Below are 116,118 nucleotides of genomic sequence, written 5' to 3' on the forward strand. Positions count from 1 at the left end.
ATTTTGCTGGACAAGTAGAGAGAGGGTTGTGAAGGGATTCAGGGAAGTGACTGGGGGAGAAAGGAGTATGAAGTTTAGATAGGAAAGAATAAAGGACTGAAGAGGGAGAAATAAACAGGTAAATTACAGAAAGAGCCAGGTTGCTGCTGGTGCTGCATTTAACACCCGGTATAAAGAAAACTTCCATGAGACCAGGCACACTCTCCCCTGAACCCCTGTCCAGCAAAGAACCCAGTTCCTGGCTGTCATCACTGATGTCACCAAGTATGTTGACCTTTACCACTTTCAAATTAGGCACCCACTGGAACTGTAACCCACCACTTCAGCTCCTGGTAGTCACTGTTTCTGTTGCAGAAAGGAGAGAAACAGAGGGAGAGACTGAATGAGGAGCTGGGACATCAGGAATTTTTATATAATAAGCTCCAGTCATTTATTATTATGCCATCAGATATTTATTAAGCATCTGCTTTATTTCAGGCATGTGTTCTAGTTATGATGATGACAAAATAGACATTATCCTTGTGCTTATGGAGCTTTCCTTCGAATGTGGGAGTCAAGCCTTACATATTCATGCACAGTTGTGACACGTGCTGTGAGGGGAGGGAGTTCGTACAGTGGGGCTATATTACCAGGGGGATTCTGCATAGATGAAGAAGGTAAGGAAGGCCTTCTCAAGGTAGAGAGATTGGAGCTGAAATGAGGTAGTGGGTACTGTGGAAGCTGAGAAGCATGCGGAATGTTCTAGACACAGGACACAGCATTTATGAAAGAGAAACGTGAAATGTTTGTGGAACTGAATGAAAGCCTCCAAGAACAATGTGTTCAGCAAGTAGAAGCAAGACCTGAGATGGGAGGTGGAAGAAGGTGAGCCATGCAGACATCATAGGCACCCAAGGTCTAGGGTGTTATTCTAAGAATGCTGGTTAGCTGTTACAGAGTCATAAGTAGATTGACATAGAGTACACGTTCTGGTCCACGTCTTTAAGAAATAACACTGTGTGCCCTGTAGGACTTATATTAAAGAGAGACACGGATGGCTATGAGGAGACTAAGCCCAGTATCAAAGAGGCAAATTGAGAGAGGACATAGTTTGGACAAGGGTTACGGCCGTGGAAATGGAGGGAAGTAAGTGAACTGGAGATTAGTGATGCATCAGATGCGGAGGCAAAGTAGAGAGAGATGTTCAGATGACTCTCAGCTTTGTGGCTGGGTGACTAGTTTCCAGTTTCCAGTAATCAGGATCACTGAATATTTGGGGGAAGAAAACATGAGTTTATTTTTAGACTTTTATTTGATCCAAGATGCTTCTTGGAAATGTTGAAAAAGTAGTTGCCTGTGTGGATATGATGGGAAAACAAAGGCTTACAATGGAAACAAGGGCTTCAGCCTGGGCAGTGAAGACTGAGGAGGTCTGCAGAGGGGTGGGAGGAATTCCAGGACAGAGAGTATAGTACTGTCATCAAAGGGAAAACTATTGGGAGGCAAGCCTAAGAGTGAGAGGCGTGGCGGTGTCTGAGGAGAGAGGCAAAGATTTAAAGATGAGATTTAGAATAGAAATAGTACGAACATTATAGAAACTGAATGAAGAAACTGGTAAAAGTCTGCCCTGGCACAGTGTTTTCATCAGTATCCCTTAGAGCACTGGGTCCTTGGGAGTGTTACTGTCATGTTCTGTCTCTGTCTCTGTCTCTCTGTCTTTCCCTTTTTCTCTCTCTCACGCACAATCATGTTTCATGATGGAGTAAGTATGGGGATCACTCTTAAGATGAAACAGTTTGTCAACAACATAACTTCTAAGAGTATTTGTCTAGGATTGTGAGTCTCAAGGTGGATGGCCCATGCAGCAGTACTTACCGACACTCAAGGATCCATGTCCACGTTCTCTGGAACAGCACTGGAGAGGCACTTGCTGGGTGTCATTAACAGACTCGGCCACAGAACTGTGCACCAGTCCCTCTCAACATCCTCCTTACCCTCTTGACCCCTGCTCCCCAACCTTCTTTCTTGCAAAGTTACAGTTTTTCTCAGGTGTTGAAATAGCAGGGTTCATTGTCATGGTGTTGTGGGTTTAGGGCAGTGGAGGTCAAAATATTTGGTGAAACCAGAGATGACAGCCTGGAATCTGGATCCATTCCAGCCAGTGGTTGGGTGAATAGTGTGTCTGGGTGTTGGGTGGGATGAATCTTTGGTAACCAGTGAAAGCCTCCGACTTAGCAGCAGGGGACTAGTTCATTTACAGGCAAACAGGAAACCCTCAGAAAAGGATATTCTGGAAGAAATGTTCTGCAGATAATCAGGGTGGGGGTGGGAAGGGGTGAACAGTAAAAGAAAGGAAGTAACTGAAAGATAACCCCTGTCCTGGAGACTGAAATTATTTAATCTTAGAAGGTATGCGAGTGAGATTTGGAGAGGGAAAGTTTATTTAAATGTTTAGAACTTGGAAATTCCTTTATGTTGGTAATAGATGTGTTAGTGTGTAGCTACTTTGCACATAGCTTTGGCCATAAGGGAAAATGAACCTATTTCAATAAGTAACTCTCATCACCACTGATATGGCAGTGAGATCACTAACATTCTCTTCGTAGAGGGTTATATACAGTTTCAAAAAGCCGAGGAAGAAGATCACTATATAAGGTTGGAGCATATAAGAGTGATATTATGAGTAACTGGGTATTTTGTGAGGTGGGATTTTGCTGCAGTCAGAAGCCCAGCATTTATCTTGTTATCTCCAGTGCCTAGTGTAATGCCTGGTAAACAGTCAGCTTTTGATTGAATGGGTGGATAAATAAATAATCCCTCAAATTCATTTTTTAAAAAGAAGAAACAGAGGAGAACACGAAACTGTATTAACTTTGGAGGTCAAACAAAGCCAAAATTATCCAGATGACCTCTAAATTCTGGTATGAATTTGTAGCACTAGTTTGACATAGTTGATGGTTGCTGATAAGATTGAGAAATTGGGGGTTTTAACAGGTAGAAAATAACTGACTTTTGCTTGATCCCACATGACTTGCAAGGAGAAAGCTAAGATGTCAGGCAAGAAGAAACAGCTGGTCTTGCTGTAGCAATGAATAGCAGAATATTGCATATTTGATTAACATTAAGTTGTAGTTCTATTTTGTAACTTCCTACACATATGTATTCCTGCATAAGAGATGAATGATATGCACACGAGAGCGTTGTGTTGAATGAACGTATAGATGAGTGAATTCACATGTACCTTTGCTGGACGCAGCCTTCTTATTTCTTAATCTATTCATATCCTAGTGTTTGACATGACCAGTTCTGTCTCAAGCATGCATAGGTATCTATTTAAGATTCAAATTACCTTCATAAGGACCCTCATTTTACTCTAGGATGATGGTAAACCATTGGCATTATCTGTATATCATTATGTACTCTATATTTCTTATTCTGATTGTCTTGTCATTAACTTCCTCGTTTTACCTCTTTCTTCTCCCAGGACATGGAGGCCTTCTTTCTCTCTATTCAAATACTGATTTAATTTTTCCATGTTTAAAGAAAAATTGCTGAATTCTAACTACATACAGTCATCCCTCAGTATCTGCAGGGGATTGCTACCTAAATCCCCAGATGCTCAATCCCTTAAATAAAATTGTTCATAGTTTGCATATAACCCACATAAACCCTGCTGTATACTTGAAATCACCTCTTGATTTCTTATAATTTCTAATACAACATAAATGCTATGTAAGTTGTTACTGGAGCACAGCAAATTCAAGTTTGCTTTTTGGAACTTTGTGGAACTTTACATTCAGTATTTTGGATCTGTGTTTGGTTGAATCCACAAATGCAGACCCCGTGGATTCATAGCGCTGACTGTACCATGAACCATACTGGTCACTAGGACCACAGAAATATACAGGACATAGCCCTTCTCTCCAATAAGCTCCAGTCAGTAGAAGAAGCAGACATATATGTGTAGCACCAGTAAGACATTGTAGTAAGCACAGAACAAAAAATATAAGGTTCTGTGTTATTGTGGACAGAGACTTGTTATAATGAGGATCAAGGTGGGCAAGGCAGGCTTTTTAGTGGAGGTTATGCTGCAGCCAAACCATCTCCTTTACCTCTCTGTCTCTTTTGTTGCATTCCATTCCAAAAGCCAAATGGATGAAACCCTCAGAAGATAATGTTGATCTGTCATCAAATTTTCTTTCCCTGCTGAGAGAAGCTTCCTTTGAGGAGCTAGTCTTTGCTAGGTAATCCCATTAACAGAAAAGCCTGCATTTCAAATCAATCAGCGAATACAAAACACAAAATAGCTTTGTTAGAAATCTCTCAGGTTCTATCATTTACAGCAGTTTATGGCTGAACTGCCTTTATCTTTAAGCAACAAAAAATGTTGAAGGTATTTTAATTTCTGAGGACTAGACTCAAACCCAAGATATGGTGATCGACTCAGACTTCTTTATGAACTTAGAAAATGTAGGATTTTGACTGTTTTGAAACATCCTTGTGAATTACAGAGATAAGATTGAAAATAAAAATCATGTAAATTCTCTGTTAAGAATAAATTCTGTGTTTTTTGAAACCTATAAAATATTCTGGCTTATGTTAAAATGCAGAGGATCCTCTCCTATAAAGAACCAAACTTAGAGCAACTGATTTTTAGCTTAGGTTTTAAAGGGTGAAAGAGGAAAGTTAGAAAGACAAGAAGCCTAGAGCCAGTTTTGTGTCGAAAAAATATTTGAAAGAATCAAAATCTTTTATTTTTGCTCCATGACTTAATAATTAAATCGTACTTTTCTTTTTCCAAAACAAAGTGAGAAACGATGATTGCAATAGTTAAATAAGTAATTTTTTCTTTAAAAATGTTATAACACCTTTAGGATCAAATTACTTTCAAAATTAACTTGATTTCTTTCTGAATGAGAAATACCACTTGAAAATGAAAATCTTGCATTCTAGAGAGCATTATAAACAAGGGAGCAAAACTGTAGTGTTTTAAAGCATTCTGGAATAAATAACAATTTTTTTTATTTGGGCACATCACTAATAGCCAATAACATTTGAAAGATTTTGAGGTGATCTGGTTTGCATTAAACATATTTAAACACTTTTAAGTGCATCATGAATTAAGTCAAGCTTTACCTCAAACAGATGCTAAAAATATCAAAATTTATAGAGTTTTCCTGTATTTAAGATCATGATTATCTAACAACCACTTAGCTTTTGTTTTTCCACAGAGCACAATGAGATGAACTGGAAAAAATGGAGGAGAATGGTCGGTCTGCGAAAGACATGTAAAATGCCAAGTCTCTGGACAAACCTGAGTGGTGAGCACATCATAGGAGTCTGTAGATTGCATCCAGGCTATGCGTGGGTGCTTTCCATTCGGAAAATGCAGTATCTTCTGTGCACACATGTCACAAATGTGAGGATAAATGTGTTTTGTACATTGTGTTTTACCTCTTAACTTGGTTTCATCGGGCTTCTATGAAATGCCACACACTGTGCTTTCCCAAAATTGGAGAAGACAGCATCCTTGCTTAGAACACCAACAGCATGTAATTTTTTGTGATTTTTTATGGTTATATTTCTTCAAATGCTGTTTATTTGCATGATACAGATTTTCATAGGAACTTCCACTTTGTCAACCTGATAAATCACATTTCTTCAAAAAAAAAAAACTTTCTTCTAAACATATGCTAGCTTTTGAATAGTTTTTAACAACTGATTTTGGGATTGAAACAAGTAGTTTTTGTAAATGTTACTCATAAAAATGGATCTGAAATAGAGTGTGAGAATCATAACTGTATATGAATAAGGGATTTTTTTGTATTGGTAAATATATCTTATTCAATCCTCTGATAAGCTAAATTTCATTATTTTAAATAATTAAGAAGTAATCTGATTAAAAAGTACTGAAGCAAGAAACAAGATTTTTTATAATTTCATAAGAGCTATGCAAAATCTTCCTGATTTCATTCGTTCTCTGTAAAACACATGTAACTATAGTTATATAGTTATATATGTATATAGTTAGTACTATTTGTATACCCACGTGGATGGAGCTGTTACTCCAATCACTCAGAATTAATTTTTGCTCAGGATGCCTATCAGCAGGCATTTACTACATGTTTTGTTAATTGATTCAGGTATTGCTAATCAGTTCACTGATTTACAAGTTAGGAAAGACAAAGTCAAGTTGCTTAAATCATTTAACAAACAATCTTGTTTCTTAAAAATGTATCACTTTTATTATCATAGCTGTACATATACTGTATACAGATATGTTAGTAGTATAGAATCTATTACTATATGAGTAATCTAATAGATATATTATCATGTCATGTCAAAGATGATTATAAAGCGATGTTGCTCTTTTTATCAATGGGGGGAAAAAGTCCTGGCTGAATATTGTAGAAAACAAAGCTTGTATTACAGAGTGCATTTTAAAAATATGTATTAGGTTTCACATCCAGATTTTGAGCAATGAAAAAGAATAAAAATTAATGTCTCTAAATGTGCCAGAAAGAAGATGAACATCTTCTTTGATATGAAACAATTTTACATTTTTCTTTAGAACTACACACATTTTGCATTATTTATAGCTGCCTGTATGTTAATTTCTACATCTCAATTGCTAATGTGATTTATAATATGTATTTGCTTTTTTCTAACATTTTTATTGATTTATAATCAATTTACATTGCATCAAATTCCAGTGTAGAATCCAGTTTTTGAATTATACATGAACATATATATATTCATTGTCACTTTTTTTCTCTGTGAGCTACCATAAGATCTTGCATATATTCCCCTGTGATATACAGTATAATCATGTTTGTCTAGTCTACAATTTTGAAATCCCGTCTATCCTTTCCCACCCTCTGCCCCCTTGGCAACCACAAGTTTGTATTCTATGTCTATGTGTCTATTTCTGTTTTGTATTTATGCTTTGTTTGTTTGATTCTTTGCTTGTTTGTTTGTTTTAGATTCCACATATAAGCAATCTCGTATGGTATTTTTCTTTCTCTTTCTGGCTTCTTCACTTAGAATGACATTCTCCAGGAGTATCCACATTGCTGCAAATGGTGTTATGTTGTTTGTTTTTATGGCTGAGTAGTATTCCATTATATAAATATACCACATCTTCTTTATCCAGTCATCCGCTGATGGACATTTAGGCTGTCTCCATGTCTTGGCTATTGTAAATAGTGCTGCTATGAACATTGGGGTGCAGGTGTCATCTTGAAGTAGGGTTCCTTCAGGATACATGCCCAGGAGTGGGATTCCTGGGTCATATGGTAAGTCTATTCTGAGTCTTTTGAGGAATTTCCATACTGTTTTTCACAGTGGCTGTACCAAACTGCATTCCCACCATCAGTGTAGGAGGGTTGCCCTTTCTCCACAGCCTCTCCAGCATTTGTCATTTGTTGATTTTTGAATGATGGCCATTCTGACTGGTGTGAGGTGTTACCTCATTGTAGTTTTGATTTGCATTTCTCTGATAATTAGTGATATTGAGCATTTTTCCATGTGCCTATTGATCATTTGTATTTATTCCTTGGAGAATTGCTTGTTTAGGTCTTTTGCCCATTTTTGTATATGCATTTTTAAAAAGCTCCAGCTTACTTGAAATAATACTTAACTTTTAAATTTTCTTCATGTACATACTAACAAGTCTCAGTCAGACTCACTGTTGGAGTGGTACCTGTTGGTCCAGCTGTGCAGAAATGCTGGAGAGAGTTTGCCTTTTCAGTTTAGATGGTAGTTATACTTTTAATAATAAAACATAAAAAATAATGAGCTAATTTCTGATTGAGGAGGGTGAAAACAGGAAAGTGTACACAGTTGAGACTCCACCCTGAAACAGCTGTGCTTCCACTTGGAGATTAGGTTGGAACAGAGGGGAACACAAGGTCTTCTGTGCTATTAAGCTAAAGTAATGCGAAACACAGAATTTCACCTTTCATTCTAAATATTCTCATCTAAATTTGTGGATTTACTGGAATTAATTTTATTTGACACTGTATATGTAATAATTTGCAAAATCTATTTCTACTTACTTTGGCCTTTCTGCCTAGGAAAATAGCAGAAGCCTTTTGTCGTATATTGTTTCCTATTATCTGCACAATTTTGATGAGGTCAGACGGTTTTACATAGAGTCGTGTTGTTCTTCACTGGTGAGCGATTTGACAGTGTGTGTCATTGTTTTGTCACTGCTGCCATTGTATTCTTCTCAATTATTTGAACATCCTGTTCTTCTCGCTGATTAGGACGCTGGAAAGGAACAGTGTGTGTTTCCACTGCCTGAACACCAGGACCACCTTCAGACCTCACAAATGAAGTTTGAAGATTTTCCAAAAGACCTCAGAAAACTAAAGAAAGACCTGAGAGGTAATGTACAGTCTTAAAGAAACTCATGATTGTTATTTATGCTTTTTCAGTGAGAGGACAGACTTCTGTCACATCATTGTTAAAAGATAAATAATCCCCCCACCCCGCCCTTGGTGCCCCTGCCCAGGATCTTGTGGCTTGTGAACTTGCCTGGGAAGAAAATATTTTCTTTCACATATTTGATCAAAAAACACATGCATGTGTAATGCTTTATTGTTAGTTGAGAAGCGTTATATCAAACCATTTTGAAGGGAGTTTGAAATTCTTTGAATTTGTAAATTCAAAGTAATATATAAAAGCAAATTATTTATGATTTTTTTGTGTGTGAAAAAAATCTGTTTCATCCCCTCCCGCCTTTTGATGAAGTACAGTTGACTTACACTATTTTATTAGTTTCAGGTGCACAACTTAGTGATTCAGTTTTTTCACATCTGACAGACCGTACAAAGTTATTACAGTGTTACTGACTATATTCTCTATGCTGTGCCTTACATCCCTGTGACTTACTTATTTTATAACTGGCAGTTTGTACCTCCTAATTTCCTTCATTTTTTTTACTCATCCCTTTAATGTTCTTAACATGAGACTTCTTGTTATGGAGTTGAGACACCTCACCTACCTATTTAATCCTCTTTCTAACTATTTAAGTACAGAAAGGAAGTGAGTAAGTTTATGTGAGATTTTCATTTCATGTCTCACTTGATAAGAAGAGGCTTGGTTACTGCTGCCCAGAAACAAAAAAAAATGATAAAAAATTTTAAGAGAGTCAGTATCAGTGCTGAAGTGTTTATTCAAAGATATTGATCTATACTCAAATTTACAGAGTTGTTATATTCCAGTTAGAGATGTTTTTATATGGATTTAAATCAAAATAGTAACATTATATAGTCTGCTTGTAGTTTGTAAACACTCAGCATTTATTATAGGCCTGATGCAGTATAGGTATTTGCTAGGTGCTGTGGGTACCCAAGGATGCAGCCATAGCTGTCCAGGGAGGGTGTAGACTTCTCATCAAGATGCTCCACCTTAGAGCCTCTAATATGAGTGCTCATTGAGCCCTAGAATGACTGCCTTGTTTTTTAAAGAATAACAATTAAAACTAAATTATGTTTATGTAATGCTATGTTACTATGCATTTAAGTATGATTTCTTACAGCAATACAAAACCTTAACCATTCATGTATAATATTTATCATATCTCAAAATTTTGCCAGTTATCTTGAGTTGCTTATGAAATTCCTCTCTCTCTCCCTCTCTCTCTGTTCCCCAACCCCTGCTTCAGACGTAGTGCTGGACATTTCTGGGGTATCTGGAAAATATTTAACACTTAATCAATTCAGCCTTGCAAAGCAGGATTTCATTGACAAATGATTTTCTAAACAAGTGTCATGGTGAGCTCATTAACAGGGGATTTATGTTTACTTTGGTTGGTGCTGCACTTTGGAACGTTACCTCATTTACTTTCCATATCTACATGCTTTCTTGCTATAGTTACATAAGGTCATGAAAATGCTCACATTTCTAACTCTCAAGACTCAGAGCTAAAAATGGAGAACTAACAGCCACTGGGGAAAGGATGTGGAAAGGACGAGTAGGCAGCACCGATGAGAGCTATTTCCTCCTGCACGTCTGTCTTCTCGAGCAATGATCGCTTATTGAAGGAGCATCTTAGCAATTTCTGAGCACCTCAGAGGGTTAAGAAGGTGATGATCTTAGCCCCAAGGGTTTATACTTTATATTGGGATAAGAAGAACTTTTCTGAATGGTCCGTTCCCTCAACTAGCACCTGTTACATGTACCCAGCACCACATTTCTCAAGTTTGTCCATAGGCTGTTACAATTTGGTGCCCTAGAAATGGGGGATTTCATGGCAAAATGAGTATGAGAACTGCTGGGCTAAGATAAGCTTGAAAGCATTTCCAGGGCCCTCTGGACAAAGGGCGGCAGCAGTTCCCAGCCCACTTGACCATAGGGCACTTTTCCCAGTGTCTGGTAGGTGCTGTAGTCGGAGGAACTCACTTCAAGAAATGCAGGCCTGCTGCCCTGTGAGTAACAGAAGCATGGTGTGTGCCTCAGAGGGGCTTACAGTAATGGTGGGGAAATGAAACTAGGTCATGAAATAGTCTCATTACATGTTACTGTTCTTGTAAAATGAGATCAGCTTGAATGGCTGTTGACAAGGCTGTCAAACTCTGAGTGATCTTTTAAAAACTGACAAAATTCAGAACAAATTAGGCCTTTTATTTTTTGCTTTTCCAAATTTTTTTTCATAAAAATAAGATGTTTTGTGACACAAGTAAGGAAATCTTGTGATCTGGAATTTAAATTCTATTTCTAGGAAGGATCTAGCATGAAGGCAGCATTCCATATCAACAAGGTGTAGAATAATACTGCCTCATGTCCCTTTATGGAATGAGATGGGTATAAATATACATTGATTTGACTAAATAGGAGTCAAATAGGAGGTTATTTTGGATACAATTACTTTAAATTAATATCTACCTTGATAAATGTACCCTAATAATGATCCCTTTTGAGTGACCAATTTAGGTAATTCATTTCAGAAGATTCAAATAGCCTGTACACTTTTTTTTTCAGAAGCAACATTTTTAAAGAAGACAGAAAATTAGATGATATATGTAGAGAACTTATCCCAATAGTTTCCATATAATAACTATCTCAAAGACATTGGCTATTTATAATAAGGAAAATAGAATAAAGAGTGTAATTAGTTTGATAAAGACAGATAAGCTGTCAGCCCCAAGTCACCCATCTTTTGGCTCTGTCACTATTTTTGCTTCCAGTCTTAATTTCTATTTCTAACAAAAGATCGAGAAATAATGTGTCATGGCTCAGACATTTTAATAAGACAACTGAATCTCATTTTAGAATTTTTTAAGTGCTTCCACTGTGTTTGTTATGTATATTGTTGCCACGCTATCTCCAGCTCCCCTGGGAGCTCCCTGGCTTTCCGAGCTCAGTGACATGTAGTTGGTTTACCAGCCTAGTCATCTTGTGCCTCTTCTGACTGTGAGTAGCTCTTCTTGATGCCGTCATGCCCCATGATGCCTTCTGTTCCCGTTCCTTTCTTGGGTAGAAATCATTCCACTTGCCACATGACTTAACATGAACAAAGCATTGAGTAATTAAGTTACTAGAACTGGACATAAATGTTCTCATGCACATCCTTTCCTGTATCCTCTGCCCTCCCGCACCTTCAGTATCTGACTTGAAAATATTTAAAATTCATTACCTATATCTTCAAGTTGAATAATGTCTTTGTACAGACATACACAGGAAAAATCAGCCCATAGACTTATTTGTATTGATTTGTACTTGTTTGGAACACTTACATTTATAATTGTAGATTTCTGATTTTATTTATTTTTGTTTGAGAAAAGAAAAAATGTTATAAACTTAATTCCAATACAACCAGTAGCTTTTTTTGAAATAACTTTATTATGAGTAGCTTGAATTGAGTCCCCCAAGCGGAGGAGGGGGGCTTGGAGGGAGCCCTCCCAGAGTCCAAGGTCCCAAATGCCTGCTCAGGGCCAGCCTGACAATTCATATATATTGGATATTTTATCTCTAGTTTCCTACATACCAAGGTAATAAAAACAACTTACTGGCCTTATTTTTAAGTGGTGAAAATTCAACAGTATATTTTTATATAAATTCAATATATTTAAATTAGTATTTAATATATTTAAATTATTGTTTAAATAGATTAAATTTATATGAATATATAACTACATTTATATTGATATGTTTAAATTAGCATATATTAGTATACACTATATACGTATTAGTTTTATATATTATACCATAGCTTTATATATGTGTGTGTGTATATATATATATATATATATATATATATATATATATATATATGTATATATATATATATATACAGAGTAAATTACCTGAGGGCGAGAAGGCCTTCTATACCCAGGGCTTTACATCTTGGGACATTTGCCAAAGCCTTAGACAGAAGCAGAATGGGGACAGCACACCAATGTCTACTTGTCATCCTCTGAATAAACTTTAACAGGAAACTACCTAAAGGAAAAAGTTTTAAGGAATCACTGTTGCCAAGAAGCACATGAAAGGATGCTCAACACCATCAGACATCATGCAGGGAAATGGAAATCAAACCCGTAACGATGTAACTGCACAGCCACTAGGACAGCTCTAATCCAAAGAACAGACAGTAACCACTGTTCACAAGGACGTGGAGAAACTAAACTCATCTACTGCCGGTGGGAATGCGAAACGGGGCAGCTACTGTGGAAAACAGGCAGCTTCTCTAAAAACTAAACACAGAGTTATGATACGATCCAGCAATTCCACTCCTAGGTATATAACTAAGAGAAGTGAATTATTATGTTCATATAAAAACTTGTTCAGTGAACATTCAAAGTAGTTATTCATAATAGTTAAAAGCAGAAACAATTCAAACATCTACCAACCGATGAGTGGATAAATAGAATGTGAAGTATCTCTGCAGTGGAATATTATTCAGCTACAAAAAGGAATGAAATATGGACATGTTACAGCACAGATGAATCTTAAACACATTATACTACGTGAAAGAAGATGGACATAAAATAAAGGGCCACATATTATGATTCCTTTTATATGAAATGTTTGGACTATGCAAATACACAAATCTTTTTATATGAAAAATTTAGAATACAGACAGAAAATAAATTAGTTGACAGCAGCTGGGGACATGGAGAATGAGTTGTGACTGTTTATGGGCACAGAGTTTCCTTCTCTAGATGATGAAAATACTCTGGAATTACTGGTAATGGGTGTACAACTTTGGAATTATACTAAAAACCATTGAATTGAACAATTTAAAAGAATAAATTTTGTTGTTTGTGAATTGTATCTTAAAAAGGCTGTTAGAAAAAGAATCAACATTATTTCAATTTCATTCCTTTTAGTAAGATAAGTATTCTTCTATATTGTAGAGATTCTGATAACCATGCAGCTATATATATATATATATTTTTAAGTTAAGGTAAAAGATACTTTTTTTTTTAACTGTTGGAAGCCATTCTTCTGTTGTAGATGTTAAAAAGAAAAAAGCAGAAGAAAAAAACAGAAACAAAAACCAAAAACAGGATAAATACCAAGGGTAACTGGCCTCTGGTATCTGCAAACAATAATATTAGATCATTCTAATAGGCTATTTCTTCCCTACCATGGATCTAATCGCTATAATTATACTATTTTGAGACAACAAAGGGGTGGTACTTTATCATGCATTCTCTGCTAATGTGTGGTATCTTAAGGACCTTGAAGCCATGTAGTTAATGAAAATCTGACTGCTTCCTCAGATCATCACTATAGAATGATTTTTAGGAAATCCTTAGGAGCGCCTAGAAGGGTATTACCTGTATTTTATATTTCCCAAAGTGCCTAGCACAACACTGGATATGCTTACGATATTCACTGGAAATTGCTGACTGAAAAAACTACAAAGTAAAAAGTGTAAGTAGACGTCTCACTTGCCCTCCCTTCTGGTGGCCTAACACCTCACTCATGACACGAGGAATGTGGTAACAGCCAAGCTTCCATTTCACTGTTCACGTGGACCAGGGTCTACCAGGTGCCCAGCACCACCACAGACACCAGGCCCCCAACTTCTAAGGGGCGCTGACCACTATCCTCTCACTCACTGTGCTACGGGCAACGGGATCAGCAAAGTCATCCCCAGACTGTAAACTTCCAAGCTCTAGCAAGCTACAGAACAGCTCTTCTCATTATCAACCTTGACAAAGGGTAAAGGTGGGAAATAAATGCTGTGTTCTGTAGAATGGCCGCCCCATCAGATATGGAAATGTGCAAGTTAGCATGGGCCATTGGTGCTGCTCTGGAAGTGGGTGCATTAATGGATGGTTTTTAACATGGATGGATGAACAATGGAGAGACACTGAGATACAGATGAGTACATCTGCTCGGGGACAGAACTAAGAAACAGATGTACACACATACCACATACACACACAGAGGGAGAGAGGTGATGATTAAACAAATGTGATAAAACATTATCAGGTAGGGAAGTGGGTAAAAGGTAAATGAGCATCTTTATATTATTCTCACAACTTTTCTATGAGTTGAAATCAAAAGAAGGAGGAGAAAATAAAGTGTCAAGCATTGGTCAGCCAAAACCACTATGATTTTCAGGAGGGCGGAAACCAGGCAGGAGTGAGGGAAAGGAAGCTCTGTGAGATGCCCTTTCCAGAAGCCCAGAACAGAAGGGCTCCAAGTAGGAGAGAAAAGAAAAAGAGGAACACCTGGTATAACTAAAAGAAAGGCAGAAGGAGTAACAAACGCAAAAGGGACGACATGGCAGGAAAGAGCTGGACGTCTGTGAAGCAACGTGTACTTATGCACCAAGTGCATTAAACAGCCTGGTCCCTGTCATACTCATGTTGACTTTGTCTATGGAGCACGTATCACACTGCACAGCTGCTTGGTAACAATGAGTGTTTACCTACAATACGGAGAGCTCTCTGAAAGTGCGTCCATCAATGTTCTGATGATAAACTAAAAAAAAAAAAAGGGAAAACAGTATTTGGTGTTGAGTTGTAACTGTAATTTTGAAAAGTCAGCCTGCCCCACCTGCACATCCTACACAGGCTACAGAAGAGCCGTTATAAGCAAAGCTCAACTGTTCTGCTGGAGGTTAGCTTATGACAGCCTTGGAGGACACCTAAATTCCACCAGAATGACAAGACACCGAACTTCCCCACCTGATAAAAACCTACAGAACAATGAGAAGACAATACACATTAAGAAGGAAGGAAGGAATCCAAAGGAGAGACACATGGTGGAAAATGTGGAAGTCTATCCTCAAAACTATCACTAGACAAAAGCAAGCTCACAGGAGAGCAAGAGGTGGGGAACGGAGGGAACGACACCTAGTCCAGCACTGTCCACACAGTGGGACGATAAGGGAAGTTTACTCAGGCTCCCTCCAAAGGAGAGCTCAATTACTATCCCCAACTCAGTGACCGAATGACTCACAGGTACCATAATATAAAACGTGAAAGCACAGCTGTGATTGTCACAATCTCTTTGCTTTGGGTGCTTTCTGACAAATGGAATTATAGACGCTAATAACACAGCTCAAAAGGCCACGTATGCTCAATACAGTGGATAACTGGAGGAGCAGCATCACTGGACAAGCAGCAAGACTTCAGAGACTCAGGACTGTGGAACAGGACCGCTGACAAGCTTCTGGCCCAGTTTTCATGCTGTTGACATGCTCAGAACACTGATACTGAAGAGCTGCTTTTTCTCACTGGTCATGAGGCCGGCAGACTGTCGACAAACTATATTACAGGAAGTCTTTTCCAAGTACAATAGCTGAGTTTAGAGAAATAGGATTTGATGTACGCAAATCTGTAAAATGTTACTTGTAACGTTAGAGCCCTAGTATTTATTTGTGAAGATCTCATATGCCACAACGTATGGCTTCGCCTTTCATCCTTTGACAGAGGCAACACAGGAAAGGGAAGGCTGTCATTACCTCAGAAAATTCTGGTGAAAATGGGAGAACCTTTGTTTCACACAGCTCCAAAAAATGGGTAACGCCTTCTTTGGTCAGGACTTTGTTTCCACTTTCAAACATTCTTTTATAAATACACAGATGCCAGGATGGGTGGAAGAGCCAGCAACTCGTGGAAATAAACACGCAGCACTGACATTTGCTTCTCACACTGTGTCCCTCCACAGGGACGATATATTCATAAACAATCACACGCACAAACGTTAATTTCCCCACACCGCTACAAACTTGAGTTTCTTTTTAATCACATCCAAGAGTGTCTAATTACTGAGGAACCAAAATAACTTCAGTATTCCATTTTCAGATAGTTTTATTTAGAAAGACTGCAAGCAGATGCTACGGCAGCTACAGGGTACAAGAATTAAATGTTACCTCACACATGGGGGCTGGAACCTTAGATCTGGGGTGGTTTCAGTCCACTTTTCTCTCACCTTACTTCCATTTGTTTCTCATACACAAACCTGACACTCTCCTTTGCTGAACACCCTTGAGTGGCTTCTCAAAACCCATAACAGAATCAGAACAAGGCAGGAACTGACCTTGACAATTGTCCCAGCCTTACACACCCAACCCCACACCACTATCCTGTGCCTCCCTGGTCTGCTCCTGTGGTCCCATCTCAGGGCTCCTGCACCCATAAACCCCTCCTCAACTTCCACATCATTCCTCAGGCAGGCCCTTCCTGCCTGCCCTCTCCAGGGCATGGCCTTGCTCCCTGGACAGTCCATTTCAGCCTCTTGTATGGGACTTATGATCAAAACTATTGGTTCATGGAAAACAAATCAAGTGCAGAACAGCACATCTGTCTCACCACTTTAGCCCAGTGCTTAGGATGCTCTGGACACTAAAGTCAGTACCTATTAAATAAATACACAAATGAGTGAGGAACAAAAAATGAAATCAATATGCACTTTAGAGATACTTTAATTCTTTTGAAATATTCTTTAATTCTATTTTTGAAAATATAGCAGTTTTTTTCCAGCTCTCCCATTCTATAAATAAATCGATCCATTTGTGTGTGCGTAATTTATAGCAAGATGCCTGTTCAGTTCTTTGGCAATGGTTAATTTTTCAAAATCTGTCACTGCTATTTGATTTGGTTTGCCAAGAGTTGAGGGCAAAACATGGTAATAAGAGAATCATTTTAATAGTAAATGCATAAGTGAAGTCACAACAGGATTGAATTAAATTCTAGCCCCAGGTGGGACTGTAGATTCTTACAGTCTAAGAAAAACCCCAGTATATCAGAAAACAAGTACAGCAATCAGCTAGTAAAGCTCAGTCCCTAAGGGCTCAAACTGTTAAAGCTGTAATTACCTAAAGCAGGCCCTACAACTCACTTACCTAGGTTAATCTCATGTGTAAACACGATCATGAAGCACTTTATCATTCATGTGAATACAAGACACCGTCAGCCTGCATTTAGCTGTTCCACTGACCTAAACTTAATTTCATAAAATAATTTTATGAAGCTCTCTGGGCTTCATTTAATTTCTCCTAAAATACTCACATAATACTGTACTGATTAAGGACCCAAAACCAAATTTAAAACAATACCTTGGAATTTTTTCTTCCAAAGAAGTCCAACCTACAGAGCAATAACTGAAACCCCAAGAAAGTAACTTGAACAATGAAACACAGATATGGAGAATAAGAATGGAAAGCAGTTAAAATATAAAATACCAGAGAGTTCTTATTAAAAATGTATAATATGCCATCACTAAAACATTACCAAAGAGTCCTTATCCCTTAAGGCTATATACTGAAATAATTTCAGATGAAATGATGTTCTGTCTAGCAATGTGCCTCAAAATCATTCGAAGCAGGTTACGTATAAGGCAGAGGCTGGCCACAAGCCGCTCACTGTGGAAGCTGGGTGATGAAGGTTCATCATACAAACTCGTCTTCTGTAAATGTCTGAAATTTTCTATAATCAAACGTTTATAAAATTACCATACCTCTAAATTATAGAAAACTCTGCAGCCACTTGATATTAAATTCTCAAGGACTATGTAAGGATACAGGTAAATGCATTTGGATACACCACTGAGTGAGAAAAAAAATACTACAATCAATCCACAAGGTATGTATCTGGAATGTCAACAGCTGGTTCTTAGTGGCGGCAAATTCATATATTCATACAACATTCTCCACAGTGAACGGGATTAGTTATAAAATCAAGGGGGAAAACTGGAAATGCTAGAAAAAATCAAAATGGAAGTATTACCATTTTCCTCTGACACTGCATATTCAAACAGATTGTTTAGCTTTGATAAAACTGGCTTTATAACATGTTTCTGAAAACAAAAGCAAAAAGCCATAAGAAATGAAAATTCACCTTTAAAAACTCAAAAGAATTTTTCATCTATTTATGTAACAGTAGCCCATCTGTTTCCCACCCCCACCTCCCCACTATGCATAAAAAGTATACAGAAAGTGCCTGACTGCCCAGTTTTTCAACTGTATAAATTCAGGTCTGTAAGACAGAGCATGGCAAAACTAACAAATATGACCCAGAACACAGTTACAGTCATGTCACAATTATGGCCTCAGCATAAAGGACATCATGCAATCCTCAACGGTCCCGGGAAACAGGCAGGGCTGATAATACCACTGCACCACAAGGAGGAAAAAATACTGAAACACTTTAGTCACTCAAGTCGTTCAGGGTCACACATTTAGAAGCAGAGCCACTCAGAGTTCAGTGCTCCTTACTCTTAGACTGTGCTGTAGATGCCAGAGGCCAATTTATACGTCCTTCCAACTAAAGGTAAATCAGAATTTCTGAACAGTGAGATCTTAACAGATCTATGGTTTAAGGAAAACTGTAAAATTCTCTGACTTTAGAAATGCTTTCTCTACTCCTCATCCAAGCATCTGCATATATATTTAGCACATGAGAGTAATTTCTTATTCCAGTCCACACAGCACTCAGTGTGCATTTGCACTGACACCTGACAATGACTCCATAGACGGCTGGCCCCAGAATGGCCTGCAGCTTACATACTGGGAACCCCTACACCAGGGCTTCCCCTGGGAACATGTAAAATATTCAAGTTCTCAGGTCCCGTCCCAGACCTACTGAATCAGAAACTTGGGGTACCAGACCCAGCAATTTATACTTAAGCCACCTGGGAGATTTTAAGCACTGTTACAGTTTGAGAACCACCGCACTGCATTAGGTAATCTTAAGAGATTCCTCTCAATTAAAAAACTCCATGATGCTAAAGAAACGAACTCAAATTCAACTGAAAATGATTTTTCAAGTTTCCATCCTCAGGATCAGGTATGCAAAGACAAAGAAACCCCCCCAAAAAAAAAAAAAGAAAGAAAAACTAAAAAGCAAAGCAAAGGAAAAACAAAATCAAAGGACTATTAATTAATTAATAACAATTTACCTCTGACTTCAAGTATTAATTTCCTAAGTGTGTATTTCTTTGGAGATTACTCATAACAGCAAGAAACTAAAAATCAACAAACACTTAAGAAGTAAATGTCAGGAAGATCGAATACAACAAATTCTCTGAATGATAATTAAAGTCAACTGAAAGTATTCTTTAATTTCCTGAGCTTATATTCAATTTTAAATTGTATCTATGCCAGGAAACAAAGTACACTTGTATTCTATTATGCTATATCCAGGCTGGTCTTTTTGTCTTTTTTAATTTTACAGAATGTTTGAAGAAAAGAAAATAAAAAACCTGTATCTACATAGGATTGTTAATATAGGAAAACACTTACCTGATTTCCTTCAAGAGTTTCCATAATTAAAATATAGTTTTCCCAAAACTTTAGAAGCTCATCTTTTTCCTTCTCAGACCACCAACACATATTTGGGCCTAATGTGGTTTAAAAAATTAGTTCCAGGATTTAGTTCCTAAAGTAGGAAACTTCATTAAGTTTCTAAATGACAGTAGTTCTAAAAATTATGCCACTATTACCAAATATTGTATTCTCTAATAATGGCGAGATTTAACCATGACTTTTGGTTCTACGTTCTTAAATGTCAGCAAGTATCTAAGGGTCACCAGACATCCAGAGAAGCCTCCAAAGATTGAGACTAAAACAAACAAACAAGGAAGTCCAGAAAAAACAAAACTATGCAGGAAAAAGAAAACCTAAACAAGAAAAAACTTTCACAAGTATTTTAAGGGGAGATAAAACAGTGTAGTTATGATATAAGAACAAGATACTATTAAAAAGAGGAGAATCCAAAAATGAAAAAGATCTCATGAGAACACAAACTGACAGCAAAAACAAGAAACTCAAATAAAGGACTGGAAATAAAGTTGCGGCAATCACCCAGGAAGTGGAGCAAAATGACAAAACCATAGAAAATCGGAGAGAAAAGATGCCTTGCAGACCAGTCCAGGTGGTCCAAAGTTCAAAAAGAGGACAGAAAGTGAACAGGGAGGAAGGAAAGCAAAGTCACTTGGGAAAATTTCCCAGAACCAAAGGACGTGATTTCCAGATGGAAGAGGCCCACCAAGTGCCCAGCACAGGGGTTTAAACAGGCCCATGCCAAAACTGGAACAGCGGGACCCCAGGGACACAGCCTCCACAATCTTCCATGGAGAAAACATCACATCTAAACAAACACGATTCAGGATGGTTCCAGACTTCTACCCAGTAACAACGGAAACTCTAGCAATGTTTTCCAAGCTAGACCTCTACTCCAATCAAACCTTCGATCAAATGATCAAATGTGAGAGCAAAACAAAGGCTCTAGATATGCTTGGTCTTGGCTCCCACTTGGGACATAAAAAGCCACATGAGAACAGGACTGCCATACCAACAAAGAGAAAAGGCTGGATAATCTATAGAAGTCTAAGCTTTTGGGGGTGCCCGTCAGAGAGCTGAGGTTGCAGTGCAACCAGGTGTTGTGAATTCCAAAGGGCAGGATGCGATGGTCGTTTAAAAAAAAAAAGGCAGTTAAGAAATAAAATAAAATTTTGACAAATGTTAAACAGTCAAGTGGTCCCAATGCCGAGAGATAAAATAGAAAACAAAACCCGGCTTAGCAATGGTCCAGGTATAGAACTTGTACATAATCATAATGATGATTAGTATGTTAAAGAATCTACCAGAAAAGAAAGACAACATGTATGAACAGATGGGGACTTTCAGGAGATGAAAACTATGTTTAAAAATTGTCAGATGGAAAGGAGAAAAATAAAAACATCAGAAATTAAGGATCCTTTGACAAAATTATCAGATAAGCAACATCTTAAAAAATTTTATCTCAGGAAATTACTGGAAAATGAACTACACCAAAACAAATAAGTAAACCAAAAAAGAAGAGATGAACTCAAGGAAACAAGAGCTCCAACACAGGACTCAGGTAAAGCGAATCCCCTGGATGATGGTGAAGGCAGATCTAAGAATGTCAGCTGTGCACCAGGCTAAGCTTATGAGGACAGCAGGAGAGACTTCTTTGGGAAAGTTTATAATGCCGGATGATCTGACTTTGTACAGGAAAGATTTAGACAACTAAGAATCTGGGGCTGAATTAGTGATAAGGATGGAGATAACCAAATTTTAAAATGACACAAATCTAGGAAAAACCTGCAGGAAGGAAAAAAAATCATCATAGTTTACTACATACATCATCTGTGAACAGTATTTTCATGGTCATAATTTTGTGAATGTTGAGCCCACACTTAACCAAAATAAGTATGACAAAGGATTTTATGATATAACTAGATTATTTCAAGATAGCAAATACCAAAATAATCAGCTAAAAGAGTAAAAGTGGTTGATCTCTCTGAAAGGAAGGAAACTAGGGGGGAGGGGCAAGCATGGAAAGACCATTATCTTTAAATGTGTAGAATGACTGACTCTTTAAAATAAATGCAAGTTTAACTTTGGTAATTTTAAAAATGTTTTCCAGTGACAACTCTCATTAGATGATTACCAACTTATGGACCATTAAAATACTACTATCTCATGTTTTAACTTACATAAAAATCTAATCTCACAACTTCAACCAAGCAAATATCCTTTACCAGTATAAATAATTACATAGCTACAGGTGAAAGACTAGAAAATTTACATCTACTGAGGCAGTTTTGAATCACTCATCCACTTTGGATTCTGACAGCTCAAAATGAACTTAAGATGACTTTCACATATTTCAGCTAAGAAACCAAACTGAAGGGCCTTGCTATTTCATCTGCTCTTGTTCTGCAATAAAGCGGTAGGAATTTACTCATACACAGGATCAAAATGTTAGAAAAAAATTAAAACTTCATTCTTTTCTTTTAAATGAATTGCAAAAATACCCTCAAAATGTCTACTTAAGGCACATATGCTGAACAAACCCTGTTTAGAGAACTACCAAGGGAAATTTCAAGAGTGTGATGGTTTCCAGGACAAAATCCTCCTAACACTCAGGAGTCAATTCATTGATCAGTACTTGCAAATAGTTTTTCTACCCCTCTGATGGGCTCTAACCCTTCATTAGAACGGACCTACCACGATATAGTAAAAATTTGGTCTGTAAAATCCTGCAGGGGCTCAGTCCCCTTCCTGAATTACTGCGTGGATGCAGTATGTCACTACTGTGGGTCAGAAAGGTGAGGAAATGCAGACTGCTCTTGGCTGCAGTGATTTGTTAGCACTTTGAAGAACAACATTGAGATGAGGTTACCCAGGTTTTTCGGACTTTCTGGGTACCATGAGAATAACCAAATTCTGTATGGATCGCGGAGATGACCCCGGGAACTGACTGTCGGAAGCAGAGGAACTCCCTCCCAGAAAGGCAGGGATGGGCACTTTGGGGATGGAGGGGCAAGTACCAGGTCGTTCCTGGGGGGCGCACGCGCACTGCGCCCCCAGCTCCGCCGACACCTCCACCGCCCGCTGCGGCAGGCAGCGCGCCCACTTGCGCATCAGGGCGTCCTCGGCCTGGGCCAGCCCTGCCTGCACGGTCCTACAGAAGAGCTCCGCGCCGGGCTCGGGCAGCAGCTTCTCGACCAGGGCGCTGAGCACCAGCAGCTGCGGCCCGACGCGGCCCGGCCCCGAGGGCGCCCCGGGCGCGACCAGCCCCTCCCCCACGTCCCGCAGCACCGCCCCGCCGCACTGGCCCAGGGCCGGCAGCAGCCGCCCGACCACCAGCGCGGCCGCGTCCCCGCCCAGCGCCAGGCAGAGGGCGGCCTGCGCCACCCGCTCCAGCAGCGCCGCGTCCTCGCGGGGCCGCAGGTAGGGCCCCACGGCCGCCAGCACCTCCATGGCCGCCTCGGAGGCCCCCTCGAGGCCGGGCGCCGGCCCCACGGCGACTAAGTCGCGCAGCGCCTCCTCGGCCAGCGCGGCCGCCAGCTGCGGGCCCCCGGCGAGGCGGGCGCACGAGCGCAGGGCCGTGCCCGCCGCCCTCAGCAGGCTCCGGCGCTGGCGGGCCGGGGAGCCGGAGTGCGGGGCGCCCGCGCAGGCTCCGCAGCAGCGGCACCAGGCACCTGGCCGCGACCTCGCGCGCCGCCTCCCCCGCTCGCCTCCTGGTCCTCGAGTCGCTGCAGAGGAAAGCGCAGCGTCTCCATGCGCTCCGCGGGAGCGTCCCCGCGGCACAGCGCCCCAAGCAGGACCCGGGGGTCCCGGCTCTGCGCGAGCAGCGTTCCCGCGAGCCGCCGAGGCCGGGCGCCCAAAGGAAGGCGTGCGCGTGCGCGGCTGGCCCGGGCGCGCGCTGGCAGGTAGGGAGCTTTGCTTCCTACCTTGGGCCTTGGCGCGCTTCTAACAGATTCCAATGGCAGTTCCTGCAGGCTGATCCGCTGGCTTCTCCCCCTTACTTTTTTTTTTTTTTACTTTAAAAAATTATGTTTTATTTTCAAGGCACAAGTTTACAAAAAGGCAATTATAAAGTGTTAGCACTTTAATCCAATGCCAGTGTGATACAAGCACTAAATCTGCTATTAGTCATAAATGTTCTCATTATTCATGGCAGACCGGTAGGCACTATACAGATAAATCAAATATCATTTATCTTGTTCCACTTCAATTCAGTAATGTTCTGACTTCACAAGTTCTCTTTCAGAAAGATAATTCTGAATTTAAATAAAAATTTTCATTTCCCTATCATGCCAAAATCCTTGAAGTTTTCTTGTGCTAAATGACAGAACATTAATTGTAGAGAATCAAGTACCCCATAAACTCCATTATGCCAACACTAATTAAAATTTCTAATTTAGGGTAAATTCAGATCAACTTCTTCAGAAATAGAGGTGTCTCTTGTTATTCAGCAAAACATGATGGAGACAGAGTAATTGGACCGACATCTAGACATCTAGACCCTTTAAATAACTAACTTTTAGATGCCCCAGTTTCCCACTTTATCATTAAGGAACAATATTCTCCCTCTTGACAAATTTGCAAGTCTGTTTTGAAAATGAACCATTCCCATAAACTGTGAAATTAAAATTCCTCAACTAACACAGCTTACAAAAGATAAATCTGTACCATGTATTGGTCACTTAGAAGTCAATGAAATCCACTTTCATTTTGTGCTTGGGGAAAATGATTTCAATAAAAAAGGAAATATACATGGGGACCAGCAAAAAGAAATAAACAAGTCCACTATTATATTCGGAAACTTCAACATCCCTCTTTCAGTAGGAATAATTTAGGAAGGAATGTAGAATTTAACAAAAGGATCTCACTGTATTACAATGCATCAAGCAATCTCACTGAAAGGGGTGGGGGAGATGCTGACCTAAGTAACTTGGGAAATAAACAGAATCTATAAAACTAAAGGCAAACGGAACTGCACATAAGCACTGTACTCCAGTTGATAAAGCTGTTTCGTGTTACAGTAGTTAATTCTGATACTGCTATACGTGTACACTGGAACTGAACTATTAGGTAAATGAATAGCAGTAGGTAGAAAGATTTCTCACTATTGGAGTGGAATTTCACAGATAAGCAAAGGAGGAGGCTACAGTGATCCATGTGGTAATGTATCAAAGTTGGAGACATCAATAAGAACTCACATTTTATTGGTTATAGAAAAATATGTGTGTGTGCCTAGGTTACTATACACACATGTATTTAACACTCTGTTCTCTGAAAGAGCCTAGAAGCAGTGACATCCCAGTAGCAACAAGAACATCTAAGGCCCAGATCTTGGTTTCAAATACCATTTTCCCAGCAAAAAGAACCAGGCTCCTTGCAGAAATGGCTGATTCTAGGGCTAGAGCAGAAAATATATAATGTGAGCTCTTATAGTGACAGAAGGCAAGTACTTAAGGAAGTACTTTTTTTTTTTAGTATTTTTTAAAATTGGATTATAGTCATTTTACAATGTTGTGTCAAATTCCAGTGTAGAGCACAATTTTTCAGTTATACATGAACATATATATATTCATTGTCCCTTTATTTTTTCCTGTGAGCTACCATAAGATCTTGTATATATTTCCCTGTACTATACAGTATAATCTTGTTTATCTATTCTGCATATGCCTGTTGAATCTACAGATTTTGAAATCCCAGTCTGTCCCTAACCACCCCCTGCCCCTTGGCAACCACAAGTCTGTATTCTATGTCTATGAGTCTGTTTCTGTTCTGTATTTATGCTTTGTTTGTTTGTTTGTTTTTTTAGATTCCACATATGAGCGATCTCATATGGTTTTTTTCTTTCTCTTTCTGGCTTACTTCACTTAGAATGACATTCTCCAGGAGCATCCATGTTGCTGCAAATGGAGTTATGTTGTCGGTTTTTATGGCTGAGTAGTATGTTTTGTGTATAGTATATATGTTAATCCCAAACTCCCGGTTTATCGCCACCCCCCCATACACTTTCCCCTTTGGTAAGCATACTTTGTTTTCTATGTTTCTGAGTTAAATTGTAGTTTGTAAAAAGGTTCATTTTTGTCATTTTTTGATATCACATATATGTGATATCATATGACATTTGTCTTTCTCTGTCAGATGTAATTCACTTAATATAATAATCTCTATGTCCATTCATGTTGCTTAAAATGGTATAATATTGTTTTAATGGCTGAGTAATATTTCATTGTATACATATATCACATCTTCTTTATCCAGTCATCTGCTCATGGACATTTATCTTGCTTCCATATCTTGGTTATTGTAAACACTGCTGCTAAGAACACTGGGATGCATGTATCAATTCATGTTATGGTTTTACCTAGATATATGCCCAAGAGTAGAATTACTCAATCATATGGTAACTCTGTTTTTAGTTTTTGGGGGACTCTCCACATTGGCTGCACCAGTTTACATTACCCCCAACAGTGTAGGAGGGTCCCTTTTTCTCCATAATCTCCCCAGCATTTATTCTTTGTGAACTTTTTAAGGATGGCCATTCTTCCTGATGTGAGGTGATACCTCATGTAGTTTTTATTTGCATTTCTGATCACTAGTAATGTTGAGCATCTTTTCATGTGCCTGTTGGCCATCTGTCTGTCTTCTTAGAGAAATGTCTCTTTAAGTCTTCTGCCCATTTTTTGATTGGGTTGGTTGTTTTCTTTTATATTAAGTTGTATGGGCTATTTGTATATTTTGGAACTTAATGCCTTGTCAGTCTCATCATTTGCAAATGCTTTTTCCCATTCTGTAGATTGTCTTTTTATTTTGTTTATGGAATCCTTTGCTCTACAGAAGCTTTTAAACTTAATTAGGTCCCAGTTGCTTATTTTTGCTTTTATTTCCATTACACTATGGAGCTGTTGGAAAAAATGTTGACACAATCCATAATTTTCAGTGCCTTGGCTTTTGCCTCTGGATACAAAAAAAGAAAAGGTCCTGACTGAGGACCATCACCAGGACACAGCCAGAAAGAACCAAATGTACAGCTGAGAGAACAGAACCAAATCCCGGGAAGAAGTACAAACATTTGAGACCCAAGCTAGACTTGGATCCTGCCCCAAATGCCAGAAATATGATCTGTGGCACACTGTATAATGAATAACTTGCTCAGTTCCTTATATGACTCTTCCTTCATAATCTGAATTTTGTGTATGCACGAAAATGTTCTTCGGTGACCCCCACATCTCACTTCTACCTTCCACAGGAGAGCCAGGTGGCTTTATTCTCCCAGTTGTGTCCCAGGGAAAGATAGACACTCCCAGAAAACTCCCAAGGACTGAACCTGATTTTTAATCTGGACATGGCTAGGTCTGGAGGGAGCAGAAGCAGGAACTGACAAGCCTTCCAGAACTGCGACCTCCCAGACTGGTCACACACGCATCCATGGACATGCGACCTTCCTCACACTCAGAGGGGAGACACAGTGGCAGATGATGACCCTTCCCAGGAGCTACCCATTCTCAAGCTTCAATCAGTTCAAGTTGCACCACTGGTAGCCACATTAAAGACTTTATTAAGGTTTTTGTTTAGTTTAGTTTTGTTTGTTTGTTTGTTTTTAGCTGTTCCTCTACTGTTTTCTATTAAATCTTCCAAAGCAGAAGGTTACTTCTGAAGAAAAATGAAGAAATTAGTTTTATATCAGCCGACTAAAGAGTGACTGAACTGTGCTGGCATATATGTCCACAAGCAGATTTGGAAAAAGTCATAGATTTATTTAAATAAAATGAAATATATTTTTAATTCTCATATAATTCAGTCATTCTTTCATTTGCATTTATACTGCATCTATTATGTAATGATAATTATACTTGGGGTACAGCAATAACAAATTGATTAAAAAAATCATGGAACTTCCAATTCAGTTAAGAATTAAACAATTCACAAAAGACTGTACTTTACATAGGAAATGTAATAAAATCTTGAAGGGAATGAAATAGGGATGTGGAGCAGCAAGGAGGCCTGTAGGGCTGGAGTAGCGTGAGGCCCGGCCAGGCTGTAGAGTTAGATCAGAGAGGTAACCACCTAACAGATGACATAGGACTCAAAACGCTGTGTGCATTTTGGCTTGATCTCTGAGAAGTGGAAAGCTATGGGCAGAGTGAGTTGAGAAGTGACCTGACTGGATCCCCTGGTGCTGGGTGGTAAACAGCCTGAAGGAGCGAGGGCAGGGGAAGGAGCATGGTTAGTGGCAACCACAGCCATCTTGTCAAGTGGTGGTGGTAACTCTGAGCAGGTAGAAAGAAGGAGACGAATGAGGGACATATTCTGAAACTGGGGATGGAGTTCAGTGATGGCAAGGAGATGAGGTGGAGACAGGGGAGAAGTCAAGAAAGACCATGAAACTGGGGCTTCAGCACCTGTCAGGATGGAGTTACTGTCACAAAAAGAAGGGGAGACAGAGGGAGAGCAGGTTCAGGGGAGACGTTTAATCTGTTTTTGGCATGCTAGGTGTTCACATGGAGATATTGTGGTGACAGCTGGAATAGAATAAATCTGGACTGTATGGAAATGTTTGGAATGAAGAAATTAATTTCAAGTCATGACAGTCTAGATGTCATGGATGCCACAAGTCTGGATGAGGTCAGCAAGGAGATGAGTTGCTGAGAAAGAAAACTGGTCCAAGAACTACTTCCTGGGTAAAAACTAATCCTAAAGTGTATAAAGAAAAGTAGAAACCATCAGTAGAGTCACAGAATGAAAGGCCAGTGAGTTCTAAAAATACAGAAAACAGCCACAAAAACAATTATAAAAATGGTAGAATGTATTGAACTGGAATCCACATGATGGAAGCATTTCAAAGAAAGAGAGAGATTGACTGTGTCAAATGAAGCCAATAAAGAAAAGTGAAGATTGAAAAATCTTTATTTTTCTGTGATAGAATTTTCCTAAAATGGGACTGTGAGGGAGACACAGTTCAGCACATTTGCACACACAAGAACCAAAGGATTGTGTATTTAAATGCTTGAACTTCTGGCAAGTAAATTATACCTCAAGAAATCTTGCAAAATAAAGGAGCATTTAACACATATCTACCTCATATAGCTACTCCCAGGTATTCATCACACAGAGTAAATGAAAACAAATATTTAAAAACAGACACATGTATAATAATTAAAAAAATATTTATTCATAACCGCACTCGAACTAACCCAAATATCTATTATTAAGAGAATGGATAAATATTTTGTGATATATTCTTACAAGGACAATTTTTTTTAGCCCTACAAACAGAATGAATGGAATATTCAAATAAAAACAAGTAATTCTGAAAAACATTATCTAGATCCAAAGAGACAGACATCAATGTGTATATTGTGATTTCTTTCATTTTTATCAAGTTCAGCCACCATCCAACTGATGGATACATGTTGTGAGAGTGTTTGTGTTTCAATAGGAATGTGACAGAGAGGTATTTTCTGTGTTAACAGATATGATAAAAAACATATTGTTCATACACTGAATTTCAGATATTGTTGAGGGTTAAGTTAAAGATTTCTGAAGCCATACACTTAACATTCACACATTTCACTACATTTTAATTTTATATACATATAAACACATAAAGAGTTAAGAAGAATTACCAGTAGCCAGTAATAGAGAGAATCACATTTTAGTTACAACCCTCCCCTCTGACACAGCCCCTCCCCTACACACTGGGTAACTGACCAGTCCAGGATGTCAGTTGCTGGTTGGGTTCCAAGTGGAATGTTGGGGTGTCCCCTGGGGCTTGCTGTCAGTGGTGGATCCACGGTAATTGGGCAGAGCCCTGAGTATATCGGTGCCATGGAGGGGCTGCTGTCCTCTGTGGAGCTTGGCTTTAGGCTGATCCTGAGAGAGGTGAGTGCAGACCTGGTGTTGCTGCTGCCCATTGGTCTGTGTTCTCAGTTCACTTTCCAGAGCCTTCAGTGGGAAACAGTGTTGAGTCTGCCTGTCCTCAGCTCATTGCTTGGTGTCTTATTTACTTTCAGACTTGTTCAGTCTGTTAGAAGTCACCATAAAGGTCACCATAAAAGTCACCAGAAAGGAAGACATGAAAAGCAGCTGGCAGAAACACTGGCTGCACAGATTGAGGAGAAATGCTACCTCATTGACAAGCTTTGTGCTGCTAAAAAAGAGTGTGCCAGGATGGAGACATCTGTAGAGAATGCCAGGCTAGAGAAGGAGCCAATAAACATACCCAGCCTCGCTGACGCTTTCAGAACAGTGATGAGCATCAACCTGAGTTTGAGGAAGGAAATCAATTCTCTGCTTCAAGAACTGAAGAAAGAGACATTCCTGCAGTCTATACAAGAAGAGATGGCAGAGATGCTAAAAGTGTTCAAGTTCCTGGAAGAGGTCATGAGAATCAGCACATCACAAGGGGCTTTTATAAACCAGCCAGGAGACCAGGTACCAAGCCCTGCTGGTCTATTTCCCAGGATTGGGCCCTCTTAGTAAAGCTGTGCTGTTCCCTCTCCTTCAGTTCAGGCCTCCCAAGCTACCAGGCTGCATTCACTCAGTAAGTCCGATCTCCACCTGCGCTGCACGTAGGCCAGTGGATGGAGGGGAAATCCCTCCTTTGGACCAGAGTTCCTCCAACTTTACCAGTGAGCACAGCAGTGAACTTTTTCATGGTCAGCTTCATCTAAAATGTACTGGAATTCCCAGAAAACACCAAGTAATGTGGGACTTCCTCAATATTCACAGAATGCTTGGATTGTCTCTAATTAGCAGTGAAAGAAATGTATTTAAGAGACTAATCTTTTACTCAGTTTCAACCTTCATTAAACCATATTCCTCAAGACAGTTTTGGTAATTATTATACATCAATTGTATAAGAGAACTGTATATATAGTTTTCTCTGTACAAATATTGCATTATAATTTCATAATATATGTAGTTTTTCAATATAAAACTTTAGTTGGCTATAGCATTTTTTCTAAAGTTAATTTCTTAAAAGTCATAAGTTGAAGTTAAACAAATGTTTATGCCTGAGTTTTGTAGTAAAAAAAAGACAACATCTTTTCAGATGGTAATAGTTTATTCTTATAAGAATTTTTATTTAATATTTATATTGTGCTATAACAATAGATATATTTCAAAATAAATTTGATAAATTTCATAGAAATTATTTCTTTTTCCTTCAATAATGCAGTAGTATGAGTTTTCTGACCAAGAAGAAATCCACCTGGACAATTTGTGGGAACCTCCACATACCTGCCCTTATCTCTCCCTTGCCATCTGGCATACAGTTTTCTTTTCATACATAATTAAGTCTTGGGTCCATAATAAGTATCATTATTCACAAATGATGTGCTCTCATTGCACAATGGGCACAAAGTGGTTTTTATTATGGTAGAAGGGAAGGAGCTCATAACACTTTGGTAACTGGAGGGAATCACATGAATAAATGACGGACCATCATCATAAGATATATGGCATTTCCTAAAGAAAAATTGTGCTTGGGTTGGAGAAGATTAATTAAAACTAAAAAGAAAGTCCTGTCTTCCTGTTGGGGAGGAAAGGATGATTCCAAACACATTTCAAAATAAACAGAAGATGTGGCATTTCAGAGGTGATACACGTAAATATAAAGAGGGAAAGTGGAAGCAGTGGATCTGGATTGGCCTTGGCAGAAGTGGCCCTGAAAGACCTTTTCCAAGAAGGGACACCTGAGCATGAAGGACACCTGGAGAGAAGCGTTGTAGGTTGAGGGGACAGTACAGGTGACAGCTCTGTAGGAGTTGTCATGATCACAGTGTGTGTGAGGACCAGTCAAACGCAGAGTCTCCAGAATGCAGTGAAAGAATGGGAGAAGTGAGGGTATGGCTACCAGGGGTCAGAAGATGGAAGGAGCTGACACCACAAAACTTCGATTTCAATTTGAACAGTTATTAGCTACCACTTTGGAAAAAAAGATAAAAAGGGTAGGACAGCATGACTATGATTTGAGGTTGATGATGGTGTTGACTGGAATAGGGGAGTGATGGAAGTGCAGGTGGAACAGTGAAACTGGTTCCCCCTTGAGTCCTGCAGGCAGAGACCATGGGACATAAAGAGGTTTGTGGGTTGAGGAAAGTGAAGAGTCAGGATGAAGATAAGAAATCCTAGTGAAGCATCTGCATCAGAGGTGGTGTCTTCCAGTGAAATAGGGATGAAAACAGGAGTGCATTTAGAAGAGAAATTGGAAAGAGACTGTTTTGAAGAAGACTTTAGACAAGGTCCCATGACACCACAGTAGAAATGCCCAGTGCTGAGGGGGTGCCAAGATCTTGGGGTCAGGGAGTGATTAGAAGGGCAGCTACAAACTCAGGGAGGAATGTTACTCTAGCAGAGACATAGACCAAGGCTGGGTCAACTTTAGAGGGGAAACTCCATGGGCCTGTTTGTGCTCCCAGGTCAACTTGGGTTTCCCAGTATCAACAATAAAACAAAGGGCCACAATGTTGGTCTCCTTGAGTCTGTCCCCACATGCTGGGGTTTGAGTTGTGCAGAATCCCCACCCTGGTCCCTTTTCACAACAAAGGAAGTGACACCTCAGGTAGTCACAAAGCCCTCAAGAGCAATAAGGAACGTGGTGTGACACATCACACAAGAGTCATGGCACAGGAAGTGCTCCTGTTGCCTTTGGCTCTTGTAAAATGATGGCATCCTGTGTTTGACACGGTGACTCAGCCTGAAGTTGGGGTTTGAACTCAGTTCTACCTCTAGGCACCTTGTTCCCCTATCAGGTGATCTTGAGATGGTAAGACATCCTTCTTTCCTTATGCTTCTGAGGGTGAATTCCACACTATCATCCTATGAAACTCTGAATCTATTACCTCCCACTTCCCAGGGCTGGGGTTGAGCATCCTTTAGCCAGAACATTAGAGCCCATGCAAGCAATGTCACATGTGTCTTAACCCGGAGCAGGAGCCTCACTTCCCTTTCAAAATTAGAAATATGCTGTAATAAGGGACAGTAGGTGGATACCTGGATGCTTAGAGGAGAATATTAAAATTATTCTAAAAATGAGATACTTTCAGTTACATAAATAATGTAACTTTTCTCACTAAGAAGGGAGAATTGACATTTGGGGGACATTTCTTTGAGTATGAAAAGTTCACTATCAATGTAGTCAGATCCTTTTATCTTTTTAGTATTTTTTTCTTTTCTTTTCTTTTTTTTGTCCTGGGACCATCCAATTCAAGTTCATTAGATGGGAGGGTGGGGAGCGGGAGATGCACTCACCCTCACTCTCCCTAACATAGTGCAAAGTAGGCATACCTCTGCTGCATCATAAGATGGATTATTATGAAACCATCTTAAACAGTTCTAGAATTACAGTAAATGACATAGGAAATGCTCATGGTATAACTTTCAGTGGGAAAACATGTATAAAAGTGAATACAGATGCCCAGGCAAATGAAATAATGAATTCATAGGCTGAGCCTTTCTTCTGCTGAAAACTCATAGCAATGAATGGGAACATAAAAGAGAAAATCAAACCAACACAATGTGCTTTACAAAAAATGTTCATATCACTTTGGACCAGAAATAGTAGAGAAGCCCAAGATAATAAATACTGTGCAGGTGAGAGGTCACTGGAGTGTACACATGGAGGAGAAGGTAAAGATCTTGGCTTACATGGAAACTGGTGGGGTGAGAGGTCACACAGTAGGGAATGGAACTGGTCTCACCACTGGAAATCCAGAGCTGTGACCGGGCTCCAGATTCATGAAAAGAGGATTGAAAAGTGCTATGGTCCACACACAGCTGTGTGTCTAGGGCATCAACAGCAGACAGATACAGCTTTCTAGACATAATCTGAGCCAAGTCATTCACTACCTTGATGACCGAATCTGCAATAACCTAACATGTCCACATCGCAGGGCTCCCAGGCAGGCTAAGTAAAAATAATTGAAAAAAATTAAGAGAGTGCAGATGCGTGGGGTCAGGGGATGGGAGAGAGCAAGGGACAATCAGATTGACAGACAGTTTCTGTCAGAACTCCTCAACTCTTCAGTTGTAACACAAAAGCAATCATACATAATTCATAAATGATTGGATGTATAAGGCTATGTTCCAATTGAACTTTACTTACAAAAAGCCCACAGGCTGTAAACTTCTGACATCTTTTGACACCTGTTTTAAATCAACATTCAAATACCTTAAAGAAAACTAATGAATAGAAATAAAGCATACAGCTATTAACAAAGGAAAGATGAAACAAAAACTAGAAAATCCAAACATAATTTTAATATATTTTAATAAACATGAAAGAGATAAAAGAAAAATAATATTCAAAATAAGAATAAAAAATTATTTTAAAAGAAACATAGATATGGTAAACAACATATTATAAATCTTAAGAAAAAATTATTATAATTTTAAGATAATTGCATTGAAAATATAAACACCAGGTTGGAAAGAGTCATAGAGACAGTCAGTGAACTGGAAGACATCGTTGAGGAATGCTTGAAGATTATAGCAAAAGGAGTGGGGTAGATTTTAAAAATATAAAAGACAAGTTAGGAGACATAGAGTGTTGGACTAAGTGGCTCCAATACCCATCAAAGAGGAATTTCAGGAAAAGAGGAGAAACTGATCTATATATGAAAAGGTAATTGTCAAGAATTCTTAAAACATTAAGGTAGACATCAGTCTTTAAAATAAAAGTTCTATGTGCAGAGAAAGATAATAAATAAACAAACAGACAAACAAACAAACAAAGTCATACTATATACATTAAAGCAAAGCCAAAGATCAATAAGGATGAGAAAATTACAAAAGTCAACAAAAATAAAAGATTATCTACAAAAGAATGACAGATTGAAAACAGATGTATCAGTGATAAGAGATGGCAGAAGAAAAAAAGTATCCTCAAAATATTGATGAAAATGTGTCAATCTACAATTCTATATCCAGCAGACTGATCATTCAAAAATAAGAAAGAAAATATTTTGCAGTTATTTCCAGACTCAGAGTTTAACGCCCACCAAGACTCAGTGAGAAAACAACCAAATGAGAAAGGAAAAATGGGATGCAAAAGTGGTGGCAGAGTGATTAAATATATTGGTAAATGTTATTATTTAAGGATTATAAAATATCAGTAATTTTTAAAAGAAGAATGATAGTAGTAAAAGTCTGGAAAAACAAAAGAAAGAAAAAAGTAGTTAATTAGTAGTTAGAATGTTCTAAAAGTTTTATCTTATTTGGGAAGGTAAATATATTGAGTAAATTTATGGCATGTTTTAAAACTAGATACATTAAGAAAATATGTTAATAATTAATATCAGCCAACAAATTAATAGTAATACTGTCTACAGCTTTCAAAATGTATTGCAGGAGTCAGGGAGAGAATGTTGACAAAATTTTAAGACAATAGAAAGCCAGAAAAAAAGACATAATGTAAACATAAATATATTATCCAACTACAGAGCAGAGAATGTAAGAATGGACAAAAATTACAAAAAACGTATGCATCATGGTGTCAATGGAATAATTCTTGCATGTGCAACATATACACACACTAGATAAAAACATACCAAAATATTAACCTTATATTTTTGGACTACAGAATGGCAGATGATGGAAGAAATTTTCACATACTGAAATATGGATAAGTCATTCTGGCTTTTACATGATTTGGCTTAAAGTTTATGCTAGCTACAACAGACTGTTTTGAGGCTTTCAAACATGAATTGTACATCTGCTTTAACTATGAAAGAAAAGAATGCATTGAAGAATCAAAATGGATCAGTACCATACTGTTTTAATTACTATAGCTTTGTAGTATACTCTGAAGTCCGGGAGCATGATTCCCTTAGTTCTGTTCCACTTTCTTAAGATTATTTTATCTATTTGTATGCTTTTGTGTTTCCACACAAATTTTAATAATTTATTCTAGGTCTGTGAAAAATGCCCTTGGTATTTTGATAGGGATTGCATTGAATCTGTAGACTGCCTTGGGTAGTACAGTCATTTTAACAATACTAATTCTTCCAATCCCAGAACATGGTATACCTTTCCACTCATTTGTGTTGTCTTCAACTTCTTTCATCAGTTTCACTATAGATGTGTTCCTATATTACTGAAAACTTGAATTTTCTGCACTGAATCATACTCGAGGACACCACCAGTCATTCTCGGAGCAATATTTGCTAGTAGTTGCAAGCTGTAACCTCATGGTCTCAGGGTGTCCCCTCATAACTATGCAACCACTATAGACCATTCTTTGCTTAACAAACACCCTTACACCTTGCCAGCTCCAGTTCTAATTCTTGACAAACAACATATGTAATTTTGCAGTTTTTGCCTGTATAAGTCTTCCCCATTTTGTGCTTCACCAGAACATAATCCAAGTGCTTCTCAATTCTTTGTCTCCCAAGCCACAATCCTCAGATTGGCTCAAATAAATCTGTTCTCTGTTCCTACTGTAAATTGCTTATTGATTATTTCTATTGATAAAAATAAATATATTTTCTTCTCCACATTTTTCCATGTTGTCTGATGTTCCATACTGAAATGTTAGCACTTCTCCGTTACAGACTCGGCCAAATTCTAACCTATGTCCTCTATAAGTTATATATATTTTTGATGACAGGAATCTTTTTTTTTTTAATTTTGTATTTCTCCAGTGCCTAAAGAGACCACTGAGACTCGGGATGTGATTATTTCCTTTAGAAAGCACCTCCAGCTTCGGGGGCACAGAGAAAAATGAGAAATCAGGTTGAACTATGTGAACACAATTCAGGCACAAAATAACGAGGGTGTAGAGTTAGAGTAATGGCAGAGGGGGTGAGGAAATGGCTACCCGGGGCCTTTAAAAGTTTGAATTTCACTTTATTTTCTTGAACATAGTACATCTAATTAGGCGGAATCTGAAAAATTTGGAACTATGGAAAGCAGGTAAAAATCACCTGTAGTGCCAACCATCAAATCCATACTTTTTGGTTTAATTCTTAATTTTTGAATGTATGTATTCTCACTCTTGCTTTCTGACTATATACATTTATTTTAAATGACAATTTAGTATATATCATATTTCTAAGCAAATTAACATTATACTGTTTTGAAGTTTTTCATCTTTACATATATTTAAGTATTTTACAGCATGTTGCTAAAGAATTTTCCACTATGTGATATTTAAAAATTCAGTTGGGGCAGTGATAGCTTAACGGTAGAGCACATGCTTAGCATGCACAAGGTCCTGGGTTCAATCCTCAGTACCTCCATTTAAAAACTAAATAAAATAAAAATTCAGCTGATTAACTATTTTACAGCTTATTTAATCAGTTCCATTTGTTGGACTTTTGCTCCAAATCTTATTTCATCTAGAAATGTGTACAGCTAAAATGTAAGATTTTTAAAGGGTCTAAGAAAAAGACCTTGCTCACACCTTAAAGTGTTAATTCATTTCTTGATATCAAATATTCAGTGTTTAAATTTCTCCAGATGTTCAATAAGTGTGTTTTTCTGTTTCTGTTTGGCATTTCATTTGTTCAGATATTCAGTTTTGTTCAAGCACCTAAGTAAAGTCTGTTCATTGCAATGATATGTATAGTTTGCACATTGTGGTTAGTCCATCCCAAGCTTGTCTTGATATCTGCTGTGAGCCGTGAGGTGTAAATGAAAAAAAGTGTGTAAACATGTTTCAGACTGTGCTTAGCACGTGCTCAGTATCTGCTATGACTCTTGTCTTTTTCCCTTGGTTTCATCAGGCAGCTGCTTGTTTTGTTTGTTTTTAAGGAACCAGCCCTTAGATTTCTTTCTTTCTTAATTTCTCAGTTCTCTCATTCATCCATATCTGTTTTAATTTTTCCTACTTTTACATTCTTTTAGGATTTCTTGCTGATCTCATAGCGTCTTCATTTATTGAAAATTCAATTGCACACCTTTCACACACTGGGCTTTGTGCCAGGTGTTGGGGATGCAGTGGTCAGCAGACAAAGATGCCCTGTCCCAAGGAAGCTTATAGTTGAGCCCAGACTTTAATTCTCTTTGTTTAATAATAAAAGCATCTCTATATACAGATACATAGGCAGATGTATGAGTGTAGATATGGCTGCTTTCTGTAATTTTTGTTATAGAGTCATAGTCTCATCATGGTCTAAATCTCTACTGTATAATGTTGAATCATAGAAAATTGTTGATATTCAGGATCAACACAGGATCAACCCAAAGAGGAACACACCAAGGCACATGGTCATCAAATTGACCAAAATAAACGATAAGGAGAAAATATTAAAATTAGCAGTAGAAAAGCAACAAAAAACATACAAGGGAACTCCCATAAAGTCATCAGCTGATTTTTCAGCAGAAACTCCACAGGCCAGAAGGGAGTGGCACGAAATATTTAAAGTGGTGAAATGGGAAAACTTACAGCCAAGAACACTTTCCATCAAAATCTTCACAGATAAACGAAAGCTAAAAGATTTCAGCACCACCAAACCAGCTTTACAACAAATGTTAAAGGACCTTCTCTAGTCATCAAACCATAAGAAAAGAGAACAAAAAGAAGAAAGTGGAGAGAAAAAAAAAGACCTACAAAAGACTGCTTTGGCTGTTCGGGGTATTTTGTGGTTCCTTACAAATTTTGGAATTGTTTGTTCTAGTTCTGTAAGGAATGTTGTGAATATTTTGATGGGGTTGCATTGGATCTGTGAGTTGCTTTGGGCAGTGTGGCCATTTTGATAGTGTTCATTATTCAAATCCAAAAGCACAAGAAATCTTTCCATTTCTTTGTATCATTTCAGTTTTCAGGGTATAGGTAACCTCCTTGGTTAAGTTTATTTCTAGGTATTTTGTTGTTTTTGATGTAGTAGAACTGTCTCTGCCAGTTAAAAATGTCTGGTTTTTGAAGTGGGAAAAAAAGTGAATGAAGGGCCAAAATGGCAAAATATCTTTCTTTTTTATAGGTGAGTTAATTCCATTATATACACATATGCTGCATCTTCATTATCTATTCAACTATTGATGTGCACTTAGGATGCTTCCTTATCTTAGTAATTATAAATAATGTGTTAATAGCAAGGTGTATGTATCTTTTTAAATTAATTCTTATTTTGTGGTTGGCTTTATTCCTTTGACAATTATGTAAGTTTCAAAGCTAAAGCTCTAAACATTCATAGAGACAATAAACAGTATATATAGGTAAATTTTAAAAATATAGGTGCAGTAAAAAGAAAAGAAGAAAAGATAAAGCCATGAGAGACAGGGTAGTAACTTAAAAGACCTATTACTAAATGAAAAGAGCCAGTCTGAAAAGGCTAAAAACTGTATGATTCTAACCAAATGACAATCTGTAAAAGGCACAGCTACAGAAACAATAAAAAGATCCTGGGGAGAGGGAGGGAGAGATGAATAGATGGTGCACAAGGGATTTTTAGGGCAATGAAATTATTCTGTATGATACTATAGTGGCTACATGTCATTATGCATTTGTCAAAGCCCACAGAATATACAACATCAAGAGTGAACCCTAATGTAAACTATAGACTTTGGTTGATATTAATTTTCCCATGTTGGATCATCGATTGTACCAAATATGCCACACTGATGCGGGATGTTGAGGCTAGGGGAGTATGTGTGTGGTGGTGATGAGGGCTATGTGTGAACACTCTGTATTGTCTGCTTATTTCTGCTGTGAACCTGAAACTGCTCTAAAAGAATAAAGTGTATTAACAAAAAAACGAGGATGGATCAATTTGTGATATAATCTTACAAGGATGAATTATTCAGGCCTACAAACAGAATGAATAGCATATTCAATTAAAAACATATATCTTTAAAAATGTTAGTTAGAGCCAAAGAGACAGACATAACAGTGTACAGTGTGACTTATTTCATTTTTATCAAGTTCAGCCACCATCAAACTGATGGATGCATGTTGTCAGAGGGTGTGGTTCAGTTGAAATGTGACAGAAGTATATATTCTGTGTTAATGGATATGATTCAAACATATGGTTCACACATTGACTTTCTGGATACAGTGGAAGGTTAGGAATTTGAAAAATTTGTGAAATCAATAACTTAACATCGATACATTTCACTCTATTTTTTACTGTATGTAGATATAAACACAAAAAGAAAGAGGTAAGGAAAGTTATCATTGGACAGTAATGGAGAGAATGACACTTTGGTTACAACCCTCCCCTCTGGCACAGCCCCTCCCCCACACACTGGTAACTGACCCATCTGGGATGTCAGTTGCTGGCTGGGTTCCAGGTGGAATGTTGGGGTGTCCCCTGGGGCTTGTGGCTGGGGCTCCACGGTAACCGGGCAGAGCCCTGGGAGGGTCAGTGCCATGGAGGGGCTGCTGTCCTCCATGGAGCTTGGCTTTGGGCTGATCCTGAGGGAGGTGTGTGCGGTCCTGGTGGTGCTGCTGCCCGATGGCCTGTGTTCTCAGTTCATGTTCCAGAGCCTCCAGTGGGAAGCAGTTTTGAGTCTCCCTGTCTTCACCACATTGGTGAGTGTCTTATTTACCTGCAGACTTATTCAGTGTGTTAGAAGTCACCTTTATCAAAGCTATGAAAAGCAGCAGGCTGAAACACTGGCTGCCCAGATTGAAGAGAAGTGCCACTTCATCGACCAGCTGTAAGTGGCTAAACAGGAGTGTGCCAGCATGGAGACGACTTTAAAGAACACTGGGCTAGAGAAGGAGCCAGTAAATACACCCAGCCTCGCTAACGCTTACAGACAGTTGATGACGGTCAACCTGAGTTCAAGGAAGGAAATCAGTTTTGTCATTGAAGAACTGAGGAAAGAGAGATCCCTGCATTCTATTCAAGCAGAGGTGGCTGAGATGCTTAAAGTGCGCACGTTCCTGGAGGAGGTCACAAGAATCAGCACATCACAAGGGGCTGTTACAAACCAGCCAGGGGACCAAGAACCAAGTCCTGATGGTCCCTTTCCCAGGAGTGGGCACTCGTATTAAACCTGTGCTGTACCCTCACTCCACTCAGACCTCCCAAGCTGTCTCTGCCCTTGGACCTGGCACATGTGAAATTCTGTGTATGTGCCCCAAGAGAATGAAATCTGTTTGCCCCAGTCACGTGCGGCTCCTGGAGGTAAGCCCCCTGGCCTTCAAAACCACATGTCCTGGGCTCTCCTCTTCCTAATGCTGGACCCCGGGCTGGGGAGCCTGAAGTGGGGCTCAGCGCTCTCAGTCCTGTGGGGGGGGTCTCTATGACTTAATTATGCTTCAGCTTGTGGATCACCCACCCAGGCGCTCTGGGGCCTGATTCTATTGTGAGCATGCCCTCCTACTGTCCCCTGCAGGTCTCTCTCTATATTTCCAATTGAAGAAGATCTTTTTTGCAAGGTTCTAGTCTTTTTTCTCAATGGTTGTTTAGCAGCCATTGTGGGTTTTTTTTTAGTTGTGAGAAGAGGTGAACTCATGGTCCTATGACTCTGCCATCTTGACCCCCCCGATACTCTATTTTCTTTTTGCCAGACATACAGAGCTATAATGTAGGTCAGGTATAACCAGAACTTTCCCATTCCACCCAAGCTTTGACTTTTTTATCATGGGACCCAGTGCCTGACTTGCGTGCCCAGTAGTCCCTGATATACTGCTCTTGGGAAAAAGCCTGTTTTTTCCAAGTGTGAAATAACAAGACAATTCCTTACCCTGTATATCTGTTTGGCTAGAATCTTGCTCCATTGCATCTCCAAGGACTCCCAGATCCCTTTCTCCTCTTCATCCTAACCCAGGGTCCTTAGCTTGCACCATAATATCTGACTAGCTAGTTCTCCAGCTTCAAGTCTCCTCTCTAAACCATTATTCACAAGTGCCTCATGATGGCCTTTCAGAAAAGCCTATCTGAGTGCACTGTATCCTGGCCTGGAAGCATTCCCGTGGCTAAGCAGTGACTGCCCAATGGAGTCCAAACACTTCAGCAGGCCCTTAAGAACCTTTGCAAAGATGGCTTGCCATTTTCTGATTCTATCTCCCTGAGCACCTTATGTTCTAGCTGTATCAGATTTTACCATCCATTTCTTGTCACTTTATTGGTTACTTTTCAAAATCCAATTTAAGTATAATTCTACAAGTATATTTAATCATTCCTCTCCTGTGTTTCTATAGTATCTGATTTATATAACTAAAAAAACCCTTTATACTGGGCAGTGGTTACTCAGATTTCTATCAGTTCTCTACTAGTCTATGAACTATGAAGGAAGGGTCTATGTTTCTATTTTTTATTTTCTATTAATTTAATAAAACAGTTGTTAAATGATAGGTATTAGACTATAATATCTCTGAGATTCCTTACTGATCTAAATCTCATAAATTTTTTATTATTCAATTCTATTTTAGGAGACAAACCAGCCTTTAAATTCATAAGTTGCCTTTCTAGAAAGCATTTTGGTAATAAAAGTATTAGAAATGTTAAAAAATGTCCATTAAATCTGATCCAGTAATTGTAATTGTAATAATCTATATTAAGGAAATAATCAGAAATATAGTGAAATAAAAAAGGCTATCAATAAAGATGTTCAACAAAATATTTCTTAAGAGCAGGGAAAATTGGAGTCTAATTTCCTATCAGAATCTAATGACTTACTAAATTACAGCACAATCATAAGATGGATTATTATGAAACCATCTTAAACAGTTCTTGAATTACAGTAAATGACATAGGAAATGCTCATGGTGTAACTTTCAGTGGGAAAAGATATATAAAAGTGAATACAGATGTCCAGTCAAATGGAATGATGAATTCATAGGCTGAGCCTTCCTTCTGCTGAAAACACATAGCAATGAATGGGAACATAAAAGAGAAAAGGAAAACCAACACAATGTGCTTTACAAAAAAATATTAATATCTCTTTGGACCAGAAATAGCAGACAAGCCTATGTGAAAATATAATGTGGAGGTGAGAGGTCACTGGGGTGTGCACATGGAAGAGAAGGCAAAGATCTTGGCTTACATGGAAACTGGTGGGGAGAGAGGTCACACAGCAGGGAATGGAACTGGTCTCACCACTGGAAACCCAGAGCTGTGACTGGGCTCTAGACTCATGAAAGGTGGGTGAAAAGAGCTATAGTTACACAACTGTGTGTCTAGAGCAACAACAGTAGACAGATACAGCTTTTCAGGCAAGATCTGAGACAAGTCATTGACTAGCTTGATGACCAAATCTTGAATAACTAAACATGTCCACATGGCAGGACTCCCAGGCAGACTAAGTCAAAATAATTGAAAAAATTATGAGAGTGCAGATCTGTGGGGTTAGGGGACGGGAAAGAGCAAGGGACAAACAGACTGACAGTCAGTTTCTGTCAGAACTCCTTAACTCTTCAGTTGTAACACAAAAGCAATCATACATAATTCATAAATGATTGGATGTATAAGGCTATGTTTCAAATGAATTTTATTTAAAAAAAGCCCACAGGCTGTAAACTTCTGACATCTTCTGACACCTGTTTTAAATCAACATTGTAATATCTTAAAGAAAACTAATGAGTAGAAACAAAGCATACAGCTATTAACAAAGGAAAGATGAAACAAAAACTATAGGAAATCCAAACAGAATTTTATTATAGTTTTATAAGCATCAAAGAGATAAAGGAAAGATAATATTCAAAATAAGAATGAGAAATTATTTTAAAAGTAATCATAGATATGGTAAAAAAATTATAAATCTTAAGGAACAAAAAAATTATTATGATTTTAAGATAATTGCATTGAAAATATAAACATTAGGTTGGACAGAGTCATAGAGTTAATGAACTGGAAGACATTGTTGAGAAATACATGAAGGTAATAGCAAAAGGAGTAGGGTAGATTTTAAAAATATAAAAGACAAGTTAGGATACATAGAATGTTGGACCAAATGGCTCCAATACCCATCTAAGAGGAATTTCAGGAAAAGAGGAGAAACTGATCAATATATGAAAAGGTAATTGCCAAGAATTCTTGAAACATTAAGGTACACAACAGTCTTTAAAATAAAAGTTCTAAGTACAGGGAAAGATAACAAACAAACAAACAAAAAAACAAATAAAGTCATACTACATATATTAAAGCAAAGCCAAACATGAATAAGGATGAGAAAATTACAAAAGTAAACAAAAATAAAAGACATTATCTACAAAAGAATGACAGATTGAAAACAGATTTATCAGTGATAAGAGATGGCAGAGGAAAAAAAGTATCTTCAAAATATTGATGAAAATGTGTCAATCTACAATTCTATGTCCAGCAGACTAATCATTCAAAAATAAGAAAGAAAATTTTTGCAGTCATTTCCAGAATGAGAACTTAACACCCACCAAGCCTCACTGAGCAAACAACCAAGTGAGAAGGGAAAAATGAGATGCAAAAGTGATGGCAGAGTGATTGAATATGTTGGTAAATGCTATTATTTAAGGATTATAAAATATCAGCAATTTTTAAAAGAAAAATGATAGTAGTTAAAGACTGGAAAAACATTAGAAGAAAGAAAAGAGTAGTTAATTATTAGTCAGAATGTTCTAAAAGTTTCATCTTATTTGGGAAGGTAAATATATTGAGTAAATTTATGGCAGGTATTAAAACTATATACATTAAGAAAATATGGTCATAATTAAGATCAGCCAACAAATTAATAGTAACACTGTCTATAACTTTCAAAATGTATTGCAGGAGTCAGAGAGAGAATGTTGACAAAATTTTAAGACAATAGAAAGCCAGAAAAAAGACATAATGTAAACATAAATATATTATCCAATTTTAGAGCAGAGAATGTAAGAATGGATAAAAATTACAAAAATTATATGCATCATGGTGTCGATGGAATAATTCGTGCATGTGCAACATATACACACACTAGATAAAAAGATGCCAAAATATTAACCTTATATTACTGGACTACAGGATGACAGATGATGGAGGAAATTTTCACATGCTGAGATATGGATAACTCATTCTGGCTTATACATGATTTGGCTTAAAGTTTATGCTAGCTACAACAGACTGTTTTGAGGCTTTCAAACATGCACTGTACATCTGCTTTAACTATGAAAGAAAAGAGTGCATTCAAGAATCAAAATGGATCAGTACCATACTGTTTTAATTACTATAGCTTTGTAGTATACTCTGAAGCCCAGGAGCATGATTCCCTTACTTCTGTTCCCCTTTCTTAAGATTGTTTTGGCTATTTGGATTCTTCTGTGTTTCCACACAAACTTTAATAACTTATTCAAGGTCTATGAAAAATCCCCTTGTTATTTTGAAAGTTATTGCATTGAATTTGTAGACCACCTTGGGTAAAATTAATTCCGAGTGATTGGAGTAACAGCTCCATCCACATGGGTATACAAATAAGACTAACTATATACATATATAACTATATGAATATAGTTACATGTGTTTTATAGAGAAAGAATGAAATCAGAAAGACTTTGCATAGCTTTTGTGAAATTATACAAAAATCTTGCTTCTTGCTTCATTATTTTTTATTCAGATTACTTCTTAATTATTTAAATTAATGAAATTTAACTTATTGGAGGATTGAATAAGATATATATACCAATACAAAAGAATCCTTTATTCATATACAGTTATGATTCTCAGACTCTGTTTCAGATTCATTTTTATGAGTAACATTTAAAAAACTATTTGTTTCAATCCAAAAATCAGTTGTTAAAAACTATTCAAGAGTTAGCATATGTTTAGAAGAAAGTTTTTGTTTTTAAAGAAATGTGATTTATCAGGTTGACAAAGTGGAGATTCCTATGAAACTGTGTATCATACAGATAAACAGCATTTGAACAAATATAACCATAAAAAATCACAAAAATTACATGCTCTTGGTGTCCTAAGCAAGGATGATGTCTTCCCCAATTTTGGGAAAGCACAGCGTGTGGCATTTCATAGAAGCCCGATGTAAGCCAAGTTAAGAGGTAAAAGACAATGCACAAAACACGTTTATCCTCACATTATTCATGACACGTGTTCACAGAAGATACTGCATTTTCCAAATGGAAAGAGCCCGCCCATAGCCTGGATGCCATCTACAGGGTCCTATGGTGCGCTCACTGCTCAGGTTCGTCCAGAGACTTGTCATTTTCCCTGTCTGGAGGACCGGCCATGCTTTTCTATTTTTTCCAGTTCATCTGATTGTGCTCTGAGGAAAAACAAAAGCCAAGTGGTTGTTAGATAATCATGATCTTAAATACAGGAAAACTCTGTGTATTTTGATATTTTCAGCATCTATTTGAGGTAAAGCTTGACTTAATTCATGACACATTTTAAAATGTTTAAATATGTTTAATGCAAACTAGATCATCTCCAAATCTCCTAATTGCTATTCGCTATTAGTCATGCACCAAAAAAAAATTTTTTATTTATTCCAGCATGCTTTAAAACAGTACAGTTTTCCTCCCTTGTTTTTAGGTATTTATAACGCTCTCTGGAATGCAAGACTTTTATTTTAAAGTGGTATTTCTCTCAGAAAGTAATCAAGTAAAATTTGAAAGTAATTTGATCCTAAAGGTGTTATAACTTTTTTAAAGAAATAAATATGTATTTAACTATTGCAATCATTGTTTCTGCCTCTTTGTTTTGGGAAAAGAAAAGTACAATTTAATTATGAAGTCATGGAACAAAAATAGAAGATTTTGATTATTTCAAATTTTTTTTGTCACAAAAATGCTCCAGGCTTCTTTTCTTTCTAATTGTCCTCTTGCACCCTTTAAAATCCAAGCTACAAATTTCTTGCTCTAAGTTTAGTTCTTTATAGGAGAGGATCGTCTGCATTTTAACATAAGGCAGAATATTTTACAGGTTTAAAACAACACAAAGTTTATTCTTAATACACAATTTAGATGATTTTTATTTTCAGTCTTATCACTATAATTCACAAAGATGTTTCAAAACAGTCAAAATCCTACATTTTCTAAGTGCATTAAGAAGTCTGAGTCAACCACCATATCTTGGGTTTGAGTCTAGTCTTCAGAAGTTAAAATCCCTTCAACATTTTCTGTTGTTTAAACATAAGGCAGCTCAGCCATAAACTGCTGTAAATGATAGAAGCTGAGAGATTTCTAATAAAGCTATTTTGTGTTTTGTGTTCACTGACTGATTTGAAATGCAGGCTTTTCTGTTGATGGGATTACCCAGCAAAGACTAGCTCCTCAAAGGAAGCTTCTCTCAGCAGGGAAAGAAGATTTGATGACAGATCAATAGATCTTCTGAGGGCTTGCTCCATTTTGCTTTTGGAATGTGATGCCACAAAAGATACATAGAAGTAAATGAGATGGTTTGACTTCAGTATAACCTCCACTAAAAAGCCTGCCTTGCCCACCTTGATCCTCATTATAACAAGTCTCTGTCCACAATAACACAGAACCTTATATTTGTTCTGTTCTGTGCTTACTACAATGTCTTACTGGTGCTACACATGGATGTCTACTTCTTCTACTGACTGGAGCTTATTGGAGAGAAGGGCTATGTCCTGTGTATCTCTGTGGTCCTAGTGACCAGTATGATTCATGGTACAGTCAGCCCTCTTTATCCGTGGGGTCTGCATTTGTGGATTCAACCGAACACAGATCCAAAATACTCAGGGCAAAAAATTTCATAAAGTTCCAAAAAGCAAACTTGAATTTGTTGTGCTCCAGCTACAATTTACATAGCATTTATGTTGTATTAGAAATTATAAGTAATTAAGAGGTGATTTCAAGTATACAGGAGGATGTGTGTGGGTTATATGCAAACTACAAACAATTTTATTTAAGGGATTGAGCATCTGGGGATTTGAGGAGCAATTCCCTGCAGATACCAAGGGATGACTGTATGTAGTTAGAAGTCAGTAATTTTTTTTAAAGACAGAAAAATTAGATCACTAATTGAGTAGGAAAAAAGAAAGCCTCCATGTCCTGGGAGAAGAGAGAGTTTAAAGGAGGAAAATTAATGACAAGACAATCAAAATAAGAAATATCGAGGACATAATGATATACAGATAATGCCAAGAGTTTACCATCATCCTACAGTAAAATGAGGGTCCTTATGAGGTAATTTGAATCCCAAATAGATACTTATGCATGCCTGAGAGAGAGCTGGTCATGTCAAACACGAGGATACAAATAGATAAATTAAGAAATAAGAAGGCTGCGTCCAGCAAAGTTTCATGTGAATTCACTCATCTATATGTTCACTCAACAAAACGCTCTCGTGTGCATATCATTCATCTCTTATGCGGGAATACATATGTGTAGGAAGTTACAAAAATAGAATTAAAACTTAATGTTAATCAAGTCTGCAATATTCTGCTATTCATTGCTACAGCAATACCAACTGTTTCTTCTTGCCTGACATCTTGGCTTTCTCCTTGCAAGACATGTGGGATCAAGCAAAAGTCAGTAATTTTCTACCTGTTAAAAACCCATTTCTCACTTTTATCAGCAACATCAACTATGTAAAACTAGTTCTACAAATTCATGCCAGAACTTAGAGGTCATCTGGATAATTTTGACTATGTTTGACCTCCAAAGTAAATATAGTCTCAAGTGTTCTCTTCTGGTTCTTCTTTTAAAAAAAATAATTTTAGGGATTATTTATTCATCCACCCATTCAATCAAAAGCTGACTTTACCAGGCATTACACTAGGCACTGGAGATTGCAAGATAAATGCTGGACTTCAGATTCCAGCAAAATGCCACCTCACAAAATACCCATTTGCGCATAATACCACTCTTGTTTGCTTAAACCTTCTATAGTGATCTTCTTCTTCTGCTTTTTGAAACTGTATATAACCCTCTATGAAGAGGATGTGGTGATCTCACTGCCATACCAGTGGTGATGAGAGTTACTTTTTGAAATAGGTTCATTTTCCCTTATGGCCAAAGCTATGTGCAAAGTGCTACACACTAACACATTGATTACCAACATAAAGGAACTTCCAAGTTCTAAACATTTAAATAACAAACCTTCCATCTCCAAATCCCAGGCACATACCTTGTAAGTTTAAATCATTTCAGTCTACAGGACAGGGGCTATCTTTTGGTTATTTCCTTTCTTTTACTGTTCACCCCTTCCCACCCCCAGCCCAATTATCTGCAGAAGGTTTCTTCCAGACATCCTTTTCTGAGGGTTTCCTGTTTGCCTGTGAATGAGCTAGAGCCCTGCTGCTAAGTCGGAGGCTTTCACTGGTTACCAAAGATTCATCCCACCCAACATCCAGACATACTATTCACCCAACCACTGGCTAGAATGGATCCAGATTCCTGGCTGTCATCCCTGATTTCACCAAATATTTTGACCTCCACTGCCCTAAACCCACAGAACCCTGACATTGAACTCTGCTATTTCAACACCTGAGAAAAAACTGTACCTTTCCCAGGGAGGGGGTTGGGGAGCAGAAGTGGAGACGGAGGGGAGGATGTTGAGAGGGACAGATGCACAGTTCTGTGGCTGAGTCTCTTAATGACACCCAGCAGGTGTCTCTTCAGTGCTGTTCCAGAGAACACGAACTTGGATCCCTGAGGATCGGTAAGTACTGCTGCATGGGACGTCAACCTTGAGATTCATGGTGCTAGACAAACACTCTTAAAAGTTATGTTGCTGACAAACTGTTCCATCTTAACAGTGATCCCCATACTTACTCCTGCATGAAACATGATTTTGTGTGAGAGAGAGAAAAAGATAAAGACAGAGACAGAGAGAGAACATGACAGTAACACTCCCAAGGACGCAGTGCTCTAAGGGATATCGGTGAAAACACTGTGCCAGGCCAGCCTTTTACCACTTTCTTCATTCAGTTTCCACAATGTTCATACTATTTCTACTCTAAATCTAATCTTTAAATCTTTGCCTCTGTCCTCAAACACCGCCATGCCTCTCACTCTTAGGCTTGCCTCCTAATACTGTCCCCTTTGATGACAGTACTATACCCTCTTTCCTGGATTTCCACCCACCCCTCTGCTGGCCTCCCCAGTCTTCACTGCCCAGGCTAAAGCCCCTGTTTCCATCATAAGCCTTTGTTTTCCCTTCATATCCACACAGGCAACCAGATTTTCATCATTTCCAAGATGCATCTTGGACCAAATAAAAGTCTAAAAATACACTCATGCTTTCTTCCCCCAAATATTCAGTGATCCTGATTACTGGAAACTGGAAACTAGTCACCCAGCCACAAAGCTGAAATTCATCTAAACACCTGTCTCTACTTTGCCTCCGCATCTGATGCATCACTAAGTCTCCAGTTCACTTACTTCCCTCCATTTCCACAGCCGTAACCCTTGTCCAAACTCTCTCCTCTCTCAATTTGCCTCCTTTGATACTGGGCTTTGTCTCCTCATAGCCATCCGTGGCTTTCTCTAATATAAGTCCTACAGGGCATACAGTGTCATTTTTAAAAAATGTGGACCAGAGCATGTACTCTATGTCACTCTACTTATGACTGTATAACCACTAACCGCCATACTTAGAATAACAGCCTAGACCTTGGGTGCCTACGATGACCGCATGGCTCACCTACCTCCGCCTCCTATCTCACGTCTTGCTCCCATGTGCTGAACACATTGGTCTTGGTGGCTTTCATTCAGTTCCACAAACATTCCACATTCCTCTTTCATAAATGCTGTGCCCTGTGTCTAGAACATTCCCCATGCTTCTCAGCTTCCACAGTACCCACTACCTCATTTCAGCTCCAATCTCTCTACCTTGGGGAGGCGTTCCTTACCCTCCACATCCATGCAGAATTCCCCTGGTAATATAACCCCACTGTACAAATTCCCTTCCCCTCACAGCACGTGTCACAACCGTGCATGAATACGTAAGGCTTGACTCCCACATTTAAGCTCCATAAGCACAAGGATAATGTCTATTTTGTCATCATCATAACCAAAGCACATGCCTGGAATGAAGCAGATGCTTAGTAAATGTCTGATGGCATAATAATAAATGACTGGAGCTTATTATATAAAAATTCCTGATGTCCTAGCTCCTCATTCAGTCTCACCTTTCCTCTGTTTCTCTCCTTTCTGCAACAGGAGCTGCAGACTATCCGGAGCTGAAGTGGTGGGTTACAGTTCCAGTGGGTGTCTGATTTTGAAGTGGTAAAGGTCAACACACTTTGTGACATCAGTGATGACAGCCAGGAACTGGGTTCTGTGCTGCATGGGGTTCACGGGAGAGTGTGCCTGGTCTCAAGGAATAGTTTTCTTTTCTTTGTACTGGGTATTTAATGCAGCATTAGCAGCAACCTGGCTCTTTCTGTAGCTTACCTGTTTATTTCTCCCTCTTCAGTCCTTTATTCTTTCCTACCAAAACTTCACACTCCTTTCTCCCCTAGTCACTTCCCTGAATCCCTTCCCAACTCTCTTTCTACTTGTCCAGCAAAATATCTTGAAGTTACACTGACTTCTTTTGTCATCTTTTGCTTGGTTTTTGAATCCCTGTAATCTGGCTTTTGTTCTCACTTAGATCACTCTCACTAAGCCCAAAAATGATCTTCTTAGAGCCAAGAATCTCAACTACAGATAAAGCAAGAGCTCAGTTTTACTGGGCCCTTAGTAATGATCAGGTATTCTGCAACTTACTCTACATGTATAATGTCACAGACACAGGCATTATTAGCAGCAACAGCATCATCCCCATTTGAATGATGAGAAAGCTGATTCTTAAGTCCCAATCAGTAAGCACAGGTCCCAAGGTTCAAACAAAGTTGAAGTGGCTCCCAAGCCCTCATCCATCATCTCCTGGTGTCAATGGCCCTAGGCTGAGGTCACTTCACAAAGCTCTACTGAGTCTAGACCACCCCCTGAAGTGGCCCAGGTCCTGAAAAACCAACATGGGGCCAAGATGAAGTCACTCCATTGCTGCCAGTCCTTCTTGTGACTAAAAATCCTGGCACTAAGACCACAAACAAACACAGGAAAGCTATGCAAAATGGAGGGAATTCTGACTGGCCAGGAAGCTGACAACGTGAGGAGTGGTGAAGCTCCCTGGGTTTTCTTTCCCCCTTCGCCCCTGACGAGGTGCTGGAGAAGCCTGGATCTGGAACCACCAGAAGGTAAAGGTTGTAAGTACAGCCTCTCTCCACCTCTTGCCCAGGGACAGGGAAAGGGACATCTGGCAGAAAAACCTTGTACTTAATACTGGCTCTACTCCATCCAAGACCAAATGTAAACTGGCCCCTTGTGGAATCAGTGTGGCCACGTGCAGAACTGGACCTTCAGCCAGACCTGGCAGTGCTGAGGTAAAGGTGATGAGTGGGAGGAGTGCTACTCAGCAATCTGCCTCCCCCATCCTCCACCCCGGAGGGTCTAGTGGGCCAGCAGGTGCTTCCTCACCCCCTCCCCCAGCAGCAACAAGGCAGAATGAGGAGTGTCATAGTGGTGATACTGAGCCCTGCAATACAACTAGGACATGGGCAAAGACACAGATGTTTTTATCAAAGAATACACAGAAGACAAATACATGAAGAGATGGTCATTTGCCATTAGAAAACTGCAAATTAAAATCACAATCAGATATTACTCTATACCTATCTATTAGAACAGTGAAAACTTTTTAAAATGGTGACAATACCAAGGATGTGGCAAAATTAGATACCTCATATATTGCTTCTGAGAATGTTAAAATGGTACAGCCATTATGGAAAATAGTTTGGCAGCTTCTTAAAAATACATTCTAAATATACATTTAATATGCAACACAGCCGATGCAATGCTGGTCACTTCTCACCAAGATATGAAAATGTATCCACACACAAAAGTTAATACATATGCATATTTGTAACAGTTTGATTTGTAATAGCTGAAACTTCAACACAACCCAAATGTCCCTCAATGTATGCAACAAATTTTGGTGCAGTGCATTGATACCACAGGATATTACTACTCAACAATGGAAAGAAGTGAACTTTTGATACACTCAACAATTGGATGGATCTCAAGGGAATTAATTCTACTGAGTGATAAATAGCCAATATCAAAAGGTTACATACTCTATTACATACTATTTAACACTCTCAAAAATGACAAGAATTACAGAGATGGAAAACACATTCGTGACTGCAAGGGGTCAGGAAAAGGAAAAGGGAAAGAATGTGAGAGATTTTGCAGAGGAGGAACAATTCTATATCTTGACTGTAGTGATGGTTACACAAATCAACATGTAATAAAACTGCACAGATACATACAGGCATACATGCACACACACATACACGGGTGCACGGGAAACCGGCAAAGTCCCAAAAAGCTCTATGGATCATACCAATGTCAATTTCCAGATTTTAACCTGTACTACACTTTTGTAATTGCTATCATTCAGGAAAACTGGGTGAAGGCTACCTAGGATCTCAGTGTACTAATTATGCTATAATTATTTCAAAATAAAAACTTAAAAGGAAAGACATCAATGTGACCAATTGATCATCTGTTCCTTTATGTCCCCAGAGTCCATCCTTTGAATATCCATTCTTGATTTATGGCCATCTGGTCCAAACACCCAAGCAAGAAGTCTTCTTCCAGTCTCTCCCCTCCACATCCAGTTAGGCAACACTTACTATCTAGGTCAGCCCTGAAAAAAAATCTCAAAAGCAGATTTCTCCCTCTCCAATCTCACCGCCACTCCAGAATGCTATGGCCACATCCATCTCTGTCAGTCTCAACCCCTTCCCAAATCCCATTCCAATTCCCCTATATATTACCTTCCTCCAACTCAGAATTCCTCACCCCAAATACATTTTATAAGAACAGCCCCAAATATTGCCTCACCGTGAGGAATACCCCAGGTCCCCCAAGATCAAGAAATCGTGGCCTCTTCAGCAACTATCCTGTTCTTTCCATAGAACTCGAGCCTAGCACTTACCACATTAAGCTGTAATTATTTAGTTGTGTCCCAGGGAAATACAAACACTCCCAGAAAACTCCTAGGGACTGAACCTGATTGTCAATCTACACAAGGCCAGGCCAAGAAAGAGCAGAAGCTGGTACTGAAAAGCCTTCCTGACCTGTGGCCTCCCAGCCTGGTCACACATGCATCCATGGACATACAAACTCCCTCACACTCAGAGGGGAGACACAGTGGCAGATGATGACCCTTCACAGGATCTACCCATCCTCTAGCTTCCATCAGCTCAATTTGCACAACTGGTAGCCCCATTTAAGTCTTTATTAAGTAGTTATTTATTTATTTTAGCGTTTCATCTATTATTTTCTATTAAATCTTCCAAAGCCAAAGGTTACTTTCCAAGAAAAATGAAGAAATTAGCTTTGTATCAGCCGACTATAGAATGACTGAACTATGCTGGCATGTACATTCACATGCAGATTTGGAGAAAGTCATAGGTTTATTAAAATAAAGTGAAATATATTATTGTTTCTCATGCAATTCATTCATTCTTCCATTTGCATTCATACTGGATTACGTGAAGTGAATTACATTTGGGATAAAGTAGTAACAAACTGATTAAAAAAATCCTTTATGAAATTTCCAATTCAGTTAAGAATTAGACAATTCACAAAAGGCTACTTTACATGCACATGGTAATAAAAGCTTGAAGGGAAATGAGGCAGGGAAGTGGGACGGATGGTGATGCATGGGACTGTCATCATTGTTGTTACTTGGTGATCACTACAAGGGATCCAAGGAGATCTTACTGACAAGCAGGCATTTGAGCCAAGACCTGAAGGAAGGAGGGAGACCACCACGTATGTGTCCAGGGAGGATTCAATGCGAGGGAAGAGCTAATGTCAGGCCCTGGGGCAGCATATTCTCAAGAAAGTAAGGGACAAGCCACAGAATGAGAGACTATTTTTTACAAATCTTATTTCTGAAAAGAGCCTTTTATCTAGAATACATAATTGCTAATACAGATTTCTCCTAAAGAAGATATACAAATGGCCAACAAGCATATGAAAGAAGCTCAATATCAGGGAAGCGCAATCCAAAACCACAAGGACATGCCACTTCAGAAACATGAGGACGACTATCATCAAAAAGACAGACGATGACAGGTGTTGGCTATAATGTAGAGATAAATTGGAACCCTCATAGTCTGCTAGTGGAAATATGTAAAACGGTGCAGCCACTTTGGAAGCAGTCTGGAGTTTCTAGAAAGGCCAACCATTGAGTTTCCTTATAACCCAGCCATGACAATCTAAGGTATGCAGCTGTGAGAAATAAAACCTAGATCCCCAAAAAACTGGTTTACAAATGTTCACAGCAAAATTATTCCTAATAGAAAAAAAATACAAATTGTGTGGACACAAGTTCAGGTATCCTGTCTCCATCCTGAGTCGCAGCCCCGCCCCCAGACCACAGGAGCCAATCCGCGCGCTCGCTGCCAGGACAGGCCCCGCCCCAGAGCCCTCCTCGGCCGCGCCCCTCCTTCCGCCTACCGCCCCGTCAGTTGGCAGAAGGCAGTTGGTGTGAGCGGCCGTCATTTCAGAAGCTCCGCGGCTCCCCCGAGGCGGCGGCTGCTGCTGCGCCGGCGGCGGCGGAGGCGGCGGCAGCGCGGTCCTTCCGGGAGGAGCGGCGTGGGCCGAGCGGCAGCCGCGGAGCGTTAAACCCAGCGCGGCGGCGGCGGCGGCGGCGGCGGCGGCGGCGGCGGCGGCGGCGGCGGCGGCGGCGGCGGCGGCGGCGGCGGCGGCGGCGGCGGCGGTCCCGAGCTGGTCGGCTAGCAGGTGTTCGACGTGGGGCCGCGCTCCAGCAGTCTCATCCTCGAGGGCTCCTACCGCATGGTGTGGTGAGTGTCCGCGCCCCGCGTGCCGGCCACGCCCGCCCGGCCTCCCGCTCCGCCTAGTTGGCTGCGGCAATGGCGTCGTGCCCGACCCGCGACCCCGACCCTGGCCGGACCGCAGCCGGGCTGCCCGCCGTCCGCGCGCCGGGGGTCTCGGGCGGGGCCGGGCCGCTCGGGCCGGGTCGTTACTCGCGGTGCTTCCCGGGCGGTCCTCGATGGCGCGCGGAGTAGGGGAGCGGCGCGGGGGTCGGAGGCCGGGACCCGGGACCCCCGGGACGGGAACTGCCCCCAGCCCTAGGGTACTTGACTAGCGGCCTTCCCTTGAAGTCCCCATAGTGAAGCCGCGAAGTACTTAAGATGCTTGAGGAGGCGGCTGCGGTCTGGATAGCGGTTCTCAGTGGCGCGTGTGCACAACCCCGAAGTCATCGTCTTGTTTTGCCCCCTCCCCTGCCTTTTCCTCCAAAGGCTTTGGTTCAGCACCTTCCGTGGTGCCAGTGGTGCTCCCCTGCGCAGGCTTTCTAACAGGCATGAAGTGGCACCAGTGTGGGTGTGGAATGTCTCCATCTTCAAGTGTTTAAATGGGTTTGGGCATGGTACTGTTCGCGTTTCAGGAAGGGTAAGTCAGCATCGCTGTTGTGATTTATTTAAGGAGTCTTTTGGAGTTGGGCCTAATTTGACTTGTCCCCCCTTTTACCGGGCGTGAGCTCTTGTACTGGCATAAAGGTTTATAGAGGTTTTAGCATAGTGACTGTGGACTTCCCTGTTGAAGCTTTAGTGGTCTGTGTGTGTGCCGCCCTGATGGAGGTCTTGCAGAGCCACATGCAGGCGCCCTTGTCTGGCTAGAGATCCCTCAGAAGTGTTCGTGGGATGGGGTTGATGGTGATTTTTCTTTGTTTTTTGTTGTTAGAACCAACTACCTGTGATATTTTGTGCTCATGCAGATTTGTGGTGTAGGCTTCCTTATGCCTAAACTTTCATGTGTGTCTTTTGTGTTATATGAAGGAAGCAGACTATTTATGATCACTTCATGTCAGTTATTGTGCTATGTACCTTATCTCATGTTACCTGAACAGCCACCAGCAGAGAGGGGAGGGCAATGCTAGCTCTATTTCAGATGAGAAAGTGTTTTGAGGTGAAGCCAGTTCTGAAGGTCCCACAACTAAAGAGTCAGACTTGAGATTGTAGCCTGAGATCCTGTTTCAGTTGCCAGAGCTCTTTTCATTACTCCCTATTTTCCTTAATTAGTATTGTTAATAATTTTGAAATTTTAGCATATTTTACTCTTACAAGCAAATTTATTTCAGAAACATTCAAATTTGAACGGTAATAATTTTAGAAATACATAGAGGGAATATTTTACCACGTATGTTAGCTAGGTACAAAGACTAGTTAAAATTCTTTAAAAAAATACTTGAATATTTGCATTCTCTTCAGGAGCAGAGTGCTTCACAGTACACAGCTGTGAAGATTCACGTGAACTCAGTAGGCTGGGAACCATAAGAGTAATTAAATTAGGTCAGGCCTAAAAGAAATAAGGTCCTAGAAGGTAACAGAAAGACAGTACTGCCCACAACATCACTTACCTGGAGTAGGTCTGATTGCTGTGCACCTGCTGGTATGTGTGTTAGTCACCAGGTCTCGTTGTGAGAAGCTCGGAATTGCCCATCACATCCTTGGGCCCTTAGAAAAAATTAATGCTTAAATGTGTACTGAAAAAGCCTAATTTTATGACATCTCAGTCAAAAAATTTTTTTTAACTGATGAGAATTTTTCCTAGCCTGAAGATGATTTAGATCTGGTAACTTTCTATCTCGGCTGTGGAGTTACGTGACTTAAGTCTCTATTAGGTGAAATGTCAAGTCCGCTTGCTTTATATATATTTTCCTTTCTTAAGAAAGATCCAAGTACAAATAATATTGGAATTAGAATCCTGGGACCAGATTATAACTTTTTACCTTCAGATTGATGATATTTCATATAAGAGTTTAATCTACATTGTGCATTATTAGTATTTAGTAAATGTTGGTTAACGATGCTGGGTTTTTGAAGGATTTCTCGATTGAAATATTAATATTTGAAGAACTGACATTTTAAAAAGCTTAATGTTTCCAGAAGGACTTAAAATTTTAAGGAAGAATTTTTTTTTTATTTTCTGAATTTTTATTAGGAATTTTGCCTTTTCCATGAAAAGTCCTTTCCTAAACATTATGTAGGGGATATAAAGAGTGGAGTTTGAATTGAGCCTTTCTGAGTGGTGTGATTTTGATAGAAAGATAATAGGTGCAAGGGACAATCTAAGCTATGGAATCCAATCCTGCAAAAGGACTTAGGTGGCAAATTGTGGAGGACTCTGTAGGCAGAAAGGAGTTTGATTTTATGTTTGTGCGATGGAGAAGGATCAGAGTTTTTGAAAAGAGGCAGGCACATGATCAGTTTTGAAATTTTGGGAGAATCTAGATCGACACTGGTGGAAATGACAGGAGAAAATTAAGGTAGGGATTCAACTAGGCTAGTGGCCTTCTGAAGTTTAAGTGAGGTAGCAGTGTGGAGGATGGAGATGTTAGAGTCAATAATGGGCTCTTGTCAGAGGAGTGGTGGACTTTTCATCATGGCAGGTATGGGATGCAAAGGATGATGAGGTCTTACAGGGTAAGAGTTTACGGTGGTGCCATCATTAGAGGAGGAATACTGTAGGCAGAGAAGGTTTGTTAAGGAAAATTAGTGGGTTCTGGTTTGGACTTGTTAAGTTTATGATGCAAGTAGGTCCTTTAGGTTGTATCCACAAGGCATCCTGAAAATAAGAGGGACATAGAATCTGGAGATGGAAATTTGTGTAAGGTGTAGTCTGGTGTACAGGAGCACAGATCCTTATTTGAGATCATTGGTTAGGTGAAATCGCATACATATATTCTGTGTGTTTATCTTTTTAGTAAACAATCCATATCATTCATAGATTTTCAAAGGGTTCATTATCCCAGAGAAGTTAAGAACCAGTGAGACAGAACAGAAAGACCAAAGAAGAAGCCTTGGCAAGCAAGTAGTTCTAAGAGGTGGAAAAGGAAGAGGAAGCTTAGGACTGGTGAGATGTACAAGACCGGAGAAAAGGGGAAAAAAATGGTATGAAAGAGAGAAGTTGAAGCTGTATGCTTCATCATCTAATTAAGATAACCATCTGTTTTGGGTAAATTCGGCTTGAAACATTTTCTGAGTCTAACTGAGAGGTCGTGGGGTCATCTCCATAGAGATGATAATTGTAGGATTGAGAGAGGACAAGATGAGAAAAAATGTGTGAGCTGAGCTGAAGGAATGCCTGACTTTAGGTGTCCTTAGTGGGCAGCTACAGAAGAGGATGAGGAGGTGTGGTCAAAGGCCAGAGACCTGGGAGTCCACATTTTCTGAGGAGCCGTGGACAAACTGGTCAGTAGGGATCAGTCCTGAGGACTGTAGAGAGCACAGTGCAGCTGGAAGACAAGCTGTTGGATTTGTTGACTTTCAGCTCTCCTGAAAAAACATAGTTTTAACAAAAATTTTGTCGTGCTCATATTTCTGATGGTGCAGTATCTGGTCCTGTTAATGTTTCTGTGATCACAGCAGTCTGGTAAGAACTACCATTTAGTCAATATTTTGTGTTATATTTTTACGCATATATTCATTAGTCCTCTTAGCCACACTGCAGGAGTGGTTCCTTTCGGTAAGTGGAAGTCTGAGACACAGCGAGGTTACTTAAATTGCCCACAGATACCCAACTAGGAAGTGGTAGAGCATCTGTGTCTGCTTCCCAAGTGATACTCAGCCAAAGAGTAGAGTTGAGAAAATGCATGCTTTCAATAGCAGAAAATATCTATTGTCTGCTTTTTGCATGGTTTGCTTTTTAGCCTTTTAAAAACCTTTCATGCAAGGTCATTCACTTAGAATTCATTCAGCACCAGTTCTCTGCAAGGACTCACATGGCGCCTGCCCTTCAGTAGCTGTTGTTCCAGACAATGGGGTGCAGTTGGGCGGGGACACAAAATGCCCCTGTAGAGTGCCGTGGGTGACAGAGGCCTGAGTGGTGTGCGGCTGTCTGTGTCTGGCTTCGCAAACCTTCGTACTGGGTGTTGGTGTGTGAGTTGGGAGTTTGCCGTGAGACGTGCTCTCCGGGTAGAGGAGAGCGCGCACGCCAAGGCACAGAAGTCTGAACATGGCACAGCCGGTCAGGGAAAGCAGGAGTTGTCTGAGAAGTGAGGCTGTGGGTGGTTGCCATGGGGAGAAAGCTGGAGTGGAGGCAGCTGGGATGGGTGGGGCCGAGTTCTGAAGGGCTTTGTTTTCAAAGGAGTTGGGACTTGATTTGGTCGGTGAAGGTCCCTGAAGGATGCCCTTTTTCTGCTGGTTCCTCATCCAATTTTGTGTTTCCCTCTTTGTCTTTCTTTGACTTTCTACTCCCTGCGCTTGTCTGTTCTGTTTACTTACTTAGGGCTACTCAGTGGGTGTGATTTTTATCCAGTCTACAGGGGCATTGAAATGTATGTGGGTTTTGTTTTACTTTTTGTTGTTGCATTGATTGGAGGTGTTATTGGCCTTTGGTGTGTATGAGGTGGAGGCCAACATGCCAAACGACCTACATGCAGTTTGCACGCAGCACATTCAGTCCCTGCACCAGAGAATCATCCTGTTTAGATGCCAGTGGTGTTTCCCTCCAGCCCATCATGAAGAAGGGCTGGGTCCTAGTCAGGTCCTGCCTTCCTCTGAGATTCATCTCCTCCAACAACTTGTCCTTATTACTTTCAGCTCTAGCCCTCCCTCCATCCCTCCCTGGGACTTTGCTGGGTATTGGTACCACCTGTTTGAAAGGCAGGACCAGCAGTGGTATAAATCATGTACAGAGGCTCCAGACCAGATTTCTAGTTGTGCTGGTTTAGCTGTTAATTTGACTTTTAAAAAAGAAGTCTCTTGTCTGGTTTTCAGAGCTCAGAGATGGGACGAGACCATTTTACTTAAGCAACAGAAAATCCAGAGTTTCTGAGCAGTTTTGAGGGCAAGTAAAATGCAAACAAAATTCATTTTGATATTAGTAACATCCCTAATGTGCTCCTGGTGATTAGCTGTAATATATATGCCATTCTGATGAATTGAATTTGTATGTTCTCAATTCTCAAGTATTAATAAAAATACTTTAATGAAAAGCATTCTAGTTGAGTTTTCCAGGAACTGTATATAGTTTATTCCTCACCTTGCTGGCAGTAATGTACCTACTAAGTAAAAATCAAGCGATTCCCCCAAAACATCTCAAGCTACCCCACCATCCATCCAGCCTGCTCTGCCCACCCACCTGCCTGACCCTGAGATACTGTTTCTTCCTTTTGGCTTCTCTTTTCTCTTTCACTTCTTGAGGCTCCCATACGTTGGAAATCCAACAGGTTAGATGTTCTCCAGGGTCTCTCAGATGCTCAGTGTTAGGGCAGGCTCTGGGCTCTGAGCCCATCCGTGGCTGATAGGAGCTGGGGGTGGGGTGTCGGCGTGAGGTCTGCAGGACTTCACCATCACCAGCTGACTAACATGACTTGCAAGCTTGCCTTAGGTGCTGTGGTTTGAAATTCATTTTCATCCTCACCTTTGAGTTATTATTTTTTTCACTGTACAGATGAGGAAACTAGGTCTTAGGTAACTTGTCCAGGGTTCACAGCCAGTAAATGTATAGCAGAACTGGGATTTGTCTAGATCTCAAAACCTGTCATTATTATTATTTTTTTTTTTACTAAACTACTGTAGACTTTCCTCTGTTGTGGTGAGTTACCTGGAAACGTGCTTCTTCCAGCCTGGGTTCCTGAATGTGTTGTCACCAAAGTATAAAATGATGATTGTCATGGCAAACTTGGGCCTGTTGTGGAGATGGAAGAAGGAGGAAGCAGAAACTTGGAAGGGGTGAGGAAGGTAGGGTCAATGCAGCTTCATTTTTATCAGAAGGTTGTTTATCAGTGTTAATCCTTCTCCTCCTACGTACCTCCACCAGTTTCTTGATGTTCACTCATTTAGTAATGATACTGAGCATGTACCTGACCTGTGTAGTAAGCAGTACGATCGAAGTGGTTTTTAATTTTTGGTGCTTACAGTCTTAACAGGAAAGTAATCACATTTACTGAAAATGATGAGGTGCAGAGTGCTACCCTTTATACCCCTAAAAAGTGGAGCAAAGCTCTGAGGAGTAGTCCGGGCCAGTTTCCTGGAGGAAGTGCTGTTTAAGCTGGGACCTGTAGAATGACTTAGAGCTAGCTGAGTGAAAGATAGGGAAGGGTGCTAAAGTGTTTCAGGCACTACTTGTGGGAAATAGATGGTAAGAAGGTAGGAACTAAAAACTAGATCAAAGCAGCTACTCCCACCCTTTGTACATTTACAAAATCTTCTTGTATCCTGCATCTCTGCATAGCTGTTTTTGTTTGTTTCTTCTCTTTTCACTTTTACCACATCCCATGCACTTGGCAGAAGAGAGCTGACCCTCGCTCCCCAGAGATACGTGTCTTCAGAGCAGTCTGATTCCTGGGGGAGAGAATCTAATCCAGCTTGGGCTAGTGTCCACCCCTGGTCTGGGCAGCTGAGGCCCAGGTGGAGTCATCTGATAAGGCTGAACTTCTCTAAGGTGGTGCAGTGAGGTGGGGGTGGTCATGAGATGTCTCCCGCTGACCTCTGACACTTACCAGGGTAGCTCTTGGTGCTGCTTCCCCAGCTCTTGTGCTGGGATGAGGCCTGCTGATGGGGGCTGTGGGGGAGGAGAAGAGGGGAGGGCAAAGTCATTTAGGCAAGAGAAGGGCTTTGGGCTGATTTTAGGGTGCTTCTGGTTTCCTGTCTTTGGCAGTATGGGGGTGGCAGCCAAACTGGGTGGCATTCTTTACAATGTATTTAATATTTGATATGTATCTAACATGTGAGTTATGCAGCCTATCAATAAACACCCAAGAACCCACCACCCACTGACTGACTTCACACCAGATTGTCGGAGGTACATGTTCTAATCTCTGGCTGGGAGTCTGCACAGTAGAGCAGGAAATAGTGTGGGCTCTGAACACCTTATGTGAACTGAGCTTGTTTTTCTCTTCTGTAGAGAAAGGGTAGTGATACCCGCCTCAGGGTTGGGAGGATTGAATGAAACACATGGGTGAGTGCTGAGCCCTTGGCCTCGGGTTAGTGCTCTAGTTGTTACTCCCGGGAAGTGAGCAGGCCTGGTGAGATCAGTGTCCTCCCTCCCCTCAGTCTCTTGGACATTATCCTGGAGTGTGAAGCAGAGTCTGTGGAAGTGAGACTGTTAGACTTGGGTCACAGTGTTGTGTGGTCTCGGGCAACATCCTCTCCTGGTGAGATTTATCAGTTAGAGCATCTTCTCTGCCTGGCCCTGGTCCATGTTCCCACCCACCCTTAGGAATGCTGCAGGTGGTGTAGGAGACAGACTGATAAGGAAATAGATTACTGTGTCACTTGGTGAAAACTCTGATATGAGAGAATTCTGAACAGAACCACTAACTCCTCCTGGGCTTCCCAGTTTGTAATTAATTCAGCAAGTGGTGTCGGTATGCACTAGGACATGTACTAGTTGTTCAGCTACTTCAGTGAATAAAACACTTAGTCCCCAGCAGCTCATGTATGGTGGATGCCTGGCTTAGAGTGAGCCCATTCCATAGGTTGTTGTTTGGTTTTGCTTATGTTTTCCTCTGCTGTTCAAAAGCTTGTAAGTTTAATTAGATCCCATTTGTTTGTCTTTCCTTTTATTTCTATTTCTTGAATAGACTGCCCGAGGAGAACATTGACAAGATATATGTGAGATAATGTTTTGCCTATGTTTTCTTCTAGGAGGTTTATTGTGTCTTGTCTTATGTTTAAGTCTTTAATCGATTTTGAGTTTAGTTTTGTACATGATGTGAGGGAGTATTCTTGCTTTATTGATTTACATTGCTGCTGTTCAGTTTTCCCAAAACCATTTGCTGAAGAGACTGTCTTTTATTCCATTGTATGTTCTTGCCTCCTTTGTCAAAGATTAATTGACCAAAAGTTTGTGGGTTCATTTCTGTGCTCTCTATTCTGTTCCATTGTTCCATAGGTCTATTTTTGTACCAATGCCATGCTGTTTTGGTGACTGTATCTCTGTAGTATTGTCTGAAGTCTGGGAGGATTATTTCTCTTGCCTCGTTCTTTTTCTTCAGCAGTGCTATGGCAATTCTGGTCTTTTGTGATTCCATATAAATGTTATTATTATTATTTGTTCTAGTTCTGTGAAATATGCCCTGGGTAATTTAATAGAGGTTTCATTAAATCTGTATGTTACCTTGGGCAGAATGACCATTTTAACAATATTGATTCTTCCAATACATGAGCATGGGATATCTTTCCATTTTGTTAAGTCTTCTTTAATTTCCTTAGTCGATGTTTTCTAGTTCTCTATGTATAAGCCTTTCACCTCCTTGGCTAGATTTATTCCTAGGTATTTTATTACTTTGGGTGGTGTTTAAAAAGGGACTGTTTCTTTACTTTCTTTTCCTATTGATTCATTGTTAGTGTAAGTAAGTGCAACTGATTTTTGTACATTAATCTTGTATCCTGCTAACTTGCTGAATTCTTTGATTAGTTCTGGTAGTTTTGTGTGGCACTTTTAGGTTTTTCTATCTATAGTATCATGTCATCTGTATATAGTGACAATTTTACCTCTAGTTTTCCATTTTGGATTCCTTTTATTTCTTTTTCCTTGCCTGATTGCTGTGTCTAGGACTTCAAGACTCTGTTGAATAGGAGTGGTTTGAGTGGACAACTTTGATGGCCCTGGATTTTAGTGGGAAAGTTTTTAGTTTTTCACAATTGAGTACTAAGCTGGCTATAGGTTTGTCATAAATAGTTTTTCTTATGTTGATATATGTTCCCTCTATACCCACTGTGTTGAGAGTTTTTATCATAAATGGGTGTTGAATTTTATCAAATGCTTTTCGTGCATCTATTCAGATGATCATGTGTTTTTTGTCCTTTCTCTCTTGATGTGGTGTATTATATTGATTGATTTGCTTATGTTGAGCCATCCTTGTGTTCCTGGGATGAGTCCAACTTGATCATGGTTTGTGAACTTTTTTATGTGCTGCTGGATTCTGTTTGCTAATATTTTGTTGAGGATTTTTGCATCTATTTTAATCAGTGATACTGGCCTATAATTCTCTTTTTTGGTAGTGTCTTTGCGTAATTTGGTATCAGGGTGATGGTGGCTTCATAGAATGAGTTTGGGTGTACTCCCTCTTTTTCAGTCTTCTGGAAGAGTTTGAGTAGGACTAGTTTGAGTTGTTCTTTGTATGGTTGGTAGAATTCCCCAGTGAAGCCATCTGGTCGTGGACTTTTATCTGTAGGGAGGTTTTTTATTGCTAATTAGATTTCATGTCTAGTGATCGGTTTGTTCAAGAGGTCAGTTTATTCTTGATTCTATCTTGGTGGACTGTATATTTCCAGAAACTTGTCCGTTTCTTCTCAGTTTTTCACTTTGTTTCTATGTAGTTGTTCATAGTATCCTCATACGATATTTTGTATTTCTGTGATATTGGTGGTCCTGGATTTTTGTTTGTAGGAAGTTCCAAAATTTACTGATTCTTACTAGTTACCAGTCTGCTTTGGAGCTCTCTGGGCTTCCTGTAACTGGGTGTCTGTTTCCTTTTCCAGGTTAGGAAAAGTTTCTGAGCTCGTTTCTTTAAATATGTTTTCTGCCCCCTTTTCTCTTCTCCTTCTGGAGCTCCTATAATGAGAATGTTATTGTGCTTGATGTTGCGCCATTAATCCTGTAAGCTGCCTTCACTTTTTTCCCCTTCCTTTCCCTTTTTGCTTCTATCTTTGAGAGAGTTCCTCATACCTGTCCTTGAGTTCACGGATTCTTTCTTGTGCTTCATCTAGTATATTTTTAAGTTCAATTATTGTATTCTTTAGTTCTGTGACTTCTATTAGGAACTTTCTTATATTTTCTAACTCTTTGTTGAAGTTCTCACTGTGTTCATCCATTATTATTCTGAGTTCAGTGGGCTTTATATAAGTGTACTTTGAATTCTTCATAAGGCCAATTACTTTTCTTCATTTCATTGTTTTTTTTTCTGGGGTTTTATCTTGTTCTTTCATTTGAAACATTGTCCACAGTCTTCTGTTTTTCTCATTTCACTTGACTCTCTATGTTGGTTTCTATGCATTAAGTAAAACAGCCACCTCTCCCAGTCTTGAAGAGTTGTGTTGGAGATGAACTTTGTCAGTTAGCCCTGCCTACTCTTGGTTGTCAATGAAACTATGACTATCCAAGCAGCTAATTTTATTTTGACAGCTCTCAGCAGTTGAGGGTGTGCCAAGATCAGTCAGTATCTCAAAGGTGAGGATCTCAACATAAAGTTTCAGACTGATTGGACTCCATACCCCCCAGTAACAGCTTTTGAAGAATATAAATATCTTGAGGCTTGGGACTGCTAATGTAGTCCCTGATGGCCCCTAGAGCTAGGAAGTTTGGAGGTGTCCCCTGGAGAACAGTCACAAAGAACAGGGCTTCAGATAAGTATACAAGCTCCTTTCTGGGAAATGTCAGTGAGCTGTAGCAAGACAGGCTGAGAGTGTAATGATGGCACCCCCAACCTACCTTCCCTGAGAGCACCTCGGTAGCCTCCTGATGTGTGCCAAACCTGAAGCCTGCCTCCAAGTCCAAAGCTCTTAGACTAGAAAAGGAGGCCTTTTTTTACATAAAGGCTGGGGATGTGTCTCAGTCTAATGTGCAAGGCCTGAAAGTGGTAGCCTGCCAGGAAGTGTCTCTCCAACTGTTACAGATCCATGGGAGTGAGACATGCAGTCGGTCCTGGCCTCCAGAGCCAGGTGACCATGGAGCATCCCCTGAGTGGAAGCCACAAAACCTGGGTCGCCAGTGTGTAGACATTCCCTGCTTGGAGATACTCTCACTCTGCAGCCTATCAGAGGGAGAGTGCAAATATGGCTGGAGTGAGGCAGTGGGAGAGTGCAAAGATGACACCTTCTGAATAAAGAGTAGCAGAAGAAATGGGAAAAGGTGAAGTAAGAAATACAGCAAGACAGAGGGAGAGCACGGGGATGATGGCACCTGCTGGCTGGAGCATAAAGCTGGCACCCAAAGGGAAGGGGAAAAAGAGATGGTACCTGCCAGTTTTATTAAGGCAGAGGGAGAGCAGGAGGATGGTACCCATCAACCTCAGTCCCTGGGGAGGAGCCCAGCAGCCCCTGCCCCTCAGACCAGTGCTTCAAAATTAGGAAATGATTCTCTTTCACATAAAGTGTGGGTGCTTTTCCAAGGGCCACTTCTGCACTTGGCCCTGGGACCAAGAGCACAGGCCCTTTAAGAGTGGTTCCTGAATTCACCGCAGCCCAGTGGGCCTCACAGCCATGTGTCCTGAGGGTCTTCCAAGTCAGATGCTTTGGGGGTTTCTCTCTCAGTTGTCAGTCTTCAAAGTTTGAGTCCCCAGTGCGGGGGTACAAACCATTCACACCTCAGGTAGAAGTTCCATGTTCTGAGTTCCCTCCTGAGTGTGTCTGTGTACACCAGGGGTGGGGTTACTGGTGAAACTGTGTCTCAGCCTTTCCCACCTGCTTTGATGTGGTTTCCCTCTTGTTTGCCTGATGTGAAGGGGTTGCTCCACCATTTCTCAGGCTTTTCCAGAGGCAATTGTTCCATGTGTAGCTGTAGATTTGTTGTGTTTGCGGGAGGAGGTGAATTCAGGATGGTTCCATGGCGCCACTTTGAATTCAAACCTATTATATATGTTTTAAACTTTGGTTTTCAATTGCTCAGGTCACTGCTAGTATATGGAAGTATGATTAATGCTGTGTATTCATGTTTATGTATGGATCTCATATTCTGGGATCTTTCTAAAACTATTTATTATAATTTATTATGAGTTTTCTTACAGATTCCTTGCAGTTTCTCCATAGACAATGATGTCATCTGTAAATAATGACAATTATATTTCTCCTTTTCTAGTCGGTGTGCCTTCATTTCCTTTCTTGCCGCACTGCACTGACTAGAACCTGTAGTAAAGTTGCACACTACAGAAGAGAGCAGACATGCTAACGTTTTCAAACCAAGAAAAGCGTTCATTCTTTCACCATTATGATGTGGGATATGGGTGTTTTGCGGATGTTCTTTGTTAGGTTGAGGTAGTTGGCTTCTACTCCTAGTTTCTGAGCATTTTTTATATGAATGGGTGTTGAATTTTGTTTAATGCTTTTTCTGTATTAATTGATGTGACTGCATGGGTTCTTTTCTTTAGACTCTTCATAGGGTAGGTCACAGTGTTGATTTGTGACTATTGAACCAGGCTTGCATTCCTGGAATATATTCCGCTTGGTGATCGTCTTATTCATGTAGATGCTTATGGTAGGTGTTCTTGTGGATTTCTTGCTGTAGGCTAAATTATGTTTCCCCAAAGGGGTCCATGTCTAATCACTTCTATGACAATGTGTGAGTGTTACCTTGTATGCAAAAGGGAGTTTGTAGAAGTAACTAAGTTAAAAATCTTGAGATGGGTTTATCATAAATTTTCCGGCTTTACTTAATATAAAAGGTGGGACACCGGAACTGAGTCAGGGAGACGAGATGATAGAAGCAGAGACTAATGTGATGCACTTTGAAGATGGAAGAAGGGACCAACTGCAAGGATGACAGGCATCCTCTGGAAGCCAGAAAGGGAAAGGGAACAGTCTCCTGTGAGGCCTCAAAAGCAATCAGCCCTGCTGACACGTTGACTGACATCAGACTACTGACCTGCAAAACATTACTATAATAAATTTGAGATATTTTAAGCTAGTAAATAGTAATTTGTAATTTAATGATACAGTTTGTAATTTGTAATATTTTATAATAATTTGTCATAACAGCCAGAGAAAATGAACACACATATTTTGTTGAGAATTTGGGTGTGTATCCTGGTTATATTTGTCAGAAATTTTCTTTTTTGAGCTGTCATTGTCAGGTTTTGGTGTTACATTATGCTGGCCTTATAAAATAAGTTGGGACATAATCACTGTGCTTCTACTTGCTGGAACAGATTTTGTGGAATTCATATTATTCTTTATAAATGTTTGTGGTTTTCAAGGAATTTACCCACTTCATGTTTCTTCTGCCTGCGTTTGTGTGTGTGTGTGTGTGTTTGTATAATTTTTTTTGAAGTGTAGTCGGTTTACAATGTTGTGTCAATTTCTGGTGTGCAGCTTAATGCTTTAGTCATAAATGAACATACATATATTTGCTTTCATATTCTATTTCATTAAAGGTTACTGCAAGATGTTGAATATATTTCCCCGTGCTATACAGTATAAACCTGTTGCTTATCTATTTTATATATTGTAGTTAGTATCTGCAAATCTCAGACTTTCAATTTACCCGTTCCCGCTCCCTTCCCCTCTGATAACGATAGTTTGTTCGCTCTGTCTGTGAGTCTGTTTCTGTTTTGCAGATAAGTCCATTTGCTTCTTCTCCTTTAGATTCCACACTTAAGTGATATCATATGGTATTTATATTTCACTTTCTGGCTAATTTCACTTAGAATGCCCATCTCCAAGTCTACCTATGTGTTGCAAATGGCATTATTTTATTCTTGTTTATGCCTTGAGTTGTATTCCACTGTGTAAATGTACCACAACTTACTTATCCAGTCATCTGTCATTGGACATTTAGGTGTTTCTGTGTCTTGGCAATTGTAAGTAGTGCTGCTGTGAACATTGGGGTGCATGTATCTTTTCAATTAGAGTTTTCTCTGGATATATGCACAAGAAGGGATTGCTGGATCATCGGGTAAGTCTTTTTAGTTGTTTGAGGAATCTCCGTCGGTTGTCCGTAATGGCTGCACCAAACTGCATTCCCACCAACAGTGTAGTGGGGGTCCCTTATAGGAGAAACTGTTTCATACGCAAATACAAATCTGTGTTGACACCAGTCCACACACAGGTCCAGCCATGGGTGGGAAGGGAACAAATAGTAATTGTGGGGCGTCTTTGCAGACTCGTTAGTCCCTAAGGCCACAGCAAGATGGGTCGTCCTCCCTCACCTGGACAAGAAGCTCCCGCACAGAAATCCCACAAATCCCACAGCGATGCTGACTTTCATTCCCCTTTTACGCACCTTTAACAGGCACCCCATGAACTTCCTCTCAGCCCATTCCCCTTGTGTCCTTGGGATTAAGAGGGAGCTGCCTCCACCACTCCCCACATTGCAGTAATCCCAGGAGGCTAGAAGAGGCTCCCTCTACAATGGTGCAGAGAGGCAAAAAGCCCTGTCTCTCAGGCCAGGTCTTCCCCTCTGGTCAGGACACCCAGACAGGAAACCCTGGCCTGTCATCTGGCCGCCTCAGAGAAGCAGACTGAAGCTCCCCAAGGACAAGGGCTGTCTCCAGGCTCCATTCTAGAGAACTGGTTAGTGTCCAGAGGGCTGAAAGGCATGGAAACAGCTCTCCATCACTTGTTTGCTCAGGGGTGCAGATGATGGGATGTCCCACAGGCCCTTGGCCAATCAGGCTTGAGGGAAAAGACAATGCAGGGGTCCCTGGGGAAAGTGAGAGCCTCAGGCTCCCAGGAGCTGTCTGAGGACCCCACGTCAATGCGGAGGAAGGTCTAGTCAGCCCCCTGTGGATCTGTAGCTCCTGGGACCTCCTCAGCCTCCTTCTCAGGACCCGTCTCTGTAGAGCAGCACACACATGAATAAGACTGCAGTGTTCTGAGATCATTTCCAAACAAAACTTTCATTATTAACATTTTACATACATCACCCCCAAGGTGCTGCTCCCACCCACAGCCACCCAGACCCACCTCCCCCAGCCTCTAACTCCCCACCACCCCACCCCACCTTGGCCCTGATGGTGCCCCCTCCTTCCCTGCCCTTCCTCCCTGCCCCCCACTTCAGCTGGGGTCAGCACTGAATGAGGAGGGGTCCCTAAGTTCCCCTGGGGACCCCCTGGGGGCTGATAGTGGAGGGCTGGCCCACTGTTCCCTACTGGGTGCAGTGCCTCTTTCTCTTCCTCCTCCTCCTCCCTGCGACATACAGGTCACACCTTGTCTGTTTTGCCTGTGAGGGTCGAGCCAGCCCCAGAGTCAAGGCAGGCCCCCCAGATCCTGAGGTCAGGCCTCGTCAGGGACAGCTTCCCAGCCGACACTGGGCCTCCACTAGAGGCCGTTTCCTCGACAGCTGGTGGAGTTGCTGGGCTGAGGACAGATCTTTGAGGGGAAGGGGCCTGGGGAGCCCCCCAACCTTCAGGGCAGCCAAATCTAAGGGCTCTGGGGCAGAGCTCTGGGACATCCCCCAGGGCCACAGGCAGGACTGAGAGGCCAAGACGAAGGCCAGGCTGCAGAGCTCCTCCTTGTGCTCACTGGACCCATCCCCTGGCCCTGGGGCCTCCCTAAGAGGACACATCTCTCTGAGAACTGAAGCATCACTGGGTCCCAGGCTCCTTGAAGTGTGCTTTCGACCCTGGGGAGGCGAAAGGCGCTGTCCAGCTCAGAATGGAGGGAAACCGTGATGTCCTGGAGAGAGAATAAAGCCTTTGGTCCTGAACAGGCCATTGTCTGCTAAGTAGTGCTTTAGAAGTTCCTCAAAATCAGTGTCTGGTGGGCTGTCTTTATCACTAACCCCTAGCTGGGGGCCTTGGTCACGTGTCTGGCATCTTGGCCAAATTAGACTCACGAGTGCTTGAGTCCAAATGGGGTGCACTGTGACTGGTGGGTGCCCTCACACCCAACTCCTCCTTCAGGGCCGGGAATTGTTTCTGCACCAGCTGGTAGGAGGGAGGTGGACAGTGACTGGCCCCACATACATGAGTGAGGGAGAAGGACTGCTGGGTAGGGGGATGATGGCATTGGGGAGCAAGAAAGGGGGCATCACCAGGACTCCAGTCAAAGTACAGACACTAGAGCACTCCTGCTGTCCTCCTGGGCCTTATTCCCAGCTGTGTGTCCTTCCTTTCCCTCTGGGTCCCCATCCTCTCCTTCCTATGGTCTTGCATCGCACCCAGTCCCTAGCAGGCCCTCCACAAGGCCAGGCCTTTCAGGCAGGGGAGGGATGAACAGAAACAGGTGGGCCTCCTGTTCTGTGGTCCCATCCCTCCCACGGCTGACCTGGGTCCTTGCCTCCCTTGGTTACCTGGGTGTCTCTCGCCTTCCCTTTTCTACCTGGGGTCCATCCCTCCCTTGTCTCCCTGAGTGTCCCTCCCTCCTCTGGCTCACCTCTTCAAGGGTTAGTCCTTCCTTCTGTTCCAACTGTTCAGCTAGGGCCAGGAGGTCCAGCTGTGTTTCTGTGGAAAGCGGTTCTGCCAGGAATCGAGGGTGAATGACTGCCTCTCCCTAAGAAGGAAGGAAGAGGCCTGGAGTAACTTTTGAGTCATGAATACCTGGAGGGAAAGTGAAAAACAGACCCACCCCATTGTCCTCCACAAGGTAGCTTGTTTTAAACCACCGAGGCAGTCATCTAGACACAGAGAGAGAGAGAGCAAGCAAGCAAGTGAGAGCACTCAGGGACAAGGATCAGAACTTAAGCCCCAAAGGCCCGGGCAGAACCCCTGTCCTGGTGCTGAGAGTGCCAATCCCTGGAATCTTGCAGCCCCCAGGCTCCAGGCCTAGCCCACCTTGGTGACGCAGGCTTCCTGGGAGCACAGCTTGTCAGTGTAGCTCAGGAGACGTGGGTCCGTGTAGGTCCCGTTCTCTTCCTGCTTCAGTTCATTTCTGTCCTCTTGGAATTCTGCATCTAGCTCCCCAGTGGCTGAGGGGACAGGCCCCACCAGCCCCTCCATGGTGTCCACATGCTCTTTCACAGCCTCAGGGGGAATCTCCTTAGGTGCCATGTTCTCCCAGGGACACTGGGATCTGTGTAGCTTCCTGGGCACACACACTGGGGCAGAGCGGGAGGAGGAAATAGAGGTGAGGGGCTCTTGCGTCCAGCTTCTGACCATGCAGCGCACATGCTGGTTCAGACAGTGTTTGAACAACATGGACGTGGGTGTCCTTCGAGTCAAGGCCAACTGTATCTTCACCCACAATGATGGGGTATGAGGAGGGAGAGGTAAGGGGGAGGTTCTAAGAGAGTCACATGTGAGGAAGTGTGGAACCTCCAATTTTCCAACTGTCTCCTCATCCAGCCTGCTTCTCAGGCAGGCTGTATGTGGTGGCCTTAGACAGGGAGGTGGGAGTTTTGTAACTGACCAAATCAGTACCCTAGGGTGACAAAGGACAGCTGAGACCCCTCGATGGCTGTTGAGGGTGAAAGACCAGTAACCCCCTTGAGGGAAAAGGACTGATTGGGGGGACAGTGGCTGCCCTAACCCCCTGTTACCTTTGTGTTCAGCTGCAGTGGGCACGTAAGTACCTGACTGAGGGCCCACATTTGGGGCTGGGGGCCCCCAAGGTTCTGGCTTTGGTGGGGCTGGAGGAGGCAGGCCCTGCACCCCCTTCATCCACTGCACCTGCTGAGTCTACATTTCCTCCTTTGCCTCAAATTCCATGAACCTGAAGGGTAAGGGAGGCACAGGCCATGCTGAGAAAAAGACTTGGGCTCTGGAGCCCACCAAGGGAGCAGAGACAGAGGCATCAGAAGAGGTTGTGCTGGGGACAGTCAAGGTCTGAGAGGTACTGTCCCCAGCGGGGAGCTGCTACTGGAGCAAATATCATCTCGGGACACCCTGCCTCCCCAGCACTGGATGATGTTCAGTAGCAAACACCCAGGTTGCTGAATTGAAATGGGCCTGCATGGAAAACGTAGAGAGGAGATCAGGAAGGAGTCACATGGACTGTACTGAGAGCACTACCTGGATGTGACATCTTGTGTGACGGTGACTCCTGGGAGAATAGAAGCCCTGGAGGGCAGGGCTGTTGTCTGCTGGATGCATTAAATGATGGTTGTTCCTAGGAAAGCACCTGTCCCTAGTGGACCTTCCTATTTGAGGAATGAATGAGCCCAATCAGCCCCATCACACAGATCTGAGTGGACCTGGGACCCCACTTCTCCCTCCCAGGGGTCCCTGCCCTCACTCTCCTAGGACAGGGACAGCTATTGGACCACAAGTCCCTTTTGAAATGGGAAAACAGTTCCACCCAAGGCCAAAGCCCCAGTGACCCAGGAGGCAGAGGCTTCCTCATGGGCAGGAGGACAATGACCAATTAGCCGAAACACATCCCTTCCAGCTAACGTTTCCAGGGGCCAGGGCCCCAGGAAGCACTTTCCATGAAGGGCCCCCTCTGTTCCTGCCCTGCTACGGCCTGATCCTCTCTTGACCCCAGTGTGCAGAGGGGCAAACTGAGGCTCACAGAGGTAGAGTGACAATCCCACATGTGACTGCTAGTAAGTGGCTGAGTCACCAATGTCCCATGAGAACAGAGTGCTCACCTTTGGAACAGAAGGTCCAGCACCTGCTAGGCGGTGGCGAAAGTTTATACTTGCCCAGGAATGTGTGCAGGTAGGAGGGGTGGCCTCCCAGTACGGCAGGCACCAGGTTCACCACCAGCTTCTCCAGCCTGTGTCACTGAAGGCTCCACACCCTGTAGGTCTCATCCCTGCTCCCTAATGGTCCAGCTCCCCTCTGGGGTGGAAAGAGGAGAGACATGAGTCAGAGGCAGCACCAGGGACCCCCAGGGGTTTGGGGCTGGAGCTCAGACCAAATGGTTAAGCCTAAAGTTCTTGTGCCAGAGGTGGAAGAGGGAAGCCCTGAACAGATTCAAAGTTCTCAGCATCACCAGTACAAGGGGCGGAGGGCGATGATTAAAAGAATTAGTGTCTGAGATCATTGTGTCAGCACAGCAGTGACAGCACCTCCCTGATGAACTACTTCATCCCTGTGACTGCTGCCTTAACATCCCATTTTAGAGATGAGAACACAGAGGCTGATCCCAGGGTGGGAGGGATCAGGGTCCTCAGGCCAATGTGGACACATGGGGATGGAGGAGAAACAGGACAGTCTATAGAAAAATGCAGAAACTTCCTTGACTTAACATGAACCGAGATTCTGTCAAAGTCTCTGAGATTCTGACTCGTATGTGGGCACTGACTTTGCATCTGGCCAAGGCAGGACCTGGGCTGTGAGGGTGGGTGGGAGAGATGGGGCATCAGATTCCTTTGCCAGCAGGTCTCTAAGAGTGAGCCCAGGGGAGGAGCAGGGCAGATCTGGGAACCGGGCCTTCCTGGGTGTGGAGTCTCCTCGGTCACACTCACCCTGAGCCTAACCTGGGCTCTGTTGGTGTCATGGGTCACATGCCCGTCCTGCAGGGAGATGGCATGGGGTAGTCTATGGACCAGGTCCTGTGAGGAGTCCTGCAGACACAGTGCCCAGCAGCCAGGCAGAAACCTCAGAGCCCTGTCTGGTTGTCCTGACTGGTTCTCAGACCCATAAGACAGCTCCAGTCTCGACACGCACACACCACTCTCTGCACAGACCTCTATCAGGGACAAAAAAGCTGACAACCTCAGGGCCTTGGATTCCCACTGGCACAGAGAACAGGCCCCTCAGGAGTCCTCTTTCCCCCTGCCAGCTGTGTCCTCAGGTGTGGCCATGACAGGACCACCAGGTTACCACGTGTTCAATGACTCATTCCTGCCCAGAGGGGACACCTCCCCTCAAGTCCCCCTTCCTCCACAAGGAGATGAGTGGAGTGGGCCTGCCCAGGGAGGGCTCCCAGAGGAGGCTGGTCCCAGATTGGCCTGCTCCAGGCTAGCCGGTGTTACCTTAAGTGACCGCCTCATAATAGACCAGAGGTGTTGGGGTTGAGGGTTCAACCAATGCCTACAGCCTCTCAGAAACCTCTCACCACATAGTTTCCTGGAGTAGAAGCCCCGGGAGTTCACGAAACAGAAAGGACATGTTTCTCTGTGAACTGTCTCCAGCCAAGTGATGTTGCTCTGGGGCTGTCCCTAGAATGTGGGTGCCTGGTAGCCAGGTTCCATTTCTGTTGGGGTCTGTGGTAAAGGAAGTGATGTCACTTCCTGGGGTCCACTTCCTGGAACCCCCTCCTCAGACAACACATCCACACACAGCCCTCTGGGCTGCTGCCTGCTCACCCCCTTCTCCTCAGAAACCCACCTCTTCCACAGTTACAGCAGCCGTGCTGTCTCCACGGCTCCCGGGGAGGCTCTGTGTGCAGCTATGAGGAGAGGACCTGGCTTCCAGACTCAACTCCTCATTGTTACCTGTTCTACATCTTGTATTTATCCTGGTGTTTCTCCAGGACGGTCCCCCATCTGCACAGTGGGGCTGATTCTAGTCATACTTCTGGAGATGTCCTCAGGCGCATGTGGGATAAGACCTGAGAAGTGTAGGAGTGGTGTCACTTATATGTGATGCCTCCAACCCCATGATTTTTTGTCTTATAACCAAGCTCACATCTGTTCCTCTCCTGATCCCACCCCATAGTCCTTAATGTCACTGTGCATGTGTGTCTATGTGTTTGTGTTTCCTTTTTTAACATTTTTTATTGATTTATAATCATTTTACAATGTTGTGTCAAATTCCAGTGTTCAGCACAATTTTTCATTCATGCACATATACACACTCATTGTCACATTTTATCCTCTGTGAGTTATAATATTTTGTATATATTTTCCTGTGCTATACAGTGTAATCTTGTTTATCTATTCTACAATTTTGAAATCCCAGTCTATCCCTTCCCAGCCTGCACCCCCCGGCAACCACAAGGCTATTCTCTGTCTATGAGTTTATTTCTGTCCTGTATTTATGCTTTGTTTTTGTTTGCTTGTTTCTTTTTGTTTTTGTTTTTTAGATTCCACATATGAGCAGTCTCATATGGTATTTTTCTTTCTCTTTCTGGCTTACTTCACTTAGAATGACATTCTCCAGGAGCATACATGTTGCTGCAAATGGCATTATGTTGCCAGTTTTTATGGCTGAGTAGTATTCCATTGTATAAATATACCACATTTTCTTTATCCAGTCACCTGATGGACATTTAGGCTGTTTCCATGTTTTGGCTATCGTAAATAGTGCTGCTGTGAACATTGGGGTGCAGGTGTCTGTGTTTCTGTGTGTGTGCTTCTGCACATGTGCAAGCCAGTGCTCACTCTCTGTGTTGCCAGCAGAAAACTCCCCCCACATGGGAGGGTTAGGCAAGAGCTTCCTGACATCTGAGGGTTTCTAATTTCCAAAGCAAACCTGATGAAAGGGGCTCAATTCTTGGCCAGCAGGTCAAAGCACCGTGACCCCAGGCCATTCAGGCAGCAGGGGCTGGAGCTGGGGTCACAGACTCACACAGTCTGGTTCCACTGTCCACACTCAGAACCACAGTGCTGGGGGCAGGGTGACTGTCTGCTTCATGGGCACAAAGCCTGACAGGGTCATCTCTGGCTAGACACACAGTGCTCCAGGGACAGACAGGCAGTTGAAGGGTTGCTGTCACCAGAGAGATGTGATAGTCTCATTTGGTGCTGCCTCTATGTTCCTGTCCTCACATGCCTTTCCCCAAGTTCCAGCCCCAGTATAAACAGTCACCTTCCCCAGGAACAATAGGATTTTTATCCAGTGGCATAAGAAGACCCTCAATGTCAGTGGAAATTCCCTGGTAATCAGCTTCTCCCAGTGATTTCATGAGGAAAGTATCAGATATAATCTAATCTCCTAAGTGTCTAAGGTTCAGTCTGACCCAAGCTGCCTTCTGGAACTCTCTTCCCACCCATTCCCCTGTCCATGCAACAGTGCCATTCTCCCCACCTGCTCAAACCAGAACCTGGGGCCCTATCTGCTCCGTCTGTCCTCCTCACCCTACATGCAGCCAACTCCTCCCCTGTCCCTGGGTCCCAATGCCAAGTGCATTCATCACCTCTCTGTATCTCCCTCCCCTCCCTGTCCAGGCCACCACTGACACTGTCCTGGATTCATGCTCTTTGCTTCCCTTTCTCACTCCCTCTGACCCAAGGGAGGGATGGTTAAAAGACAGATCTGTTGCTGTGACTCTGCTAACACACAGGGAACCTCTCAGAGGCACTTTGGGGAAAAGCCCCAGTCCTCAGCCATACCTGAAGACCCTCCTCCTGCCAGCAGCCCACCTGGCCTTGCTGCCCCCAGTCCAGCCACTCTGGCCTCTGTCTGTTCTTCCAAGAACCACCCCCTGCCCTGCCTTCAAAATCCCCAGGCTGGGAGCCAATTGAGCTCTTTACCTGGGTGACTTCTCCTTCAGGTTTACCTCAAATGCTGGATGTTGGTCTGCCCTGGGCCCTCAGCTCCTCCCCCAGGGCTCTTTCCATCAACTAGGGAGTCATTATTCTAGTCTGCTGGGCCCCAGGGTTGGTTTGGGGAAATTTCAGGAACCTGGGATCCTGGGCAACCTCCCGGTGCCTAGCCCTGTGACTCCTCCTGCCACTCGCTTGCAGGTGACCCAGAGGGCTTTGTCACCCCCTGTGAACCTGGGAGAAAAGGCCCTGCAGCCCTCCAGAGCCCCTCCTCCCTGCTGGGATTCCAATGGGAATTAAAAGGAGGGGAAAGCCAGAGTGGTGGGAGGGGCTTCCAGATCCTGACCTGCCCATCACAAGCCCAGCTTGGAGAAGCAGGCTTGGGGATGGAGAATGGAGCTCACATTTGGACAAGTCCAGTTAGAGCTGAACACAAGAACTCTAGTGCTGATGCTTGTTAGATGCTGACAATAAAGGAGAGGAATTCAAAGGAATTCTGGGCTGGAAATCAAAGTTTGTGAGTCAGGGAGAGACAGCACTTAAAGCCTTGGAACTAGGTGAGATCATTCCAAGACCAAATGTGAAAAGGAAAGAACAAAGCATGTGTGTGTTGTGGTGGTGGGAAGTGGAGTAGACTGAGCAGGAGAAGCCACAGAGGTAAGAATCAGGAAGCTGTAGGGCAGGGAGAGTAGGGCCAGGTGAAGGGACTGTTCCATGGAGAAGGGGATGTTAGCTGTATCAGTTGCTGATGGGGCAGGATGAGAACTGAGGGGTGACCACTGGATTCAGCAACATGGAGGCCACAAGTGACCCTGACAGGGTGATTGGGTGAATGTTGGGTGTGAGGCTTGGAGTAGGTTCTAGAAAGAAGTGGCAGAGCATTTGGAGGGGAGACTGGACAAGCTCTGACCATGTCTGCTTTAAAGGGAAGGAGGGATAGGGCAGCAGCTGATGGAGATACAAGGGTCCATGTCCCATAGAGAGGTGAACACACTGATGCAGGAGAGGAGGGAGTTACTGGAGTGATGTCCTCGGGTGGAGAGCTTGATTTTCCAGGAGCAGGTGCATCTCCTGCACAGAAACAGAGAACAGACTGTGTGCACACATGCATCAGGGTGGGAGCTGCAAGGCTTCTTCTGATCTAATCGTGCATGTTCCAGACATGTGTATTCATCAAGCAAGTCTGTGAGGCCAACCCAGATTTAAGGGAAGGGAAATTAGAGTCCACTCTCCAGTGAGAGGACCAGCAAGCAATTTGTAGTCATTGTTCATCTCCTGCTCTTGTCCAGTTTTTCCTTATTGATTTACAGAATTTCCTTATAGAATCTTTGTGAATCTAATGTCAGTTGCATGGTTTGGAATGACCTCTCCCAGCGTGGCTTTCTTTCACTTCCTTTATGTCTTTCCCCCCTTAGTGACTAGTGCTTTTTGAGTCTTGTTGAAGAGAGTTTTCTCACCCTCAAGGTCATGAAAATATTCTCTTAAAAACTTCTAGTTTTTTAAGCCTCTGGGTCTGTGGCAGCCGCGTTAGCCCCGCTCAGGGAGTGGAGAGCGAGGGGAGGCGGAGACGGAGGAGGGTCCGAGGAGCAGCTGTGGTCCCCGCTGCGCCGCCACCGCAGGCGGAAGGCAGTAGGACTCCCGTGGCGGGAGGAGCCTGATCCCCCGAGGTGGCGGGGCGCTCCTTTCCTTACCCTTTCGGAGCTGCTCCTGCTCCCTCTTCGGAGCCAAACTTCATTGTAGGCGCGCCCCCCTGGAGCAGCCCGGAGGCCTAGGGTGAGGATCGGTTGGTGCCAGCCGGGGGCTCCGGGGTCTAGCCCGGGGGACAGAGGGCGGCGACCGGGCTCGGGTTCCTGTCGCGCCACTCTTCGGGGTCCCTGGGGGCTCGGCTTGTGGGGAGGGAGTGCTGCGATGGCGCGTCAGGGAGCTGGGCTGGCGGGCAGGGTGTTGGGGATCAGGGGGCCTGTGGTTTCTGTCCGGGGCTGCTGCGGCTGAGTCTGAGGGAGGGACACTGCCTCTGGATGCGCCAGCCTCCGCAGGCGGTTGGGGTTAGGGCGCTGGGCCTGGGACGCCACCCTAGGTCCTGTCTGCCATGGGGATGGGGCCAGTGGACTTTCCCACCAGGTTCCCTCCTTCCTTCTTAAGGACAAATTGTTAGGAGAATTGTTATTATCTGTTTTAATGTTCTGCCTATGTGAGTTTGGCACTGGCACTTGTCTAACTCCCAGCAACTTTAAATCTTGGAGGATCCAAACTTCTAGTACAGATGGTGCGATGTGCCAGGAAGGTTTGCACGTATAAAATCCGTATCTTGTATGTATATTTTCTTGCACAGTGCAGGTGAGTGACAGCGGCGTGCAAGGTTCTGAGAGTTTTGGATTCCTGGCGGTGAGTATTAGGCCCTAGTGAAAATAAGGGCGAGGACAACTGGCTTACTGGCCCTTATCAAGTGACCTGCGGGCTCTGACTACTTGGAGAATGCTGTTCATAGGGATTATTTATTCGGATAGTTTTGTGTCGGCTAAACTTCATTTTTAGAGCACTTTTCAGCGGAGTGATTTTTATCTCTCTTGCTGTGAAATTGCCCAAATGAGATTCCGGTGTTGCAACTCCTGGGCGTGTTTTGTCTGGGGAGACTGGGAACATAGACTCTGGAAGTTCAGTCCTCACAGCCCGCTTCTGAATCCGCTCACCTTGAAAGCTTTGGCTGTAGGGTGTAGTGTGTCCTTTGTTTCCTGTTCCCTCTGGGAGGGAGCATTGTCTCCTACTTTGTATCTTCCAGACATCTGTGGCCTCCCCCCCCCCCGCCCCCCCCCATTTGTGAGCAGTGAATGAAGAGAGGCTGGCCTGCTGGTATGCAGAGTTCTGCAAAAGGAAATCCAGGAGTGGTTTTAGTGAAATGAGAGCTTTGTCTCATGAATAGCAGTGGCTCAGACTAGACAGCAACTTGAAGAGATGGCTGTCCTTTGATAAAGCCTGGGCTGATGTTTTTCAGATTGCTGAGTTATAAAGTATTTTGTCTGGAACCTGGGAAACCATTTCATTATTGCCATTTGGTGTACGTTCAGTACCTTCCAGTATCACTGATGGTAACTTGTCTTCGTCCTAAGAAATATTAGTCACAGCTTGAAGTGTTATTTACATAGTGCTGCTGCTTGATTATCTGCTGATTTCGTGCTGCAAACTTCTTCAAACTTCTACTTTGGAGGCTTTTTTTCTCCTGGTCTGAACTAAGGCAGCTGCTACATTTATTTTACTTTTAGATTTAAACCCACAAAAATCTCTGGATTAAAAAAAAGAGTACCTTTAAGGTTGGAGAATCTCCTTTCACAAAATTTGATTACTTTGCACCCAATATTCATTACTTTGACCTCATCTTTGTTCTGAAGGCCACATACAAGGCACTAAAGTAATCGCAATAGTAACTTAAAAAAACTTGGGAGAGACAATTCTATAGGATTAAAGGAATGCTGAGACTATTCAAGTCTGAAGTCCTTGAAGGAGAAATAAAAAACTGCACTAGGAAGTTTAGTGCAGCGTGTATCTAGAGTCCTTGTGGGGCTCTGGGACTGAGATTCTCCTAGAGGCTAGAAGAGTCACTTAAAATAGCTGTCAGGAAATACCAATTTTTAAAAGTAAGGTGGCAAAAACCAACCAAACAAAAAACCCCAACATTTAGCAGTGTTCAGGTGTCAATAAGCAAGAGTTTTCTTTCTTTTGAAGTGTCATTTGACTACTTCCTTTACCAAGATAATTGTGTAGAAAAATGTAGATTCCAATATTAAAATTTAAACTGAATTGAGCTTCCTACTCTTAATAGTGATGACTGGAATAAAAATTATCCATATTAAAAAAAATTTCTAGTTTTTTAAACTTCTAAATGCCTTCTAGCTTCTTTCCTATTTAGGTCTTTAGTCTGCCTGGAATTTACTTTCGTGTGTGGTGTGAAGCAGTAGTCTCTTTCCCATGTGAATATTTAAGTACCATTTATAAAGAATGCTGTTTCCCTACTGACCTGCTGTGGCATTTCTGCCAGATATCAAGTGTTGGTATACATAAGAGTCCTTTCTGGGCTCTCTGTTCTGTTCCATTCTGTCTTTATATCCTTAGATCAACAGCATGCTGTCTGAATGTCTATTGCACTATAATAGGTGTTATTGTCTAGTAGACTAGGTTTTCCCATCTCATTCTTTAAGAGTGTCTTGGCAATCTCGGCACTACACTCCCTACAAATTTTAGAATCTTTTGACATCTTCTACCGAAATCTCTGCTAGGATTTTGACTGGGATTGAAATCTATACTATACTTACTTTTCCAGTGTTTATTCATCACATATCTTTCCATCTACTTAGGTCTTCTTTGATACTTGTCAATAAAGGCTGATGTAAGGTTTTCTTCCTGCACACTTTCAATCCATATAGTCCATACATTGTTCATAGTTTTTGACGCCAGTGTAAATCCTATTTCTTTTTCTCTTTCAGTCCATTACAATGCGATGAATATCACTGATTGATTTTCCAGTGTTAAACTACTTTTGTCCCTAGAATAGACTGGTTTGCTCACAATGTAGTATCCTCTTTATATATTGTTGGATTTGGTTGGCTACTGTTATGATTACAGTTTTGGCATTTACTAACTTGAAGGCCATTGGCCTGTAATTTTTATTTCTCTGTCTCTGTGAAGTTTCAGTATTAAGGCTGTGCTGGCTTTGTGACCACGCTGGGGTTTGCTTCCTCTTTTTCTGCTCTCCTAGGAGTTCCTATACTAGTGACATTATTTCTTCCTTAAATATTTGGTAGACTTCATCAGTGAAGCCACTGGATCTGGAAGATGTATATTTCTTTAATGATTATAGGACTATTTAGATTTTACATTTCTTTTGGTATAAATTTTGGTAATTGTATGTTTGAAAGAAATATATCCATGTCATCTGAATTTTTAAATATTGTTCATAGCATTTTCTCATTATTTTCCATATCTATAGGATTCTTAATTTCTCTTTTTAAAATCTTGGTTGTTTTTTGTTTTCTTTCTCTGTTTCTCAGTTTCTGATCACTCTTGCCAGCCAGGGATTTTCAACTTTATTAGTCATTTCAAAGAACCTTGCTTTTTCTTTTCTTTTGATCTCTCCATTTTATATGTTGCATTTTTTATATGTTATTAATTTCCACTCATATTATTTTATTTATTCTATGGTTTTGGGTTATTTTACTTTTTTTCCCTAATGTCTAAAATGGATGATTTCTCATTAGTTTGCTGCATTTCTTACTTCAAGACTAAAAATCTACTTAGAAGCACAAATTTTGACATGTAACATTGAAATTTTCTTTATTGACAGTTGATTTATAATGTTTCATGTATGTAGCAAATGACTCAGTTATATATATATAAACATATATTTTAGATAATTTTCATTATAGGTTATTACAAGTCATTGAATTTAGTTCCTCGTGCTATACAGTAGGTTCCTATTATTTATCTATTTTATATATAGTAGTGTGTATCTATTAATCCAAAATTCCAGTTTCATCCCTCCTCACTCCTCTTTCCTCTTTGGTGACTTTAATTTTGTCTTCTATGTCTGTGGGTCTATTTCTGTTTTATAAATACATTCACTTGTGTCATTTTTTTAGATTCCACATGTAAGTGATATCACATGATATTACCTTTCCTCTGTCTGGCTTACTTCACATAGGATAATCATCTGTAGGTCCATCCATGTAGCTTCAAATGGCATTAATTTATACAGTATTCCACTTAAATACCACATCTTCTTTATACATTTATATGTTGATGGACATTTAGGTTGCTACCATGTCTTGGCTGTTGTAAACAGTGCTGCTGTATGTGTCTTTCTGAGTGAGAGTTTTCTCTAGATACGTGCCCAGGAGTGGGATTCCTTGATCATATGGTAACTCTATTTTTAGTTTTTAAAAGAAGCTTCATACTGTTCTCCATAGTGGCTGCACCAATTTTATTGGTGGAATTTTTGTTATTATTATGTTCTAAAGAGTTACTAAGTTCCATTTGGTATTTCCTTTTTGTCCACTGGGTTGTTTAAGAATGTATTTCTCCATTTTGAAATATATAGGGATTTTCTCATTATCTTTTCATCATGTCTTGCCATTATTGATTGCATTGTTGAAAATCATGTTTACTACTCTTTCAATTAAGCATGGTCTTTTTGTAAATGTTTCAAATAGAATGTGTAATCTGTTCTCACTGGGTGTGAGTTGTAGTTCTGTCATTAGATTAAATGTGTTAATAGCTATATTGATCAAATTGTCTTTTTATTTTCACTGAATTTAACTGCTTTTGACTGCTTTTTCTGGCTATTTCTGAGAGGCTTGTGTTAAATCCTTCCAATGATATTTTGGCTTTTCTATATCTGTAGTTTTGAGTTTTACATATTTTGAGATTCCTTTCTTAAGTACTTATCCACCTTAAATTGTTACATCTCCTTGGTAAGTTGAACTTTGTATTACCATGTAATAACCCTCTTAATCTCTAGTAATACTTTTTTACTTTAAAATCTATTTTGTCTGATATTAACATAGCCACACTACCTCTTTTTGGGTTAGTGTTCACACAGCGTATATCTTTTATTCCTTTTTACTTACAGTCTTTCTGTATCTTTATGTTTTAGATGTGACCTTTGTAAAGATATAGTTTAATTTTTAAAAGTCCGATTTACAACTATTTGCCATTTAAAGCATTTAATTATCTTACATTTGATATAGTTATCAATGTATTCATGTTAAAAATAACATCTTATTTTGTTCTTTCTATTCCTCATCCTCTTCTATCTTTCTTTTTCTTTCCTTTCCTTTCTTGCTTCCTTGGGTTTGTTATCTGTCTCTCCACTTTCCCCCTTGATTTTCCTCTCTGCCCCTCTTTGTTTGAGTCTGTTATTTTCCCCTAAATTAAAATCTGCATTCTTAATTTACCAATTCTACCGTTAACCAGTATTTTTACTATTTTCCTGGACAACACATCTGCTGCATTGTATTTTCATTCTTTTACTTTTGCTTTACTCCACAGACATCACTGTTGTGGACAGTGCTCATTTATATCTACCAACCTATTAAATGCCCTTTCCTTTCCATTCCTTCTTGTGTCTCAGTCCTTCCTCCTGGGATCACTTTCCTTTTGCATGAAATACCTCCTTTAGCATTTCCTTTAGTGCAAACTGCTTCTCAGTAAACTCTTTCAGTTTTGTTTGCTTTAAAATCAATATTTCACCCTCTTTCTTGAAAGCTATTTTTCCCCTAGTCTGGAATTCTAGGTCAGAAATGTTCTTTAGTACATCAGAGTTTCATACCACTATTTTCTGCCCTGTGTGTGTGTGTGCACACTTTTGAGAAGCCCACTGTCAGTCTAAGGAGTCTGTTATTTTCTCTCCTGCTTTAAAGAATTTTCTCTGTCTTAGTTTTCTGTTGTACTTTACATTATATCAACATGTGGGCTTTTTATTGACTATGTGATTAACCAGGAGTTCCAAGTGCTTAGTGAAGTGTTTTTGCAGTTGAGAGGCCTGGGGGATAGGATGAGACACAGAGATGTTTAAAATTTGTAGGAATTTAGACTGGGATTTCCACATCTTTGAGCCTCAGTTGTTGGTTCTGTGAAAGAGCTTTGGTGATATTTACTTGGAATTTATGTATTTATTCTGTAAACTCAGGGCACCCACTAGGTGCCAGATCCTAACCTGGGGAGTGTGAACACAAAGATGAGCCTCTGCTTCTGAGACTCTTCCAGCAAGTTGGGTTCCAGTAGACTTGTTAACAGACATGTGCAGAGAGAGAGGGGAGCATTAGAGCCAAAGGCAGTACCAGATGGTTGGTTGTATGTGCCATCCGGGGTGTGGGTCACAAAGACTTCCTGGTTGATGGGGCTTGAATTTATCTTAGAGGTTGAGTAAATTTTCACTGGACAAATCAGGAGAGAAGGTATTTGTAGGAAAGAAAAGAGCATGAGCCAGGGCTGAAAGGTGGGGAAGAGCATGGCTCTTTAGTGGTACTGAATTGTTTGGATGGGAGAGGGGAAGCCTTTGGAAAGGGTGCTGATTGGCTTAGTTTGGATGAGTGGCCATCTCTAGACTAATCGTGTGTAGCCTGGGACAGGCTCTTGCAAGACCTCCACTACTGCTGCAGCCCTGATTGTTGGTGTAGTTCCCAGGGGAGGAGGTGTTACTGGGTGCCAGTCCAGAAGGTGTTCATTGCAGCTTGAGCAGTCTGAACTTTTTAGCAGTCAGAGGAGCCAGTAAAGGATTCATTTAATTTAATTAATTGTAATTAAATTTTTAATTGTGATAATATACACATAAGAAAAAATTTGTCATTTTAACCATTTTAAAGTGAACGACTCAACGGCCCTTAAGTATAGTCACACAGATGTTCAGCCATCCATCTCCAGAGCTGTAAAAGTTGCTATTTGACTCATTTGTGGTAAATCATAAAAGTTACTCAGCATGATTTTTGTATTGTTTATCAATTCTTCCACTTTATTTAGTTACACACCCTCTGCACCAGTTTGTGCATTTGGATATTTTCTATTACAAGTTATATGGTAGAATTTTGACTTTCAAGCTTCTTAGGAAATTACATAAAAGAAAAAGAACAGATCTTGAATCAACAGCTAATTTATCATTTTTGTCAATCTCTGAGGGGATTCCCAGGGAATATATAATGATGGACTAGACTAAGAACTTGCTGTGTTGCTTATGAATACAGAGGGAGCTAACTACTCATGGAAAACATCTGGAAGGCCATCTATGCCCTGAAAGGTACAAAACTGGTAAAATTGGTATTTATCTGGCATGTATAATTTTCATAGCTTGATTAATTAGTAATAAAATACACACTGGTTCAGTGAATAATGTTGCTGTCACTTTCAACCTTAGTTGTACAATTAATTAATCTAATAATACATAGTGTTTTCCCATGAAGAGATAAAGCAAAGTAAGTACAGTCCTTTTACCTGTATTCTAACTGGTATTCCAGGAGGCCATCAGCATGAGTTTTAATTCAAAACATCTGTGTTACCTTAATATACTAGATACTGAAATACTATTTAGATGATTCTGTTAGATGTTTCATGTTTATACACATTAAACAGCATTTTATATAATTAAATGTAAAAAAGTTAAGCAAAATTTATTTTTGAACAAATTTTGAATAAAACAGACATTACAGAATTATACATTGACCCAGAGCTTTTATAATCTCCCTTAACTGAAGCTCTGTACCCATTAAACCACCACACCCCATTTTCCCTTCCCTCCCAACCCTAGCTCTTTACAGCCTCCATTCTACCTTCTGTTCCTATGACTCTAACTACTCTAGGGACCGTATATGCATGGACTCATAGAGTGTTTATCATTTTGTGACCGATTTATCCTGGAAGCCTTATGTCCTCAAGATTCATCCGTGTTGTAGCACGACAGAATTTCCTTCCATTATGAGGTCAGATTGTACATACATACCACATTTTGTTTGCTTGTTCCTCTTATTAATGGACGTTTGGGTAGCTTCTGCCTTTTGGCTATTGTGAATGTTGTGAGCATGGGTGTACTAATATTTCTTTGAGATCCTGCTTTCAGTTATATTGGGTATATACCCAGAGGTGGAATTGCTAGATCATATGTAATTTTTAGTCTGTATATTGCTGTTTTTTTTTTATTGTGATAGAATTGAAAATAGCATTATATTTGTTTCAGGTGTAAATCATCATGATTCAGTATCTGTATACATTGTGAGATGATCACAATAATAAGTCTAGTTAACATTCACCACCATAGGTGGTTACACAATTTATTCTTTTGGCAATACTATTTTTAGTTTCTTGAGGAATTGATATGCTGTTTTCCATAGCGTCTGCAACATTGTATATTCCTACCAACAGTACACAAAAGTTCCAATTTTTTCACATATTTGCCAACACTTGTGTTAAAAAATTTTTTTAGATCCTAATAGGTGTGAGGTGTTATCTCACATGATGATTTTAATTTGCATTTCCCTAATAACTAAAGATGCAGAGTTTCTATTTATATTTTTTTGGCTATTTTTGTATCTTTTTTGGAGAAATATCTTTTAAAATCCTTCACCCATTTGTCTTAATTGAAGATTAGTTGATTTGCAATGTTGTGTTCTGGTGTACAGCATAGTGATTCAATTATACATACATATAAATATATATTCTTTTTCATTATTTGTAGGTGTTTCAAGATACTGAATGCAGTTCCCTATGCTCTACAGTAGAAAGTTGTTTATTTTGTATATAGTTGTCTTTATCTATGAATCCCAAACTCCTAAATTATCCCTCTTCCCCTTCCCCTTTGGTAACTCTAGATTGGTTTTCCATGTCTATGAGTCTCTTTCTTTCTTGTTTTAATTTTAAAGATCCCACATGTAAGTGAAATCATATATTTATCTTTCTCTGCTTGACTTACTGCACTTAGTATGATTACCTCTAGACGCATCCATGTTGCTGCAAATGCCAACATTTCATTCTCGTTTTATGGCTGAGTAGTATCCATTGTATATACGTACCACACCTTCATCCATTCATCTTTTGATGGAAATTTGAGTTGCTTTCATGTCCTGGTTATTGTAAATAGTGCTACTGTGAACATTGGGGTGCCTGTGTCTTTTGGAGTTAGAGTTTTCTCTGGATATATGCCCAGGAGTGGGATTGCTGGGTCTTATTCTTCATCCATTTTTAATTTAGTTGTTTTGTTGTTGTTGAGTTGTAGTAAAGACTTAAGCAGGATGTTCTCATTTCACCTATGGTTTGGAGAGGACTGAGCTTGAAACTTTTGCAGTAACCAGGGCAAGAGTAGAGGAGGACCAGAGCTGTCTGCAGCTGAGAGGATGCACCCTGCACATACAAGTGTTCTACACAAAGGCCCACCTGGCTGTCCTCTGGATCTTGGGTGGCCTTGGACAAGGAAGACCTAGGCCATTCCCTTAAAGTCTGGGCTCTGCCAAGATCCTCGCCTTGTTAACTTCCATGGAAGGCTCAAAGTAGTCCCAGGCCCATATGATATCCAGGGTTTTGGTCCTTCCAAGTGACCCAGGCAGAGAATGGTATATAATCAGGGCTATAGGATGTCTGCTCTTCTGCAGCAGTGGCCAGGGGGTGAGGTAGGCTCTAGAAATCACAGAAAGTTACACCATGTCGGGACACATAAAAGCAGACTCTTCTATTCCTGTTTTTGACAAGCAGATAGCTCAAAGTGTTGTAGAGTCAGACTGCCTGAGTTCAAATCCTACTTGGTCACTTCCTAGGTGGGCAACTTACATAACCTTCTATTACCTCAGTTTCCTCCTCTGTCAAATGAGAAAAATTAGCATGCTTCCCCTATTAAGAATTAAGAGTAAATGAGTTAATAATGTATGTAAAGCATTAGAGCCATGCCTAGTTCATGGAAAATTATGGCAAGTATTGCCATTTTCACTGAGATCAGGGCCTACCCAGCTTCTGATCGAACTACTGCCCAGCTTCCCACAGCAGTCCCCACCCAGGTCAAGGTGCCTGTATCCTCCAACCGGGTCCTGTCTCCTGGGATTCTCATGCCCATCATAATCAGGCCTGATCCCAGGCTGCCAGCATAGGGCAGCATTGCAGCATGCTGTCCCTGCTCAGAGCAGTAGGTCCAGCCTGGGAAGTCTGGGTCTGTGTCCCTGGTGGGATCCCTTCTGGCCATGCTGGGCATGGGTGTCTGGAGACTGTTGTCTTGCCAGCACAGCTCCTGGCATCCTCCTTCAGGAGGCTCCCAACACTTTGGGGCTCCTGTAGCTCTTTCTCTGCCCTTTGTGCAGCCTGGAGGCACTAGAAAATGGTCTTGACTTGGTGCACAATCTCCTCATCTGTAAAATGGGAACAACTGTGCTGTGTTGCAGGGCTTGGCTTAGGGTTGTAGGGTGGGGGCAGGAGATATTTAAACAACTTCCACCATGGCCTTCTTTAGGGAGAGGGCTGGGCTGGGAGGTGATGTCATCTGGTGGGGTTTGGGGGGGAGTTAAGGGAGTGGGCAAATGCGTTGTGAGGGGTTGTGTTTCTGGACTTGTAACCTGCTGATGTAGAGTGTGGCCATGAGGATGGCTCCAGGCTGTGGCTGGCTGTGTGGTCCTGAAGACAGGGCTGATCTGGGCATGAGCGCACCTCATTCTTGAAGAGGCTCAGTGCCTTTTCCTCTGATTCCTGGAATGGCCCTCCCTTTCTCCTTCATCGTCTTCTAACCCTGCTTGGGCTTCTCAGAAGTTCTTAACAGCTTCTAGGTAGCTCAGGGCCTGACATAAACTTCCCCTAGCCCATGCCAGCCCCCAACAGCAGTCTTAGCCCCATCTGGGGCTTCCCAAATTCCTGCCATCACGCCTGAACCTCAAACCAGAACAAGTGTCTGTCCCAACATGGCCCTTTGCAAGGGACTAGGGAAGTGGTCCAGCTTCCAGTAAAGAAGAGTCCCAGTTCAATGGTTCTAGTCCTGGAATCTCTTGGCTTCCTCCCCTATAATTCCTTTAGGGCCTTGAATACTGGCCAACCCCACTTTAACCATCTGTGGTCACACACCTCCAATAGACCATGGCAGATGCAGGTCCCGCACCCTGCTTAGAAGCTTAGGACCTGAAAAGCCCTGCAGAAGAGCCACAGACTGGCAAAAGAACACTTTGTGACTCCAGTGATCTGGAAATGCACATTAAAACAACTTTGAGACATAATTGTTCACTTACCAAAATGAAAAACTCTAGAAATTATTAACACCTGATGTTGGTGGAGATGCAGAGAAACAGTCATGATTTTCTCTTGGAAATGTAAATTGGTTCTAAAAACTGCTTTCAAAGACAATTTTGGAAATATGTATTAAATTCCTCTCTAATCCTCTCTAATCATTTATCATAAAAATAATTGCGTAAGACCCAAAATGCATATATGACTACTTTTATAGTGGCATAAAAAAAGTCCATCAGCAAGTGACCGGTTAAATAATGACATGTGCATGGGAGAGAACTGTCATCAGGGGAAAAAAATTAAGGTAACAGAAAATAAATACACAGCCAGGGAAGGGCTCACATTAAAATGTTCATTTACTTACTAATTAATTCATTGGCTTAACTTTAACTAACATTTATTGAACATTGAGATGTGTTAGGCATTGTTCTGGACACAGGAAATAAAATCATAAATGAGATATACCCTATCTTTCTTTTCATGAGTCTTACCACTCTATGGGGAGACAGATAATAAACAAATGAAAATAAAATAATTTCATGTATGATCCTTTTGTCAGCTTGTATGTAAAAATTATAAGTGAACAGAAAAAATGACAGGAAGAGAAACATCATAAGATAAACAGTCATTTCATGTTGGTGGTTAACAGTTAGCATTTCTGTTACTAATAACTGAAAACTTTACTGCAGGAGCTGAACAAGTCAATGGTTGAACTGTCTCATTTGTCCTGTGTCCAGGGCTGAGAAAGCTGACCACTGTCATCTGGCAGCACTGCCATCTGGGGTGAGGCTGTCAGTCTCTGCTTGGCTCCTCAAGGTCACATGGCAGCCTCTTCTGGATCTGCTGTCCACATTCCAGGTCTGAAGAAAGAACAGGGAAGGCGGAAGGGAAAAGTCTTTCTCCTGGGGTCTTTACCTTTTTATCATCCAGGATCAGAGCTTCAGACAATGTATTTGTTCAGAGAGGGCCACGTGGCAGCTTTTAGCTGCAGGATGGTGGGGGAGAACATGGAGGTGGTGTCAGAAGTGATCGTTATTTTCTTCTCCATGTTTTGTGGCATTTTCTAAATCAGTCAAGGCATTAAAAAGAGGTTTTATGTAGAGGAAACCAAGAGCTTTCTACATTTTAAGAAATAGGGGAGGGGTGGTGTATTGCATTCTTTTAAGGCCTGGCAGGTTGACAGAATCTGGCAGACAGAAAAAAGTCACAGAGCCCTGGGTGACACTGATGTGCCTCTTTTATGGAGAGCAGTACATAGGCTTCAGTGGCTGCGGTAGAAAGTCTCAGCTGAGCAGTAGCCCAGCCTCTCTTAGGTTATGACCCTGAATCATCATCAAGTGGAGCTAAACCTCCTGAGATTTGCCCCTTTCCTCATGAGACTAAGTCCTCTGTACAGGGGAGAAAATTTCCTTTGGCCTGCCTGAGAATAAAATATTTTCTTTACCGTCTGTATAGCATCGTTTCTCAGGTGGGCAGTAGACCAGCCTCTCAAAGATGATTTCCAATAATCCCGATCAGGTGGAGCCAAATCTCACAAGGTTTGCCCCTTTTCTCCTGAGACTAAGTCCCCTGTACAGAGGAGAGTAATTCCTCTGGCACTCCTGAAGTTAAAACCTTTTCTTTACTGTCTGCATGGCGTCCCTCCTCAAGCAAAAAGCAGCCCAGCATCTCACAGGTGATCACCCCTAATCTTAATCAGGTGGAGCAAACTTGCGTGAGTTTTTCCACTTTTCTCTCAAGACTGAGTCTTCTGTTTGGAAGAGAGAAGCCTTTTTGAGCCACTGAGAATAAGAGCTTTACTTCACTGTCTGTATGACTTCCTTTCTCAGGCCAGAATTAGCCTCTCAGATGATCACCGAGAATAACTTTTAGGTGGAGCCAAACCTCTTGAGATTTGCCCCTTGTTCTCCTGAGGCTGTGTCCCCTGATCAGGGTAGAGAATCCCTTCAGTCCTTTTGAGAATAGTAGCATTTCTTTACATTCTGTATGGCTGGCCCTCTCAGGTGAGCAGTAGCCCAGTCTGTGACAGGTGATCCCCAATAATCCTAATCACGTGGAGCCAGATCTTGAGAGAGGCCCCAGTTTTCTCAAGAGACTAAGTCTCCAGATCATGGGAGATAACTCCCTTTGGCACTCCTTAGGATGAAAGCTTTTCCTTACTGTCTGTATGCCTTACCTACTCGGGCGAGGAGTAGCCCAGCCTCTCTCAGGTGATCACCAAGAATCCTCTTCATGTGGGGCCAAGTCTCATGAGAGTTGCCACTTTTCACATGGATTCTTGCTGCTCCTATATGGGAAAGTCATGTCCCTTATTGGAAATGAGTCCTGTCCTTTATCTGAAGGGAAGAATGGACTCTATCTTCAGATGGTGCCCTGTTTCACTCCTGAGACCAATCCTATCCTCTACGACTTTTGCACTCAGAGGAGCGTGAATCCAGCTACCCTTGGCTCAGTAAACACATATTGTCTCACAGAAGCCTCAGCAATTTCATGTGATTTGCACCTTTTCTCACTATACTTAGTCCCCTGTTCAGGGGGGAGTAATCCCTCGGCCCTCCGGAGAATAAAAGATTTTCTTTACTGTCTGTGTATCCTCCCTTCTCAGGCGAGCTGTAGCCCAGCCTCTCTCAGGTGGTCATCCTGAAACCTCTTAAGGTCTCATGAGATTTGCTCCTCTTCTTGCTGAATTCAGGCCTCTCCTCTCGTGTAAAATCATTCCCCTTATTGGAAATCAGGTCGGTTCTTTTTCTGAAGGGATGAAAGGGCTCCATCGCCAGATGGTGGTATTCATAGCTCCGGAGACAAGACCTATCCTGTAAGGATGCATTTTCTTCTCACATGATCATGAATCCAGTCTGACTCATCTCAGTGAGCACACATCCTCTCACAGAAGCCCCAGCTGTCTCAGGAGAGCTTTCCCTTTTCTCAAAAGCCTGAGTCCCCTGTTCAAGTAAGAGAAATCCCTTTGGCTCTCCTGAGTGTTAAAGCTTTTCTTTCCTGTCTGTGTGCCTTCATTTCTCAGGCCAGCTGTAGCCCAGTTTCTCAGGTGATCACCCTGAATCCTCTTTAGTTGGAAGCAAATCTTGCAAGATTTGCACCTTTTCTCACAAGACTTAAGTCCCTAGTTCAGGGGAGAAAAATTCCTATGGCATCCCTGAGAATAAAAGCTGTTCTTTACTGTCTGTGTGGCTTCCCTTCTCAGGCCAGCAGTCGCCCAGGCTGCCACAGGTGATCACCCCTTATCCTAATCAGGTGGTGTGAAATCACATGATTTGCCCCTCTTCTCACAAGTCTAATTCCTGTTCAGGGGAGAAGAGTCCCTTTGGCCCTCCTGAGAAACAATCATTTGGATCAATGGAACAGAATAGAGAGCCCAGAAATGAACCCACAAACTTTTGGTCAATTAATCTTTGACAAAGGAGGCAATGGAATAAAGACAGTCTCTTCAGCAAATGGTGTTGGGAAAACTGGGCAGCAGAATGTAAATCAATGAAGTTAGAACACTCCCTCACACTATACACAAAAATAAACTCAAAATGGGTTAGAGACTTAAACATATGACAAGACAAAATAAACCTCCTTGAAGAAAACACAGGCAAAACATTATTTCACATATATCTCAGCAATGTTCTCCTAGGGCAGTCTACCCAAGCAATAGAAATAAATCAAAAATAAGCACATGGGACCTAATTAAACTTACAAGCTTTTGCACAGCAAAGGAAAACATAAGCAAAACAAAATGATAACCTTCAGAATGGGAGAAAATATTTGCAAAGGATGAAACTGACAAGGACTTGATCTCCAGAATATATAAAAAGTTCATATGACTTAATAAGAAAAAAAAACCCCAATCCAAAAATGGGCATAAGACCTAAACAAGCAATTCTCCAATGAAGACATATGAATGATCAAGAGGCACATGAAAAAATGATCAATATCACTAATTATCAGAGAAATGCAAATCAAAACTAGAATGAGATATCACCCCACACCAGTCAGGATGGCCACCACTCAAAAGTCCGCAAATGATAAATGCTGGAGAATGTTTGAAGAAAAGAGTACCCTCCTACACTGTTGGTGGGAATGCAGTTTGGTGCAGCCACTGTGGAAAACAGTATGGTGATTCCTCAAAAGACTAGGAATAGACTTACCATATGACCCAGCAAACCCACTTCTGGGCATATATCCAGATGGAACCCTAATTCAAAAAGACACCTGCAACCCCATGTTCACAGCAGCACTATTTATAATAGCCAAGACATGGAAACAGCCTAAATGTCCACTTACAGATGACTGGACAAAGAAGATGTAGTATATTTATACAATGGAATAGTATTCAGTCCTAAAAATGACAACATAATACCATTTGCTGTAATATGGGTTCCCTGGAGAATGTCATTCTAAGTGACGTAAGCCACCAGATAGAGAAAGAAAAATATCATATGATATGTGGAATCTAAAAAAAAAAAAAAAGAAGACGACGACAAGTAAACTTAAATACAAAAACAGATGCAGACTCACAGACATAGAACACAAACTTGTGGTTGCCTTGGGGGAAGGGTGTGGGAGGGATAGACTGGGAGTCTGAGATGCGTAGATACTGAGAGGTATATATAAAATAGATAAACAAGCTTATACTGTATAGTACAGGGAAATATATTCAAGATCTAGTAGCTCTTGGTGAAACAGAACATGAAAATGGATATATGTATATTAATTTATGACTGAAAAATTGTTCTGTATACCAGAAATTGACACAGCATTGTAAACTGACTATAACTCAATAGAAAGAAAAAAAATTCAAAAAGCCTCTTTTTTCCCTCCCTTTCAGGTTCTGTTAATTAAGCCAAGTGTGTAGTCTTAGGTGATGAGGGCTGTGTATACATTTCTAGGACATGATAATAGCTATAACTTGAATTTTTCTCCTAGGAATAGTTTTCTTCTCTCAGGGTCAGCATTTTGAAAAGATGTCTGATCAAGTCAGCTTTCTCTACAGTTTTGGAATGTCGAAAGAGGTCCATCCTGGCATTTCAGTGTTGAGTTCTTGCCAGCATTGGCAAGAGAAGAAGCCAGTCAGAGATCCATCAAGTGGCTGCCTCTCCAGGAGCCGTTCAGCTTTTGAGCTACAGTTTCTCATCATTAATTTGGTGTCCTAAATGAGCTATGATCTGAAAAACTTTCTGAGGGCCTAGTGATGGATCCAAAGTGTGCTGCTTCTGAGTCTAGCTCCCTAAGGAGTTCTTCTTGGGTCTGTTGGACTCTCTAATCTGTCCCTCTCCAGTAGGAACTGCTGGGGGGATTTGGAGCACTAGGTGATCAGCCTTACGGTGCCCACTGTCCAGCAGAATTGACATAATTGCTATAGTGGGATCCCCTGCAGAAACACTACCCATCAAGAGGACAGATCCACAGACATTCCACTGGGTTCTCAGTTGCCAGAGAATGCCTTGTGGCCAGAAAAAGCAGATTCCTTTTCTTCAGAGATGAGCATACTCAGTCGCTCATGTCACCAGCAAAGAGTTTGTTCAGACCATATGTACATAATCTTCCCAGTTTAAGCCTAATATTGAAAAAGGACAGCCAACCCACTTCCTTCCAAATTTCCCCCTAGGTCCCTGCATAGGAAATGTACCAATACCCTCCCAGGACTCCAAGTCCCAACAAAAACAGCTCCAGTACAATTCAGGACATTATTTAAAGCAATGACATCCAGATATCAGGAGACTCACCAAAGCACCTAGAAAGACCAAGAAGCAGGTGGCATTAGAAAGACCTGTGCTGGTACCACGCTGCAGTCTGGGGTAGGCTCCATCTGTCCCCTGGTGGTATTTCTAGACTATCTGAAGAATAATACTTTTCTCTCTGAATAAGAACACAGAATTCTAGAAAACACACCATCTGCAATCAAAGAGAGGAATCATTTCTCCTACAGTCATCTCCCCTGTACCCAGGACTGGGGAGACAGTGCTGACCTTCCCAAGGCCAGGATGAGCTGGCTAACACACCCTGTCTCTCTCCAGCTTCCTCTCACTGTCAACCCTGGCAGTTTCCTTCCTGGCCTTTTTGTCTTGATCTCTGAGTCTCTCTTTGTCTCTTTTGCTCCCTGTCAGTCTGTCTTTGTCACAGTGTCTCTCTGTTTCTCTCACTCCCCTTTCTCTCATTTGCTCTTCTTGGCTCATGTTTGCTGTGGTCGATGCTTGATGAACATGCCTCTGACTCTCCCAGGTCCCCACAGGCAGGGCTGTTTCATAAAACACAATCACTGGCAAATGCCTCTGTCAAAAATTCACTAAACCCAGATGACAGTAATTAAAATCCCATGCTGCCTGGGAAAGACTCATTAGGAGTGGCCTCTTGGTGGATACAGGCCACAGCCACTTCTAGGTCAGGAGCCTCTTCTGTACTCCATCCCCATCTTTCAGTCACAGGTCGTTGTCTTCAACAGTGAGATGATGTGCTGGCTGCCTCACTATCAGAGACAAAGGGTAGTAGGTTTTTTTGTTCATTTGTTTGTTTAAGTCATTTCTGTGTGTTTTGTGTGGAAAATTTGGTGCATCAGGAAAAAATTTTAATAGAGAAAGACAATATCTTACAAAGCATTGTAAATTACAGTGATCCCTTGTTTTAACTATCTTCTATTATGATTTGAAGACTGCTAACGAGGCATGTTTGTACCAAAAAAAAAAAAGCACATAAAAATCCCGAGGACAAACAATGTATTCTCAAAGAGCATATGCCTTTGCTGGAGCCAATCTGAGATTCACCTGCAATTACATATTCAAAATTGAAACAGTGCATAGCAGAATGTCATGAAATAAGCATTTCTCCTTCTTCCGTCAGCTTCCCTTCCTAGTGCAAAATTTATCACAGGACCCCGCCAAAACAAAAAGCCACCAAGCCTTTTAATGATTAGAATTTTCAAATATTTGAGTGTCTATGGTAACTGCTCAAAATGAATTTTTAAATGCTCATTGAACTGAGAGTAACCTTGCTTCTCTAAAAGACGGCCTGTTGCTGGAAAAGAGTACCACCAACAGGAAACACACACACACTGTTCAGAAGGCCCTCGAGGTGCAAAAATGTCAAAAGGTGGCAATGTCTTTCTAATTTTGAATAGATGTTAGTATGTCACAACTTGCCCTCCAGGGGGCGCTCTGAGAGTTAGTAATTGTCATTTCTGTCAATAAAGTATTGAAATGCTCAAAGGTACCCTGGAGCCTTTTGGATCTGATCCTACCCCTTATGTCTTTTAAGAAGTGCTATCTGAATACGCTCTCCAGGCAGCTGGTGGTCCAGGGACATCATGCGGTTTCCTCACCCACCATCTATGCGCAACCAGAGCCCAAAGGCAACATCACAGCTCTGGACACATCGAGGGGAGACTTGAGCCCCGCGGCCCCGACTTTGTGGCTCCTATCAGGCGGCCGCCCGGTCCAGAGCCCGCGAGCCTCGGGGCAAGTGGCCAAGTCCGGGTCCCGCAGCCCCAGGCCAGGTCCCTCCCCGCCCCCACCGCCACCGCAGGCGCCCGAGGGGACGGCCCGCTGCCCTGTGGGCCCGGGGCGCGCGCAGGAGGGACGCCCTCCACGCAACGCCCGCCTTCGTGGCCCGAGCCCAAAGGCCTTAAGCTGCCGACAGCGGAGCGGCTGCGACTGGTAGCGGCGGCCCCGGAGCCGAGGACCCGGGTAGGATCGCGGCCTGGCAGCTGGAGACCCGGGGCCCTTGCTGGCGCGCAGGCGGGCGGGGAGGAGCGACAGGCAGGGCTGCACTTACCAGCCTCTGTGCTTCTCCCTGGCCGCCAGGAGGGTCACATAGTCAGTGACCCACTCAGTCTTCAACTTCCTTGTCACGACCCAGGGCCTCCCAGGAACCCACCCAGTTCAGGGGTGAATCCCCTTCCCCGCAGCCCTCACACCTGCCTCTGCTCACGCCTGCACACTGGCTCCTGGGGGGGTGGGCTGGGGGGCTGGGGGCGGCTCCCAGCCTCAGGACTGACTCAGGGATAGCCATGTTTATTTTTCATTTACTGAAAGTATTTCACTTGGGATCAAATGTAAAAGAAATACGTGGTAAGATTTCTTGTCCAAAACATTAATGACTAAAGAGTCTGCCTTTGTAAGATTTCCTTAGTGACCATTATTTGGATCCTGTCAACTGACCTGAGTCAAACAGCAGGTACCAAAATTGTTCAGTAGTGTATTTTCCTTGCGTCATCAGTCAGTAGTGCATTTGACCATGTGGAGTTTTATTGGATGTGAACTATTTTTACTAATAATCACTCTGATGTCGTATGTACCTCTAGGCTGAAAGTGTGGGTGTCCAATAAGCCTAATTTTTGATGACACATTTTTTTTTTTGGCAGATCTCAATTTTTGATCCAGCGATTTGGACATACTGCTTCCCCAAGTTCCCATCCTCCACCTCGGCCCACCTCATCAGGGAACAGAAGAGGATGTTCTCTGAGCTGCTTCCAAGGAACAGGCAGATGAAAGCCCCACTGTGGTTCCAGCTGCCTGCCTGGGAAATGAAAGAATCTTTGCCTCTAGAAAATCCTGGTTAGAAACTGCATCTCTAATTCCCCTGGGAATGAAGAGACACCAAGCAGAGGGCCTCTATGGTGGGTAAACGAAACCCAACTCATCTGAAAATCACTCCATCTCCTCCCCTTCTTCTTGCTGTTTAGTGTAGGCAAACAGCCCAGGTCATCACCACATGGCTTTCATTTTTTTTTTTTTTACTTAAGAAGAGAAAAATGGTCTAAATGTGGACAGAAATTCTCCATATCAATGGTTGACTTCCTAAGGTCTCTTGTAGCTGAAAGTGGCCAGATCAACTTCAGGCAGATTAGAAGTGAGCAATAGGATTGTGTGGACTATGTGGGTTTGAGGGAGGCTGTTTAGATAGAGTAGATGCAGCTGAGTTGGCCCTTTGACCCTTCCTCTTTCCTCCTTCCTGCCTCAGATGTAAACGCATGGTGGTGGATCAAGTCCCGTGCTCCAGCAGCCATTTTGGACCAAGAGACAGCCTTGAGGATGAACACCAGCTAAAAATACTGAAAGGGACAGAAAGATGGATAATGGCTGACTACCATGGTGTGCTGTTGACAGTATGAACTCTCTACACTCGTAATTATTTTCCATGAGAAAGGAAAAACCTTACCACTCTATGCCTGTGGTATTCTGGGTTTCTGCTCTATTAGGGAAATATCGGCATCCAATGAGAGTGGTCCCCTCCTGCCAAGTCAGAGAACCTGAGCTGCCCTGGCTCTGTGGACACCCCATCCCCTATCATTCTCTCTACTTACGAGCTACACATCTCAACCTTCTACAGGATCTAAGGTAGAAAAGGGATGTTTGAGGATCTGTACTGAATGTGTTTTCTGGGGGCAAATTTGGTTTTGCATAGAGACCCTGGAATGATGATTCTTAGTAACATTCTACAAACCAACACTCAGCCTGTGCTCCTAAGCCTCAGGTTAGAGCCTCAGCCCAAGCAGGCCTTCCCCTGGGCCCTTGGATCTCTGCTTCATCTGCTCCCAGTTTAAACAAGGGTTTCTGTTTTTCCCCCTCCAGGGAGAGCTTCGAATTTCCTTTGTGAGGACCTATGTTCTCTGCATCGGGGGCTCCATCTCTGGGTGGTGAGGAGGGAGGTCACTGACTGAGGTCTCATTAACTCAGACCATGGGACTCCCCTGACCTTACTTTGATGGACATGTTGGCCTTCCTTCCTCCCCATTTGTGGTTTTGGACAAAAGGCAGAGACTCTTCCCCTGCAGAAGCTGAATGACAGGATGTCAGCCACGGGGGGTCTGGATCAGGGATAAGGCAGGGAGTCACTGCTGGGGGAGCCTGAGGTGTGGAAGGGCCTGTGCTCATCTCTGAAGCTCCTGACCTGAAGCTCTGACCTTCCTGCAGTTTCCTTGAGCACCTGATATGTTTTATTACAACTCTTTCTACTCATATGATCTCAAGTGGTAGCCGCTGCTGCAGCTAGGAAATTCTGCTGGAGGGAACACATCCAAGGCCTTGCCTTTAATTTGGTGACATGGCATATTTTTAATATTTAAAATTTATATTTAAAGCAAAAAAAAAAAAAGACCCATGATAATCAGTCTCCTCATACATTACTCAGCCAGACACAACAGGCTACTGTAGTATGATGTCACCAATAAGAATACCCAGGGGCTGTAAATTCACAGGCACATCAGGCACAGCGGGTGTGCCAGCACTGAAGGGGAGGGGAGGCAGCAGAGCCTGACTGGTGGGTACAGCACTTTCCTTTGATGAGAATGTTCTGGAATGGACGTTAAAAGGGGTTATTGTAACATTGTGAATGTACTTAATGCCAAGTACATTTACAATTTAAAATAATCAAAAAATTAAACTTTAAAGTCACTATATCATAGAATAAATAATTTAGTGTATGTAAGAGAACAAATTTATTTTTTTTAAATAAGGAATTACAAGGAAGGGGAAGGACGTCTCCAGTGCAGCTGCTGGCACCCGGGGCAGCTCAGCCCCCGGCCCTGAAGGCACTGCATGTGCTGGTGCTCCTTGCTGATCGGGTAGCAGCTCTAGGTGTATCCGGGGAGGACCTGGCTCTAACACCTGAGTAACTAGGAGAACTGGGTGTGTTGTGGTCTCTGATCTAGAACTGGATAACCCTGTGGGGTCACAGCTGGGCCAAAGCACAGTGGCACCCCAGGGCCAGTGGGGGAGCTCTGGCTGAGGTTGGCTGAGGCTCTGGATGTGAGGCCGGGCAGGCGGCTGGCTGAGGTGGTAGAGGAAGTGCTAGAGCAGCTGTTCCTGATGTTTCAGGCTCTGAGATGGAGGACAGCTGTTGCCTGAACCTCCTCTAGAATTGGCGCCTGTGCGGGTGCTTTTCCTGACTTTGAACTTAAATGAGAGCTGGGGCGGGAGCAGGCTCTGGCTCTGGAGCTGTCCTGGGCAGGAGAGGTGCAGCAGGCTTTAGGTCTCCATGTGCTTCCAGAGCTTGCTCTGAGCTGCTGCTGTAGCTCTAAGAAGGGAAACTCTCATCAATATGACTGCTTTTCCACGTGTCTCCCCAAACAGGAAAGTCCTCACTGCCAGTCAGTGAAGCCTCAGTCCAAGATCCCATGCCCAAGAAGCATTCTCAGATGCAGTCCAGGGCAAATGATCTGAGGCTCCGCATTGCTTCTGGTCCAGTTCCAGCCTCAGGAGGCTCTGCTCTGTGTGGTCCAGTGCTTTCCCCTCCTGACTCAGCCCATCACCCACCCTGCATCCTCCCCACCATCACCCTCTGCCTCTGGGAGCTCCAGCTCTGCCAGAAGATGGGCCTGGTGCTCCAGGTCTGAGCCAGGCATGCTCAGCTCTGCATAAGCCAGTACCATCTTCAGGCAGGGAAATTCTGGGGGCTGGTGGAAATCCTCTGGGTACTGGCACAGCCCGGTTCTCAGGACGGAGGACATGGACCTGGGGGTAGTTGTGGGGAAGCAGAGTGACAGACCTGGCCTTGCCTTCCATGCTGTGCTTTCATGGCAGCCCTGTGGGGACATGGGCCACTCCGCCCTTGGCTCCTGCCCATCCAGAGGCCAGTTTTGCTCCATGTCCCATCTCACCTGGCAGTCTGTGCAGAGGAGGGCCTGGACTCAGAGGAGGGGCTGCTACAAGCCTTCTGAAGGGACTTCCCTTTATCTGCAGTTTGACCACTTCTCCCCTTTTCAGGGATGTCTGACACACTGCTCTGTCCCCCCAGCCTCTCCCCACTGGATGGCACCTCTGTGAGGACAGGCAGGCTGTCTGCTCTGGGCACTGCCCTTTTGGGGAAACAGGAGCTGCTCTATGAGTGTCTGACCCAGGAGGGTATAGAAGCTTGTGTCTGCCTCCCAGGCTTCCCATGGGCCTCCTCACACCTCAGTCTTTAGCTCCTGTCCCTGTCTTTTGCCTAATCCTACAGGGAGCCTGCCTGGGTCCCCTCCTGTCCCTGCCACTCACCTCCCACAGGGTGGACTCAGCTGTCCCCTGAGGCTCACTGGGTCCCCTGAGCACCAGCTGAGTCCCCACCATTGAGGCTCCACCAGAGGGTGGGCAGAATGCTCTCTACCCTTTGTGTTCTGGGTCCCAGGAACGGGGTGGGGACAGGGCTGGGATGGAGAGGGGATGGCTGTGGGTTCACTTAGGGGCTGATTCTGCCCTCTGACCTCTCAGATGTTTCTCACAGCACCACAGCCCCAACAACAGCTCTCTGGGTCTCCAGAGACCTTTCCCCTTTGCCAGAAGAAGCCCTAACACTTCTACTCTCAAGCCAAAATCATAAGATGTGTGGGATTCAGGGTTTACCTTCCTAAACTTATCAACACAGACCACAGCTCCACAAGAGAGGGAGCCCCTCACTTCAATCAAAGAAACTCCCCATTTCAGCTCATACAGGGGTCCATCCTCATCAGTGTAAGGGAGGATGTAAGCCAGGACTGTGTCACATGGACTGTCCTGAGAACACGACCTGGATGTGATGTCTAGTGTGACAGTGTGATTCCTGGGAGTATGGAAGCCCTGGAGGGCAGGGCTGTTGTCTGCTCAGTGCATTAAATGGTGGTTGTTCTGTTCCCATAAATGTGCCTGTCCCTGGTGGGCCTTCCTATATACCTGAGGAATGAATGAGCCCAACCAACCCCACCACACAGAGCTGAGTGGGCCTAGGACCCTACTTCTCCCTCCCAGGGTTCCCTGCTCTCACTGACCTAGGACAGGGGCAGCTAATGGAATCACAAATTACACTTGAAATAGGAAAACATTTTAACCCAAGGCCACATTCAGTGATGCAGTAACTGCCTCAAGGACAGGAGGAGATGACCAGTTAGCACAACCACAGCCTCTCCTGCTGACCTTTCCAGGGGCCAGGGCCCCAGAAAGCACTTTCCATGAAGGGCCCTCTCTGTTCTTAGTATCATCCTAGGGCCCGATGCTCTCTCACCCGAGGGTGCAGAGCAGCAAACCAGATTCACATTGGTGGAGTGGCATTCCCAAATCTCACCACTAGTATGTGGCTGCATCACTGATGTCCCATGAGGGCAGAGTGCTCACCTTTGGAATAGAAGGTTAAGCACCTTGTAGGCAGTGGCCAAAGCTCTATAGGTGCCCAGGAGTGTGTGCAGGTAGGAGGGGTTGCTTCCCAGGACGTCAGGCACCAAATTTGCCACAAGAATCTCCAGTCTGTCTCTCTGGATGCTCCACACCATGCAGTCCTCATTCCTGCTCCCTGTTGACACATCTTCCCCCTGGGGTGGAACAGAGGAGAGACATGAGTCAGAGGCAACACCGTAGACCACCAGGGGATTTAGGGCTGGAGCTCAGATTGAATCCACAAGTCTCAGGGACTTGTGCCAAGAGATGGGACAAGAGAGCTCTCGGCAGAATAAAGGTTCTCAGTATCAGCAGAAAAGTTGTCAGTGGGTGATGACTAAGTGCATCAGTTTCTCAGATCATTGTGTCAGCCCAGTACTGACAGCACCTCCCTCTATTAACTACATCATCCCTTTGACTGCTATCAAAGCATCTCATTTTAGAGATGAGAACCCAGAGGCTGTTCCCGGACTGTGTGGGATCAGGATTGTCGGGCCAACATGGACATATGGGGATGGAAGGAAAACATGAAAATCTGTACAAAAATACAGAAACACCCTTGACATAACATGAACTGAAATTCTATCAAAGACTCTTTCAGAGATTCTGTCTCATATGTGGGCACTGACTTTGCATCTGGCTAAGGCAAGGCCTGGGCTGCAATGGCGAGTGGGAGAGATGGGGAATCAGATTCTTTGCCAGCAGTTCTCAAGAGGGAGACCAGGAGAGGTGGAGGGCAGCTCTGGGACCCAAGGCTTCCAGGGTGTGGATTCTCCTTGCTTGCACTCACCCTGAGCCCGTCCTGGGGTCTGTTGGTGTCTTGGGACCACTGCCACTCTTACAAGGAGATGGAGCAGGGGACTCCATGAACAAGGTCCTGTGTGATCTCCTGTGTGGAGTCCTGCAAACACAGTCCCCAGCAGCCAGGTAGAAACCTCAGAGCCCTTTCTGAATGTCTCAGCTGGTTCTCAGATCCACAGGACATCTCCACCCCAGACTCACACATACCACTCTGCACAGATCTACATTAGTGACAAAAAAGCTTACAACCTGAATCCGTTGGATTCCCACTGGCACATGTAAGATGTCCCTCAGGAGTCCTCTTTCTCCCCGGCCAGACCTGTCCTCGGATGTGGCCATGACAGGAAAACCAGGTTACCACGTGTTCAATGACTGGTTCCTGCCCAGAGGGGACACCTCCCCTCAAGTCCTCCTTCCCCCACAAGGAGATGAGGGGAAGTGGGCCTTCCCAGGGTGGCTCCCAGAGGAGGCTGGGCCCAGATTGGCCTGCTCCAGTCCACATTTTTTACCTTAGGTGACCTCCTGGTTAAAGCCCAGAGGTGGCCTGGTTGCTGGCTGAACCAAAACCTACAACCTCTGAGACACCTCTCATGCCAGGTTTTCTTGAAGGTGAAGCCCAGGAGTTCAGGACACAGAAGGAGAACATGTTTCTCTCTCAACTGTCTCCAGCCAAGTGAGCTGGCGCAGGGGCTGTCACTAGAATGTGGGTGCCTGGTTACTGGGTTCCAATTCTGTTGGGGTCTGCTATCAAAGAAGTGATGTCACTTCCTGGGGTCCACTTCCTTGACCCCCCTCCTCAGACAACACCTCCACACACAGCCCTCTGGACTGCTGCCTGCTCACCCCCTTGTCCACGCAGACCCACCTCTTCCAGTTACAGCAGCCGTGCCCTCCCCACAGCTCCCGGGGAGGCTCTGTGCACAGCTGTGAGGAGACGCCCTAGCTTCCAGACTCAGTTCCTCCTTCTTACCTGTTCTCCACCCTGGATAAGTCCTGGTGTCTGTCCAGGCCTGTCTGTCTCCCCGCCTGCACAGTGGGGGTGATTCTACATGGTACTTCTAGGGACATCCTCAAGCGCTTGTCAGATAAGACCTGAAAAGTGTAGGAGCGGTCTCACATTTAGATGATGACTCCAGTACAGTTTCTCTTATTTCCTCCTCTGTGTCTGTTTTTCTCTTGATCCCACCCCATGGCCCATATTTAATGTCAATCTTCGTGTCTGTGTGTCTGTGTGTCTGTGTGTCTGTGTGTTGTGTTTTCAGGCTTATAAGCCAGTGCTCACTCTCTGTGTGGTCAGCAGAAAACTGCCCGCACGTGGGAGGGTTGGGCAAGAGCATCCTGAGGCCTGAGGGCTTCTAATTTCCAAAGAAAAGCTGCTGAAAGGGGTTGAGGTCTTGGATAGCAGGTCAGAGCACCGTGACTCAGGCTATACAGGTAGCAGGGGCTGGAGATGGAATCAAAGACTCAAAGACAGTCTGGCTCAAGTGTCTACACTCAAAACCACAGTGCTGGAGGCAGGAGACTGTCCCCTTCATGGGGCACCCAGAATGGCAGGCTGGGCTTCTCTGGCTGGATGCACCATGGCTCAGGGACAGATAGATGATGGCTGCCATCACCAGACAGGCTTGTCAGTCTCATTTGCTGCTTCTTTATGTTCCTGTCCTTAAGTCACTCTCCCCAAGCGTCAGGATGGCTGTCAGGTTTTATCCAAACCCAGTATTAACAGAGTCCAGGTCAACAGGTACAGAGTCTTTCTTTGTCACCAGCAGTACTGCATCTTGCTTGAAATCCCCAGGAAGCAGTTTCTCCCAGTGACTTCAATAAAATGGAATCACTTTTACCTTTGTTTAGATTCCTCATCTTAATTATATCATATAATATTTCTCTTTGTCTGACTTACTTCATGTAGTATAATAATCTCTAGACTTCCCAGACATACAGCTCAATATTCACGTCAGCTCTGTTTACGACAGCCAAGAGGTGGAAGCGCAGTCAGTGTCTATCTGCAGTGAGTGGGTAACGAAGACGTGGTATAAGCACACCTCGGAATACTAGGTAGTCACTAAAGTGGGTGAAAGAATGTTGTTTCCAGCTAAATGGAATGGACACAGAGATTAGCATACTAAGTGAAGTAAGTCAGGCAGAGAAACATAAATCTATAACTTATACGTGTTATCTAAAAAAAAAAAGATACAAGTAACCTTATTGACAAAACAGCATCAGACTCACAGACATAGATAACAATCTGTGGTTACCAGGGGGAAAGTGGTGGTGGGCAGGGAGAAATCAGGAGTGTGGGATTACAGATACACAGCAGTATAGACAAAATTGATTAAAAAAAAAAAAAGGACCTGCTGCAGAGCACAGGAAACTATATCCAGTAACTTGTAATAACCTATAATGGAAAAGAATGTGAGAAAGAACATATATACACGTATAACTGAATCAATATGTTGTACACCACGAACTTATACAACACTGTAAATCAAATATGCCTCAATGTAAAAATAAAGTGTATCAGAATTGATCTAATCTCATAAGTGTCCAAGATTATGTGCCTTTTGGAACTCTCTTCCCACCCTTCCCCCATCCATGCAGTAGCTCCATCTCCCCACCTGCTCAAACCAGACCCTGGGGCCCTGTCTGCTCCCTCTGTCCTCCTCACCCTCACATGCAGCCAGCTCCTCCCCTGTCCCTGGGTCCCAACTCCAAGTGCATTCATCACCCCTCTGTATCTCCCTCCCCTCCCTGTCCAGGCCACCACTGACACTGTCCTGGATTCATGCTCTTTGCTTCCCTTTCTCACTCCCTCTGACCCAAGGGAAAGAAGGTTAAAAGACAAATCTGTTCCTGTCACTCTGCTAACACACAGGGAACCTCTCAGAGGCATTTTGGGGAAAAGCCCCAGTCCTCAGCCAGACCTGAAAGCCCTCCTCCTGCCAGCAGCCCACCTGGCCTTGCTGCCCTCAGTCCAGCCACTCTGGCCTCTGTCTGTTCTTCCAAGAACCACCCCCTCCCCTACCTTCAAAAGCCCTAAGCTGGGAGCCCATTGAGCTCTTTACCTGGGTGACTCCTCCTTCAGGTTTACCTGAAATGCTGGAGGTTGCTCTGCCCCAGGCCCTCGGTTCCTCCCCCAGGGCTCTTTCCATAGTCCTGGGAGATGTCAGTCTGGTTTTATGGGTCCCAGGGCTTGCCTGGGAAGTGGCAGGAAGCTGGGGCTCTAGAAAACCTCAGGTCCCCAGTCCCATGACTCATCCTGCATCTGCCTAGCAGGTAGCCCAGTGGGCTCTACAGACCTGGGCGACCCCAGGATAAAAGGCCCTGCACTGCTTAGGAGCCCTGGCCCCTGCTGGTTTTCCACATGTAATTTAGAGAAGGAGAAAGCAAGCCACAAGTTTAGTGACATGAACAGTATGGTACCAGCATAAAAACAGGCACTTAGACTAATGGAATAGACTACAGAGCCCAGAAGTAAATCCACACATGTGTGGTCAAGAAATTTACAGCAATGTAGCCTCAAATGCAGAGTTGGGGAAAGGACAGTCTCTGCAATAAACAGTGTGGGGACCACTGGGCGGTCAAAGGCAGGAGACGCCCACTGGGCTGCTCTCTCACATCATCCACAGAACGGGAGTCAGAATGGATTAAAGCCTTGAATAGAAGGCCTGAAACCATGAAACAGCAAGAAAGACTAGGTAGTGAGCTCCTTAACATCAGATTTGGTTTTTAATTGTTGGCTCTGACTACAAAAAGTAGAAGAAATAAAAGTAAAAATTAACAACTGAGGCTACATCTAATTGAAAAGCTTCTGCACAGCCAAGGAAACCATGCACACACTGAAAAGCTGAGGTATGAAATGGGAGAAAATATCTGCAGTTCAGACCTGATTAGGGGTAATATCCAAAATATATAAAAACTGACACAACTCAATAGCACACAAAGTCTCATTGAAAAATGTGTACAAATACTAAGTAGCCATTTTTCCAAAGATGACATACAGATAGTCCACAGACACATGAAAGATGCTCAACATCATTAATCATCTGAGAAATGAACATCAAAACCTCAATAAGATCTCATCTCACACTTGCCAGAAAGGCCGTCATCAAAAAGTTCACAAGTAACAGATGTTCATGCGGAAGTGGGGGAAAGGGAATCCTTGTACACCATTGGTGGGAATGTAAATTTTTGCAGCCATTTTGGAAAAAACATGGAGCTTCCTCAAAGCCTAAATGTAAAACTCATATGATCCAGAAATTCCACACCTGGATATATATTTGAAGAAAAGAAAAACTCCAATTCAAAAAGATACTTGCACCTCAATATATATAACAGAATTATTTACAATAGCCAAAAAAATGGAAGCAATGTAAGTGTCCAACAATAGGTGAATGAATGAATGAATACATAAGTAATATATAATTAATTTTATTTGCATTTATACATATAGGATGGACTACTACTCAGTCATAAAAAAGAATGACATTTTTCCCATTTGAAATGACATGGAATTATCTGGAGGATATTGTGCTTAGAGGTCAGACAGAGAAGACAAATACTGGATGTTATCAATTATATGTGGAATCTGAAATATAAAACAAGTGAACATGTATAATAAAACCCAAAGTGTCTCACAGGTATAGAGAACAAACTAGTTATTACAGGTGGTGAGAGGGAAGGAAGAAGGGACAAGATGGGGTAAAGGATTAAGAGACACAAAGTACTACATATAAAACAAATAAGCTCTGTGTCTATAGGAATGTTTACTTGTGTGTTTTAAACTTAAACAAGCCCCAGTATCATCCTGAGGAAGCTGGTGGATGCTGGGGTGGGGAGAAGCTACCTTTGTAAAATAGTTGCTAAGTTTTCCAACAACTCAAAGGCATCAGCTCCTCAGGCCATCCGAGGTGGATGTGACCAGCTTCTCCATTTCTTTTAAGAAAGTGGTCTGTCCGAAGTTTCTTTCCTTTGGTGATTCAATTTTGGATCCATGAATTTTATTTATGGGGGGGAGATAATTAGGTTTATTCACTTGATTTTATTTTTAGAGGAGGTACTGGGGATTGGACCCAGGACTTCGTGCATCCTAAACATGCGTTCTATCACTTGAGCTGTCCCCTCCCCTCGAGACTCAATTTTGTAACTTTTGTTTCCAGAAAATTATTCATGTAGCCTAACATGGCCAGTATATAGGTATGTAGTTATTCCTTATCTTTTTATGATACATTTTTGTAAAGTATTTCTTTGTCTTATTCATAATTGACTTATTTTTTATTGGCTTGACAGGGTTCACCTATTTCCAAATAGAAAACAATACTTTCCTTTTGCAAAAACCAACAATTTATTTGTATCCATCAAGCAGAGTGGTTGGTTTCTAATTGGTTATTTTAGATTTTTGATACTAATTTCTCCTCCTTTTTCACTGAAAAATACTGTATGATATCTCTGATATACAGAATCTAAAAAAAAGAAGACAAATGAACTTATATATAAAACAGAAACAGACACACAGACCTAGAATACAGACTTGTGGTTGCCGGGGGGAGTGGGGTGGGAAGGGATAAACTGGGAGGTGGAGATTTGCAGATATTGACAGGTATATATAAAATAGATTTATAAAGTTTATACTGTATAGCACAGGGAAAGATAGCCAATATCTTGTAGTAGCTCACAGTTAAAAAGAATATGAAAATGAATATATGTATATTCATGTATGACAAGAATTGTGCTTTATACCAAAAATTGGCACAACATTAAAACTGACTATAACTCAATAAACAAAAATGAAGGCAAAAAAATAAAATAAAAATGGGAAAAAATATTTTTTTAGGATCAGGTCTTACCAGTTGGAGTCCCATGAATTATATCATGAGAGCCATTTCTCAGATAATTGATAAATGATTATAAAATTGACAAATTCTCATAAGGGAAAGAAAGGTGGAAGGATGAGCGAGATGGCCCAAGGTCATGGTTTGGGGACAGCCAGCCCAAAGGTGCAGTGCTGCACGGAACTGAGCGATTTTGAATTTTGAATTTCAGATTCTTGGCTGCAAATGCCTCACTTTAGAGCCCCTCCGATTCAAACCTGACCTAAGACATAGGCTCTTTTTCTATGATTACTGAACCCTTCATTGTTGGTGCTCAAATATCATTTGCTGAACGAATCCTCATAGATACTTCAACATCACACATTTTTCTGAAGCTGAACCTGAATAAAGAGATCTCCATGTCAGGATAGGGTCCCTGCTCTGTTTTCAAAGGGGACAAATGCTGAATTTCTCTCTTTGTGAAAGTAGTTGTCTATTTTTTGAATGCTAGTTTGTTTCCCCATGTTTTTGATAAAACTGAATTGATTGCAAAGGTAAAATAAGAACTTCTTCCCCCAGGGCTATATTCATTCTTCCAAACTGAGCTGGAAAACACTGTTGTTAGTTTTAGTAGCATTTTAAAGAACTTCTTCCCCATATATTGCTTCTAGAGGACATTCTTTAGCCTGGGTAACCAGTAGGAAAGATTTGGAAAGAATCAGGTATAATGAGAAAGTCTGAAAGCATTTCTCTTGAGCAAACTAGCCTATTTCCAATAGTGCCATTATTTTTATTTACATTATTTTTGATTTATAGAATAAATTTGTACAATAGCAATCTCCTCTCCCTGGGGCCTTAGAAATAATATCCACCATCTGTGGAGAATTTATTACATTCTGGTCACTCAGCACATACTAATTTGATCCTCACAATAATCCTATGAGGAAGGCCATACGATCAGAGAAATTCAATACTTTCATCACACCTTCCTACCAGGGTCTGGAGCAGGGTTTAAACTCAGGGCAGAAGGAGGCTAAAGCTGATTTTTCCACCTTGCTGTGCTGCTTCCCTAGGACACCAGGAAGCTGCTTTGTATCCAACATGAAGCTGAACTCAGTTAAAAACAAGCACATGGGCCAAAGACCTACCTCCCACAGGGAAGATGGCTTGGTGCCATTCAGAAAACGTCAGTTTAACACCCTGAGATTAGTTAGCCTTGCATCTCTCATCCACGAAGATCTGTTTAATTCAAGTCACGTGTGGGCATTTTCACTCCAAGTACAACATTAGTTCAAACCGGGTGTTATGTCACAGAGGCACATGCCAAAACCCAGGAAGGAACCTGAGCTGTTACTGTTCCCAAGCAGAAGCTTCCTTGGAAGTTTACCTAAACAGAAGGCCTATCTGAAACCCTGGAGGTTTGCCCAGCCTTGGTTTCCTGTCTAACTGAAAGCAGAGAGACCCAGACACGGAGCCAAGGTGGTTGTGCTTGTGGGATCAGCAACCTCAGTTTGAGGATTTGGACCAGCAAGGCCGCATGCAGCCTGCAGCCAGGGCCCTGCCAGCACCACCAGTCCGGGGGCCCAGCAGCACTGTGAGAAACCGGAGGAAGAAGGTGAGTGTTACCAGCATAACGATACAACGGGGTAATCCGACTTCCCACCTGGCGGAGAAGGGGAGACAGATCCCCCGGGGATATTTTTATAGATTATCAGGGAGGGATCTTTTTCTGTCTGCAATACTGCCGGTAGCTAATGTGTGCTGAGCACTTGCCCTGCTCCTGATACTATACTTAGCACCTTACGCATAGTATGCCAGTGGTGAGTAATTATAATGAGTGGCTGAAAAGGCAAGTGTGCAGCTTTAAGGCTTCCTACAGAGGCTGTTGTTTTGCCATAGTCTTTGCTAGAAAGAGCTGCCTCCGTTTCTAGAGCTGCACCACCTCCCCTGCCTGCACCGTTTCCTACACCCCAGCGCAAGGTCGCCTTGAGTCAAAGTGCTGTGTTGTTGCCGTGCCGCGGCCAGGACTGTAACAACCCCATCGCCTGCTTTGGGAAGCAGGGCCGCAGATGCACCCACAGCCCTCCAGCAGTTATTTCCCGCCATCTCCCCATCTCCGCATCTCCCCGTGATGCTTCCTGCTCTGGTTAAACTTAACCCCAGGCAAACCGTATCTCTTCCCTCCTGAAAACCCTCCCTTTGCTTAGGGAAGATGGGGCAACATGTGTGGGGGAAAGGGGAAACTTTCTTCAAGGGTTGTTTTCTAAGGAAGGAGAGAGATTTCTAGGTATTCCACAGCAAAGCAGCTGTCTCACTGGCCAGAATATTTTGGTCAAGTACCCATTTCTAAATCTAACTTTTGCAGAAATGAGGCTGCTGTGATTATCTTACACTCACCGGGATCGTCCCCTAGAGCTGGGTGTGGGGTAGGCTTCCCCAGAATTATGTGAGCAGAGGTAGACACCCGAATAGACGGAGGTTAGGAAGGGAGAGCCGGGGGAGTGGACACAAAGGCTTACTTTCCCACAAACATCACCGCTCCAGGGCTGGGTCCTGCTATTAATGAAAAGAAATTCTTTCCTCTTTATGCCTCCATGCCACTCTATACCAGCCTCTATTATAGCTCCTACATCTTCTTTTTTTTTAAACAGACATCTTCTTTTTATGCATATCTCTTCCAGGTGGGTTAGGAGCTCTCTGATCAAAAAGGCCTGCATTACTCAATGTTGTATTTTCAGCACCCAGCTGAAACATAGGTGCTCTGTAAATGTTGAATTGAAATGATTTCTGAATTTCTTTTATGAAGGTCTATTTCATCATTACCTAGAATGGAGGGTGGGGTGCATGTTTGGTTTAAAATGTGGGAGAGACCATAGGATGGTTCTGTTGTTGGTTGGTTGGTTGATTGGAATTAATTTTTATCCTGCCTAATTTAAAACAAAAGGGTGTAAGGGAGTAGGGGCACCGGGTGTGTTGTACTATGCTGAGCGTCACTCTTCCTGTAATCCCCACCACACACAGGACAGAGGGATGCAGTGATTCAGACCTCATCCACCTGTGCTCCAACTCAAAGACTGACATATTTCCCAACTTGCCCAAGGCTCTGGTAAGGAAAACTCAGGTCCCCAAACCCAGGTCATTCAAGTGTAGCAGTAACCAGCTGGGTTTTCAGCAACTTGGAAGGAGCCATCTGTTTTCCCAGCCCACATAGAAATATGCACAACAAAGGTGCAAGTCATCAAATCTACAGCTCCCAGGGGACCCAGCTGGGCTGTGCCCTCCCTTTGGGGACCACTGAAAGGTAAATCTGGCCCTGGAAGACAGAGGGCCAGCAGCAAGGCTAAGGAGCTAAGCAAACCCAGACTCTCTCATCACTTTCCTGCCTTTGCCTAGAACAGTGTCTACCTGGCTCCCTGGCCACGTGGCCATGTGCCTGCATCAGGGGCACCACAGGGCATGCTGAGTGCCCAGAAAATTACCAGCAGCCTCATGTGGTTTGCACCAGGCCACCAGGAACTGGCCACATAAGAACTCCCTTCTCTGACACTCCTGGGTCCTCAGACTGTCTGGTCAACACCCACATTCTCATAAGCATGGTGAACCCAGGTGGTCAGGAACAGAGGGAGCTTTGTGTCCTGGTCTTAGAGAAGAGAACCCCTTAGCTTTTCCCACATACCCACCTTCTGTGGCCGCAGCTTCTCCTTCGCTACCACATCACAGAAGGGAATTTAGAGGCATCTTGGCTCTCCAGCAAAGACAAAGGACAATGGATCCCACATGAAAAATGGAATAAAATGGGGGTGCTCTTAGTCAGCCACCTAGGTGCAGGTGGCATTTGACAACCAGGATGGGGTGGTGATTTAGAGGGGCATTTCTCAAAGTCATTACAGTTAATTATCACAGAGTTACAGACTCATCAGTAGGCAAAGAGCCAGCTCCAGATCCCCAGGGAATTTCAGATGGCTTAATAAGCAAATTGGCATGCATGTAAGGCAATTGATTATAAAGAAATGATTTAATTATTTCTTTATTCCTCACTCCTGGATTCCGTGCCTATTATATACTCACCACATCTTCGAAGGCATCTGTCCAACAGGGCTCTGGGTCGGGGAAATTACTGTGTTCCTTGTATTTAATTTAGCAGCACACTTTCACCACGGGACCAGTGCATTTTTTCACAACTCCTGATTCACCTCAGAAAGGTGCATTTCAACCTGGTCATCTTCTAGACTCCGTGGTATTCACAATTGAACCAAAATTCTGCAGAGACACTGATGCAGTCTTAACAATTATAGAATGAATGACATCACCACCATTTACATATAGAAAGCCCTTGCACATCTGGGAGCCAGAGCAGGAGCTTAATGGGCATCATGCACAGAAACAGGGGATCTGTTCACTAGAGCTGGTGCTGAACAAAAAAGAAATGTACTGGGCTTTGAACATTACTTCCTCTTCCAGTTTCTTTTTCTTTGATTGTTGTGCTAAGGTCTCTATCAGTATTCCTGAGAAGCAGGAACCATCTCAGAAAGTATCCTGCTCTTTGGCAGAAACCCCTGCTGACTCATCCTGCCCCACAAACCCTGCTAGTCCAGCGTAGAGGAAGAGGGCTGTGTGTCTGCTCAAAGCCACTCTCCCACAAATATGGGTACCTGGATTCCCTTTTCTTTGCTGTTTGTGAATTTTCATTTCCTCTAAGCCTTCTCTCCTCATGTAGCCCCAAGGAGCAGAGGTTAAAGAAAAAATGAAGATCACAACTTTATAAAGAGAGTGGAAAATACATTCTCTATAAAAGCAAAAACTAAGTGAACTAACACCTGTGCAGGATAAAGAAAAGATTTTTCTAAGCTAAATAAGAGTGAAGATTTAATTACCATGTTGCTACTTGAAGACATTCTTATTGTGTGCATTACTGCTGTTTCCTATTTAAATTTTTCAATGTGACTGAAGAGTCTATCACATCAAGTCTAAGCTTCCAGTATTTAAAATTACATGAAAATTTTGCAGAAAATAATTGACTTGCTCCCAGCTCATCCACTTGTCAGGCAAGAGCTGGGTGGAATAATACTTCACATCAGGGGACTGCAAACTTCTTCTGTAAGGAGCCAGAGAGTGAATATCATATATTGTGTGGTCCATGTTGGTTCTGCTGAAACTGTTCAATTCTGTCCTTATTAACGCAGAAGCAGCCATACCCAATATGTAAATGAATGTGTGTCTTTGTTGCAATAAAATTTTATTTATAAAAGCAAGCCACAGACCAGGTTTGGCTCTTAGGTAATGGTTGGCTGACCTCTGCTTCCTAGCAAAGCCCTAATAAATTTTGTTCTTTGGCTAAATAGTGAATGGGAGCTTGTAAAACCAAAGCCATTCTGAGGGGATGACACAGCCCCATATGAGGTTGTAGCCAGCACACAATAACTGGGTTTCTTTCTTCTACTTTCTAGCAATAATAATAACTGATAATTTAACAGCAATTTTCAGCTTAGAAAGTACATATTATCTACTTGAACTGCAAATTCTGTGAGCTAACATCATCACAGTGCAGATTATCTATTATCTCAGGCTTCTGGTTTCTGGGGATAGTGGGTGGTTATCCATACCAAGCATCCTACTGAAAACAACTGAAAAAGCTGAATATAATACAAAAAGCATCTACCTAAAAGCACCTGAGAGCTAGCAAGGTAGGAAGAAGCTTCCGGACCTGAAAGGAGAGAAAATATTAAGACGCTCAGAAGCAACTTCTGCCCTGACACTATTTGCTGATCCTGGCAAAACTGAACTTTGCTTTTGGTAATTCATGGGGTGATCAGGGCTGAAATCAAAGCCTAGGGCCTGTACAAGCTAGAAAATCTTTAAGAACTCACCAGTACTATATACTTGAAACTCAAAGGGAATAAGCCTGGGGGTAAAAGAGAGCCAGCAATGAAGCTGACTTCCTGCAAATAAGCGGGTAGATTTCACACCCCCACGTGGATCAAAGACCCTCTAGCCTTGAACTTGGCTGAAGGTGATAGTTCCTCCAGACATCTTTCAGAAGCAAAGATATGTCACATCTGGATGAAGGCACATATACTTTATTCTGGGCCTCAGATTACTCCTATAAATGATTTCCCAAGCAGGAGGACCTAGCACGTC

General features: G+C 42.3%; 3 long non-coding RNA genes across 4 annotated transcripts; 2 read left to right on the forward strand and 1 right to left on the reverse strand.

Moving 5' to 3' along the window:
* Positions 1 to 7,137: 7,137 nt before the first annotated feature.
* On the forward strand, positions 7,138 to 30,548 carry LOC140699210 (uncharacterized). 2 transcript variants are annotated; one of them, XR_012077222.1, is made up of 4 exons: positions 7,138 to 7,274; positions 8,055 to 8,153; positions 8,247 to 8,367; positions 29,734 to 30,548. It is a non-coding gene; the product is annotated as an uncharacterized lncRNA (long non-coding RNA). The 2 variants fall into 2 exon arrangements; XR_012077221.1 differs by lacking the exon at positions 29,734 to 30,548 and having other exon boundaries at positions 8,247 to 8,680.
* Positions 30,549 to 45,634: 15,086 nt separating this feature from the next.
* On the reverse strand, positions 45,635 to 55,256 carry LOC140699705 (uncharacterized). Its single transcript, XR_012077949.1, has 2 exons — positions 55,062 to 55,256; positions 45,635 to 45,838 (listed from the first exon to the last, which is right to left on the reverse strand). It is a non-coding gene; the product is annotated as an uncharacterized lncRNA (long non-coding RNA).
* A 62-nt stretch (positions 55,257 to 55,318) lies between these two features.
* Positions 55,319 to 99,716, forward strand: LOC140699213 (uncharacterized). Its single transcript, XR_012077225.1, has 3 exons — positions 55,319 to 55,408; positions 98,632 to 98,886; positions 99,231 to 99,716. It is a non-coding gene; the product is annotated as an uncharacterized lncRNA (long non-coding RNA).
* Positions 99,717 to 116,118: the final 16,402 nt, after the last annotated feature.

Source organism: Vicugna pacos, chromosome 11 (assembly GCF_048564905.1).
Source record: "Vicugna pacos chromosome 11, VicPac4, whole genome shotgun sequence".
Lineage (NCBI taxonomy): Eukaryota > Metazoa > Chordata > Mammalia > Artiodactyla > Camelidae > Vicugna > Vicugna pacos.